General features: G+C 51.8%; 2 protein-coding genes and 1 non-coding gene across 3 annotated transcripts; 2 read left to right on the top strand and 1 right to left on the bottom strand.

Moving 5' to 3' along the window:
- The first annotated feature begins 858 nt into the window (after positions 1-858).
- Positions 859-32,380, top strand: Dok7 (docking protein 7). The gene is made up of 10 exons (XM_051200336.1): positions 859-1,066; positions 1,169-1,214; positions 9,408-9,638; positions 11,134-11,334; positions 19,793-19,912; positions 22,638-22,757; positions 24,392-25,128; positions 28,623-28,665; positions 31,793-31,945; positions 32,238-32,380. Exons 1-10 carry the CDS (start codon positions 1,013-1,015, stop codon positions 32,366-32,368), a joined length of 1,836 nt encoding a protein of 611 aa, XP_051056293.1. The 5' UTR covers positions 859-1,012; the 3' UTR covers positions 32,369-32,380.
- Positions 32,381-38,411: 6,031 nt separating this feature from the next.
- Lrpap1 (LDL receptor related protein associated protein 1) lies at positions 38,412-50,710 on the bottom strand. Its single transcript, XM_051200170.1, has 8 exons — positions 50,492-50,710; positions 47,706-47,850; positions 45,349-45,470; positions 44,306-44,426; positions 43,677-43,838; positions 41,572-41,654; positions 40,025-40,201; positions 38,412-38,848 (listed from the first exon to the last, which is right to left on the bottom strand). Exons 1-8 carry the CDS (start codon positions 50,693-50,695, stop codon positions 38,786-38,788), a joined length of 1,077 nt encoding a protein of 358 aa, XP_051056127.1. The 5' UTR covers positions 50,696-50,710; the 3' UTR covers positions 38,412-38,785.
- A 4,970-nt stretch (positions 50,711-55,680) lies between these two features.
- On the top strand, positions 55,681-55,787 carry LOC127233837 (U6 spliceosomal RNA). The gene has a single exon (XR_007835526.1). It is a non-coding gene; the product is annotated as a U6 spliceosomal RNA (small nuclear RNA).
- The last annotated feature ends 66,483 nt before the right edge of the window (positions 55,788-122,270 follow it).

The following is a 122,270-nucleotide window of genomic DNA, read 5'->3' as shown; positions in this document are numbered from 1 at the left end:
CAGTCAGTTTCCAACTGTGGCTGCTCTTTGTCTGCTGGGGTCTTAAGGTGATGTTATATCTGGGGAGTCTGTAACATAGACCTGACAAAGCACTTAGCCTCTACAGTCACTTGGGGTGGCCGTAGAAAGCTCAACAGGCCGAGGAACAGAAATCCAGAGGCTCAGAGGATGGAGGATGGGCTGGGGGCTACTAGGCAAGGTTATTGTCTTCCAGCATAGCCACCTAGGCCCTCCAAGCTGCAAGGCTAGTGCAAGCTGGCTTTCAGAAAGGGGAGAGACCAGCCAGGGAGACATGGGACAATGAGGTGACAGTGAATCCCAGCCCTAGAGGCTGCCTGCACAGTCTGTTCTGCCAGGTACTCAGTTGAGTAGGAAGGAGGGAACAAGCCCTAAAGAGTGGGTACCCCCAGCCCCTCTATCTGCCCAGAGGATGGCTACCTCTGGGGGTGGGGAAGGCCTAGAGACTGGGGAATGTGCCTCATGACTCCATGAGGCCGGGGAAGGGCAGGTGCAAAGGATGAAGCCATTGAAGCCTAATTACAACAGAGAATGAGCAGGCGCGTGGCCACAAAGCCTTCTGTGGGTTTGTTTTGGGACCATTACCATTCTCTTTGGGAAATTGTCCCAATTTCTTCTCCCACCATCCCCAACCCCCCCCACCCCAGGCTGCATCTCTTTCCCTGAGAGATTGCTTCAGGTGGTCCTGGGTAGCGGTCGAAGGACTGACAGGAGCAGTGCCAGGCAGCTGGGTGCACAGGCTGCCCAAACCCACTGGCACCTATTGGCTTGCACTTTGCCAGGGTCTTAAAGATTGTGGGCTCGGGGCGCCCCGCCCAGTCTCCCCCGCATCCAGGTCCCCGTGTCGTCGCCGCGCCCCGCCCGCCCGCCGCGCCGGGCCCGCCCTCCTGGCGTAGCCCTGGGCCCTCCCGGAGCTATTTTGAAAGTGACCCTGGGCTCGGGCGCCCGGGGCGCGTGGAGAGGGCGCGGCGGGCGGCGGGAACCATGACAGAAGATGACCGAGGCAGCGCTGGTGGAGGGCCAGGTCAAGCTGCGGGACGGCAAGAAGGTTGGGGCGCCGCGGGGGCGTAGGCGGGGGCGCGCGCAGGTGGGGGCGGGGGCGCGGGGCGGGAGCGCGCGGGCGGCCACTCACGCTGTCCTGTCTCCGCAGTGGAAGAGTAGGTGGCTGGTGCTGCGCAAGCCATCGCCGGTGGCAGGTGAGCGGCCGGGCGGCGGGCGGGGCGGCGGGCGGCGGGTCTCGGCGAGCCGGCGGGACCCTGCGGGCCCTGCTGCGCGAGGCCAAGGTGCCAGCTCGCCTAAAATAGCCGCGGGTGAGATGCTGAAACCCGGCCCCGCGGCGGTAACCGGAGAGTTGCAGCCATTCCGGCGCCGGGACCCTGGGACCTGGCCACCCGCAACACAGCCCCAATCTAGTCTTGAGTGTGGAGTTTCGGGGTTTCAGCTCCTGGGTGGGCCAACCCCTTTCCTGGACCAGCAGAGACCCAGAGGGGCTTCAGCTTCCCCTTGGAGCACCGGGCAGATCCCAGAGAGTGCCACGGGGGCATAGGTGTCCTGGTGAAAATGTTTGCATCATGAATGGCCAAGCTACATCCCAGGCAGAGCCACCCTTCTCCAATCCCACCCTCTCAGGTAGGGCAAGAGTAGAAAGTGTTCCAGAAAAGTGACATCTACTTTGTTTAAGGGAGACATACTTCTGGGAAGAGATACTGGTACCAGGCAGGGTCTGTGGCCTCGGTATGGGGAGGGCCAGCAAGGAGCCAGGGCAGTTCGGCAGCTCCAGCCTGGAATTGCAGCTGTTTCCGGACAGGTGCCTTGGAGCTGGCCCAGGCACCCAGGGGTCTGTAGGGGAAGTTGGGTGGGGGCGTGTGTGTGTGTGTGTGTGTGTGTGTGTGTGTGTCAGTCTCACACATGTGCAGGCAGCCTGAGTGTCTTCCAGGATGCTGGGTGTCTGTCAGTTCCCAGGAGGGGTGGCACGATGCACTAGCTGATTTTGTGCTCAGTCTCCGTTTGCCTTGGCCTCGGCTGTCTCTGCAAGGGCTCTCGCTCCACAGACTGTCGGTGGCGTCTTCATCAATCCTTCAAGCCCAGACCCTCTGTGGCTCAGAGCCTGGGGGTCGTTAGCCTTGGGATTCCAGGATGTCTGGGAGAGGAAGATTGGAGACTGGGTAGAGGAAGGGGCCCTGGACGCTGCCAGAATTGGGAGTATGGGTCTATAGAGAGGTAAAGGCCGTAGGGAGTATAAGAGGCTTTGATGAGCTGTGGCCCCAGAGTGGGACCATGATGGACTTGACCTATGCGCAAAAACACTAGAATGGCTGGTGAGGGATCATAGGGGAGGCGCCTGGGATAGATGTTAGCCCAAAGAGCATCCTGAGACGTGCTCACTGACTGTTGGGATCTAAGAGCTTCCTGTGCCAGGCAGTGAGCAGGCCAGAGGCCCTGGGGTGGGACTGGCAAAGGAACCTGGATTACAAGCTGTCCCAGGAGGAGGCTCTGAAGTTGGGCTGGAATTTGTTAGGGTAGGAGGTGGCTGGAGGGTGATCAGGAGTGGAGGGTGTGGCCCTGCCTCTCTGGGCCTGTCCCTCCTGAGCCTGCTTGCATTCTCATTGCCTCTTGGGTGTTTTGTGACCTCTTCCTGAGCTACACAGCCCATAGCCACCCCACTGTGGCTCTCCCATCCCACTGGAGACTGGCTCTTCCCTGCCCCACCCATGTCCTCCCTCTAGATGGAGGTTGACACCTGTGTCCTTGAGGGCCTGCCATCTGGGCTCTGCTGATCTGGTTTGGAAGGGAGAGGAAATCAAGGGATCCTTGGCTTTAAAACTGTGACTTCTGCTGTGGTGGCTCATGGGAGGTAGTTGAGAGGGACCAGGAGGTTGGGGAGCAAAGATTTCTTTGCCCGCATGCCCTCACCCCTCTGTACACCGCCAGCACTAGCGACTGTCCTGTAGGAAGGGCTCAGCAGGCAGAAAGGGGAAAACCATTCTTGATCAGAGGTGTGTTCCACAGTGCTAGATCTCTGGTAGGCAGCAGGAGCTCATGGAAGGAGATGGTTGAGCAAAATGTTAAAAGTTGTAGCTCCCAGCACAACCACTGGGCCATGGTGTGCCTAAGGGCCAGCTGCTGTGAAGTTCTTTCTATCAGGCCTGTCTCTGTGGGATTGTAGAGTATGACTGTGCCTGGTGAAGGGTGTGCCTGGGTTCCCCCACTTGACGGGACCTTCAGGAGAGGGGCGATCTGGGTTCTGCCATTGCCAGCTGCTCACTGAGCCTTTCTTCTTTCTCGGTGGTGTGGTCTCCTGATGGAGTGCCCCAGATAGTCCATGGAAGGTCCTCTGCAGAGGTAATAGACAGCTGGACAGCATCCTCAGAGGGTGCCTGTAAGCTGCTTCCCATGTGGGCTGTGTCAGAGGCTTCATCTACCTTGGGAAAGCCACCAGGAGGGACCCAAGTCCTGGACCTGGCAGAGAAGCCAAGGTCCAGACACAGGTGGGGGAGGTCTCATGCCCCATCTCTCTCCAGGGCTTTGTTCCATTCCTGAAAGCTCAGCACCATCCTTAGTTATCCAGGGAATGACTGTCCCAGCGAGGGTCAATAAACTCTACCTGCAGAGCATCTCACCCATGTACCCATGGTGACAGCAGAGGCCTCAAGTTCATACATAGGGACAGGGAGCCTTGGAGATGGAGTCCCATGTCAGATGGAAACCCCGACCTTGAAGTTAGTAGCTCTGATGATGGCAGATGTGTTTCAGTAAGACTGAGATCCCCTGGGTGTTGACCTAATCCCACCCTGAGTTGGCACCTCTGGCATTGGGTTATCTAGACCTTTGCCTCCTTCCCAATGGGATGGGGTGACACCTCAGCCCAAGTCCAAAGACAGGTCAGAATAGCAGCCAGACATCCCTCTTCGAGGGACCATCATAAGGAATCTGAATACCTGGGTTCAAGACTTGCTTCAGCTCTTGCACTATGTGACCCAGATAGCCACATCTTCCCTAAGTATCTTTGTCCTTAGCTGGACACTCTAGACAGGCCCCTGATTGGTTACTCTGCTTCTATAGCTGCTTGGAGGGTGGCTGGGGAGGACAGAAGGTGGGCCTGGGCCTCGGCACTGAGACCCTAATGCTCTCTGATGCACACATTCTTGGGGACGCCATGTCTGTGAGGCTCCATGATGTACACACTCTTATCCATGAGTCTTCCTCGCCTATGTGGCACAGTGGACACAGTATCTTTCCTAAGATAAACTTCAGACCTTGTCCCCATGCATCCCCAGGGTCAGGGTGATCCCAGATTGCTGCTTGCTCCTATCCACTCTTCTGAGGGTACTGCCTCAAGGTCACTGTGACCTCCAGGAGTAGACCCACCCCACAGCACTGCCATTCTCTTCTACATCCTCCCAGCTCCAACTTCCCTGCCTCCTGTCGCCTCCAGGCCTGATTGACCACTGTCTTCCCTGTGGTGTGCGCCTCCACCCAGAGGGTTCATCTTTGCCTGTCCCTCCTGCCCTCTGCGTGGCCCTGAGCCCTGGCTGTGAAGGCTTCTGTGAGCTCATGACAACTCCATGGTTATTTTTACATCTTTAGACGCCTTCCAGCTGCCTGTCCACATGGCCAGTCAGCATCCAATGGGCTTCTTAGCCTCATCCGTCTAGGAAAGACCCTGGTCCCAGCCGTATCCCTGAAAGCCCTCCCCAGGCATCCTCTGGCCACCGCATCCTGGGAATCATCTTCTTGTCTTCAGTGTCCTTCTGCCGACCTAGAGACAGCCCCTTAGCTCCCGCCTGGGGGACTGGGGCAGCTTCAGAGAGCTGCCACTGAGGCTGTTTCTTCCTATGCTTTCAGACCCAAGGTGTCCCACATGGGACAAGAGTTTCTGAATCTGTGCAGTCACTGTGAGTCTATTCTCTATTCAGTAGCCAAGGTTCGGCCAGGCTTCTGGGCTCAGTACTCTTAGGGCTAGCTTCTGGACACCAAGCCTTCCTGGCTCACCTGCCTGTGACTGGGTCTTCTTATCCTCCCAGCCCTTCAAGTCTCTCTAGAAACCTGTGGGCTTTTTGTCCTTACTGTTCCCTCGAGGGATCATTTATTTGCTCATCCCTGAGCCCCCCCCCCCCCACACACACACTCAGGAGGGCCCTGCCCACCACCAGTACTGTGCTGATAGTTAGCTGTGGGCTGGTATGTCCCAGTGTCTCTTTCTATTGGTCCAGGTTCATAGGAGATGGGACAGGGTGACAGAATTGGGATAGCAGGATAGGCGTAGGGCATCTGGAGCAGTTGGTTTGCACTTAGGCCTGCCTCAAGGGAGCCCTTTCCAGCTGCCTGTCCAGTCGCCTCCATGCACAGGCTCATGAAGCCACTGAGAAAGACTGAGGGCTCTGGTGGTAGCTGTGGCTTCTGCAGCCAATTCAGGACCCTCCTCCCCGCAATGTTGAATGTCACCCTGTCCCATTTCTGTTGAAAATGTGCAGACACCTGTGTTAGCCTCCTAAAACTGCAACTAGGAAACCTGAGCACTGCAGACTGGCTTCCAGAATCAGATGTTCATCCCTTTGCAGGTCTAGGGGCAGAAGAAGAGTGAGATTAAGCCATGGCAAGGCCTGATGCTCACTGCCTTGTTCTTGCTCCTAGTGTCTCTGGATGTTCCTGACTTAAGACCGTATGGCTCCACCCCTGCCTGTGTCCATGTGGCCTTTCTCAGGCTTCATCTTCTGTCTCATCTGAGGATGAGTCAGAGTCCCCAGGATACCTGAGGAGCTTGTCTCCCAATCAACAGTTTAAATCTTCTCCCTGATGTCTCCCACAGCCCCTAGTCTGAAAATGGCCACTGTTCAGGCCCTGTAGATGCAATAAGGGGCTCACTGGCTCTTAGTGTCCTGGGGCACAGGTTGAAAGTTTGTGTCCCCAGAGGTCAGATAGATTGAGGGTGGTATCAGTCCACTAAGGACAAGGTCTCAGGGCCAAATATGGGGTCCTTCCTTGTGGCTCTTTAGACTAAACAAACACCAGACGTAGCACTACTTGTTAACAAATTCTACCCTAGGGTAGAGATGAGCCAACCCAGAAGCCTCTACAGCCCTCCCGCGCTGCATTGTGGGATTAGCGAGTTGGGTGGTTGTTATGGAAGCCACCATCCCTGTAAAGCTAAGGTATTTATTTACTGTCTGGTATTCTAAAGAAAAGTTTATTGACACCATTCTTGATCCTATCATTGGGAGCATTAGCTTTCTGAACAAAGGGCGTGACAATCTGCTGTCCCTGAAGCAGCAGACTGTTCCTGGATAAATGTTGGACTCTCTTCCATGCTAGCACAGGTAGAGGTTAAGATATATTTGAGCTTAAGGAACTTGACAAGGACATAGATGCTTATCTTGGCAGCTCTGCTGGGGGATGCTGGAACTGCAGAGGTGGAGTGGGATGTGAGGGGAGTGGTCAGGGTTTCTAGCCTGAGGGTAGCCTGCAGGTGAGTACTGGAGGGAGCTGAGCAGGTCAGCAGGATGGCGGATGGCGGCACCGAGGCCTGAAGGACAGGTGTATGAAGGTGTATGCTCCAGGCCAGGGTGGCTAGCATGACTGTTGGGTGGGTAGCAAGGTCAATCAGCCTCAACAGGCAGCAGCAGAAGCAGGGCATTGGCTTGAATGCTACTGTCTCAGGGGAGGAGGGGCTGGGGCTCTGAGTCCTGCCTGCCAAGGACCCGAGAGGTGAAAGGAGCCAGGGCTATTTGGCCATGGTGGACCAGGTCATTGATATGCACTGACCACATCTCCCAAAGCTCAGCAGACAACCATGCAGGCTGCAGCCGAAAGTGGTATGGGAATGTGTGAGTATGAATTAAGCATCCACTGCATGTTTACCCCTGCCCACATTCGGTCCTCAGGGCATTGGTACAGGTGGGGTCCTGCAGTCCTGCAGATTAGGACATGAGTTGACAGCTGGAGAGGGGTGTCCTCTGCCCCGGCCAGCCTGATACTGGGGACATATAGGGCCTTGGCGATGCTCACCCCCCATTGTTCTCATGATTTCCTTGTGGACCCCCTGGGTTTCCATTTCTCAGGTATGTTTGGGGATGCTTTTTGAGGGACCCATTCTGTTTTTGTTGTCTTGTTGGGTTTACTTCCCCCTGGGCCCAGTTTCTTGCTTTGTGCCAGTGAAGCTGTCACTCAGGCCCTTTTCACCTGTGTCTGAGAGAAACTGAGCCAGAATCCCTGAGGTGGCACATGGATTTCTGCAAGCCCCCCCAACTGGAAATGATTCCCCATTTTTTATGGTTATAAACAATGCACAGGTTCCCAAACAGTAAGAGGAAGCCCTGCCCTGTTTGTTAGTTTGGTTTAGCAGAAGAAAGGGTTGATTTAGGGCTTGTGGTTCCAGAGGGATAAGGGTCTGTCACCATCATCGTGGAGAGCATGTCAGCAGACAGGCAGGCAGGCATGGTGCTGGAGCAGAAGCTGAGAACTCACATTTGCATCCACAAGCAGCAATCAGAGAGGGCTAACTCTAAATGGCAAGTGTCTTTTGAAACCTCAAAGCCCATCCCCTAGTGACATACTTTCTCCAGCAAGACCACCCCTCTGAAACCTAACCCACCAACTGGAGACCAAGTACTAAATAAAACATCTGGGCCTATGGAGGCCATTCTCATTCAAATCACCACACTCCACTCTCTAACACCCACAGACTTGTGGTGATATTTTAATACAAAATACATTCAGTCCAACTTCAAAAGTCTCCCTTGTCTTTCAGTCCCAACACTGTTTAAAAGTCCAAAGTCTAGCATCTCAACCAAGACTCAAGACAGGCTCTTAACTGTAAATCCAGTTTCAGAGGGCTAAGAGCTCATTGCCGTCACATCACGTTGAGGAGCCTGACAGCAGGCAGACTTTTCTGTCCCTACCATCCAGTTCTCAAATAACCACACAGACTTATTATTAATTACAAAGCTCGACTAATAGCTCAGGCTTGTCACTAACTAGCTCTTACATTTTAAACTAACCCATATTTCTTATTTCCACTCTGTCATGTGGCAGTACCCTTTTTCAGAATGGCAAGTTCATCTTGCTTCTTCTCTCCATGCCTCCTTGCAACTCCCAAGAACCTATCCTCTCCTTCCCAGCATCCTCTTAGTCTGGTTCTCTGGCATAACCTTATCTTGCCTAACTATATGCCAGTCAGATTCTTTAGTAAACCTATTAAAATGACATATATTCACACAATGTAAAGGAATATTCCACAGGCTTGGCACTGGAGAAGCAACTGAGGGCCACAAACAGGAGGGAGCAGAAGGCCTGGCTGCTTTTGGAGATAGGTCTCATGTAGTCTGTAGCCACTTGCTGAACAGCTGGGGCTGGACACCAGCTCCTGGCCCTCTGGCCTTCACCTCCTTGGTTTGATAAGTGGCACACAGCTGTGCTTACTGGTGAACATGTTGCCTGGCTGCTTGCCCACTACAGAACCCTGATGGGTAGCAGAGGAAGAGACTTCGTAGCAGTCATGGAAAGCTAGCTGCTAACAGCCTCCATGGCCCTGCTTTTCAGGCTCTGCATAGGGAAGGAAACCCCCAGATGCTCCTGGAGTCATGGTTGGGATTTGGGTTGTTGTATAGGTTTGCTGAGGCTGTTTGCAGGAATGTCTGGCTTTCAGAGGTCGGAAGCTTTGCTCTGTGTTCCTTGTGGGGCATTCTCCATCCTCTCTTTGGTAAAGCCCAATATATCTATTCATTGGGCACCATGTTTGGAGTTGCCTCACGTGAAAGGTGTTTGCATTAGGCCCATAAGCCTACACCCTCCTCAACAGGTAGGCATCCTGGGGTCCTGATGTTGTTGGTATGGAGGCTTGGGGCCTGGGGGACCTTCTGACTAAGGATGATGGTGACTGTAGAAGAGGGGAAGGTATGAGCTTGTACCAGACTACCCAGCTTCTCCAGGAAGATTTGCCTGAGGCCACACGGGGAGTGACACCCCTGGGGGCCAGTGCAATAGCAAATTGACAACTCCAAGGCAGATGGGAAACACACTTGGGACCAAGTTCCAAGATACCTTTGCTCTAAAGGACCCGGGAATGGGCTCAGTACTCTCCACTGTAGCCAGGTTAGACACTCTCACCATATTACACAGGCTGGGCAAAAGGGGGCCAGAAGCATGGGGCTCGGAGTGGGCCCTGGGATCCTGATGGGACGAATACCTGGTAGGCCTCGTACTCAGAGCAGAGATAGGCTGGCCTTGCTCTTGTCCTGTGGCTCTTTTGAGCTGGGTAAATCATTTGTTCAGGGTCAGCCTGGAACCCCAGTCTCTGTCCAGCAGTGCTGTGGCCTTCTAGGGACAGTGGTAAGGATGGGGCAGTGAACAGTACAGGCAGCACCCTGATGGCCTCTCACCTGTCTGGACAGATTGCCTGCTGATGCTGGTCTACAAGGACAGGTGTGAACGCTCCAAGGGTCTGCGGGAGCGCAGCAGCCTCACCCTGGAGGACATCTGTGGCCTGGAGCCTGCCCTGCCCTATGAGGGCCTGGCCCACACTCTGGCCATCATTTGCCTGTCCCAGGCTGTCATGCTGGGCTTTGACAGCCATGAGGCCATGTGTGCGTGGGACACCCGTATCCGCTACGCACTGGGCGAAGGTAAGTGACGTGAGTTCAGGGTTTGAGGTGAAGCCCCAGGGCCCTTCACCAATGTGGGCTGCAAAGATGGACGAGACCCCAGGAAGTCTTGTAGAAAGATGCAAATGGGTGGATGTCTCAGAGTGGAAGAGCCAGGGGTGCTCAGGCTAGGAGACAGTGCCACAGCCCTTTGAAGTCCCTAAAATGACCCCGTTAAAACTAGGACCCTTAGCTAACTAGGGTAGCCTCGACCTCACCCTCTGTGTCCCACATGTTCTGTATCATCCCAGAGCCCATGCATAGGGATCAGTGGGAGCCACTGGGATCGAACCTCAGAGGCTCAGGGTGGAAGGAGAGAACTCCCCAAAATTGTCTTCTGATCTCCACAGACACGCTGCGTGTGGCAAGTGTACATCTGCACCCACACATCATGTGTGCACACACACACAATGCACACATACCACACGACGACGATGATGATGACAATAATTGAATAAATAAAACACATTGCCCACACAAGCTGAATTTTAGGCAGCTGAGATGGGAGCTTTGCTTTTATCCATCCATGAACAATGGGGCCTGGGGGACAGTCCTAGAGCTGTGACGTGGACGGGGCAGTGAAGGTACAGGGCAGGCAGTGTTAGTGCAGAAGCCCTCGTCTTTCTAGAGAGTTCTCTGGTGGCAGGTCATACCTTGGTGGCAGCCCCTCCCCCATCCAGGTAAGGCAGGGGTGAGCTTCCCAGGCCTCTCCATACATGTCAAAGGAAAACTAGTGTGGTTTAACAGACCCCTGTACATCCAAGGGTGGGTTTGCCAAGGACAGAACCAAGGCCACAGCTTGGAAGAGAACCAGGTGGCATCGTTACTCAGATCCCTCTGGCTCTGGGGTCTGGGATGAAGTGGGCAGGGGACCCGCACACCGGCACTGCAGGCAGACAGGCTGATGCTGGCTCACAGGCATGGCTGCCTTCTCAAGTGCGGTGATCTACGAGAGTGGGGAGGAAGGCACTGACTTATGGCTGTGCCCATAAGGGCTTTCAAGCCAAAGAGCAGAGCTGAAGTAGTGAACAGGACCATGGCAGCATCTAGCTGCCTCTGAGCCATGTTAGTCTCAGGCAGACCTGCCGATCATGGCCTCCTACTGTGGACACAGGATGAAACACAGTCTACTCCACACTCTGATATGGGACCTCCTGAACTTTGCTTTCCCATCTCTGAAACTGGACCACATTGGCTGCCTTGATGGGAAGGGTCTCCCCAAGGAATGGCCTTAGTGCATGGGACCTGCCCTAAAATGTTGGGGAGGGCTGGGCAGGGGTTATTCCCTTCAGGACTTGCTTGCCTCTGACTAAGGAAGATCCTGGAATATGGGCAGGATGTAAGTGGGGCCCACTACATCATTCATCCTTGGTTGTGTGACTGTGAGGGCACTTCACCAGCCTGACCCTGGAATACTCCTCCTCCCCCACCTCAGCCACCCCTGGTAATGCCCTTTTGTCCACTGTCTGGCCCTCAGTGCATAGGTTCCATGTGACGGTAGCCCCTGGTACCAAGCTGGAGAGTGGCCCAGCCACTCTCCACCTCTGCAACGACATCCTCGTCCTGGCCAGAGACATCCCTCCAGCTGTCATGGGGCAGTGGAAACTGTCTGATCTCCGCCGCTATGGGGCTGTGCCAAATGGATTCATCTTCGAAGGCGGGACCAGGTGTGGGTACTGTAAGTATGCTGTGTGTGGGGGGTACTGGGGACACTTGAGCTGACTAGCCCACACATGTTAGCTTGGGGACCTGACAGGAGGCTGTGGGCTGTGTCCCCAAGCAACAGGGCTGCAGTCGCTCAAGCTGGGCATGGCACTCAGCACTGAGTCTGGACCTTGACTGTTTCTGGGGATAGGAGGGAGCTTGAGGGATCCTGGGAAACTCCAGAGAACAGCCAAGTGTCACTGTGTGGCTTGCGTATGAGGTCACAGTGTCAGAGTTCCTTCTGTTCAAGTCAAATGACAAAAACACAAACATTAAATGCCTGGGTGAAGTCCCATGGATGTCGTAGTTGAAGTTCAAGACTGTGTCTGGTGTGGGAGTTCAGACTCACAGTCACTGAGGGGACAGAGCCCTTCTCCCCTCTTAGAGGACAGCTGCACAACACATTTGTGCTGACTGCCCAAGGTGCTCATCTTCCTGGCAACCTGGTCTCATGGGGCTGACGTGACTATGGTTAATTTCTGTATTAAGGCTAGGGAGCCCCTGTTGTCCAGAGGTCCAGACTTTGAGTAGTGGAATTCCTAGGTCAGGGAGCAGAGACTTCCTGTCACCTGTTCGACATCCTCCCCGTCAGGGGTGTAACCTGATTATGCTGGGGTGTGAGGAGGGTGAGAGATGTAAGAGTTTGGGCGCATGCCCTATCTCACATAGCCAGGCTCGGCATGGCCTGATTGGACGTGTATGCACAGGGATCTGAGAGTAGAGCCTCCCTCTCTTTGGGATGGCATAGATATGTGTTGTGCTGGTCACTGGCTGCCTGGACCCCATGCTCTGCAAGGGCTTACTTAGTCGGGTGCCATCCCCCACAGTCTCTGTGGATAATAGGAGCAGACAGTGGTCCTCTGAGTGGGAGGCAGTCCCATGGGGACCTTTGAGGAGGTAAGGTGTGATTTACAGAGGGGCTTAGCAAAGGGATACAGGAGGAGATGAGGCAAGGCAACATTCCTCCCAGGACAGAGGTAGCATGACATCACAGCGCTATGGCATGACATCACAGCGCTGTGGCAGCATGACATCACAGCGCTATGGTATGACATCACAGTGCCATGGCAGCATGACATCACCGTGCTATGGCATGACATCACAGCGCTGTGGCAGCATGACATCACAGTGCCGTGGCAGCATGACATCACAGTGCCGTGGCAGCATGACATCACAGCGCCATGGTAAGCACAGCCATTTCCCATGCTGACTGGGTGCTCAGTCTTCTTCCTTGTCAGGTCTCAAGAGTAGGGGATTCCAGTTGTGGTTAGGTGGTGGGATGGCCACTTGGTCCCCTGTCATTGGATAGCTGGGAACTACAGGCAAGTCAGTCACGCAGTGGCCTCTTCCTCCTGGGAACCTCTTCATTTGGGAGTTCCTGAAGTCATTCCGATTGAGCAGGGTAGATTCCTTGCTTCGGTCTGTGGGATACCCAGGTACAGGTTAGACGTGGTGCCGTCCAGCATGCCGTTCATGCCAGGCAGGCCTCGCAGTTGGTCTGGGCCAGAGGATGCATTTGCGTGGGGGCCTGTTCACTCCGTCTGGGCTCCAATGTATTAGGGCCTGCTGTACACTCTCCTCTGGTCCCTCTGAGTTTACAGCTTGGCCTCTTGGTGCCAGTGGGCTCTGTTCTGCTTGTCACCATCCTGGGCACTGAGTGCTAGTGACACCAAGCATCTGACCCGGACTGCTGTGTTTTCCCTGCGTCTGTGGTAAACTATTCATGGCTAACCGGAGGCTTCTGAGCAAGATCCTGAATTAGCTTGTCAACTTCGGGAATCTGCCTGGAACCAGTGTGTCTGGAGCCGGCTAGTCTGGGTCCTGCTCCATAACCCTGGTGTTGGCACTGCTGGGAATTCTCTCCCTCCAGACCAAATCCTACTTGGCCCATAGGTCACCGGCTGCTGGAAAAGGCTGTAGGTGACCATGGTTAGGTGCTGTGCCTGGGCTAGGAAGCCCCTGTTGTCTAGAGGTCCGTACTTGAGTAGTGGAATTCCTAGGTCAGGCAACGGAGACTCCTGTAACCTGTCCACCCATCCTCCCCGTCAGGGGTGTAACCTTGACCGATGCTGCTGGGGTGTGAGATTTAAGAGTTTGGATTCAGCCCCTGTATAGCAAATAGCTGTCAGGTTCTGCATGGCCTGATTGACTGTGTATCCACAGGGCTTTTGGAATGATGCCTTTCTCTGGGAAGGTCAGTACGGAGGGACTGACTAGGAAAAGCCACCCCGCTGTCCCTGACAGGTGCTCTACAGCTCTGTTCTCCAACAGGGACAAGTTTGGCTCCATTCCAGCTGGTCACAGAAATCGCTACAGCCAAGCTGTGACTCCCTGACACAACATGGGGCACGAGGCAGGTGGGCAGAAGAGGTGGCTGGAGGCCATGCATCTGCCCTACTTGTGGGCAGACCCTGGAAAGGAACTGCAGCCCAGTGTGACCCACAGAGCAGCAGGCATCTGCAGTTGACCACAGACCAGGATGGGGTGGTTAAGGCAACAGAGGTTGGCTCCTTCACAGTTTGGGGTCAACAGTCCCTGATGTAAAGCCATAGGGCCTCTGAGGTTATTTCTGATTTCCTCACTAACTGCTTCCTGGTGTCCCAGCTGCTCTCTCTCTCTCTCTCTCTCTCTCTCTCTCTCTCTCTCTCAGACTGTCACCGGCTGTAGGGCCACCTGGATCAGCCAGGATAGTCCACCTGTAAAGACCTTTTCCGTAGATACATGTGGACAAGTCTTTGGGGAGCCACCATTTAGCCATGATGGTTATAAAAATTGAGTCATGGTGCATATGACTTAGCCATGTCTAACTTAGAGGGCAGATGGCTAAAGGGCATTGTCAGAAGGCCTTGGAAGAATTAACATTCTCCTTCTCTCCTGAGGATAGACACCCCCAGTCTGGCCCTGCACCCTCTAGAACATGCTCTCCAGACAGTATAGAAGTGACACTGTCCCCAAGGGTGCTTTTCATTTTCTCAAAGTTGTTGGTTTGGCTGGGTGTCAGGGACCTGGTGGGGAAGAGAGGTGCCGAGGCCACTTGCTCTGGGACAAGCAGCAGAAAGGCACCCAGAAGATGGAAGACTGGGAAGGGAGGGCCTATGGGGGAGGGCAGAAGAGGCTGACATTAAGGATGAGCAGAAGTTTCTGGAGGAAGGAGCTAACCCTGGAAATCCCTGCTCCTACTTCAAGGCTTTTCAAGGCAAATTCCATGCCATGTCCCCAGAATGGCAAGGTCCTCTAATACTAAAAATTCAGCGCCAGACAGCAGGAAGATGCCAGGCTGGTTCCCAGTTTGGGTCAGATCATCTTGGTGGCTCTCTCTCAGGTACTATGCCAATCCTGGCCCTCCCTCTGTGGGATCTCCTTAGAGTCCCCAGGAAGTACACCTCATCTTGGGGCATCATCTCTGGCCCCAGGATCTCTCCACCCACAATCATGGCCACTAGAGACAGATTGTAGCCCCCTGTGTGGTATCTGGCAAACAGGTGTGAAGCAAATAATCATGTAATAGCCATGTATGATTCTGACACACAGAAGCGAAATATAACCTCATGGGTTCTTACGGAGACATGAAGTCCTGGGGAAAGGCGAGAGAAAGGGACATAGAGGGACTGGAGAGCTGACCCAGGCTGGACCACTAGAGCAGTGTTTGCTGGGCACTTGGGAATGACCCCAACAGGTCCTATGGTACAGTCTGGAAGGGCCGGAGGAGCCTAGAAAATTCTGATGAGAACAGGAAGCTTTAGCAGCACAGTAACTGTAGCAGGTGGCTGGTGGTTTTCAGGGACGCCATCTGCATCCTGTGGGAGACGCAGGACCTCTTGCTGAGGTGGGGGTAGCAGGGTCAGGGCTGGGATGTGGACCCTTGGCTCTGTGGAACCCAGTGCCTTTCTAGTACTTGTTCAAATAGTGTCCCGACAGGAGGCATTCGATACAAAGGCCCTTTGACTCAGTAGGGTGACGTGACATTCAAAAGATGTGGCCATTTGCAGGCACTTCTCTGTGGCCTCCAGAGAAGGTCCTGCATTCAGTGGCTGGTATTGAGTCAGGCCCCTGGGGCTGCCTGTCATAATTCTCCAGGTCCGTGGTCATGTCTCTACTGGCTTTGCAGGTTCTGCTGGCCTGGATTTCAGTGGACTCTCTCCCTTTGTAGTCATATAGTGACATTAGCATACAGAGTGGGTCCAGGCCCCACCAGTGTGGTATCTAGACGGCTTCCTGAGAGCTTCCCTGCAGGACACTGAGAGGAACACATCTAAGTGCTCACACATTCTCTAACTCATGGGGCCTCACCCTCTGGGGCTTTGACCCTAGCTCAATTTCAAAGAGGAACTTGAGGCATGGGCAGCCATTGGTACTCATGGCCATGTGAAGGTAGTGGCAGAAATGGCCCAGCTCATGTGCAGCTGTTCCTGAGGCAGGGTGGGGCTGGCTGCTTACCCCAGGCCTCCATCCGCCACGTGTCAGCCCTTCTTCCTCTTGAGGAACAAAAGGCCTTCTTGGGCAGAGTGGGCACCAAGCTGGGAGCCAGGGAGCAGGACCAGCTGCTAGGTAATTCAGACACTGCCAGCTGTCAGCGGTCACCATCTGCGTCCTCTGGGGGCTGGTCTGCTGCAAGCTGTTAGAGAGGAGAGGCACGGTGCCCTCTGACCTCTGAGACAGGCCATGAGACCTCCTGGACACTTCATGCCTCAGCTCAGGGTACTACATAAGAAGAATTAGGTTCCTAGACAGAAACCTCACTATTTGGGGAAGCCAGTAATGACTGCAGTTTTTCAGAACACTCGTGATGGAGCCCAGTGCCTTGACTTCCTCATCTGGATAAGAGAGCAACTGTCAACCCCGCCATGCAACTCCCTCCTGAGGTGGCCTGTGTACACAGAGTGCCTGATCTTGGGCTTGGAGGTTCCCCTTCCTGAAGTTTGGAAGGGAAACTCCCCCTGCCCAACCTGAGCCTGGCTGCTCACTCTCTTCCTGAGGACCAGGACCTCAGCTTGGTCTTCAAGAAACAGAAGAGTTAGGGCCCATTGGGATCCTGTATTGGTGTAGGCTGCGTAGGTGAGCAGGAATCTCCAGGGACCAACGTGGATGCAAGAGAGCAGAAGCAGGCAGAGGAATGGGAGTCATGAAGGAATGGCCTCATCTGGGCCTGCAGCATGTCCTATGGGTCGATGAAGATGCTGCCAACGGTACCCAGTGGCAAGTTGATAGGTTTTTTTAGCTGATGTCCCTCACTCTGCTCAGGATGATGCTGGTCCCTGCTGGGCCAAGCCTGAGGCATGTGTATATCTAGAGGACATTGTCATAGTGATGTCAAGGACATTCTCCACCAGTATAAAAGCTGGTACATCCCAAGAGCTCCTGGCTCCTCATCTTCGGGTCCTTGTAGTGAACACCCCAAGTGTAATGTTTATTCTACTGCCTATAGTTCTGGGTCAGAGTTCTGGGCAGAGCTCAGTGAGGTGGCTTCAGATTGGGTCACTCGAACAGTAGGAACCAGGATGGTGGCAGGGCCTATGCTTGGTAGGGAGGCCACAGTTCCTCTTGGGCCCCCTTTTCTAGCAGAATAGCTGCATTTTCCTATATGATGGCTGGTTCTAAGAGGGCGGGAGTGGGTGGTGCCAGGCTCCCTCAGGGGCCTCATCCCAGGACTGGAAGAGTAGAGTGTTACCTTTGTTACTTTATCCTATTCAGAGGAGACTCAGACTGGCCCCTGGGGTAGTGAAGGAAGGAGGATCTAGTCTCCTGGCTGGGCAGTCACATGGACAGGGAACCTGGGCTCTACCCATTCTTGGGACATACAAACCAATAAGCAACACAGAGAAGTCCCCAGAGGTGTCTTCTTATTCTTACCTAAGGGCGGCTCCCTTGGCAGCAGGTCCTGAGAGGTCATCGGGGCCACTGTCACACGGTGCTTGGTCTGGGGGCGGGGGTCAGTGCAATAGATAGGTCAAGGGATGTGAGTCAGAATAAGTATCACAAGGTCTGTTTCAGAAGTAAAAGCATCCCAGGATGAATGCCTGGCTTCCTTAGATGGGGGTAAGGGTCAGGGTTTGAAACGACTTAATAAAAGGTGACATTTTAAAGGACATTGCCACAGGCTAAGGAATACGGATGGGTATCTCCCATGTGGATGCATGCTTGGTGGGGTAGGCATGTTTAGGGAGCCCTGGGTGAGTCTGAGAGCCTTGGGCAGGTAGAAATGACAGGAGGAGCAGGGAGGCTTCATCCCTGGACTCTGAGGGCCCAGGTTATTGGGCCCTTGGAGGCGGGGAGTGAATAGGGTTGCTATATAGGCATTTGGGGTCCAGGTTGGTAGCTGCTGGGCTCCTGGTCCTTGTCCGGCTGATTGCATCTCCTGGGGGAGCATGATACTCCTCAGACACTGCCGCCGTGGTGGAATGCAGGGCCGGCTCCACTCCCTTTGGTAATGTGGTTTTTTATAGTCGGGGGACTGACTGTCCTGCGGCTTCTGCCAGCTGCCCGTGAGCTTGGGATTAGAGGCCTGGCCTTCCATGAGAGCCGGGGCCAGGCTGACTGAGCCCTACAGTGGGTGGGGTGGTAGATGGGGACAGGGAGTAAGCCCGGGATGCTCTGTGTGAACTGGCCAGCAGACGATGGCCAGCCTGATGAGCATACTTCCCTTAACCAAGGCCCAGCAGAGTTCTTGGCTTGCAGAGCCCATACCAGATCCACCAGGGCCTTTCTGAGTCAGTGAGCTTCTGGAGGTGGTCTCCTGGGTGGGCTTTCAGGATAGCTGTTCATTTCTGCTTTTTATTGTCCACAGCTTCCCAGTGTAGAACCAGTTCTATGCTGGCCAATGTCCCATGGCCTCTTCCCTAGGCTTGAGTCTATCTCTTGCCTGAGATCATGGACTCTTGCCTGATGTGGGTTCTGTTTGCCTGTCTCTAAAACAAGAATGGCATTACTATGCCATGTGGTTTAAGACAACACGAAGCTTCAGCAATCACAGGGACTGTCATTGCCTGTGTGCACTGGGTGGGCTTGCATGTCTTGGTACTGGCTGAGACCCTGGAGTTCACAGCTTCATGCTCAGCAAAGGTGGAATGTGACCTAGAGGCAAAAGTTTTAGTGAGGGGACATCTCAGAACTCACCCCTTCCCCCAGTCTTAGAGCTGTCCCTGCCTTCTGTCCCTGAGAGCCCTCCTGCATGGGACCCTGCCTGCCTTTCTTTGGGCAATGGCAGAGGCCCGGAGCAGAAAGAGATTCTTGTGTGGTGACATACCCGAGTGTCCAGCTTTATGGCTTTGGCTCAGCAGGTGGGTGCAGCCAGCCTGGCTGCTCTCTCATTCACTCAGCCAGGGAGGGATTTCATTCACCCTTGCTGGAGGCATGGCCCAGCAGGAGGGCCGGCCTGGTGCCTGGTGGCAGATGGCCTCGCTGCTGACTCATCGCTCTCGGCCTCTCTGGGCACATAGGCTCTGAATACCTATGTGGTCCCTCTGCCCAAGTGACCCTGGGCTGTTTGCACACCATCCTTTCCTACTGCTGAGTGGGCAGGAGGATCAGAGTCAGCTCTGGGACACATATACGCTACCTCAGGGTTTCCTCTTTACCCTTTGACTTCCAAGAAAGGAGAGGTCACTCTTCGTGTGGGGGGAACACTGTAGTGGTCAGAGTGGCAGCTGATCATCTGTGGTGTGGGTGCACCACACTGGGACAAATATCCATAGGTGACATGGCATAGCCCTGGTAAGGGACTGAGCCAGTGATGGCCATAATGAGGTGACAGCCTGAGCTCCTGGAGACTCAAGAGAACTTCCCAGAAGTGTCTCCCTTGTCATTAGCACAGGCTGGTAGAAGAGCCTTGGGAAGCCTGGAGGGGTCTTGGAGGGCAGAGAGTAGCTTGGCTTGCATGTCTTCCCGCAGGAGGTGCCTGCAGTAGGTTGCTGAACAGCCTTTGAGGAGAGTAGTATTAGATAGAGCAGTTAGAACAGGATGCCCTCATTAGATGTGGGGCCATTGTTCTCAGGCCTTGTGGTGCTGTCTGGGTAGGGCACCCAGCTGGCACTTTGGCACAAGTTTCCCCACCAGTCCCTAGGCATTGCTAAAGAGACAGCACTTAACTCAGCACCCTGGGGACACATTGTTGCAGGTGGAGGAGGTTGCTGCTCGGGGCTAGTTAAGGCAGGCCGTGGTGGTATAGATCTGGTGCCCAAGGCAAGGCTGGTTTTGTGTGTGAAGCATTTATGGGCTTCCTAGGCAGCGGAAGAGGCACAAGGGATCTGGGGCTCTGGGGTTCTGGGGCTCTAGGGGTGTAGCTTCATGAAGTTATATAGGGGTCATCTGGCTTTGGGTTGGAGATTGCTTGGTTTTCTTGCATCCCCATCCCAGAACCCCAGGCCTACTCTGGGCGTCTCTCCAACCCCTGAGGGGCTGGCTGACCCCTGTGTCTCTCTGTCCTTCCTCTGCAGGGGCTGGAGTCTTCTTCTTGTCCTCAGGTGAGGGAGAGCAGATCAGCTTTCTGTTTGACTGCATTGTCCGAGGCATCTCCCCGACCAAAGGCCCGTTTGGGCTTCGGCCAGTTCTCCCAGGTGTGTGTGGGAATGTGGCTTGGTGGAAGGTACGCTTGGTGGTCCAGAGCCTGGTAACATGCTTCAGCAACCTAGTGAGGTAGCCTGCCCTTTCGCAGCCACAACTAAGAACCCTAGAGTCCACTGGCCTGGGACTATAGCGTTCTAGGCACTATACATCCTGGGGATCCTAAGGGGGTCGACTGGCACTTCTTAGGCTTGGCTCTCTGGCAGTTGCCCCTCCTCCATGGACATGGACCACTGGGACACCAGGGCCTTCTGGTTAACCCAGGTAAGTCCCAGCTGCAGGGGTTGGACAGTAAGGGGCCCAAGATCCTGGAGAGGGAGCAGAGACAGCCCTGGCCCTAGGTAAAACTGGCATGTGGACAGATGATCTGTCTCTGCTAAGATCAGGACCCATGGCATCTGAGCCTGGCATCTGGTCTAGGAGCCACTCTGAGGTTATCTGGTATGTATGAGGGTTTCGAGATGTAATTGGGGTGGGCTCCCATGAATGTGCTCCCAAGAATGTGCCTCGTATCTAACCTATAGTCCCTGCAGATGTGCTGCCAGAGCTGAAGTGCTCGTGGCCTTGGCACCGATGAACCCAGAGTAAGATGGACTTCCCTAGATTCTGGCAGGTCCCGAGTTGGGCGACTCATGTGTAAGATTCCCAACGAGGACGGTGTCCTAGTGTGACCACACGTGGATGGTCAAAGCTCCCGTCTGCCGGGTCCTTACATGGCCATCTTAACAGGGTAGAGAACACAAATGCCAAGCCAAACGCACCGGCACCGGGCCCTCCACACCCGCTGCTCTCCTCACCCCCGAGAGCCAGTGACGTAGCTGCTGGAGAACCCGAGGCCTTCCCTGTGGTCAGAGCCCCCTGCAGCGCCTCCGGCTGGTGTTTTTCTATTTTGTAGTTGCAGATATACAATGTGCCGTGACAGTGAGCCACCTGGGTGTCGGGGTGGGGGAGATACCATGCCTTTCTCCCAGAGACACACATTTTTCAGAGGCTCCTGGGAGCATGTTCACCCCGCCGCCCCCAAGTTCACCCTGGTGTATGTACCACTGATGGTATGCCTGGGAGCAGAGCTGCAGGGCACCCACTCTCCTGCTTGTTTTAAGTGTTTCTGGGTAAAGGGAGTACTGGCCACAACACTGGGCAGAGAATGGCATCATCTGGGAAGTGAGTTGTGCCCCAACACAGGCAGGGAGTGGGCTGCCCCTAGAAGATAGGGCTATTGGTGACTATTGGTGGATGGCTGGGCTGGTGGGGTACCCAGACCTTCGCCACAACTGTCCTTATCAGATCATCTCTGGGTGTGCTTAAACAATGCCGCTACCACGGCCTGCAAGCATTGTACCCTAGGTGTCCGTCCTGCTGAGGCACGTGGAACCTTGGGTCATCCCAGCATGCCAAATGTGTCAGCATCCAGCTAGGGCAATTGTGGAGTCCTACAGCATTGACCCATGTGGGGAGGGGTTATGGGAGGACAAGGACTCTGTGGATGGCACGGCATTAAAGCCCCTCAGCTGTGGGGCTCCTGGGATGCACGCCCCACTGGCTAGGTTTGCTGATGTGCTGTTGTGTGCACGTCACTAGGATCAGGCCCACTGAGGCCTCAGCTCTCCGCGTGAAGACCGGAGCCTAGAGGGGGCCGGAGGGAAGGGGAGGATTGAGGATTCTGGGAACTCCTGCTCTGAGCACAGCATTCATGATGTTTCGGTGGCCCTTTCTAATGGGGGTGCTGGAAGCTTGGCATTCATAGCTGAGGTGCCAACCATAGAACGCCCCTCCCCTGGGCTCTCTGGAGCCAACTGTGCTCCAAGGTATTTCGGAAGGAAGGAAGGAAGGAAGGAAGGACTACATGGCTGTGCAGGGCCAGAGAAGCAGGTCCCCGCTGCTCACAGTCTGGCTGCCTCTCAGCCAAATGTTGACAATGTCAAGGGCTTCATCTAGGCAGTGTGGATATGGACAAAGAGGACCCCAGCGAAGACAGCAGGGGAGGGGGCCTGGGGAGGATAGGGTGGCAACCTTCCTGCTCTCTGTCACCTATGGTGGTATGGCTCAGGGACAGCAGATGATGAGGGGCCAGGAAAAGATCCCACCCAACCTAGCAGCTACAGGCAGCAGCAGGGCTATGGAGGCATTTATTCAGACCAAAGTGGAGCTCCTGAGGCGTGGGCGTGGTGAGCTAGGGCTGGCCAAAGCTCCCTAGGTCCTGAGGAGGAACCATTATCTAGATCAGGGGAGTTGTGGTCCTTGTTGGTACCATTACCAATGAGCAAGGAGAGGCTCATTCCTGGTGAGGGCGGACAGGGACCCAGGCTGGGCAGATGTGAACCTATCCTCAGACACAGGGACCTGAGCTGGGGATTGCACACAGACAGGTACCTATGCTGGACAGAGAGGGGACCAACTTCAGGAACAGACTAAGGCTGGGTGGTTCGGGATGTGTGCACAGGGACAAGAACATGGGCTGTGCGGATGAGGACTTGTGCACAGAGAGAGAGAGAGAGACCTACTCTGGTCTGAGACCTAGCCGGTCTGAGTGGCTGGTTTGGGTAGCCTGTGCTTGATGCCCAGCAGCTGGGCCAAGGCGCAGGGCAGGGCTGGGCCTCCCAGGGGTTAGCTTAGGATGCCTTGGCTCTGAAGGTTCTAGACTTACCAGGTGCCCTGGTGGTGGAGGGGTGGGGTGCAGGCATGGTTGTTGCCTCACTGACCCATTCCTCTGCACAGACCTGAGCCCTGGAGGGCCCTCAGCCTCAGAGGAGCGAGTTGCCCAGGAAGCACTGGAAGCCTTGCAGCTGGAGAAACGACTTAGCCTGCTTTCACACTCTGGCCGGCCAGGCAGTGGAGGTAGAGTCAGTGGTTGGTTTTGTCTGGGCTGCGGGGGCCTTTCTCTGAGTACTTGCCTGCCCACTCCACTCCAGGCCGGGGCAGCAATCTGTCTGTGCATGGGCTATTGGAGTCTCTATGTAAGCATACTCTGTATGACTCTTCTGTAGCTGTCACACATCTCAGTTGAGCCTTCTCCCTCCCTCCTCCCTCCCTCCCTCCTCCCTCCCTCCCTCCCTCCTCCCTCCTTCCCTCCTCCCTCTACCCTCCCTCCTCCTTCCTCCCTCCTCCCCCCTTCCCTCCTCCCTCCCTTCCTTCCTCCCTCCTCCCTCCCTCCCTCCCTTCTTCCATCCCTCCCTCCCTTCCTCCCTCCCTTCCTCCCTCCCTCCCTTTTTCCCTCCCTTCCTCCCTCCCTTCCTCCCTCCCTTCTTTCCTCCCTCCCTCCCTCCTTTCGTCACCCATCCATCTAGCCACTCGCTGCTTCCCTTCCTACACATTCTTCCTTCTTTCTCCCATTTATTCATGTACCCTCCCTTCATCCAGGCACATACTATCCTTTAAACACATCACACGCCAACAGCAGCTGTGACGGGAAGTGTGACCTAGGTTTGAATTCCTTCCCCCCCCCCACTAGCTTTGTGGCAAGGCCCAAGCCTTCTGCAATTTAGTTATACTGTGTATTTTCTGACGAAATGTTCAGGGGCCAACTGAGCTGGCTTCCCAGGAGCAGATGGTTCTCTATAGCTACTGTCAATGGGAACATGGATGGAAGAACCTGGAAGCCTGGCCAGGAGCAGCTGTGGCTGAGGGATGGAGGCTGGCTTGGCAGGCAGACTGTACCAGGTCTTCCTGGGCCAGAGAAGGACTCTGGTGCCTCTCACCACTCCCAAGGGTGTACAGAGGGGCGGTGGCCCTCTCCCTCCCTTTACGAGCAGGGACTCTCAAGCTTGCAGTAAGCTTTCCTATGCCCTTGGAGGGTTCGCCTCTAATATCTGCTCTGGGAGCCCTGCAAGCTAGGCCAGGCAGGCCGGGAGGAAAAGCAAAGATGGCATGTTTTGTTTTGCATGCTCACAGAGTGAGGCAAAACAGAGTCTTGGCGGGATGGGGCCGGGGGTTGTGCACAGATTTGAACCCAGGCAGGTTCTTGTCCTCAGAGGCTCACAGTCCCATAAGAAGAGGAGGCAGTGATGGGGGCAGGCTGGATGGGGCAGGCTGGTGTGTGAGCATACCTCGGATGGTAAAGGAGGATGGGTTGCCCCAAGTCGGGCTGGAAGGTGCCAGTATGGTAGTTGTAATAGTTGGATTGGGAGAGGAGGAGGAAACTCAGAAGCTGGGTCATAGATACATAGCATGGAAGGTCTGGAAGTAGGTACCTGCCTCGGGGTGGGGGGTGGAGTCCATATGGAGAGACTCAGACTGGGACCCAGAAAGTGCCAGGGGTAAGGGAGGGGAGTGATAGGGGCTCTATAAAGGCCAGCACTGAAAGCAGGCCAGGGGTTGGATGAGGAAGGGGCTGCCTTCCAGACCCTGGCCTCCTGCTCCAGCTTCCAGGTATAGGGGCTAGGAATAAGTGAACTGTCATATAGCATGCTGAGTGGAGCTCACCCCTCACCTGCTTGGACCTCCCCAGCAGCCTTAGTTTCTGCTTTGTCTAGGGGATGATCGAAGCCTGTCCAGTTCCTCTTCCGAGGCCAGCCACTCAGACATCAGTGCCAGCAGCCGGCTCACTGCATGGCCGGAACAGTCCTCGTCCTCAGCCAGCACATCACAGGAAGGGCCAGGGTTGGTGGCTACCCAGGGTCCAGGAGAAGCCATGCTGGGAGCCTCAAGGCCACCCCTCAAACCACTGCGGCCTCGACAGTTACAGGAAGTTGGCCGCCAGAGCTCCTCTGACAGTGGCATTGCCACAGGCAGCCACTCCTCCTACTCTGGCAGCTTCTCATCCTATGCTGGCAGCAGCCTGGACGTGTGGCGGGCTGGAGAGGAGTTTGGTTCTCTGCTTAGCCTGCCTCCTGGAGCCAGCGCACCTGAGCCCAGACTATGTGCCTGCCCACCGGGGGTGGCTGAGTACCAGGTGCCCACCTCATTACGACGCCACTACGATACGCCTCGAAGCCTGCGCCAGGCCCCCAGAGACCCAAGCCCCGCCTCCCAGGGTGGCTCTGATGCTTCTCAGGGTGGCTCTGACCACAGCTCAGCCACGGACTTAGGTGGCCAGGCGCCCGCCTCCAGTTGCCTGGGAGCTCGACGACGGGGACAGGCAACAGAAGGCCCGGGCAGTGAAACCACGCTGCCCAGTCCATCCCCTGGCGAGTCCTGGGAAGCAGGCAGCCCCCATGCAGGGCCACCTCCAGCTTTCTTTTTGTCATGTTCAGTCTGTGGCGGACTCAAGGTAAAGCCCCCTCCCTGAGATAGCAGGCTGGCCACTGCTGCCAAGGGCTGGATGCGGCCCCTCCAGACAGGAGAGGAGGGGCCCTAGTCTCTTTGTAGAGGGGATGCTCTGTGCTGTTTTGAGAAGCCGCCAGACCTGTGGCAAGGGCCTCAGGGGCAGGATGACAACCACAGGGCTGGCTGTCCTCCCCTCGGTGGGTGCTATGGCTGCCAGTGACGGAGGCTGGGCAGGTTGGGGTCAGGAGAGCCACTGATCAGCTTTGCCCTGGCTCTTCTCACCTTGTGGGTCAGGCGTGGGGTGCTATGTCCATGGGCTCCTGCCATGTATGGCACCGCTGGGGGACAGAAGGCAGCCGTGGTTGGGGTCAGTTCTCAGTGACAGTGAGGCTTGGCCTGGCACACTTCTGTCATTCTTGGTCACTTCTGCAGTGTGCAGAGCCCACAATCCAATCTACCACAGCTGCTCTAGCCTCCCCGGCTCTGGGAGCCAGCTGCTCTGTGCGTGCAGCCCACAGACTGGGCACGGTCTGCGTGTGATCCGCTTCACGTATCACCCTGCAGTGCTCTCAGGTGGGGTCGGTGTACCATCCCACGGGGAGGAAACTGACGCTAAGGAGGCTCCATGGTTTGAGGGGTCTGTGACTTTGACCCCCCCCCCCTTTGCTCTCCAGCCTGCTCCGGGGCGCCTGGAGGGAGGGCTGAATGTGCAGCACCCCCAGGGGTTAACTTCTTCCCAGGTTCCCGAGGTCAGTTTGCTGGAGGGGTTTCTCGCGGAGCCTCCCAGTAGTGCTCCCCTTGTGCCGCCTTGCTGGGACCAGGAAGCTGGTGGCCAGGACCAGGTGGAAAAATCAGGGCTCCACTGGCATTTGGAGGGCTCTGGCCCTACCCCCAGGTCACCCTGGCTCTGTGTTTGGGTGTCTCCCCTCCCAGGCTGAGTGCTCCCTTGCACAGAGCGGAGATGCTCCACTTCCCTGTGTCAGAGGCTCGGTGTGGCTGTGCCCACCATTTATGAGCCCTTCCATTGGCACCTGCAGTCCCGACCCGGCAGGCCAATGCTGGAAATGCCATCTGTACCTACACTGTCTGCCAATCATGTTGCTCTCTTGAATTTTTAAAATCTGTTTGTAATACATTCTCAAACTGGAAATAAAGTTATCTTTTCATACTGCCTTGCCTTGTTCCATTTGGCCCAGCCTCCCCACCAGGCCTGGGACTGAGGAAACTCCAGGGGCCTGGCCCTCAGCCTGAGGTCTGGGTGTTGTGGATGTGGGGAAGAGGACAGGTGGCTTTGGATAGCCTTGGGGCTGGGGACATTGTGTGTGTGTGTGTGTGTGTGTGTGTGTGTGTGTGTGTGTGGTGGGGGGTGACGAGCATATCGTGTGTGTGCTTCACATATGGCTTGTGGAAACCACACTGAAGCGAGCAGTGGTTGTTCAGACTCAGGCCTAGGGCCCCCCATGACCAGTGTTGTGCGTTTCACTTCCCATGCAGAGCTTGCTCTGAGCTCGGACTCACCCAACCCTAACGCAACCCAATCCATTCCATCCCTTACCCCCCCTCCAACCCCAAGCAGAGAGAGCTCCAGAGAGCAGTACCTCCCTGCCTGCCTGTTTGCATCCTTGCTGGCAGTTCTGCTGGAAGTTGGGAGCCTGGCTCCCCCAAGCTGCTGGGTAGGGAAGAGCAGGCTTTGGGGACTTGGCCACACTCAATACCCACTGACTGGGTGACCCTGAAAGTCACCATGCCTCTGTGAGCCTCAGTTTCCTCCTCCATTGATGGGTAACCGTCCTCACCTCACGGGCTGGCCCAAGGTTCTGATGAGATTCTGTGTAAACACCCATCAGACGTGTGTACTCTAGAGAGAGCCAGGCATTCTTCCTACAAAAGGGCTGAGAACGCAGATTCCCAGGCCCAGGGAGCCAGGGCATGGCCAGCCAGAATGGCAGGCACAGCCCTGGCCTGAGCCCCTTGTTCTCGGACTTAGTTCTCTGTTTTCCATGGGTCCCTCCCTGCAGCAGGCAGAGGGGTGGCTAGGTGGGCAGGTCTGGGAAGGTTGAATCCATGCTGTTGGAGCCTGTATGTCCACCCTCTACCTGAGGCAAGCTGGCTTGGGCCCTGGACCTGGGTGGGCAAGAAGTCCTCGCTTCAGGAAGGGAGCACCGTAGCACACTGGGAGAAAGTGTCCAGGGGAAGGTCATCCCAGGCTCTCCTCCTGTGCCAGTCCATCCCTCGTGACACCACGAACCCCAGCAGCTTGCAAAGGCGCCAGTGATTAGGGCCCCATCACCCGCCTTGACTCCTCTTCATGAGATGGGGTGGCTGATAGGATGGGGGCTTCCCCTCAAGCCAGAGGCCTGCAGACAGGTGGATGCTGGTCTCAGACTGTGCCTCTTCACACACAGCCCAGCCTAAGCTGATCATGTCCCATGTGGTCCACCCATGCCTAGAGTCCAGTGTTGACCCCTTAGCCATGGTGCTCCCTGAGCAGATGCCCTCTTTGGGGGCTGTTAAGGACATGGCCTCTTGCTTAGTGACAAAGTACATCCTCAGAGGCCTGTATGTGGTTGGCTCTAGGGTGTCTGCTTCTTGTCCCTGGGCTGCTTTATACCTGAGTCCCCAAGGCTGCACAAGGCTCTGTTATAAATGGTAATGCAGTCAGATCCACATGGCCTGCTCAGGGCAGACCATGTACCCTGCCTGCACCCTGGGCATGTGACTGTCACTCTCAAGGCTGGCCTGAAAGTGCTGGGTATCATGTTCCCTTTTCTGCCCCACCTCCCACCCCCATGAAGCCTCCCTATCAAGTTGCTCCTACAGAGTCTCTGGGATTGTGGGACTCTTACCTGTTCAGGACAGGACCTTTCACAACAGGTGCTGGAATGTTTGGAGCCCTGGCGGTCTGTGCATGAGATAGCAAATGCGCCCAGCTTTGGCCTTCATCCTCCCCTACCTGCCCATGTAGCTATTCTAAACTGTTTCCTTTCACACTCCATCTACTCCCCGATCTGGCTCTGCCAGGAAGCATAGACCCAGGACTCATTCTGGGGATGGGTGACTGTCTTACCTGTGGGTTCCCAGGAAGGTGCTGTTAAAGTATGGGACAACATGTCAGAGAGCAACACTGTTGTCACTACGGGCCACATACCATGTTGTTCAGCAACCATGTGATACCCAGCTGATGGGCAGTAGGGTCTAGCTGTACCATAAGCTAGAAGGGAGCAGCCTGGAGGCCTGTGTTTGTAAACTTCCTCAGAATACCCCTGGCCTCAGCTGTCTCCTGGATTGTCATGTCAGACCATGGCTTCGGGGGTCAGGGCAATGGGATCTAAGAACAAACGGGTCTGGAGGATAAAGCTGTGTTCCTCCAGTCTGGAGGTTTTCCGGATCTTCAGACCTATGCCAGTTTTGGAGTTACCATTCTATTTCTTGGGGCCCAGGGGGCAGGGCAAAGAGTGAGTGGGATGTACATACTAATCCCTGTTGTCTTTGGTCTAGGTCATGGCTACGTCAACCCCTGGACTCACTGTGACATATCCAGGTAGGCACCTGGCTTTGGACCCCAGCACTCACGGTGCAGGGATGAAGGGTTCAGAGTTAAGGGGTCCCATCTGTTGGATGGGAGGAGTATGGGCAATGGGGTGACAGTGGCATCTGGGGAGCCTGGAGCAGGTGAGCAGGGTGAGGTCGTGAGCTAAGGACAGGCACATGGCTCTGGGTGGCATGTCTAGGGGTGACCAGTGGACAGCTGGACTGTGGTCTGTAGCTAAGGAATCAGATTTGAGGGGTTTGGTTCCAAGCCCTAAGTGTGTACCAGATAGCAAGCAGACAAGGAAGTAACGGGCCCCGGAGGTTCCAGATCCTCAGGACAGGTTTGTGGAAGGGTGGGAATGTCGGAGAACTCAGCAAGCAAGGAAGACTTCTTGGAAGAAGCCTGGATGTCAGTGGATGAAGGCTGGAAGGTGCTGGCCCAACCAGGGAGGATTTGGAGAGACTATAGGTCTTGGGTGCCTGGCCTTGGGCCAGGTGGCTGGAGGCCAAGGATACCTTGGGCCTTGTCTACTCGTGCATGGGTGCCGCAGATCCCTGGCTCTTTTTGTTAGAGGTCAGTGGTGCCTTTGGAAGGCCAAGCCCTGTAGGTAAGATAGAGTCCAATCAGACCCAAGGATAGTGGGGTAAAAAGCAGTGGGTGGGGCCACAGGCAGGCAGGGTCAGCACACTGGCCAACAGGAGAGCCCAATCCCATCTGTTGCCGGGGTTTTCTGTCTGGGATGCTCAGCTTGGATGCTGGGTCCATGTGGAGCCTGTGGTCCAGGGTCCTCCCTGACATCATGAAGTATCAGGAGGTGGCCCTCGCTGTTTAGCCATCTCCCTCTATTACCTCTTCACTAGGATGTCAGTATTTACCCTTCTCCAGGACCAAAGAGGCAGAGGTGGAGAAGGCACCACTGAGAACAGGTCCCTCTCCCTCTGAAGGCAAGGGTGGGGTGTCACGGGAGGCAGGACCCTGACTGATGAGGGACATCTGGGCCAGACTAGGAACAGAGGTGTGCCTGGTTATAGTGGGGATCAGCCTGAAGCTGCGGGAGGAAAAAGTCAGGCAATAATATCCCCTTGTCTGTTTTGTTCTAGCAAGTATTTGAGTCTTAGAATGACTCTGCCAAAGCTAAAACTGAATTAAAGTACCAGGAAGGACATGGGGCATAGCGAACCCACACCTTCCTGAGCAGCTGGTCACGTCTGCTTTGGGAGGATAGTGAGTTTAGGGGGAGAGGAGGCACTTCATGGAGTCTGGACAGTGCCCTTCTGGCCTTTGACTTCGAATATCAGTTGGCTTCGAACTTTCCATCTATATCCCTGAGTCGGGTTTCAGGTTTCCCCTGCTTTTCCCTGCTTCTCTTCAACTCCCCTGTCCACACCATCTTGAAAAAAAAAAAAATGGATCGAATCCCAGAGTGTCCAGACTCAGGGAGCATGTTCAGCATCCCCTTCTTGCCCTTCAATGCTACGATCCAGCTTCTTGAGTCTGCAGGGCCCCAGGCCTGGCTCACTATGCCCCATCCCCTCTCCTCCTTCCCTTAGCCACGCCCCTTCTCCAGCCTGCTAACCCAACCCTGAAGGCCTGCTGTGGGTTCTGCCTTGCTGCCTGGGCAGGCAGTGCAGGCTGGCACTAGCTTTCCCTCCACCCTGCTGGTTCAGCCTCCTTGGGGAGGGTTTCTTCTGCTATGATAGATTCTCTGTGCTACAAATGCACGGGTCTCAGAAATCCTTTGCTTCAGATCAGAGATTTTTCTGGGGATTGAAAACACTGAGCCTGCCTTTGCTTGCCAGGGGCTAAGACAGGATGTTCTATGAGCAAGCAAAGCCAGCTCCTTGACCTGAGGCCAGCAATGGACTTCCCACTTGGCCCTGTGCAGCAGCTGGGCCTCGCTGTAGCTTAGACAGTACAAGGACCTTAAGACCTCCAAGGACATGTACTATGTAATAGGGGTCTGCTGTGGGGTTCCCAAGTCTTGGGGACTTGGGGTCTCTGCCTCGCTTGCTTCAGTGAATAGCCAGAAGTGGACCCCCACAATCCTGGGGTCTCATCTGGATGTACTGGCTGGTGGATGTATGACTTGGGAACTTGGGGCCTCTGCCTTAGGCTCTCTGTGAAGAGCAAACTGCTGCCACATGCCACACTAGCCATGTTGGTGGCAGGAAGTGGGAGCAAGGGGTGAGGCACTGATTGACACAGATGGAGTTGTGTCAGGGACATGGCTGGGTGGTCAGGATCCTGGGGCAGACAAGAAGAGCCAGTTCTCTCTCTGGATATGGAGTGTAGAAACAAGCTTACCTGTGGGGCTCTCAATGCCCCCAACCTGAGCCCAAGCCCGGGACTGGATTCTGTGGGCTTGGCATGCGCTATGGGGCAAGGACCTGTCTGTGTCTAGGCTGCTGACACTTGGAATAGAGGACGAAGGAATGACTGGCCTTGCCTATCACTCTGAAATGGTGTTTTGTGTCCCATTCTATATGATTGTCCCTATCCCATAGGGACAGAATTAGGAGCTGGAGAAAGATCTTGACTTTGCCAGCTGTGTGCAGGGTCCCTGGGCCTGCACGGAAGGGGATGGGGGCAGTCCAAATGGCTTGTTTAGCAGTGAGTCTACTCTGAGCCCTAGCTTCTGGGCGGGGAGGGTCCCTTGCTCCTTGTCAGCTAGCACCATGGGCTTTGCACACACTCGCCACCAACTGCTAGGATACGGGACAGAGGCAAGGGATGGATTCTTAGAAGAAAATCCAAATTGCTGAGATGTCCTGGAGGGAGGGGGGGTCCCTGCTTTGCCAGGGACACAGATGGAAGTGTTAGCTATGGTCTGGTGGGGATTACCCACACTAGTGGAGGTTACCCCAGCAGCAGGTAGAAGACCCAGAACAGAGAACAGGCCTTGTGGGGGGGGTATAGGGGTGAGTGACTGGACGGGGAGGGGCAGTGTGTGAATCCTAGGGTCACACTGGGCCAGTGGGGAATGGGAGAACTGGGGAGTGTCTCCAAGGTGAGATAGAAGGCCGGGGAGGGGACTGGGCCATGGAGGGTCGGGAAGTTCTTTGTGGAGTGGCCTTGGGAGAGGGGGCTGTACAGCTCCCAGCTACATCTCAGGGATTCAGAGGCCTTCTCTCCACAGGATCTCCAGGGCCCAAGGCTGTTGACAGCCCAGGGCTGGAACGACCACGTAGCGAGCCGCCCACCTATGTGAACATCCCCATCAGCCCTACCTCTCGACTGCAGCTGCACTACATGGGTCTGGAGTTCCCAGGGGCCAGTGGGAGTGTGCGAGGTGAGTTCCCACAGGGGGGCTTCGTGGGGGGAGTTGTAACCATAGCTTTGTGCCTGGGCTCCATCACTTCAGCCCTGGCTAGGGAGCCCTTCCTTCTAGCTTGCAAGTGAGGCAGGACCCTCAGACCCTGCCCCCACAGCTGACACCCAGGCTCTGACGTGGTTCCTGGGATAGGTGAGGATGGAGATGAATCAGGGTGCCCATTGCCCCCTGAGGCACCTGTAGACCAGGCCAGGGGCAGCCGGGCCGGGGACTATTGCTGTGTGGTCCACTCACTGTGGGTTGCTTTCAGGGGCCAGCTCTTCCCGCTATGCCCAGATTGACATCATGGCTACAGAGACAGCACATCGCGTGGGGACCCGGCATGCACAGACCCGGGAAGAACGACTACCAGAGCTGGAGCAGCGGAAGAAAGGGCCCTGAGGCTGCAGCCCAGGTTGGACCATCTGGACCATCTGATGTGGCCAGGCAGGCCATCCCCTTTGATGGGTCCCTGGCCTGTCTGTGTACTCTGGTGGTCAGCGATGGAAGCTGAGTCTTGGCCTCCTGCTGCAATGGAGGCTGTGGTTGGTCTTTGTGCTTTGAAATGGGCGGTCGAAGGTTCTGGGCCCATACCATATCAGTTCATTCCAGTGTGTGAAAGCCATGTAGCAGCCTCCTCTCTGCCATCAGGGCCTCTTGCCTCACTGGTGCCCAAGACTGACCCTCCTTTTGGCCTGGACAAGTTCTCCTAGGCCGTGGGGTACCAAAGGCACCTGTCTCCAGGCGTTGGTAGCCCCAGTACCTGCCACAATAGTGCAGCTACAGCTGACCAGTAGAAACTGGAAACAGTCTCCCTGGCCTGGAATACAAGCTGCACTACCCATCCCGGATGAGGTTCCCATGGTGACAGCTTGTACTAGCAGAGCATTCTGCACTGCCGTGAGATCTGTGACTTGCATCTGCCACTGACCGGCTCTGCTGCTGGGGCCCTGCAGCCTCCCCTACCGGCCTCCTCCTGTAGTGGTGCTCCTGAGCCAGGCCCTGTACCTTGAGGTGAAGGCCTTGGTGGGGACAGGACTGTTCTTACTTGTCATCTTGTTGGGACCTATTCCAGCCAGTCAGGTAAATTGTTCTAAATCTCTACTGCTATATTTTTAACAATCCGTATTATTTTCCAAAGCTGTAAGGTCTTTCATATGTGATTTCTGCCCTGGACTTGGTGGGACCAACATCTTGCTACTGAGTCAAGGGATGGGGGCTGTGGTGGTGCCATGTTAGCATTTAGGATGTCCCGTGTCTCTGCCCTGCCCACTGCCATTTTGGCTGCCCTTCTGCACCCTTCCTCATGCTGTGTGTCCCTGGATACCATCTTATCCTGACTTCTGCGGCCGGATCAGGAACTTGGCCTTGGATCCTTTCTGGGCTGTGTACCCAAGCCCAGTTCTAGGCCAGACCCAGAACTGGTTGGCATGTGAGTCCTGGGAGGACTTGGGGACGAGGACCTGTACACACAGATCCTGACAGGGCAGTGCTTCGACTTCTGCGGTGCATTAGCCACCAACACCTCACACAGGACTCCTGTGCCCCACACCGTATTTTTTTGGGAACAGGGACTATGACGAGGCTCTTTTCATCTACCAGTGTGGCACGTAGCTATAGATAGAACCCTGAGTGTGCAAGTGGAGTGAGAATCTGGAGACAACACCCCAGAGCATGTGGTGGGTCCGTGGCTGTGAGGCATGTCTGTGTGTGGGGCATCCTGGGAGGGCTTGCAGGAGAGGACCATGGTTGTCCTGGGAGGCAGCCAGGGTGGGAAGGGCAGGAAGGTTTCCTTCAAGGTTTTCCCTGCAGGACATCTAGGCCACAGAAGAGTGTACTATTGGTGCTGTTGGGCACTCAGGATTCAGCTCAAGGAGCAGGTAGTTATGCTACCCACACGTGTCCACTGGCTAACCCAAGGGCACCAATGCCCACAGCCCCTCATATATGACTGTCTCAAGGGAGTTAAGCGTTTAGGAACTGAGTGTGGTGGGTCCATCAGTGATACCAGCTCATGGGAAGCGGGGCCTGAACGATTGCCAGGAACTTGAGCTTGCCTGGGTAAACCGGTGTGTTTTCTTAGAATAGTCAGGAGTCTTGTAGAACAAATGAGAACCAGAGTTCAGATCCCAGGACTGGGGTAGCTGGCTAGCTAGATACCGCAGGACTGATGACTTCCAGGTTCAATCAGTGACCCGAAGTTGAATATGAATTAGAAAAACACCCAATACTTATATGGGCACACATGTGGTCACATGTAAACCTACATGTAAACATACACACCACACACAGGTCAACATTTTTATTTTATAAAAATAGCATTCTAGGCAGGCATTGCCTGTCTCCTCTTAATACACTGAGAAGCCATACTGCCACCCTGGCCCATCCGCCACCAATCATTGTGAGAAGCCATGCTACCACTGTGACTCAGTGTATCTGGTAACACACTGTGTATGTGGACCTTGGTGAACCATTGGGCATTACTGACGAGCGTGGAGGCTCAGGTGGCTTGTCCTGCTGCAAGTTGCTGCCTCCTGGTGGATGGTATACCTTCTGCCAGGCTGAGCAGGTGCATATCTTTGGTTTCTGTCACTTTTATTCATTAGTTGTAATGAGGATCTGGAGGACTGGGTAGATGTGCCTGTTGCCATCAGGGTGTGCCGGTGCTGACTGATCCCTATTTTCATTTCCCTCAGAGGAGCAAGATTCTCAGGCATGCCAACAGCTCCACGGCCTCAGAACGGTCTCTCTGCATGGCTTGCTTGTGTTTTTAGCTTTCTTGCATTAGGTTCTTTATTAAGACATCGTAGATGGACACTTGCTAATGTTTTTTATCAGAGATGTTTCTCAAGTCAGATATATCTATGAGATTTTTGTTGTTGCTGTTGAGACAGGATCTCATGTAGCCAATGATGACCTGAACTTCTGATCATCCTGCCTCAATTTCCCAAGTTCCAGGACTACAGGCTTGCAACATCACACTCAGTTTATGTGGCTTGGGACCAAACCAGGGCTTTGTGCGTGCTAAGTAAGCACTCCACCTGCTGAGCCATATGCCCTGCCCCTAGATCTAGGCTTGTTATTAAAGATAGCAACCCTGTCCAGCCTCCACTTTCAACTGTCTTAAGATTTCTTGTATTTATGTCACTAAATAAACATGTCCATCGTGTGGCCACCTGTCAGTCCAGATCCTGTGTATCCATTCTCCACAAGGATCGTGAGGATGACCTGTGCCACCTGCACGCACACATTCTGTGCTTGCCATACACAGCTCTGGACAGGCCTGCCATTGTGCTTCCCCAGTGTGACTGAGAACTCCAGGGTGACGCCTCACATCACTCTGCTCCCCTCCTTGCTAAACTTCAATTCCCCTGGGAATGCAATCTTCTGTGACTCCCCATTCACACATGGTCAACTCTCCTCCAGTTGTGTAATCTCAAAAAGGGCTGCAACCCTTTTTGTCTCTTCTAGAAGCTTCTGAACCATTCCAGTCAAGAGCTCACTGTTAGCAGCTTTTAGGCACCTTTCCTGGACTGGGCCCCATGCTTGTTTTCTTGACTTAAGCTTTCATCTTCAGGAGAACACCCTCCATCAGCAACCGAAGAGATGGTGTGTAACTGATGCTTTGGCACCCATCTCTAGATATGAATTTTGTCTTGCATTCGGCTATGTTAGCTCAGCAAAGTGCTGAGATTCACATGTCATGTTAGCAAGTCACTCACTTAAATACTGTCCCAGCATACAAACATACCATACGTTATGTGCTATATCTCTAACACTCCTGCTCAATCAGGTCGCTTACAGCTGGGACAGCTATGAGTAAACTTGCTATGGCATTCTTGGGACATGCATTCATGCTAGTGCTGGTTCATATTGTGTGGTTCATAGTGTTCAAATTTAAAGACTTCACCATTGTACACTTCAGTACACGTACACACACACACACACACACACACACACACACACACGTGCGTGCATGCTAGGGCCTGAGGACTCTGAGCTCAGCCATTTCAGGGGAGGGGGATACAGTGGCATCTCACTGAAGAATCTGAATTTCCTCATCACCTGTACATGCTGAGTGCCCCTTCCCATGCTGCTGGCCACATTGGCCTGTTCACTGGCAAAGAGCATACATGATCCTCTTGCCAGACAATTCTCTGTGCTTTCTGATGTACTGCATATATTTCCTTTTTGGACATAAGGTCTTGAATGCCCAGGATAACCTCAACCTTTTGATCCTTCTGCCTCTACTTCCCCAGTGCTGTGATTACAGGCATGTGCCACTACACCCAGTTCATGAGATTAAAGGCGTGTGCCATCACTGCCTGGCCACCACCTTCTAGTTCTTCTTCTTCTTCTTCTTCTTCTTCTTTTTTTTTTTTGGTTTTTCAAGACTGGGTTTCTCTGTATTGCTTTGGAGCCTGTCCTGGAACTAGCTCTGTAGACCAGGCTGGCCTCGAACTCACACAAACCTGCCTGCCTCTGCCTCCTGAGTGCTGGGACTGAAGGTGTGCACCACCAATGCCTAGCTCATCTTCTAGTTATCAGCATGGGTTGCATACTGGGTTAAGGCCCATTTTAATTGTGCATGTTGCACGGTGACTTTCGTCTTCTCCTGAGTGGCTCCAACCTCCTCTTACTGCGAAGACGCTCTTTTCAATGCCTTGTGTCTCTTGAATCTAGAGGTGCATTCAGATGACTGTATCCCTGTTTGTCTCACCTCGGGTCATCCCAGCATCAATGCCACCACACCCCCACACACACCTGCTCTTACTCTCAGGCCTAGCAGTCTTGCATTTTCAACAGTGAGCTACCCTGGACTCATGGGACCTTACCTTTGGGTTGGAGGAACAGGAACACAGGTCATTTCCCCAGAAGAACACTTTGAAAAGTATTTTATTTATTGTGTGAGCACATGTGTCACAGCACACATGTGGCCAGAGGACAACTTGTAGGAATCTGTCCTCTCCTTCTATCAGATGGTCCCTGGGGACTGAACTTATGTCACCAGACTTGGTAGCAAGTGTGGTTTAACCTGCCAGCCAGAACTACTCATCTAGGTGTGTAGCTTGAGGTTTCCTTGCCATACAAGTCACACTCACCCAGGGAGCAGTTTGTAGGGTCTGACTCCTGAGCTAGCCAGGAGTAGCCTCCTGATTCCATACCTGGAGGTCAGCTCTGAGGAGCAGGCAGCTCCTGCACTGGTCACATCAGCTCCCAACTTAGCTAGAGGCTCCAGGTCACTCACTGAGACGGCTCACTGGGCTGCTACAAACACGTTTTACTTCGACATGCTCATTTCTAACAAGAACGCAGCCATGGCCTCTGGCTCTAGGGACAGAAACAAACCCGAGTGAAGGAGCATCCCCTTCTCTTGCACCTGATAGGCAGCCATTCCCCTGCAGCTGGTTGACTCTGAGCCTGGTGCCTGGGGCCCAGCATCATCCCAGGCGTGTGGCCACTGCTGGGTACCTGAGTGCATGTCTTGGGCAGAGCTGGAAAGGCGAGCTGAGATAGTAAAGACACCTCTCTGGGCCTCAGACACTGCTGAGAGGTCTGGGAAGACTATTTACTAGTTCTGAAAGGGACACATCACACCCGGCCTGGACAGTGGCACACACTGTGTGGGCAAGGGAGCCACTGTGGCCTGCTGCCCCTTGCTGCTGCTGTCCTTAACCAACAGGCTTCTTGGGTGCTGCCCTGGAAGTTTTTGCCCATGTGTGGAACTTTGCCAGTGCATGTGTGTGCACGTGTGTTCCCTTGTGCATAGGTGTACATGTAAGTGTGCACACACATCCGAACTGAGTGTGTCTCCCACCATACTCTATTTTTGCTAACTGGCTGGTATAGCTAGTCAGCTGGCCCCAGCTGTCTTCTTTCCCTGCCTCTCGAGTGCTGGGGTATAAGCAGGGCCAACACGCCCACAAGGTACTTACATGGTTCTGTAGATTTGAACTCTAGACCCCAAGCTTGCAGAGCAAGCGTTTTATTCACTAAGCCACTTCTCCAGCGTTGATATTCTTATAAACAAGTTGAACTGTGTACTCCTGTTAGGGTGAGATCCGGATGCTCTTGAACCCAACAGCTTGATCTTCCAGGATCAGCTGCAGGGTCACAGGTCATTTTGGCTATTCTCCTGTGTGAGGGATCAGATACTGAGTCTGGACATAGAAGCCCATTAGGATATTTTTGGGAGGCAGAAAAATGCGCCTCCCTGAAACCTGCTGCCTTTCACCTCTGCCATCCTTGCCCTGAAACCTCACCCATCTGGGGTCAAGGACCCTGGAGAGGAAGAGAGGGTGAGGGAAGAGCAGTTGTCTGGGACCATGAGAGAGGATCGGGCCCTGAGGGAAATGCTTCAGGGGGAAGACCAGCCTATCCCTCCTCTCATCTGTAATTTACTGTACCATGGTGCTGGCTGACTCAAGGAGACCCATCCATGAGATACCAGGCAAGGACTGGACGGCTCAAAACCCCACCGTGTATTTAAAGACTTGGGACATAACATTTCCAGTGACAGAGTTAGGCGATTCCAATGTAAACTGTGTTGCTGCAGCATGGAGAACAGTCACATCTCACTGGCAGCTGTACCCAAGGCCCTCAACCAGGGTGGGGGCAGCCACACTTGCTTGGGAGAAAAGAAGTCCTTGCCGACCACACACAGCAGGATCATACCAGTGTGTCCACAGATCCTCCTTGCCACATCACTGTGGTCAGCCACACTGGTTACCACAGGTCTATGCATGCAGGTGACATGCTGACAGCTCCCGGGGTCCTCAAGAGCCTCTCTGGACTGCTGCTGCTGGTGACTCCTGGTCCTCAGAGCTCATTGTGCTGCGCTCTTGAGACCCTGCTGGACAGGTCCTGCAGATGTTTCTTCACCTGTCAGTGGGGGGCGGCATGGTAAGCCTGACATTTCAAGAGATCACACGAGACAGCTAAAAACCAATACTAAACACTCTGGCTCACCTTCCATTACAGCCTTCTAGAACATGTCACAAGTAAAGGCTCCAAAACACAAGGAATACTAAAAACCAGAAGCAGATCATCCCCAAAGACAATGACCCTGTGCCATTTGTCTGCCCTATTATTTTTAAGAGGCCCTGTGGTGGGCCGTGAAGACAGTTAACTCTTCCTCACAGTGGTGGATGCCTGCAGAGCTTCACAGACTACTCCATTTCTGAACAAGAACCTTAGTGGCTTGCCCGGCCAGGGCCAGGGCCAGGGCCAGGCTTGATCTGCGGTTTTAATGAATTCTCTCCTCCATTGGAGTCAGTTGCTGTGGCCCCAGCAACCCCGGTCTGTTGCTCAGATTCACAGGGCCCCTCACACATTGCTTCAAGTCCCTTGGCAGCCAGAGGCAGCTGAGAATGTGCTTGGATTTTAGCCTTGTGAGTCCCCTCTCCCCAAATCCTTATAGTAACCACCTCGATGGCCTCTGAGCACTGGGGCTCTGGGCCCCTGCTATTCTGCCGTACATAGCACGGCTTGGTATGTCTGTGCCACTTCTCAGATTTTACTTATTTTTGCACAGCTACCACCATATGGCTCAACTTGAGAAGGTACAGGAGGGACTCTCCCATGCTGGCTAGAACCCCAGGTCCTTTTGGAGGCAAGATGCTGGTTCCTTGGGGCTTCCTGGAATCTGTGGGGATGGCTCATGAAGTTTGTGCCTCTGAGTGTTTGCATTGTTCAGCTTCAATGCAACCCGGAGGTTGTTCCCAAAAGGGGTCCTGGTGACCTCACCACCTCTGCAGGACATTTCAGTCACCCTGCAGTGTGGCCAGCCTAGAATTCAAGCCCAGACCTCATTAGGCCAGGAAACAGCTCCCTGTGCCCAGCTGCAAGATGCTTGCTTCCCTACATGTCTACAGGCATCATGTCTGTTGGCAGAGCCAGCATCTGCCATGCTGAGCACCTGGCCACTCAGAGTTCCCAGGGACTGCATTTGTGTTTCCCTGAGTCAGGAGGTCAGTGAGCATCTGAGATCCAAGTGTAGGGCTGAATAGGCCTGGGTGCAAGGGCAGGGGCGGTGGTGGAAGGGATAGCACACCCCACCTTGTAGCCCAGCTCCTTGGTCTTCTCCTCCAGCAGCACATACTTCTCCTTGTTGCGGCTGATGTGCTCGGGGTCCCCGATGCTCTCCACGTGCTTCAGCTTCTGGTGGGAAATTTCCAGCTGCTTCTGGTAGTGGTTATGCTTTTCGATTTTGGCCTCAAAGTGCTTGAGCTCCTCCTAGAAGGTGTCAACAACTTAGTTTCCTCCAACACAGAGACCCGGGGTGCCTGCCTCTTGTCCAGCAATGGTCCTGACTACTGCTGGCAAGCACCAGGCTGCACATCTGAGACCTGCTACATGCTACAAACCAGGGTTGTCCACCAGACCCGGGCGGCAGCAGGGACCTTTGTACTCTTATCCCTGGATACCTTCGCCCTTTTCCATGTGACTCTGCTCCCACCTACCACATCAAGACACGTTACCTCTGTTGCTCTGCAAACAGCAGCCCTGCCTCCTGGACCTCCAGCTCCTTCCTGGGCCCATCATCAGGCTGACGGCCAGGGATGAGCATACCGCAGGTCTCTGTACCCTCTGCTCTCTCCTTCCAACAGGCCCATCACCCCAGCTCCTGGTGGTCACCCCATCTTCTGCCTTCATGAGGTCATGACTGAGGGAGCCTGGACCTTGGGCTCCAAGGTCTCTTCCCAGGGCCACAAAAGCTCAAGCGCCATGAGGACAGGCTCACGTCCACTTCACTGTCCTGCCTCCCAAGGACTCCTTTGCTTCTCAAAGTCTGTCTGCTGCTGGCACCTCCCCTGCCTGTTCCCTCTTACCCCATGGGTCCAGTGCTTATGGGAGCTCAGTGGCGACCTCTACAAGCCCCACCCCTGGAGCTCCTTGAGCATAGATGCACTGGAGGAGCCTTGAACCTGTGGGCCTCAAACCATACAGGTCCCAAGCATCTCCCACCCTGCCCTAAACAGCAACGATCAACAATCCTGCTTAGTTTAGAGACTATTCCAGGCCTCCTGCAGCTCCACCTACACCTCGCTGTTAGTGTTCACACATCTGGCCTGGCCTTGGGGTTCCGACAGAACACACCCTCAGCCGCAGCCACTAAGAGCACCACCTGTGCACACTCACTATGTTCCCTTTGAAAAGGGCCCTGCCACCTCCTCTTTCTTTCTCCCTCCTTCTCTCTCTTTCTCTTCCACCACTCTCGTCCCCAGGGACCGGTCTCCGCCTCCCTCTTCTGCTCCTTCTCTCTCTTCTTCCAATAGAACCTCCTATGTGAGTCCTGTTGTGAGCGTTTTTTAAAAATTACAACCCTCACGCATTGGCCATCATCCCTCACAGCTGAGCAGGACCAGATGCCAGACACAGGGGACACTGAGACCGCCGGCCTGGGAGGGGTGTGCCCACCTGCTACCCACCACTTGGCTGCCAGCCAGGATGCCAAGAGCTGCAGAGGCCAGGGGCAGGAAGGGAAAGAGTCAGGACAAAAGATGAAGGCACTGAGGTATGAGAGAGCTGGATCCCATCGGAGACCCAGAAGAGATGGAGGCCACAATAGGAGGTGACATGGCTTTACCTTCCCGTTCACTTACCCGGAATGACTCCAGTTCCTTCTCGGTGAAGTTGGCAGTCTGGGCCAGGTCCCACAGATCTAGCACTCGGGGCTCTTCAAACTCTGCAAGACAGCCAGCGTTGTCTGTCTGGGTAGGTAGCATGGCAGGACACACCCTGGTGCTAGGGGCCTGCATGGCCTGTCAGCCTGAGGGAATAGTGTGTGTGCCTGGTCTGTGCTAACCGCACCAGCTTAGATGGAGCCCACTGTGAAGGGGTCATGGCCCCCTGAACTCAGAATGCCCCTGGCTGCCTCTGAAGTGACAGAGAGAGAGCGAGCAGGAGTGTGATAGGGCCATGAAGACCAGATGGGAATTGGGGAGGGCTGAGTGTCGCTGAGTTAAGGATGGGGCTTGACCATTCACCTTCTAGTTCCCATGATCCCTTGATGTCAACCCACCTCTGGGGTAAACAGCCATCCAGCAAGGCTACCCCAAGCCACAGCAGAAATCCTAGTCCTCCATAGCACCCTTCCTGTTTAGTACCCGAGGGACCCCTGGTTTTCCTGGGATGATAGGGATTAGGAATAGGCAGACCAGTGGGAGAACTAAGGAACTATCTGGATGCAGCTCCCTAGGAGATGGCCCATGGAGGGCGGTGTTGCAGAATATTTAACTATGTAAAGTTGCATTTGTTTAATTATGTAAAGATGTGTTGCTGTTTTACCTTGCTTGCCTAAGGCATCTCATTGATCTAATAAAATGGCCAATAGTGAGGAAGGAGATCAGGCAGGAGTTCTGGGCAGGGAGAGTAAGTTGGAGGAGGAATTTAGGCTGGGGGTAGGGTGGGGAAGAAGGAAGAAAGAAAAAGACACCAGGGGCCAGCCAGACAGACATGGAGGAAAAAGAAAGGACACACAGAAGGTAAAAGCCCCTAGGCAAAATGTGGATGAATAGAAATATGTTAAATTAAGTTAAAAGAGCTAGTGGGAAAAGCCTAAGCTAAGACCCAGCATTCATAATTAATAATAAGTAGTCTCTGTCTTTATTTAGGAGCTGGTTGGGGGTCCAAAGGAAACACTTCAACTACAGGGCAAGATTGTGGTTAGAGATGGAGGTGACACCCAGCACATTGACCATGGCCAGACTCCTTTGTAAAGTCCCATTAACCCAACAACAGTACCTCACAACTGACCTACAAGATAGATTGGTCACCTCCACAGCAAGCAGTCTTGGGATAGGGTGCAAAACTTCATAGAAGGCCTCAAACCCAGCCCCACAAGGGCACGCCAAGTCTGCAAGGCCTTGCAGGTTCTGCCCCAGGAAGAGGTTCTGCCTGGGCCCATGCCATCTAAGGCTGTGCAAGTAGGACTTTGTCCATTGCTGGCTACTGTCCCTGTGTTTAGGGATGAAACTAGGCACCCACTGCCTGGAGCCCCAGGATGGACGGCAAGCCTGTCCCTAACACTTTTGTAAGTCCAGAGAGAATGGGACGGTCACTGCAGCAGAAGCTGCCATCCTACTTAAAATAAGGGTCAAAGGCCAGCACGAGATCAATGGCAAAGCTGGCCTCCACTGGCATGGGGGTGGGGACAGTCCTGTGTGTGATTGTCAAGGCTGAAGACAGGCTGGATGGGACCACCAACTGGAGGGCCACTCTGCTACCACTGCAAGCCAACTTCAGTGATAGGGCTGAGTGCCAGCCCAGACACTTAAAAAAACTACCCTTTACTTTCATGTGTATGAATGTTTTGCCTGCACATGTGTCTATGTACCGCAGGCATGGTGCCTATGGAGGCCAGAAGAGGGCACTGGATCACCTAGGACCAGAGTAATAGATGGTTGTGAGCTGCCCTGTCAGTGCCAGGGATAGAACCCAGGGCCTCTGGGAGAGGCCAGTGCTCTAATCACTGAGCCACCTCTCCAGTTCCCAGCCCAGACATTTACATCAATCACAGCTCCAGGAAGTGGGGCCCAGGACAGGCCACTCTTTAACACAGACAAGGGCCGAGGGTGGGCACTCCTGGGTCCATGTACCTGTCCCCTAAGCATGTGCCTGTCAGTCTGCCTGCCTCAACCAGAAGAAGGAAGACAATTCCTCACCGGGCATCAGCAGGCACAAACTGCACTCGAGGTACAGGGCTTACCGGTGGTGGTGGGGCTGTAGCCCTGGTGGCTGACCTTCCGCAGGCGGTCTAGACCCTGGTTTATACTCCTCAGTCTGTCCTTGAGCTCACTGTGCTTGCTGCTCAGGGCATCGCTCTTGATGTGGTTCATGTCAGAGGGACTGAGAAGGTTCTCGTAACCTTCTGTGGAACAAGACACACAATGCGCAATAAGGATTTCCCCTGCAGGCCTGGGGTCCTTGTGGCCAAGATGGCCCTGAGTCCACCCACTGGCCATGCCTCTGCCCCCCTCAGTGATGGCTGAGGGGTGCTTTCTCACACAGACATCTGAGGGTAGATGCCTCAGTACCTGCACCCGAAGGCCTGCCCCAGGGACCTCCGTGGCCCTCAATGGCTCTGGCTTTCTCAGGACCCCTATTTGGCAAGGTCACACCAGTCAGACATCATGGTGACTGGCTTGTGCTAGAGAGGTGGCTTGCTACATCAGGGTACCTCAGTGACCCCACAAGCAACCTTTCATGTGTGCAGCTGTACTGGCATTACGACTGGTTGCATTCACGATCGTGGGTGGAAACATGAGACTACCCGCCCCCACCCATAACCCTTGGGGACCGGGGAACACCGCTGAGCTCAGGTAGGCCTGGGCGCACCTTCAGCTCTGCTCAGTGTGTCTAGCAGCACATTGTACTCGTGGACCTTCTCCTTGTGGTGCAGAAACTCCCGCCACAGCTTGTCCAGTTCTTCACCGGAGAATTTCCCTGATGCCTTTGCCTAGGAGGAAACAGCCTGGAGTGGCCATGCCTGTCTTGTCATCAGCACACCCCAAGGAGTTCAGGGCTCTGTCAGCAGGATCCTTGCTCTAAGGTTGTTCTCGTCCTCTGCAAGCCTTGTGACCCTCTACTAGGTTCACCAGGAACAAAAATCAAATTGGAAGCTCCTGATGGGCAGTGTCCCTTATCCGTCATGATCCCAGATTTGACAGGGCTGGCCAGAGAAGGGAGAGGAAGGGCCCCGAGGAAGGAACCTACATCCGCTTAACTCTCTTGGCTGTGTGGATGGTGAGGACAGCAAGGCCACCTCCATGGTCCAGCAGGGATCAGGCCAGTGTAACCCTGCTACTCCAGGAGCAGGACCAAGTGAGCCTGTGGCTCTGAACCACTGCCATGTCCCATTTCCCACCCCACACCTGTGCTCCTTTAGGTCTACAGACCAAAGATGGGTCAGACCCAGCGCTGCCCACCTTCCCAATCACAGCACCAAGAATCCAAACCAACATCTGCACACAGCTGAGGACCCTCTTCCTAAGCACAGAAGCAGGACCACAGGCCAGAACCAGAGGCAGAGTAAAGAGACGCAGCTGCCTGGCCTGATACCTGTGTGATTTAGTCACACACACACACACACACACACACACACACACACACACACAGAGTCAAGAGCCTGCCTGATGCCTGCAATCCTGACAGCTAGGAGCAGCGGGGAATTAATTGCTCTGTTGACCAACCAGGATAGCACAGACAGATCATGTGTCAAGGAGAAGCCAGAAGCCAGCAGCCTGAGTTGGTTCCCATGTACCAGGATTCACTGCAGGACAGGCAGCAAGTTGACAGCGGAGAGAGAGCCCCCCATAGCCCCACACCTTAACTCTCTGTAGGCTGGCACAAGTTCAGAAGCAGGGAAAGGCAAGTGGTACCTTGTGCCACAGCTTTTCCAGCCTGGGGTCCCCCAGCTCATCCTCGGTGTCTTCGTTGAGTGAGTTGCTGTCCACCATCTGGGTGTCCTTCCTCCCATCCAGTCCGTACCTGGCCAAGATGACTAGAGCAGAGGTGTTTGTTTTTTAAATAATTTAGTTATTTTTAATATTTTGTGTGCACCTGTGTTTTGCCTGCTCATGTCTGTCCCTCACCTGTGACCCTGCCTGTCATATCCAAGCTGGTGACCCACTGAATCCCAGCATTTTCTTGGAGCCTTCATCCCACAACTCTCATTGGCCAGTCCCACCTGGCACTGTGGTCTTCATGGATCAGTGGGCACATGGTTAATACTGCAGACCCCGGCCCCTACCCCGTTCCTTCTGCTTTGGTCTTTCAGTCACAGCCAGCCCTGCAAGTGTCCCTGTTGCTCAGTTTGTACCTGTCTTTGCGGGATAGATCTACCCTTTCCCCAGGCCTAAGAACTATGGTACCTCACTGTCTGGAAGCGTGAATCCCCAGATCCTGGGATAACATTCTGTGAGCCATGCATTCCATTGTCCAGTTTGTGAGCACGTGGCCTTGCTCCAGTCACAGTCTGCCTTCAACATTCTCAGTGACCATGGAAAGCCACTTCTACTGACAGGTCAGGAAGCATCCTTGGGCAGACAGTGTGGGTGCATACACTATGACTCAATCTGGACCCTTAGACTGTACAAAGCTATTTTATTTATAAGTGGACAGCGGCTGGTGCCTGTAATCCCTGCTACTTGGGAGGTTTAGACAGGAGAATTGCTTGAGTCTTGGAGTTTGGGGGTAGTTGGGGCAACATAATAAAATCAGTATGCTCAGATACCTCTCAGCCTCAGAGAGCCAGTGCCTGAGACTGCCTCTTTCTCTTTGCGCCCAGCCCAAGCCTGCTCATTGCTTGCCACCATGGAAAAGAGCTGTCACTATTGTCCATCTTGAGTAACCATGGTGCCTGAGCAGGAGGGTAATTTGGGCAGAGCTCTGTCAGACTAGGGGCCTATAAACAATTTGCTCAAGACTTGTCAAAAGTAAAACTGAGCACGATCCTGGATCCTGGAGTGCTATGCTCTGTCTGAAATTGAATCTCAAAAAGCTGAGCTAACAGAGGTCTCACACAGTTCTCTGCAGTGTCCAGGCCCAGCCAGGGAAGTGAGGTAGCCCTGGATAGACCAGCAGGGTCACTGCTCCACAGGGCTGAGTTCATGTGGGGTTTTACACAAGAGCTGAGGCTGCTCCCGTGAAACTAGGATCTGGCCTAGCCTGGGGTAGAGCTGGTTATAGCTAGGTGGCCTAACCTCTCATGTGATACCAACAGTGTGTGTGTCTTACCCCCAGGGTCTGGGTCTGCACTCTACACTTTGGTCCTCCGGGTGTGGGACCAGCACCAACAATGACTTGAGCAGTGAAGAGAGGGACCCCCATGGACCACAGCTTAGAAGTGTCAGCCTCAAGTCCTGTTGGGTGCTGCCAGGCCACCCACACTATTGAAAAGAAAGCATGGCCCAAGCCACCTTGCCTTACTTAAGTTGTGGGCCAGAATCTATCAAGCGGGAAGAAACTACTTACTCCCTGCCCAGGACACTAGCAGAGAATGATCACTAGCCCTCTTCCTTGGAAATGTCTGCATTCTTCTATCTTTGAGCCCAGTCCCATCCCTGCAGAGCTGGCTGGCTGGCTGCCTACTTCCTTCTAGCAGCTCCTAGCCTCCTCTCCTGAGGGACCAACTCCACATTTAGCATCAGGCCTGAGGTAGGCACTTTGAGGGCTAGTTCTGAAGAAGCCTCCAGTATGTACCCTTGGTACAGTTCAGTTGCTTGTGCCAGTCAACTATAACTCCACCCACCCTGCATTCCAGTGGTGTCTCTTGAAGGGTACTCAGTTAGGGACTACCATGAGAGGCAGCACATGCCCAGGTCATGTGGGAAGTGATGTGTTAGCTCAAGGAGCTTATGTATTTTCCTAAGTATGCATGCTGCATAGGGCATGTGAGAGCTTGGGTATCTTCAATACCCACAACAAAAAGAAGCTCACAACCCTGCCTTGCCAGCACAGTCCACTCTGAGATCAGACCTGCTTTCTCTTCTGGCTGAGGGCATCCTACATCCTATTCCTCGCCAAACAGCTGCAGAGCCTTTGGTTGCCTGGGCATCAATGTGTCAAGTCCCCAGCCCCAATTCCCTCCCAACATTCAGAAAGCATCAGAGACTTTGACCCAGGGCGGCTGTCCTCAGATGAGCCACATCGAAGGCTGCACTTGGTATCCCAATATCCCCCTCCCTTAACTTGGCCTGGGGCTGAGGGTTGTACCGCCGCGGGAACAGGAAGGTACCATTGAGGTTGTGGACCAGCTTTGCTTCTTTCTCCCCATCCTTGTCCAAGCCTTCCACCTTCAGTTTCTTCCAGTTGAGTTCATCCCTCTCTTGTATCTTCAGGTCAGAGTGGAGCTCGGCCAACTTCACGGGAGACAGATGAAGCTGCTAAAAAAGAAAGGAGTAACATGTGACGAGCCTTTGTGTGACAGACATGGGCAACAAGACCTGGGAGAAGGGGGTGTAACTAGGAGTTTGGGGTGGACAGGGCTGGAGGTTCTATGTCAGCAACTCAGCTAGAGGCACAGCTGAGGCCAGGTCTGGAGTCCCAGGGCCAGTAAGAAGCCCATAGCGGTCTGCAGGCTCCTGCAGGAGGGTACCCACCACACCTTCACATTCTTGACACTAGGAGCTATGCAGCTGCTGAAGGATACACCAGGGAAGGGCTGCACTTGGTGAAGAAATGAAGATTTTTATAGGAAGCATGAGAAGAACCACCACGGAGTAGAAGACTGAATTTACAGAAAATTTCCCAATAAAAATCTTAATTTTTTTTTTAAAGGACCTGGATTCAGGGCTTTGTGCATACTAGTCATACTACCACAAAGAATCCTGTCTCAAAAAAAAAAAAAAAAAAAAATCATAAGGAGGGACTGAACTCTCTGGGGATCTGAGAAGTCAACTCCTGTCATCTGAATACATGGCATCTCTAAGAGAATGAAAAACTGGGTCTCTGGGAGTGTGTAACAAACCTGCAGAGGTTCCCCTACCCCCAAATCCAAGGACAGTCCTCTGCTCTCCACATTGCCCAGGAGTCTTCATCTTGCAACATACTAGGCATTGTCACAGCATCAAGGCATGATGGATGTGCCCCGAGTCCCCCACAGCTCACCCCAAACATGTCTATGTAACAGGAACTGTGTAATGCCATAGTCAGGACATGAAAGGCTAGACTGGCACAAAGCAGTGACCCCCCCCCCCCCGTTTCAATCTCACAAGATGGAAGTGGGTTCTACACCTCCGCAGAGCCCTCCCACAGCCCACTCCACTCCCTGGAGCCTCAAGACAGACCTCTCGGTTCTTTTAAAGGTGGCTGGAAATGGGGTGAGGCAATCAGTTCCGCCCGCCATAGTTTTTCTTCGGCTTCATGTATGACAAACTATGTTTCATTCACTACGATGTAGTTTTGCATTTGGGAAACAAAGAAACACAGACTGTGTAAAGATAGAACCTCCCTGGATGATGGAGGGAGATCATTGACTGAGAACCCCTAACAGAATGCAACCCAGGAAGGGCCTAGGTGAGGACCACGGCTACCTAAAGCAGTGGGGGAGGGGTGGGAGACGACAGCACTGATAGCTATCACACCCTGAAGGAACAGAAGGCCAATTCCAAATGTTTACACGAAAGGGAAGAACCTGGTGCAGAGGTGACCTAGCAGCTAGGACCCAGCTAGAAGCCTCCATGACTGGAAGGAAAAGCAGCAACACTCAACCTGTGTCCTAGCCTCTTTGGGAGTGGGGAGTAGACACAAGATCACCCTAAAAGGGGAAGCCACCTGGAAGACTGTCCTCTGTTGAGCAGAAAATCTCCTGATTGCAGAACTGTAAGACTAGAGGGCTAGAAGGACAAGCAGCCCAAGGCTTGGACAGGATGAGGAGAGCAGCCAATCAGGGCAGACAAGGAACTGTGGATGATCAGGAAAGACATAACCAGGGAAGAACCCAGGGACCATACAGGCACAGAATAATGACAGGTGACTTGCCAGAAGGTCTGAGAAAGTCACCTGGACATGCAGGTGGAGGACTTGGGGCCAGCTTCTGAGCAAAAGGGGATCCCAGGATCTATAGGCACCAGATTGCATTTCCCCAACAATCTTTGACTCCCCTAGGCCCAGAAGCCAACCTCCCAACTACCTCTCCATCTTAATCATCCCGGGGGCCAAAGTTTCTCCACTGTTTTCTTTAAAACTCGCTCTTAGTTTGCAAATTATTTACTATCCTCCCAAACTCAGGAATGTTCAAGCTGGAGGGTTAAAGGGCGACCCTCTTCAAGCTAGGGAGGAAGATACTGTGGCCTGGAGGGTTTATGTATAAATACCAAAACAAAAGCCTGAGTGCTGATGGAGGATTGATCACAGTCAGGGAGGGGGACCCAAGTTCCAGGCCAGCCCTCAGGCTCTTGCTAACTCCATTCCAAAAGGAAGGAATCAGATAAAGTTATCTGCTAAATCTGGTAGGCATTCTTGTGCAGTGTCTACCTACTGTGTAGTGTCAACCCCCTTTCCGCCCCCCCCCCCCCCACACCTTGGGAAAGGCTTCAGCCAAATTAACCAGCTCCCTTAGCAACTGAGAATTCTGTTGTTCCTGTATGGTCACATCTCAGGTCATCTGCTTTTCTTCTTTCAATAAGGGGAAATACAGATAAAAGAAAAGGCTTGTAACCCAGACCCCATGCAGACCCAAGCACCTGGCTACCTCCATCTAAATAACTGGCTCTTTGGAAAACTGACTTTCTGGACAGAGTTGATCTCTTGTGCACAGCTATGAAGAAGGGTAGGCATTACTCATTTGGGGTTCCCAGCCACACTAAAGGCAACCACAGCCACCGTAGGACCAGCACCAAGTTCCTCTTGGGCCTCCTTATTGCAAGGTCAGGGTGGCCCACCTGACACGGGGGGAAGGCAGTAAAAGGTGTAAGCCTCTAGCCCAGAGGCCACTCCGGATTCTTGACCAGGGGGCCGCTCTCCTTTGCTCACAAGCAGCTTCTCACCCTCAGCCCCTTGCATCTTCCCGGCCCCACTCACCCGCTGGGCCTTCTCCCATAGCTGGTTCAGCTTCTCCATGCGGAACTCCTCCCCGGGCTGGCGCTTGGCGGCCATCTCGGGCTCGTTCTTCTCCCGGGAGTACTTGCCGCCATGGCCGGAGATGAGCTGGGACACGAGCAGCAGCGGCAGCACCAACAGCTGGAGCCGAGGCAGCACAGAGACCATCTCTCTTCGCGGCGCCATCTTCTTCTGCAGAGCCAGGGGCTCGCCGACTGACAGGCCTGGTCTGTAGGACCGCCCACCTGTAGCCCCGCCCACCAGACGGGCCCACCTCCAGACCCCGCCTCCAAGCCCCGCCCCTATGACTGCCCTCCTCTCGGTCTCTGACCCCATCTCCTGGCTCCGCCCCGCCTACCACCTGCCCAGAGCAATGGTCCCAGCGTATTTCTGTGCTCTCGGCTAGGAGCTGCGGCCTGCAGAGCCTGCCAGCAGGGCTCCTGGGCTCCTCCAAGGAGCCGAAGCTGGCAAAGTCGGGCCCTGAGGTCAAACTGGGGCTGCTCCGTCTCATCTGCGCCCTCTTACACGGCCCCACTCTTCATGTAATCGCGCAAGAAGCGCGGCGGGAGAGGGTTTTACCATTCATTAAATCCGGGAGCAGCTATCTTAGCTTAGTCTTTGGGACACATTCCAGACACTTCCCCTCAGCGCCGTTTCCGTTTGAAAGACTTTATGCACCGGCCTAATCTCTTCCCACCTGCAGCCCTAAAGAAAATCCAGTGGACAGAATGAGGCGTGTCCAGACTGTTAGGGGCGTGGCCTGGCCTGGAGACAGCCTGGTGCTGAATATCCTAGGGTCTGGTACAGGCATGAGCACCATTTGGGGCCCAAGAGAGACAGACAGAAGTGTCATTTGGTGAAGATGACCCGAAAGGGTTTCCAGTGGGGAGAGACATAGAGGACAAAAGGAGGGGGCTTTTGGGGAGCCAGTGCTTTTTTAAAAATTATCTTTTAGTTCTAAGCTGTATCTTGTGTTTCCCCAGCAAGGGTTCCCTGGTGATTTGCTGAAGTTGGCATTTGTTTTCTGAGTCTTTTGTTTTGTTTTGTTTTTCGAACAGGGTCTCACTTTGTAGCTCTGGCTGTCCTGGAACTCACTATGTAGACTCAAACTCATAGGGATCTGTCTGCCTCTGCTTCCCAAGTGCTGGGATTAAAGGTGCTCACCACTATGCCTGGCCTCAAATATCTCCCCTTCAGATAAAAGGAGGGGGGTTTGTTTTTGTTTGGATGCTTTTTGGTTCCCCCCCCCTTTTTTTTTTTTTTTTTTTTTTTTTTTTTTTTTTTTTGAGATAAAACAGGATCTCACTTGGTAGTCCTGGAACTCGACTACGTAGACCAGGTTCACAGAGATCTATCCTTCTCTATTTCCTGTTGTCCAAGATCTTAAGGGCACTTGCTTCAGACAAGAGTGTAAAGCCAGACCTTAGTCCTCTTCTTGTGAAGAAGCACAGGCTCCCAGCTGCTCGCTGTTAATGTTTAATGTACTAGCTACCCTTGCTTATTTGCTCAGATTAGTGTAACTGTAACAAGCCTGACAATGCAGGTTCATCTTGCCCTTGCTCCTGTCTTAGCTGATGCACCCCAGGTGGTGGTTTGGAGCAGGCTCCTCGCCTTCACTCTAGTTTCCAAGACTGCCTCCCACAGGCAGAGGGAGGCAGCTGATAGGCTAGTTATGCTACCCATGCTCAGGGTTCCCTGCTGGGATCCCCCTGGTTGTGCTGTAGGCTGGGAATGGTGTGTAGCAGTTCTGAAAGGAGAGGCCTTTAAATGTCACACTCTTTACCCTGTGCAGTCAGGTTAGGATGCCTAAAGATGGAGGATGCTCCTAGTTGGAAAGACAGAAACAGACACTGTAGAAAAGCAACTGGAGGGAACAGAAAAGAGGAATGTAGGGCTGTAGCAAGGTCAAAGCAGGAGCCTTACATGCCTGGGCTTTGGCCCTGAGCAATGCAAACAAACAAACAATCAAACAAGCAATCAAACTGGAAATAGGAGATAAAACACAGTGAAGGAAAATGGGAAGAAATGTTATCCTTAAAGAGACAACAGAAACTACTAGAATGTGGAATGAATTCACACACATAATCATAGATGTATATGACACATAACTATGTGGAATGTATAAAACATTGCTGTCAACCCACAAACTGAGAGCAGAAATTAAAAACTAAATAATTATTGAAGAAAACTCTGAGAAAGTGGGTGAAAGTTACAAGGAGATGATCAACAGGAAGAAAAAATTATTTCCAATCTGAGACCTATTATTTGATTATCAGGAGTTCCAGAAAGCACAGAGGGTCAGTGAGATGACCCAGGAGGTAAGGGTGCTTGCCACCAAGCCATGCTACCTGAGTTTAAACCCTGGGATCCACACTGTGGAAAGAGAGAACCATCCATAAGTTGTTCTCTGATGGCCACATGTGTGCCCCCTAGAATGTTTGCACCTACCTACCCCCAAGAAAGCACAGAGGAAATGGGAACTAGGAAACTACAAAATTAATAATTTAAGACAATATCTAGATCCAAAAGGGATGATCAGAGCCCATGGGGTGACTCTTAGAATGAGTGAAAATAAACCGTACAGCCAGGCATGTTACTGTGAAAGTCTGCAATGTAGGAGGCAAAAAGATTTTACAAGCCTTTTTAAAAGAGAAAAATAAATAGAAGGTTATAAACTGTCTTTAGGTTTCCCAAATGAAAGACCTAAAAAGTAATGTTAATGATGGACTAACCTGGAAACCAATATCTGTTCCTTGGAATTTGCTAGCTTCCTCTCAAAGGCCCTGAGATAAGAAGAATTCACACTGCCCCTCCTTTCCTGTGAGTCAACAGGTGGTAAATAGGGTCCTTAGGAAACAAGAGGTAGCTGTAACTCTGGTTTGCCCAGACAAGATTAATTAGCATACCCTGAGGCCCTAAGGTCTGCTGACCCTAATAGCAGACCATCGGGGCCTCCAAGGGTCACATACTCAATGGACAGAGGGTCCCACCCCCTCCCTAAGCTTGTGGGTTTGCCTTTAAAAACACCTGGGCCCAGGGGAGGGGGCTTCTCTCTAGCCTGCGTGCTGGAGGAGCCCATTTGCGCAAACGTTTCCTGTTCATTAAAGCCTCTTGCGTTTTGCATCAACTGGACTGGACATTGAGTTCTTGGGGTATCGACCGAACCTGGAAGACTCCTCATTCTGAGGGTCTTACACCAATAACAGTACTTAAAATAGAAAGGCAATGGGTGAGGGGCAGGAATTTAGTTGTTAAAGTGTTTGCCTGGCATGCACCATACAGGAAGAAGCTGTAATCCAGCACTTGGGAAGTTGAAACAAGAGGATCATAAAGGATATCCTCAAGGATATCCTGAGCTACAGAGTGAGTCTGAGGATAACCTGGACAACATGCGACTCTGTCTTTAAGAGAAAGAAAGACAAGAAGTTCAATGGCTTCATATTTAGAAGAAAAATGACTTCTGACCTAGAATGTTATACTCAGCCAAACTATTAAGTGTGAAAGAACTTCATGAGATAAGGTTACTATTACTAAATGCATTTCAGACACAGATGCTCTACCAAAGTAGGAAAATAAATCAAACACAGGCAGACAAGTGCCAGACTCAATATGGAAAATATTGGAGGGAGAGGTAAGAGGAATCCCCAAGGGTGGTAATGGGAGCTTGAGCTGATAGAGTTGATTGAAGGTACAAACAGATCAAATACGGCCATTGCTATTAGTCTGTGTTTTTAAACCTTAAGAAAGAATGCCCAAGTTAACCTCCAGCTCCTTACTGGAAAGCTGAATAGTCACCACCCATTTCTCCCCAAAAAGAAAGAGAGAGAGGGAGGGAGAGGGGGGAAGAAAGAGGGAGGGAGAGGGGGAAAGAGAGAGGGAGGAAGAGAGAGGGAGGGAGAGAGGGAGGGAGGGGGGGGAAGAGAGAGGGAGAGGGAGGGAGAGGGGGAAGAGAGAGGGAGGGAGAGGGGGAAGAGAGAGGGAGGGAGAGGGAGGGAGAGAGAGGGAGAGAGGGAGGGAGAGAGGGAGGGAGGGGGAAGAGCGAGGGAGGGAGGGAGAGGGAGGGAGAGAGGGAGGGAGAGGGGGGAAGAGAGAGGGAGGGAGAGAGAGGGAGGGAGAGGGGGGAGAGAGAGGGAGGGAGAGGGAGGGAGAGGGGGGAGAGAGAGGGAGGGAGGGGGGAGAGAGAGGGAGGGAGGGGGAGGGGGAAAGAGAGAGGGAGGGAGAGGGAGGAAGAGAGGGAGAGGAAGGAGCAAAGAGCGAAGACAAGTAAAAAGAACTTCCAGGTTGTGACCCACACAGCTTCAGTCTAATCACATAGGAGTTCAGGAGACTCAAACCCACCTCCCAGTCAGCCCACCTCAAGGCCAGGGCCACAGGTATGTCATACCCCTGGGTTATGGGGAAGGATTAGACTATTCCTATTTGGCCAACGCAGTTCCCAAGGGGGACAGCTGGGAGCAGCTGGGAGTGGGTACTCTGGCAGGCAGAAAGGCATCTAGACACACACTAGAACCATTTCTATCCTTTGCCAGTTCCATCATCTGGAGACATGTGAGACTCAGTTCTTGAGCATCCTCTCCAGCTCCCATCCTTCTGCCAGGACTCCAAGAGCATCCTGGAGACAAAACTGTTCTCACCTGGCCTCCAGGGGCAAAACCCAGGATTTTCTCTGCTTCCTGCCACTGGCCGCTCCAGATCCTGGGACTAATATTTCTACGATTTTACTCCCTCTGTGTGTCAAGTAAAGGTCCCCAAAGTTACCCCTTATCTCACACAGTTCTGTATGTCTCCTCAGACCCCTTATTACCCCACCCCCGGTGCTTGCCAATAATGAACAATATGTGACATGTGGTACTCCACAATTCTCACATCCCTCATGACCTGCCACGAACAGTACCAGCCAACCTTTGGGCTCTCCCTTGACCCTGTTATAGCTGGAAATGGGCACTGTCTTGTCTTTCAAAGACAAGCCAGGGGTAGAGGTGCACATTTGTAACCCCAGATCTCGGGTGGCTGAAGTGGTAGGATCATGAGTTTGAGAGCAGCCCGGACTACAAGAGTGAGTTTCAGGCTAGTTTGGGCTATAAAGGAAAACTATGACTCAAAGAAACTAATATTAAAACAAAACCAATAGCAGCAATGAAACAAACCAACAACAACAACAACAAACCCAAGTGCTCGATTCAGCAGCACAGATACTAAAATTGGAACAATACGGAGAAGATTAGCATGACCTCTGTACAAGGATGACATGCAAATCCATGAAGTGTTCCATATTTAAGAAACAACCAAACAACCTAAAACCTATAATACAAAAGCTTCACTCTCTCCGGCACTCCTACGTTTATGATCCTTGATTTCAAGTCTCACCTGGGTGCTGCCTCTGAAACCCTGATCCGATCTCCTCTGATGTTGAACAGCAAGCTACCCACTCCTCTCCCACAACCGCGCTGTAGACTGTATGGCTGTTCCTTATGTATCATCCTCTGGGACTTCCTTCTCCTAGCTCGTGTGTTCTCTGAGGGCAGGGATTGTGTTTCTATAGCTGTTTCCTGTTGCTCAGAAAAGGGATATGAGGGATAAATGAGTGGATGGATGAGTAGATAAATGAATGTATAGATGGAGAGCTGGTTGAGAGATGAGAGCTGGATGGATAAATGGATGGATGAGTATATAGCTGAATTCATGGATGGATTCATGGGTGAACAGATGAATGGATGGATAGATGGATGGATGGACGGGTAGGTGGATAGAGAGAGGAAGAGATGATAGGTAAGTGGACACATAGATGGATCCATAAGAGGGTGGGTAGGTAGATAGGTAGATTTATAGATGGTGGGGTGAATGATAAATTCCTCTCTTGTTTCAAGTTTGTTACAGTATATGCTGCATTTTCTCAGAAACAACTTGCCATACTGGGCATGGTGGTGCATGCCTTTAATGCTGGCACTCCAGAGGCAGCTGATTTCTGTGAACTTAAGGCCAGCTTGATCTACACAGTGAGATCCTGGCCAGCCAGAACTACCCAGTGAGGTCCTGTATCCTGTAACAAAAACAAACAAACAAACAACAAACAAACAAACAAATCCCCCAATATCTCCAAGGCTGGAGATATGCCTTAGTGGTTAAGAGCGCTGGCTGTTCTTGCAGAAGACCAGGGTTCAATTCCCAGCACCCACATGATGGCTCCAAACCATCTGTAATTCAGGTTCTAGGAATTCATGACTTCTTCCAACTTCTTTGGGTACCAGGAAAGCACCTAGTGTACAGACATTCATGCAAGCAAAACATTTATACACGTAAAAGTAAATCTAAGTAAGACAAAACAACAAAATCCCAAAGTCCCCAGTGACAGTAAGACGGAGACTAGACAATGAGTGACTTCTTTAACCTTAGGCTGGGAAACTCTGCTGTTGTTGAGAGGAGCATGATGGGGTGGGGAGAGAAGGCCCCTCCTGGCCTCTCGGAACACACATCCCTCCTCTGCTAGGATGCTGAGGACACAGGCAAGGCAGTCCTGAAGGGACTGGGGTGGGCCTGCATCCTCCACTTTCGGTGCAGTCTGCCTCCTCTGCCCCTGCAGAGCCCTTTCTAGCAGACCCAGGAGGCACCTCACCTGGGCACCGGGATCCAGATCAGTGCTCAGCATCTCGCCCCTACACAGGGGTGATTATCTTGTCTGTTAGGAACACCTACTTTGTAATTCTGACAGGAAACTCCCACCAGGCTGAAACTTGACACAGAACAGCAATTACTGAAAACATATTTTTAAAAAAGTTGACGTTTCTGTGAGAGTTTGCCCTCCCCCGCTCCCAGCCTCCCCCGAGGAGATAGCTATTTAGGTCTTTTCTATGTGAGTCTCACTTCCAAAGCTGCAGTTACTTTGGCTCTGGCTGCTCACCACAGTCAGGGCCCTGGGTGGGTGGGGGGAACAGTGGCCTGTCACTGTTCCCTTGGGAAATCTGTCCTCCACTAGGGCTGCCTTCCTGTCCCAGGCAGCCCGGGGCTCAGCAAAGAAAGGGCCTCATTATGACACCAGTAGCGAAGCTAGACACTGCAGGCTGCTTTTCAGATGACAGGAGTGACTTTATGAGGCCCCAGGAAGGTCATGCTATAGTGGAATAATGATGGGTCATGCTGCTTGCACAGGTAGGGGCTGCAACAGCTCAAGCAGGCAGCAGCGTGGGCCACTCTGCTCAGGGACATCTGGTAAGGGCTTGTCCACACCCCACTTTACAGATTCACAGATGAAATTAAGGATGAGGCCATTTCTCCAGGGTAAGGCAGGATTTGAACCCATTTCAGGAGATCTTCTCTAGGCTAGAGGCTGAATACCCTGTAGGTTCTCAGGTTCTCATCCCTCCCTGCCTTCTGTCCCTGCCCCCTGCTCCTACCTGGAGCCTGACACTTTTTACACTTTTTTTTTAATGTTTTGTTTTTGGTTTTGCTTTTTGATAGGAGGAACTCTAGCCCGAACTGGCCCAACCCTCTCTGTGTAGCTGAGGATGACCTTGAACTTCTGGAGTAATGGGATTATAGGCATGGTTTTATGTGGTCCTGGGCCTGGAACGCAGGGCTTTATATGTGCTGGTCAAGTACTCTACCTACTGAGCCACATCCTAGCTCAAGATCCTCATTCCTTTCAGTTTTATATTGTTATTATGTGTGTGTGATGTGTATGTGTGGGTCTCTGTGTGCACCTGTAGAGGCCAGAGGATAGCTTTGTATAATTGTGGGTGGATTCCAGGATCTGAACATAGGTGCAAGGCCAGCACTTGGCCAGCTGTGCCAAGATCTCCACTCTTGAGGCCCGTTTACAATTCACTGCTCTGTTTTAGGCCATTTCTGTGTGTCAAAGCAATGTAACAAAGTAACAAAGGAGGTCAGTCCCTGCTAGGCACCAGCAATTGTATTACACCATGGCCTGTAGCTCGCTTCCGCTTCCTTACAGGGGATCCCGTACCAGGCATCGGAAGTTCTGTTCCACCCGGTGGCATCTCACACCTCACACTCATATGGGTGGGCCTGCCTCCCAGCTCTGCTCTGAGGTCACCTACAAGGCACCGATGAGAAAGTAGCTCACAGTGATGGGCACGCAGGTGTGACTTGGTTCCTGACTGAAGCACCATTAACATGGCTCCTTTCTAACGCAGAACAGGTCTCTACTGAGAAGACACAATGTAACATTAACTTCTAGGGCGGCTCAGAGTTTGGGGCAAGAATTAAGGATTAAGAAGGACCTTTAAGTGCTGAGATGCAGTGGGGCATAGGTTCCTGGCCAGACTCCCTTTAGTCTGCATAGTCTGTCCTGGGACTCTCATGCATAGCAGAAGTCATTAAGCAGAAATGTGATGGGACATCTGACTGGGATTTTCAGTAGATGGCCACTTAGGGGTCAGCCCTGAGAATGGAAGCAACTACCAAGAGATCTGAGACTGTTAGAGTCTGCTTCCTGCCACAGGGATGCACAGATATACTAGGGGTCTCCCCAGTGAGGTTACAGGGAGACCGGGCTTGACATTCAGAGGGCTACTTCCACATCTGGACAGCAGCACAGCCAAGAGCCTCTTGTCAGGTTGCAGCAGTGGTGCGTGTGGCAAAGACATTTCTCACTCAAGATTTGGCAGAAGATCAGCACTGGCAGGAGTTCTCACAGCCACAATAAGGCCCTTTCCCTCAGCCCTGCATCTATCCTCAGTCATTCACTCAACAAGGGCCAGGTGTGGATGCATGCTCCAGGTCCCAAACAGGCCCTGCCAGATCAAGATCGGATATAGGGAACTGGAGAGGTAGCCCAGCTTCTGGCCCAAAGGACTATTACAGAACAGGCATGTTCAGGACATGGAAAACATGTGGAGTAAAATCTGCATGCATATATGGTTGGGTCACTAGTCCTATGGCATCTGCCTATCACAAAGTTACTGCCTCCCTGGGGCCTCTCCCAACTCTATTCCTTCCCTTCCCCTCAGCATCAATCACTTCCTTGTGCTTTGTAGTTTTACAATGTTGACGACAGCTTTTGAACATTATACTAACAATTACACTGCACATACTCTTTGTGACAAAAGTATCTCTCTGTCCACGTCCTGTCTGTGGAACTCCTGTGTCACACCAGTCCTGTTCTCACATTCCCCGGCCAGGAGGGAATTCCTTTGTGTGAATGTACTGCCTTCATTTATCCATTCTACTCACAGTGGGCTTTGGGCTTATGTCTGACCTTTGGGACTTTTGGGCGTGTGTGCCTGAGTTTGCATTCCTCTGGAGTATTTGTTGACCTAGGAATGGAATTTCTGGGTCATCAGTTTGCATCTCCTCAGCCCAGGGAGATAGTCTGGAACTGTCTTCCAGCAGTGGCGGAGTGTAGAGAACATGGATGACCTATTATCCACCCTGATGTTGGCTGACTGTCCCTGCTGAGTTGGCAATCCAGAGTCACACCTGTTGCAGGTTTAATCTGTAGCTGTTGATTTTCAAATTGACCATGACAATAGTGTGACCCTGGTCTGTGTCACTGCTTAGGTTAGCTGGGTTGTGAGGTTCCCAGGCAGTGCTTTAGCTCGCCATTGTTCCTGCCTCTTATCATCCACTTGGGGAAGTTCTTCTCTGTAGATGCTAGAGTAGCTGCAGCCTTACCTCCCATCCTGGAAGAAAGCTCTCTCTAATCGTGATTCTCTTGGATGCATAGACACCCTTCTCCCTCTGTCTCTCTGTTAGTATTCAGGCATCTGTACTGGCCTGCTCTTGGGGTCCTGACAGGATACTTCCTCTGCTGCAGTCACTAAGGGCATCCCTTGTGCACATTCAATACATTCCCTTTTAAAAGGTGGTCTTGCCCACCTCCATCTTTTTCTTCCTTTCCCTCCCCTCTATCTCCTTTTCTCTCTCTCTCTTTCACCACACTTGCCCCCAGGGACCGGTCTCTGCCCCCTCTCAGCCCCTTTCCCTGCTCCTTCTCTCTCTTCAATTAAACTTCCTGACTCGTAGTGGTGGTGGCAGCACATGTCTTTAATCCCAGCACTCAGGACACAAAGGCAGGTGGATCTCTGTGAGTTCGAGGCCAGCCTGGTCTACAGAGTGAGTTCCACAACAGGCTCCAAACCTACACAGAGAACCCCAGTCTCAAACCAAATAAATAAACAAAAAACCTCCTATGTGAGCCTTGTTGCATGATGTGACTTCACTGCGTTTTAAAATAAATTACAACACACCCTCTCTGCAGTGCAGCAGCAGATTGAATCCTGAGCCCCACACACTGGAAGAGCTTTGCCTCCAACCTAGAATTTAGTTTGTTTTTTCCAGACAGGGTTTCCCCGTGTAGCCTTGGCTGTTCTGGAACTAGCTGTGTAGACCAGGCTGGCCTCAAACTCACAGAGATCCACCTGCCTCTGCCTCCTGAGTGCTGGAACTAAAGGCATGTGCTACCAATGCCCGACCAACCCAAACATTTTAATACACTTGTTATCAGCATTTTCCTCTAGTAGCTGGTGTTTCTTGCATTCCCCCTTTTCTTCCTTCCTTTCTCTTTCTTTATTCCTTCCTTCTTCTTTTTTTTAAGTGAGATGTTTTATTAGAAAGGGGAGGGAAGGGAAGGAAAGAGAAAAGAGGTAAAGAGACACAGAGAGAGGACAGAAGAGAAGAGGGAGACAGGAGAAGTCCTGTCTGCCCCAGGGGACAGCGGGAAAGAGCAGGAAAAGAGCAGAAAGAGGAGAGAGGGGAGAGCGAGCCGGAAAGAGAACAGGAAGAATCCTTTCTTCCTTCTTTTCTTTTTCTATTTTTTTTTTTTTTTTTTTTTTTTTGCCTTTTGATACACAGTCTCTCTACATACCCCTGGCTGTTCTAGAACTCACTAAGTAGACCAGGCTGGCCTTGAACTCTCAGAGTTCCACCTGCCTCTGTCTCCTGGATGCTGGGATTAAAGGTATGGGCTGCAATGCCTGGTTCTTACACCTTTAAGAAATCTCTGCGGGTTCAAGGTCATGGACACATTTTTTTAATACTATCTTTTAAATGCACCATGGCTTTGCCTTTCAATGTCCCTGACGATGGTTTCTGAGAACAGAGAACAACTTCATTTCCCCCTCATATCAGAGACCTGCTGTCCATAGTCTCTGTCCACTCTCTGCAGAGTCCGCTCTCTGCCTTGATTGTCATGAGCAAGGGCTGGGCTTCTCCTTGTCTGGCATTGCAGGCTTCTCCACCCACTTCCACACTGTCTTCATTTTGAAGGGTTTGTAGACACACCTTGATACACACTACAAAACACACCCCATCTTTACCACTTCTAGAATGTCTTAGCTGCTGTTGAGTCTCCTAAATCTCACCTTCGATGTACCCTTCCCTGGTGGCCATCAGTTCATTCTGCAAACTGCCCCACCCTACCAGGATCTCCAAAATATTTATTGGGGTAAAATATCAAGAAAACCGCTAGTTTCTCCAAAATACTTACTGCCTTCTACTACCTATTGTGTTTCAATTATCTTTTCTCATTTTTAAAAAGTTGATTTATTCATTCATTTTTACGCAGAGTCTCACTGTGAATATCAGGTTGGTCTCAAACTCATAGCTATCTGCTTGCTTCTGCTCTGAGTGCCGGTATTTAAGATGTGACCTTCTCAGCCCAGATTAGGGTATTGTTCCTTACGATTCGCCCACCTTGTGTTTTGAGACTCTCCCTGGCCTGGAACTTATAAAGTAGGGTAGCTGGACTGGGCAATGAGCCCAGGTCCTGTCTCTGACTCCCCAGCACTCCCAAACTTCTGCTGCACTCCCTAGCTTTTAAATCCAGGGTCTTGGGGGTCAAACTCAAGTCCTCACACACTTGTAAGGCAATCGTTTTACTTACTGCTGGAGTCATCTCCCCAGCTCAGGGTTCCAAATATTTCTTTTCTAACATCCTCCATGCACTCAGTTTTCCCTCCTCTTCTTTTCCTGCACCACACCCCCTTGTCCTTTGCCTGGGGTTTTAGGTAACTGCAGTGCTCCACTCCATAGGCCTTGTTGAGTACTAGGGCAGGAGTCTTGGCCGGCTGAGTTTGATGAGCAGAGAGCCAGCTGCATCGCCTTGTCTACAACCTTGGCTCCCAATCTCTCCTGTAATCTCCTGTGGATTCTTTAGGGCCCTTTGCTCTCCACAGCCACATGGGCTTTGAATACAGGGTTTTTGTTGTTTTCTTTACAGGCTGTCCCTGACTCACTCCCCGAGTGTGCACCACATCCAGGCTGACATTGGGCAGCACCAGACTCACCTTTGTCCGCTTGCCAATCTCACCCCATGAGCTTTCAGCATTTTCTCATTAACTGTGATTATTGCCTGTGGCTTACTGGAGGGACAGTGAGTCTTTTTCTTAAGAACGAAACCTGCATTTTATCCAATACTCTCTTTATCTACTGAGATGGCTACATAAGCTGATTGCAAGAGAGTCCCTTTGGCTTTAGTAGAGCACAGTCAACCTGGGAAAGACAGAGACAGAGGGACAGATCTCCACTGTCCCTCTCCAAAGGGCATCGTCCAGACACCTGCTCCCAAACTCCCCCAGGAGCTGGACAAGAAGAGGGGCGAGCCGGGCCCCTGGTCTCACCATTAGAACCTTCTGGCTTTTTTCACATTCTAACTGTGTTTGTTTCTCTTTTCATTTTTCCAAAATTTTTCAAGTGCATGGGTGTTTTGGCTACGTTTGTCTGTGCACCACTGTGCCTGCAGAGGCCAGAGAGGATGTTGGATCCACTGGGACTTGAGTTACAAAGTTGCCACTCTGTTGTTACTGGGAATTGGACCCAGGTCCTCTGGAAAAGCAATCAGTGCTCTTAACTAATGAGGTATCTAGCCCCCCCCCCTTGTGTTTCTTTAAGCTTCTGAATCTCTGTACTTGATGTCTATTAATCCCAGGGCTGAGTGGTAGCTTAAGAGGCTCGAGCCTTTCCTGTGGTCTGAGCCTGTGCCCTGTACTGCCTTCTGATCTAAAGCAAAGGCAGCTGGATGTGGGCACCAGGTATGTCTCAGGAAACCTTGATCTGGAATCTGCCCCCTCCCTCCTCCCATCTCTTCTGGTGTTTTGGGCCTGCCAGCGAGTGCTCTGTCATCAAGAATTTTCTGACTGGCTGGCTACTCTGGAAAGGAGCTGGGAACTGCTGTCCTCGTGGAGATACAGTGTGGTGAGCCAGCTGGGCCCAAGCTATAGCATCTTCCACTTACGGAGTGCAAGTCCATTCTCTGGGCCCTGGTGGGTAGGGGTCCAGCCTCCTACCCACACCAGGATCCCTTCCCTGAGCCTTAGACACTGAGCTCCTCAGGCTTTGTGGCATATCATCCCTGGAGAGGAAGCATGGACTCTGAGGTTATCCAGCGGGCCTGGCAGAGCCAGGCTGGGAGTAGGGATGATGCCTGGTTCTTCTCAGGTCTGTGACTCTAGAGTTGTTGGGCCCTGAAGGTATAATCGTGCTAAGGTTCTATGCAAGAGACCCCAGTTCTACAGTTCCCATGGGTCCCTTGTTGTTATTTGTCTGAGTATCATATATATAGAGATGGGGTAAAGGAGTTTTGGTTGGCTTGGGGAGGGATGGCATTGGTTACAACTGGGGAGGTACACCTGCTGCTGCAGGTCTTTGCCCACAGCCATGTTACTGGTTATCTGGGTCCGAGCCCTGTTTCCAGGATTTTGTGTTCTTATTCAAAGAAATGAAATAAAAACTCAGACTACAAAGTAGCAAGGAGACTGTGCTCATAGCAAATCAATACAGATCAGAAAGAAATCACACACACACACACACACACACACACACACACACACACACACACACACACACCCCAGATGAAAATCTGTTAGGAAAAGCTTAGTAAGATGGCTACGTCTCTTCATTTTTGGGCTAGAGAGCTGGCTCTGATGAAGAGAACTTGCCATTCTTGCAGAGGACAGAAGTCTAATTCTGGGCTGCTCACAGTCTCCTGCAACTAACTCCAGCTCCTGGGAATCTGACGCCCTCTCTGGTCTCTTCAGGCATTGCACACACAGCACACAATACAGACAGACATAGATAAAAATAAATTACAACTTAAAAAAAGAATTATTTCTGTCAAGAGGGACAAGGCCACATTGGAGAGAGTACTCAAGGCCATTGATTATTGTTTTAGGGCTTCTTTTTATGGGGTTCAGGAGAAAGAGGAGTTTGGTTGCTAAAGGTATAGGGTGGGCAGTTTTGTTTTGATTTTGCTCACTGCATATATCCTTTCCCTCAATTCATCTGACTTTAGGCAAACACAAGATGGAAAATAGGGGACTTTTCCTAAAGTTTACTTCAAGGACACAGATTGTCCTGCTGCTGTATTTATGCTCAAGCCTAGTTCAGGCCAGATTGGCCCTGCTACATTCCTACTGGACATGCTGGGAATGTGTACAATAGAAACTGCCTGGGGTTTTGTGGTTATTAGGAAAGAGAGAAACTTCCCCCATTGTTTAGAGAGTAGTGTGCATGTAGCTTGATGCTGTGCACTGTTGAGAAGAGGGGAGTGTGCATAGTACTTGTAGGTTGCCAAGTGTATCTCCTACCTTGGCTGTGCTTGACCTACTACTCTTTGGGCAGTCATTGCATTCTGTCCCAGGCTTACCCGTCTAGGCACTGAGTGTTGATGTGTGTTGCGGGAGGTTCAGTTGTTACTCATAGCGCCCCTTTCCCCTCCGTTAGTCACTTCTGTCTGTAGTGCTCGGTCTGTGCTGTAAACTGGCCATCTGGTCTCCTCCATTTGTCCATGTTGTTATCCTCTAATTTTTGGCAGTCATCAAGGAGCCCCTGGCAGCTAAATGTGTCCCACCTCCTTCTGTGTTTTGTTGATACTGATTCCTGTATCATTGGACTATGCAACATTTTTATTCAATTTCTGTTATGCTCTTTTATTTCATCTTTACCTTTATTCCATAACTTTGTTCTGGTGCTGGAGATCAAACTCAGGGGCCTCATGTATGCTGGGCAAGCCCTCCATCACCAGGCCATATCAGCAGTCCGTATCCCTACTTTTGGTCATTTTTTGGGTCTGTAATTAATTACATTTAATGATGGCTGCCAACCCTTGCTAAACTTTCCACCATGCTGGTAGTAGGAGGGGTCCTCTTCCGGGTCATGCATGTGCACATGGGCTTGCATTCTTGCATGACCTCGAACATGAAACCCTCATAGCAGCCTTTGTACCTGAGGACAGCTGGGCAGGAGAGCCACGTGAAAACTTCACCTTCATGCCATGAGGTCTGTGCTGATTTTTGGTGACTTACTTAACCAAGTCCTACAACAGGCCGCTTAAAAACAACAGAACTCTATCCCCTCATCCTTCTGGAGGCCATAGCTCCACCACCAAATACCAGCAGGGCTATGTTCTCTAGCTGGAGGTACTAGATGCTAGCCAAATCCCTCCTGGGTCCTATTCCTTATCAGCCCTAACCTACTTTGTTGTCACACACCTGTCTCTCTGTGTCTGTGGCTCTCCTGTTTCTTCTCATAAGGACAACAGGTATATGGGATTAGGACTCACCATATGGAGCAGGATTGTGCCTTAACTTGATTATATCTGCAGTGACCCATGTATAAATAAAGTCACATTCACAGGCCCAGAGGTTAGGACTCAAGCATATTTTTAGAGTGTGTGGGAGAGTATAACTCTACCCAAGACAAATGTCATTCAGATAAAGAAGCATCATTTCTTTTCTCTGTAGTATTGACTGCTACTGAGAAAGAGTCTGATGCTAACATGTCTTTCTTTCCTTACGATGCTCAGTTTTGGGGTGTAATGCCCACAGGATTAAGTCTGTAGCATTTAACACCCAGCAGTTGTGCCCTGGCAGGTCCTGGGTTGATCATTCTTTATCAACACCCCAAGTCCCCAGTGTGTACATCCTTGTGTACCTCAGGAAAATAGTGTGGAACTGCAGTGGGTTCTACCTGTTGCAAGGTAATAAAAAGTTTTTGGGTTTCTTGAGGCAGGGTTTCTCTGTGTATCTTTGGATCCTGTTGTGGAACTTGCTCTGTAGGTCAGGCTGGCCTCTAACTCACAGAGATCTGCCTGCTGGGATTAAAGGTGTGCTCCACTGTTGCCTGGCATTACAAAGTTTTTATTCATTGGCCAGTGGGCTAAATGGGGAACTTGTCCAAATTGTGTGGCCATGAGCCTTATTGTTCCTGGATTTTTATGTACAAAAGCCACATCCTGGTTGACACACTCCAATTACCAAAAACATTTAGCAACAAGTGGAGCTACAGAAGCCAAAAGACAAGGTTAGTATATTTAGGGACTTTCCCAAGACTATGGTCTATGATGGATTGGGTCTTTGTTCTCATTTTGCCAGGTTTGGGGTGGGTCTACATGCCGGGCTGTTAGGTCAGAATGGGAACTTGGTGCCTCTAACATGGTGTTGGTTATGCTAAGGTCTAGGGACCTGTTACATACCTGAAAACTGGAAGGGCTGTCTTCAGGCCTCATCTCCCAGGTTACACTTGTGGTTGTGGGATATCTGTATACTTTGTGAAGATGTATTGCTATGATTGGTGTAATAAAGAGCGGAACAGCCAATAGCTAGGCAGGAGAGTATAGGCGGGACTTCTGGGTAGAGAGAGAACTCTGGGAAGAAGAAATGTAGAGTTGCCAGACATGGAGAAGGCAGGATGGGAAGTATGGAGAGGGGGTGATGAGCCATGTGGAAGAATATGAATTTTAAAAGTGGGTTAATTTAAGTTGTTAGAACTAGTTAGGAACAACCCTAAGCTAAGGATGAGCTTTCATGATTAATAGTAAGTCTCTGTGTCCTTATTTGTGGGCTGGCTGTCCGGATGAGAAAGTGCTGCTACAGTGTGTTGTACAGTGTCAGCGGCCCCTGCATGCCAGGACAAACGGGCTCCATGAGACACTGTCTGCATGAAGTTGCAGAAGAAGCCATGCTGTCTATGGTGGGAAGTCAGGATGGCTCTCAGCTCTGAAGGGGGTGGAGTGGTGACTGACAGATAAGTGTCATTCTGGGATGGTGGCATGTTCTGTCTGGATGGAGCTCATATGGAGCTGGAGTTACAAGAGGTTGTGAGCCACCAGATGTAGGTGCTGGGAACTGAACTTGGGTCCTTTGGGAAGAATAGCAAGTGCTCTTGACCACGGAGTATCTCTTTAGCTCTTAAGATCTGAAGTCTTAATAGTTCTCAACATTGTGAAAAAGTTTAAGTTCAAAGTTTCTTCTCAGAATCAAGACAAATAAATAAATAAATAAATAAATAAATAAACCTGTATGCTGATTTTTTTTTTTTTTTTTTTTTTTTTTGTCAACTTGACACAAGCTAGAGTGAGTGATCCGGGAAGAGGGGATATCAACGGAAGGATCTCTTCTATCACATCAGCCTTATAGAAAAGTCTGTAGGGGCATCTTACTGGTTAATGATGGATGTGGGAGGGCCTGGCCCACTGTGGGTGGTGTCTCCCCTGGGCATCCTGGGTGGTATAAGGAAGGTCGTTGAACATGGGCCTAGGAGCAGGCCACTCATCACCTTTCCTCCATGGTTCCTGCCTCTGCTCCTGTTTGAGTTCCTGCCATGAATACCTTCCGTGGTCAATTGTGCATGATGTGTCAGACAAATAAGCCCTTTCCTTCCCTAGTTGTTTTTGGTCATGGTGTTTGTCATGGCAGTAGAAAACCAAAAAATGCACCGTGAATATGCATCTATCTATCTATCTATCTATCTATCTATCTGTATATATGTCCCATAAGTTGCATACTTCCAGTACACAATAAAGTTAATGTCCCTGTTCCAAAAGAACCAAAGCAATACAAAAGCCCAATGTGGTAAACATCACTGTGACTATCCATGCCCAGGATCTCTGAGGTGTGATGCCAGTTCTAACAGGCATTGGCAGCCTTGTACTTATGGCCTTGAGATTTGTATCCACAGGTCTCCCTCCTGGGCTGGTTCCACTGGTTGCCCTGTTTCTCAAAAGACATCCCCACGTTCCTGGCATTCCCAGTGACCTGGAATTCCCACCGAAGCTTAGGAATTTACTCTTGTGACTTCATGCAATGTCTCCAGGGGATGCCTGCAGGGACCCTGACCTTGCTATACATTGCCAGGCTTCTCTGGCCTTTGAAATCTAGGTAGATACTTCCATGGTCCAAAAACTTACATTTTGAATGACCGAAAACAAACAAACAAATAAAGCAAAACAAAACAACATCTTTATGATATGCTGTTTTGAAATTTTCTGTGCCAAAGAATTCATTATTTTTGAATTAGGTCTCACTCAAGATCTCATGATACAAGGGAATGTAGATAAATTCTCAATAATTTTCACTTTATATGTATATGAGGTACTTTGCCGGTGTGTGTGTGTGTGTGTATGTATGTATGTATGTATGTATGTATGTATGTATGTATGTGCACTACATGTGTGCCTGAGCCTGTGGAGGCCAAAGGAGACCATCAGATCCCCTGGAACTGGAGTCACAGACAGCTTGAGCTGCCATGAGGGATTTCTGTAGGTGCTCCTAACTGCTGGGCCACCTCTCTAGCCCTGTGCATTTCTACCAGCATTCTTCTCGTCTGAGCTCCTACTAGATTCACCCATGCATCTGTGCTGGCAGCATTGTGGGGCTTCCCTAGCCTGCATCTTCAAGCAGTCACATATTCTTCTAGACACCACCGGCTCCAAAGGCTCACAAACCATGTCTTCAGGGTTAGTCACAGAAATCATCTCAATTCTTGGGTATCAGTTTTCCATGTTAGCTTTTCTCATCAGCGTGACACAAATGTCTGACAAGCCACTTAAGAGAAGGGAAGATTTACTTTGTCCCATATTCCAGAGATTTTATTCTGTAGCAGAATAGCATGTAGTGTATAAAGAAGAAAGCTGTTTATCTCACAGTGGAGAGAGAGGAAGGAGACAACACATACACACGCGTGCGTGCGCGCGCGCGCGCACACACACACACACACACACACACACACACAGAGACAGAGAGAGGAGAGAGAGGACACACTACTTCCTTTGGCTAGGTCCCACCTTATGATGTTTCCAGAATTATTCAGAATAGCGGCACTAGTTGGGCACCAAGCAGTCATCATATGAGCCATAGGAGGACATTATGTATTCAGGTCATAACCATCTCTTCAGGGACATCTTGTCATGGAGAATCATCTCACAGGGGTCCACGGGTAGGACTCATGCAGCCCTTCTAAGAGTAGGCCTTCCCTCCCAAGACTTAGGGCAAACCTCCCTATAGAGGCTGTCCACAGACAGGCTCTCCTCAGGGAGATCACCTTAGAAAGCCTCTCAGACAGGTCTCCCTGGGGAGACTTCATGGAGATGGTCTTTTCTGACAGATCTCTCAAGGATCTCCTCAGGAAGATGCCCTAGGGAGAACTATTTCAGGCAGGTCTCCCCTAGAAGGATCTAAGGCAGGCCTGTCTTCTTTGTGTACCAGGGCATTCTCAGAGAGGGTCTCCTCAAGGAGATGTCCCCAGAAAGAGTCTCCTCAGGGAGGTCTTATCTTGGAAATTCTAGTCAGGTCCTCTGAGGTACAGCTCTTCAGTGAGGTCTCCTTAGAGAGAATGTCATCAGGGAAGTACTCCAGGAGGGAGGCCTTACCATGAAGGGAGAGTTCATCAGAGTTTCTCCTCTGAAGGAGAGCCTCAGGGAACTCTCACCAGTTACACCAGTTAGGGATTCTACATGGTGGTGTTTCCAGGAAGGTTCTCCTTAAGGAGGTGTACAGGCTTTTTTTTTTTTTTTTTTTTTTTTCTGAGCCACCAACCAGCTCCCTAATCATGACATGGAAACTTTTCTTTTTGGAGACAGGGTTTCTCTGTATTGTTTTGGAGGCTGTCCTGGAACTAGCTCTGTAGACCAGGATGGTCTCGAACTTACAGAGGTCTGCCTGCCTCTGCCTCCTGAGTGCTGGGATCAAAGGAGTGTGCCACCAACACCTGGCCTACATGGAGACTTTTTAAAAAAGATATATATAGTGTTCTGTCTGCATGTATGCCTGCAGGCCAGAAGAGGGCACCAGATCTCATTACAGATGGTTGTGAGCCACCATGTGGTTGTTGGGAATTGAACTCAACACCTCTGGAAGAGCAGCCAGTGCTCTTAACCTTTGAGCCATCTCTCCAGCCTAGAAAAGAGACTTCTTAGTAGTTATGAATGCTTGACCTAGCTTAGGCTTGTTTCTAACTTTCTTTTCTTTTTTAAACATCAATTGGCCTGTTTCTCTTTATCTAGATTTTTGCCTAGGAGTGCTTTGCATTTTCCCTCCCTCCCTCCCTCCCTCCCTCTCTCCTTCCTTTTCTGTATGCCGTACTTCCCTGCTTCCTCCTGTCTGGCTGTGGCTTGCCATCTTTTGGCCCCTGGCATCCCCCTTTCTTCCACCCTTGTTCTCTCTTGTTTTCCTCCTCTCTCCCATGTAGACAGAGGTTCCTGTTCTGCCTGGTCCCGCCACCCTTCTACCCCAAAGAAAAGCACAAAAGCTTATGTTAATTATAAACTGTTTGGCTAGTTGTCTCCTAATTATTAACCCATAACTATTAATCTATGTATTTATACATGGCCTTATCTTACCAAAGAACACCTGGCACGTCCTGTCTTCTCGGTAGCTACATGGTGTCTCCCTTGGGACTTCCCTCTCCTCCTCTCCCCAGAATTCTCCTGGTCTGGTAGTCCCACCTATCCTTCCTGCCTGGCTATTGGACGATCTGTGTTATCATTAACCACTAAGAGAAACACATATACAGAAGGACATCCCCCATCACGGCCAAGCCTAGACTTCTCCTCCTCCTTATTCTCTATCATCCCTGCCTACCCATCTCCTGCCTATCTATTGGCCATTCAGCTATATTGTATTAGACCAATCAGGTGCTTCAGGCAGGCAAGGTGAAACAAATACAGTGTATCTTTACATAATCAAACAGATACAGCACAAACGAATCTAACACATCTTTACATCATTAATAAAGGCAGCAGAAACAAATGTAACACCTCTTTGCCTAGTTAAAGTAATACTCTACAATAAGGAGGTTTGTCTCATGCTTAACTTTTTGGGATAGGTCTCACCAGGGAGGTTTTTTTTTTTTTTTTTTTTAAGTCTCTTCGTGGTGGCCTTCCTCAGAAAAGGTCTACAGAGTTCTCTCTGGTACTATCTCTCCAAGGGGAGCCCTCCTAAGGGAAAGTGTTCTCAGAGTATATTGGTTTCTTTTCTCATTGCTTTGGCAAAAAGTATCTGACAAAACAACATAAGAAGGGGTTTATTTTGGTTCACGGTTTAAGGGACATAGTGAGGGAGACATGCTGGCAGGTGTGTGAAGGGGCTGGTCAAACTGTGTCTTCAGCCAGGGAGCAAAATAGAAAGTGCAGTTGGGCTATGAAACCTAAGTGAGTGCTCCTAGTGACTTACAGTGAGTGACCTCTACTAATTCACAATGAGGCTCCAGCTCTAAAGGTTCCACAACACCCCAGACAGCACCATTAGCTGGGGATCCAGGGTTCAAACCTGGGCCTAGGAAGACATTTCACCTTCCCCGAGGGGCTCCTTACAGAGGCCTGTCTGTAAAGCATCACCCCGGTAGAACTCCTCAGGGAGAGCCCTCAGATCAGTCTGTAAACTATAACCCAGGTAGAACTCCACAGAGAGAGCCCCCAGATCAGTCTGTAAAGCATCACCCAGGTAGAACTCCACAGAGAGAGCCCCCAGATCAGTCTGTAAACCATCACCCAGGTAGAACTCCTCAGGGAGAGCCCTCAGATCAGTCTGTAATCCATCACCCAGGTAGATCCTCAGGGAGAGCCCTCAGATCAGTCTGTAAAGCATCACCCAGGTAGAACTCCTCAGGGAGAGCCCTCAGATCAGTCTGTAAACCATCGCCCAGGTAGAACTCCTCAGGGAGAGCCCCCAGATCAGTCTGTAAACCATCACCCAGGTAGAACTCCACAGAGAGAGCCCCCAGATCAGTCTGTAAACCATCGCCCAGGTAGATCCTCAGGGAAAGCCCTCAGATCAGTCCATGGCAGTCTCTCATTTTTTTAATCCTTCTGCCTTTCTGTTCTGACTTCTGAGTAATTTCTTTAGGTCTGTCCTCCAGTTCTTGATTTCTCTCTACAGCTAGCTTTTATCTTCTTCACCCATTTGAGTTTCTAATTTCAGCTTCTGGTCTCACTTTACATCTGCTCAGGAGTTTTGAGCAGTGCGTATAACACACACACACACACACACACACACACGTATATATTTCTTTAAACAAATCAAGTAGACTCATTTCTTGTTCTGTGTACCCCCCATCTGTGGGTCTGGTTCTATAGGCTTATGTTGAGATTTCTCCTTGTGGCTTCTCACAGTGAGCCCACCCCTTGGACTTCTATCTGTGGGGATTTTAAAGATCAGATGTCAAATATTTTTCTGTGGAAACTGCTTTCCCTTCTGCCAGAAATCTGTGTTGTCAAGGCTGCTCATAGCTGAGCTTTGAGGCTTGGTGTTTGGGGTCACTCCACAATTATGAATTGTGTGCCACTCTGTAGACCAAGGCTTGTGGACAGAATTCTCTAGGATGACTTTTTCCTTTTTCTTCTAGAGCTTCCAGAGCCAAAGAGATACACCCCATTTCTGTGCCTCTCTGAGGGTGCTATTGGATTTCTGTGGGCTTTTCTGAGGTTCCCTTTTGCCCCCATTCTCTGTGTGGGAACTATTGAAATCAATCTAGGAAACCCAGAGACCCCACAGTGAGAGCTAAGGGACAGGATATTTGTTCAGCAATGGCAATCATTAGGCTAGGAAATTGTGGCAGAATCATGAAGGGTATTGGGGCCTCTACAGTGGGGATACACATACCCAGAGACATCCATTTAGTACCAGTACACAAGCCAGACAGATGTCAAGTGTCCCTGTGTGATGAGCTGAAGTGGGCATGGTGGCTCTTACAAGTGCTGGCTCCCCAGATGTCTAACGTGAATCCCATGTGGGCCGGGACCCCCCTCCCAGAACTGGTCACTGTAAATGTCACTGGAGAAGAGGTGTTCTAGAGGGAGGGGGACCCCAAGGGCCCTGGCCACCAAGCAGTATGTGTTCTATGGTGGATCTTAGATTAAAATATCCATATATACACTAGTGTATTCTACACACATGCACATGACATTTACACCAGTACATCAATGTGTACACTTGCACACACATACATATGTTATGCACACACACTTGTAGCTGGAAGGGATATTGATTTTTTTTAACTTTATGTGCATTGGTGTTTTCCTTCCTTGTGTGTCTGTGTGAGGGTGTCAGATCCCCTGGAACTGGAGCCACAGTCAGTCCTGAGCTACCATGTGGACACTGGGAATTGAACCCTGGTCCCTGTGGAAGAGCAGTCACTGCTCTTAACCCCTAAGCCATCTCTCCAGCCCCTTCAATGCCTGTTTTTCTTGCATCTGTGCTGCACTGACTTAACAGCTTCATAAATGTCCACATAGATGAACAGTCACTCCTCGGGAGACACACGGTCCAGGACGGACCCTCCACAGAGACCAAAATCCACAGACCTCTATAGAGATAGACCTGCATCCATTTCCCACAGACTCCAAGCTGTCTCAATGGGGGACCTACTGTGCACCAGCATTGAGTAAACAGTTGTGTGATTTTGAGGAGTGCTACACGTTGGGGCATCCTCAGATGTTTGACTTGGGAGTACATTTTATGTTATAAAGTTTTAAGTCTCAGCTGACTGAATCCATACTCAGAACCTGGGGCCGGGAGGGCCAGCTGTATTATGTGTATAACAAAGCACAGGTGGGAAGGAGGCTGTGAGCAGCCGCATTCTCTACTTCTGTCTTGATTGTAATGTATGAATCAATGCTTAGACATTTGGAGCCCTATAGGCCTGGGGCCAGCTGCTGACCCTGGGTGCTGGTGCTGACCCTGGGTGCTGGTGCTGACCCTGGGTGCTGGTGCTGACCCTGGGACCTGCTGCTGACCCTGGGTGCTGGTGCTGACCCTGGGTGCTGGTGCTGACCCTGGGTGCTGGTGCTGACCCTGGGGCCTGGTGCTGACCCTGGGTGCTGGTGCTGACCCTGGGTGCTGGTGCTGACCCTGGGTGCTGCTGCTGACCCTGGGTGCTGCTGCTGACCCTGGGTGCTGGTGCTGACCCTGGGGCCTGCTGCTGACCCTGGGACCTGGTGCTGACCCTGGGTGCTGCTGCTGACCCTGGGTGCTGCTTCTGACCCTGGGTGCTGCTGCTGACCCTGGGACCTGGTGCTGACCTTGGGTGCTGGTGCTGACCCTGGGTGCTGGTGCTGACCCTGGGTGCTGGTGCTGACCCTGGGTGCTGGTGCTGACCCTGGGTGCTGGTGCTGACCCTGGGTGCTGGTGCTGACCCTGGGGCCTGGTGCTGACCCTGGGTGCTGGTGCTGACCCTGGGGCCTGCTGCTGACCCTGGGTGCTGGTGCTGACCCTGGGTGCTGCTGCTGACCCTGGGTGCTGGTGCTGACCCTGGGGGCTGGTGCTGACCCTGGGTGCTGGTGCTGACCCTGGGGCCTGGTGCTGACCCTGGGTGCTGCTGCTGACCCTGGGGGCTGGTGCTGACCCTGGGGGCTGGTGCTGACCCTGGGTGCTGCTGCTGACCCTGGGGGCTGGTGCTGACCCTGGGTGCTGCTGCTGACCCTGGGTGCTGGTGCTGACCCTGGGGCCTGGTGCTGACCCTGGGTGCTGGTGCTGACCCTGGGGCCAGCTGCTGGCCCTGGGTGCTGGTGCTGACCCTGGGTGCTGGTGCTGACCCTGGGGCCTGGTGCTGACCCTGGGACCTGCTGCTGACCCTGGGTGCTGGTGCTGACCCTGGGTGCTGCTTCTGACCCTGGGTGCTGCTGCTGACCCTGGGTGCTGGTGCTGACCCTGGGTGCTGGTGCTGACCCTGGGTGCTGGTGCTGACCCTGGGTGCTGGTGCTGACCCTGGGTGCTGCTGCTGACCCTGGGACCTGGTGCTGACCTTGGGTGCTGGTGGTGACCCTGGGTGCTGGTGCTGACCCTGGGTGCTGGTGCTGACCCTGGGTGCTGCTGCTGACCCTGGGTGCTGCTGCTGACCCTGGGTGCTGGTGCTGACCCTGGGGCCTGCTGCTGACCCTGGGTGCTGGTGCTGACCCTGGGGCCTGGTGCTGACCCTGGGTGCTGGTGCTGACCCTGGGGCCTGCTGCTGACCCTGGGTGCTGGTGCTGACCCTGGGTGCTGGTGCTGACCCTGGGACCTGCTGCTGACCCTGGGTGCTGGTGCTGACCCTGGGTGCTGGTGCTGACCCTGGGGCCTGGTGCTGACCCTGGGTGCTGGTGCTGACCCTGGGGCCTGCTGCTGACCCTGGGTGCTGGTGCTGACCCTGGGGCCTGCTGCTGACCCTGGGTGCTGGTGCTGACCCTGGGACCTGGTGCTGACCCTGGGTGCTGCTGCTGACTCTGGGTGCTGCTTCTGACCCTGGGTGCTGCTGCTGACCCTGGGACCTGGTGCTGACCCTGGGTGCTGGTGCTGACCCTGGGTGCTGGTGCTGACCCTGGGTGCTGGTGCTGACCCTGGGACCTGCTGCTGACCCTGGGTGCTGGTGCTGACCCTGGGTGCTGATGCTGACCCTGGGACCTGCTGCTGACCCTGGGTGCTGGTGCTGACCCTGGGTGCTGGTGCTGACCCTGGGGCCTGGTGCTGACCCTGGGGGCTGGTGCTGACCCTGGGTGCTGGTGCTGACCCTGGGGGCTGGTGCTGACCCTGGGGGCTGCCTCTCTAGCTCTAAGCTGCCTTGGATTTGTGCTGGCCCCTGCTGTCTGGGATTTGCCCTCTCTGTCCCAGCCAGACCCTGGCCCTGAGCAAACAGTTGGCAGCCTGGGTGGCCAGGGGCAGAAGCACTGCAGTGAGGATTCAGACAGGAGATGGGGTGTGCTTGGGAGTGGTGCATGCTCCTGGGGTGGGGGGTTGTGCAGGGAGGGCCTCCCTCCCGTCAAGTGTCTCTATGGGCTCACCCCACCGGATCAAGGTCTAGGACACAGCAGTCACGGTTGGTCTCCTGAGTGATGGGTATGGTGGGCAGCAGCCCAAGTTTGCCTGTCCCGAGACCCCGTGCGCATGTGTGTGCTTCTCTTGACTGCAGCTGCCTCCTACCTCTTCTGAGTGTGCGGCATGCCAGCATGGCTGAGTGGGTTGCCCTTCCCTCTCCACCCGCCGTTCCCACTGCCTTCCTCTCCAGTGCTTTCACGGGAGAGCCGGGAAGTGAAAAATCACTACACCATCTGTGCTTGGTTGGGAAGACATGGCGGACGTCAAGTGGCAGCATGTTTATGTCATAGCGTGGGACTCTTCTGCTGAGTAACTTGGCAACTGAGCTTTCAGTGAGGGGATGTGGAAGCTGAGTGTGGGGTGGCCACTGTGTCCTGAAGGGGAGGCGTGGCAGGAGAGCTAGGAGAGGAGGAAAGATGGGGAGGGAGGGAAAGTGGAAGACGAGAAGGAAAGGTGTGGAGGGGAGGGGCGGAAAGCAAGGGAGACAGAAGGGAAGAGGTTAGGAGACTTAAGGAGGGAAGGTGTGGAGGGAGACAAGGCAGGGGAGTTTGGAAGGGAAGTACGGAGTGGTCTCTCTGTCCTGCAGCCATGGAGGGAGGTGTGGTGGGAAAGTTTGGGGAGGAGAAAAAGAGGGAGGCGAGGGTCTAATCCACTACCCTGCTGTGTCTGTCCCTTTGCCACTGTGAGGCAGCTCGGCAGAGTCTATGCTAGTTGGCTTTGACCCTTGGATGCTCGGGAGGCTTGGGACCCTGGGACACCCCTCTCGATGGTTTAGGTCAAGTGGGCAGCTTGTCTGGATAACTGGTGCTCAGAGTCAGCTGATGGTTCAGCTGGACATGGCTGTTCTCCATGGCCCCTTGTCCCTGGGCTCTGTGTTAGCTGGTAACAGGGACAGCTTGGCTGGAGTCTCTCCCTGCAGGGACCAGCCTTGCCTCCTTCACACAGGGGGAGGCGTCCCAGGCTCTGCAGGAACAAAGGAGAGCCAACTCCAGGCAAAGGCACCTCCCATGCTTTTGTGACACCACGGTTGGCATCTTCAGTTAAAGTTGTCACAGGCTAAGCTTCCCTCCAGGGTAGAAGAAAAGACAGCTTTTCCCTTCTGTTCGGTGGCAGGGATAGGGCCCAGAATCTCACACACACTGCATACACTCTGCTCTGGAGCTACACCCAGGTCCGAGGCTCCACTTTTTATCATTTGGAACAGGCCCTCAAAACATACCTCAGGCCTGGATCACATGATCTTCCTGCCTCACCCTCCCCAGGACTACCAATGTGCGTCCCCACACCCCACCCCACAGCTGCTACCAAGTGGGGGGACTTCCTGGCCACCTTTGCTATTCTGTAAAGTACCTGCTTGCATGCCACCTCAGTCCTAGGCTCTAGGGCTATTACAGGATGTTGACTTTCTCCCAGAGGTCATGTGACAAAGTCATGGCCCTCAGAGCAGTGCTACCAGGAAGTAGAAACTCTAAGAGCTGGGTGTGCAGGAAGTTAGCTCACTGGGTGTCCCTTGGCCCCTTTCCTGGTTGTGATGGTTTATCTCAGAGCAGTCTCATAGCGACACGGTCCCCAGAGTCTACCAGACTGTGAGGGATCTGAAGTAATCAATGGCAGTGTTGTTGGGAGATGGTGAGAGGGAGGAGGAGGACTTAGCTGGAGGATGTAGGACTATGGTGGCTGAATCTTCCCCTGTGCATACTCCGGCTGCCATGATGCTCTGCCTGGACACAGACTCAGAAACACAGAGCCACGCGTCTGTGACCTGAACCCTCTGAAACCATGAGCAGAATAAATGGTTCCTTCCTTAGGTTGCTCCTGTAGATATTTAGTTACAGTTATGAGGAAAGTGACTAAAATGCTGGCCACAAGGAGAGCCCAAGCCTACCTTCCCTTCACACTTTTCCATGCCAAAACCATGGGCTGGAAACTCTAAACCTGAGCCAATAAAAACTTTTCTAGGTTTTTTTTTTATTTTAAATGAAAAAAAAACGTTTCCATGTTTATGTTGGTTATCTCAAGTATTTTTTTTCTTAAAAAAAATCTCTGTGTATGTGTGTGCGTGTGTGCGCAGCACGCATGTGTACACATCATAGCACATGCATGTGGAGATCAGAGGACAAGCTCCACTGTCAGTCCTTGCTTTCCGCCTTGTTTGACCCAAGGTCTCTTGTTTGAAGCCGCATGTATTGGGCTAGCTGGTCTCTGCTCTCCCAGGAAGTCTCCTGTTTGCCCGTCATCTCCTCATCTCCTGGTAGGAGTGCGGAGGTTACAAGCATGTGCTGTTGAGCCTGTGTAGTTGGACTTTTGCTCTTTGGCTTTTTTTTCTCTTTTGGGGTTCTGCCACCCAGTTCCAAAATAAATCACAGGAGTCTCTTAGTCTTACTTATGAATGCCTGCCTGTAACGTGGCTTAATTCTTGCTAGCTTTTCTTAAACTATCCCCTCTTCTTTTTTGCCTCTGGGCTTTTTTTTTTTTTTTTTTTTTTTTTTTGGGACAGGGTTTGACTGTGTAACAATTCTGGCTTCCTCCCTCCCTTCCTCCCTCCCTCCCTCCTTCCTTTCCTTCCTTCCTTCCTTCTTCCTCCCTTCCTTCTTTCTTCCCTCCCTTCCTCCCTCCCTCCTTTCCTTCCTTCTCCTTTCCTTCCCTCCCTCCCTCCCTCCCTCCCTCCCTCCCTCCCTCTCCCTCCCTCTTTCTCCCCCCTCTCTTTCTCTCTTGTTCAGTCACTCACCCCTTGGGAAGCACCCCCAAGCCCTTCCTCTTCTCTGTCCCTCAGTCCCTGCTCCGCTCCAGCCTCTGCTGGCCTTGGTAAGGCAGGTGGCTAGACACAACGCGAGCCTCTTCTGGTGGGTTCTGACTTCTGTCTCAGTGCTGCCCTCTTCTGGCAGAGGCCTCTGGTGTCCTGTTTGAGACCTCAGGCTTTCTTTTCCCTCCGCTGGACTAGTTGGAGGCTATCCGTTTGTTTGGCAGACAGTGAGCTGGGCCTCTTATCTGGATGCTGAAACCAGGGTCTGGGAGGGAGGCTCAGGCTCAGCTTGACTCATCTTCCATCTCTGCCTTTCCCATGACAGATTCCTGCCTGGGAAGGCAGGGGAGGTGCCAAAGTGTGAAATTGGCTGTTTGGGATCAAGTCCCTATTTTCTGACCCTTTAAACAAAACCACAGCAGGGCCATTTTCTGGAGAAATTTCTGGGTTAGACTGTGGGGTTGGAGAGCATCTGTCCCATGGGGGAGTCTCTTTAGTGTCACCATAGATTCCCCAGATTTCTGGGCAGCTCTCCTGTTTGTCCTTGAGCCCAGAAACAGCTGTGAGCGCTACACTACCCGCCCCTTTTGATGGCTTCGTTTAAAAAGTCCCCTGGGCGTGTTCCTGCCATGCAGATGGCACTGTTGCCTTCCATGTTGCCCCGGCACCTCACCCCAGTGAACCTGCATAAGCTGCTGCTGTTGGGCCCGGTTTCTGGACCTGATGCAGCACCTGGAGAGACTGGGAAGGAAGGATTTATTTCACCTTAAAACTCTCGGGTCATAATATGCCACTGAGGGACATCAGGGCAGGAACCTGGAGGTGGGAACTGAAGCATGGGCAATGGGTGCAATGGATGCTGCTTACTGGATTGCTCCTCATGGCTTGCTCAGCCTGCTTTCTTGTAGCACCCAAGACCACTGGCCCAGGATGGTGCCACCCATAGTGACCTGAGCCCTTACACATCAATTATCAATCAAGAAAATGCACCGAAGTCTTGTCCACAGGCCAATCTGATTCAGGCATGTCCTCAGTTGAGGTTCTCTCTTGTCCATGTCTCCAACTCAACAGGGCGTCTTGCCTCATACCCGAGAGGAACAGCCTCCTGTCCCCTCACTGAGCTGCGGTCATGAGACAAAGGCAAGAGAAGCCGGGCTGGAGGACAAGGCTCCTCACTCAGTCCTTCCTCAGTGTCCCAGGAGTGTCTGGGGAGGAGCCCTTGTTTGCTGTGTGTATGGGATGAAGCAGGCGTCAGATCTCAACGGGGTTGGACAGGCTCTCTGACCCCAACCCTCAGTAGGGAAACAGAGTTGGAGGCAGACAACTGTGACCTCTGAGGGCCCTCAGGGCTGAGCCAGGAGAAGACAGCAATTAGGGGCTGCTCAGCAACAGTGCAGCAGGGCAGTGGCCTGGCCCCACAGGACAGCCTGTTCTCTGGCCTGGTTATTATCCTTATGTAGTTACTTTTTTCTCTGTCCCTTGAGTTCCCAACTCCTCTGAGACAGGACTCTGCCCCTGCTAGGCTGCCTTGAGGAACCTACATCAGTCTATTTGTGGCAGAAAGGTTAGCTGGCTCTTGGGAAATGTCAGGGATAAATCAGAGCTGGTTTGAGACAAGACCCAGTAGCACGTGCTGTCATTTTACAAGTCTCCTTCCTTAATCAGTCGGGGACAAAAACAAGAGATGAAGGGTTCCCATGGCAACCAGCAGCAAGACTCAGGGTTTCTCTCAGTCTGAGCTTGTCCCAAGGGGATAGTGCTAGTCAGAGGCTGGTGACCTTGGCATCAAGTGGTAGAAGCCTAGTGTCTCAGAGAGTGACTCCAGACACCTAAGCTTGGTCTGCACAGTGGAAACAGGCTCAGTTAACCAGTCCAAATGATTTGGCACCGTGGGGCAGCAGATGGGGAAACTGAGTACAGAGAGGGAAGAGTTAGAAAGCAACTTTGGGTACCCAGGATCTCTGACAGAGTTCTTTGAGGATGCTAGTCTTCTAAACTATAAATGTTTACTTTTTACCAGCCACCCACTCAGCCATCCACAATCTGTACATCCATCTACCTACCTATCTGCCCATTCGTCTTCCACCCATGCATCCATCATCCATCCACCTACCAAACAACCTACCTACCTACCACCAGTGCATCTGTCCACCCATCTACCCACCCATTCATCTCTCCACTCACATACCCACCAACCTCTTCATCCATCCATCCATCCACTCATCACCCCCACCCTCATAAAGTCCACCCATCCATTCTCCTATATCTCTCTCTACACATCCACTATTTGCCTCTCTACTTCCCAACTACCCCCTCCGAGCACCATACATTAGCAGTATGATCTTAGATGATTCATCCCTAGATTCCAACTTAGCCTTGAGATATGTAGTGTCCAATAGACATCATCTTACAACCTCTGGCCTCTGGGCTTGCGAGGAAGATTATTATAGTCATGGAGAACTTTGCTTAATGTGAAGGCCAACTGGACTCCTGGAGAGGGTTTGTAGGTGCGTGTAGAAGAACGGGATACTATTCTGTATGAGGCAGAAGGCTCCAGATCCAGTTCTATGATCTGAAGCCCCTGTGATGCAACCTAAGTAGGGCCATGCCAACCCATGTGTGATGGGTGGGAATGCTGCCAGCTCCTAGCTGGTGACACCAGAATTTTGTAACCTCAGACTACCAACATGATGCTTCTGCCTTTCTTAGTTGTTTCTGGTGGATAGGTGTTCAAATCCAAAACTATATTTGGAACAAAATCTAGAAAGGTTTCACTTCTTGGTCTTGAGAGATTGCTCAGTGGTTAAGAGGACCTGAGTTTAGTTCCCAATACCCATATCAGGTGGCTCACTGCCTGTAACTCCGGCTCCAGGGGGATCTGATGCCTCTAGCCTCTGTGGACAAATGCACTTAAGTGTGCAAACACACATGTTCATAATGAAATGTTAAAAATGAAAAGCTTTTACTTTCACAGCATTGATGGTTTGGTGTGAGGCTGGGCATTGTGGCTATCATAAGCTACCACGATGCTTGCATCTCCTTTTAATTTCTTTTGGGTGTTGGGAGCTGAACCCACATTGTTCTCCTACTGAGCGTGTTCTCTGCCTCTGAGCTCTGGCCCTAGGTTTTAGCTGCGGCTGTGGATGAGAGCTGGTTGTGGTTCTGGCCTGCACACCCTTAAGAACTAATGAGCTCCCATACCTTCGCTCGTGCGTACTTTCCTATTGAATTTCCTTTTTTATGAAGCACATGTTCCAGTATTGTGCCCATCAAACTTTGCGTGTTCCTGTCCACAGTGAACAGCAAGGAGTAGGGCTTACTCCTCAGTGCTTCTTGTCAGGGAGCAAAGAAGCACAGGCCAGACCAGGGGTGGAGTGAGGGGCTCATGGGCTCAGAGCAGAGAGCCTCTCCGTGCATGAATGTTGGCAGGCTGAAGAATCCAAAAGGTCCAGAAATGACCTCGGGTGAGGTGTGCTGACTTCCAGTGTGACCATGCCTCCAGGTGACATTCCCAGGCATACCACACTCCCTGGTGCAGCTGACTCTCGGGTGTTATCCCCTGGGGCACCTGCACCCACTAGACTTCCCTGATGCACCTGAACTCTCAGGTAGCTTTTTAGGCAAAAGGGACCAGGCTGTATCATGCATATCTCTCCCCCTTTGACGCTGATGACTGTTTTAGATGTTAGGCTTTTCCAAGGTCAGTAAGGAGTGATTTCTGAGGTGTCATAGCTTCTGAACACTGGCTTTGAAGTTTTAGTTTCTGTAGAGAAAACTGTCCCAAATATGCCACCTGGGAGCAGTCTGCTCTCCAGTGCACCTCTCTCCCTGACAGCTGTAGAGGACAACAGCAACTCTGCTTGGAAAAAAAAAACCAAACTTTATTTTACTTACTTTTATTAGTGTGTGTGCATGCAAGTGCATGCCTGTGAGTGTTAGTATTCAGGCATCTGTACTGGCCTGTTCTTGGTGTTCTGACAGGATACGACCTCAGCTGCAGTCACTAGGAGCACCACCTGTAAAAAATGAATTAATTGAAAAAAAATAAAAGAGCAAAGAGCACCACCTGTGCACGTTCACTATGTCCCCCCCCCCCTTTTTTTTTTTTTGAGACAGGGTTTCTCTGTATTGCTTTGGAGCCTGTCCTGTAGCTCTGTAGACCAGGCTGGCCTTGAACTCACAGATATCCTCCTGCCTCTGCCTCCCGAGTGCTGGCATTAAAGGCCTGCGCCGCCACTGCCCGGCACACTGTGTCCCCTCTCTTTCTCCTCCCCTCCCTCTCTTTCTCGCCCTTCCCTCTCTCCTCTTGCTCCTGTCTCGGGAGGCCAGCCCCCTCCCCCAGCCTTTCCCCCTTTTATGATCCATCCAAACCCCTGAACCTTGTCTCATGTCATCTTTCTCTCATGTGCTGCTTTTCTTAAATTACAACAGTGAACACTTGTGTATGTGTGTGGTGTGTGTCGTGGGGGCATGCGATTATACGTGTATGGAGGTTAAAGGACAGTTTGTGAAGTTTGGTTGTCTCTCCTTCTGCTTTGTTTATTTGTTTTGAGACAGGGTCTGTCTTGCTGTGTAGACCAGGCTGGCCTAGGAGCTCACAGAGATCACCCCGCCTCTGCCTTCTGAGTGCTGGGATTGGATGTGTGCCACCCTGCCCAGCTCTCTCCTTCCACTTTTATAACTCAGGTCATCAGGCCTGCACTGAGAACCTTTACCCACTGAACCCACATTATGACCACCTTAAAAATTATGTTTATTAGTCCATTCGTGTTGAGCCCAGGTCATCAGGCTTGTGTGACAAGGGCTCTTTACCCACCCAGACATCTTGTTGGCCCCTGTGCTGGCTTTGAAAAGAGCAATTGGTCTGTTGTATCCAGTGCCCTGGCAGACACAGCTGAGTCGATGGTTCTGCCTTCTTTTGCATATTCCTCACTGATTCTGTGCATAACCCCTCTCTCTTTTTGTCTTCTTTTAGATTACTTTCCCATGGGAAGATTAGAACAGAGATCACTTGCACACACTCCAAGCAGATTCATAGCTGCTGAAGCTTTGGCACATCTGTGCAGAGGCATATACATGCATACACATATATGGATATCTGTGAGTATACTTGCATGTACATGTGCCCATGTCTACTTATTTATACATACCCCTGATCTATACACATATCCATGTGTTAACACACACATACAGACATCCAGATATACAAAGTAAGCATACCTGTGTGTACCCATATTTGGTGTGTTTACACATGTATATGTATGTATAACACATATAGATTTGCACATCTGTGTATAGACTCGTGTGGAGATCTATAATCCACATGCACGTGGGTGCATATGCCCTTACACGTGAATTGTTGTTGTCTTAGTGTATTCCATACACCCCTCCCTTACCCCAGCACCATGGAAGCATTCTCGGTGTTGGATGTCTTTGCCAGCACTTGATATTTTCCTAGTTTGGGGGTTCTGCCAGCCAGTGGGCGTAAAGAGGCGTCTTGTTGTGGCTTTAATTTGCATTTCCCCAGTTCTGCATGTGGCTGGGCATCTGGGCCCCCTCCCTCGCCAGGAGTCCATCTGCTCGAGTGCCGTCAGCCCTTGCTGTCGGATGCTGTCAGCAGCGTGCCTGCTTACAGCTGCCCTTTCAACTCTTTATTTGCAGGATCGACACTCCTGAGTCTTAGCAAATGATTTCAGAGTAGCCATTTTTGAAATTTTGTGTGTGTGTGTGTGTGTGTGTGTGTGTGTGTGTGTGTGTGTGTGTGTAGATACATGTAACATAGTCTGCTGCTTTGAGCCTGCCAGTGAGTGTTGGGCAGGCATCTCCTACAGAATCATAGGACCTCGTGTCATCATTTAGTGACTCTTTCAACTTCTGCTACAGATTAATAAGTGGCTTGAAGTAGGAATAAGTTAGGTGAAGCATGCTCAGAACTTCCAAAGTGCCCAAGAACCAGCCTTGTACCCTTGGGCTCCACTTTCTCGGGAGTTGGCTTTGTTTTAGGTCCTTGTGTTTCCTGACTGTTTGCCAGCACCTGCAGAGTGGTGGTAGCTTCATTCATGCTCTGAAATGACCGGGCTGGCTCAGAGTGCACGGTGTCCTTGAGTCACTGGTTGGGGGCACAGAATGTCTCAGTTGGGGTAGAGTCAGCCTCTCCAAACCACACAGATCTCTTAGTGGAAGTCAGAACAGATGGAAAAGAAATGAATGTCCATCGGTAAGTGCCCATCACGGATCGCAGCCTGCCGGGCTCTGTAGCGGCATGGCTGGCTGCTCAGCAGTCCTCTTGCTTGCTTTTGGGCATATGCCTATGCGCCAGATGGCTGCACCTCCTGGAAATCTGATCTGTGGGAAATTAGAGGATTTTTCTTAATTATGAAAATTGTCATGCTGGTAGAACACCATGGAAGAATAATACGACAGTGCCGACCTTTCCCCGCCCCTCCCCCAGGTTCAGCTAGTGAAGTGAAGAGCCCTTCCCTCCCCCAGGGTCTTGCAGAGCATGGAACCATAGGATCAGACATGGTGACCCTTGGTCCCCTAACCCTTCGTTTCTCCTCCGCCAAAAGCTAGATCCTGTCCCACAGAACCACAGAGCCATTTCCACACCAAAGTGGGTTAACAACGAATTCTCCAAGCTCATGTAATATACCCCCAGATTACGAGTGTGTGCCATGTCCCCAAGCCCTTCATGTCCCTGTGGCCAACGTTCAACAAGAGTCACACATTGGTCACTGGTATGTCACTTTAGTGTCTTTCAGGTGAGAATAGCCCCATTCCTTCCAGATGAAAAGCTTCAGATTAAAGTCAGTTCCTTTTCTCCAGTGATACCTGCTTAAAATGTTCTTATTATCATACATTAATTATTCATAACAATGCTTTTCATTAGGACACTTTCTTTATTTTTATTATTTTATTATTTTTATTTTTATTTTCAAGACAGGGTTTCTCTGTGACTTAAGAGCCTCTCCTGGAACTAGCTCTTGTAGACCAGGCTGGTCTTGAACTCACAGAGATCCACCTGCCTCTGCCTCCCGAGTGCTGGGATTAAAGGCATGCGCCACCACAGTCCAGCTCATTTTTGCAGTGTGTTTTGATGGCTTCCTCCACCCTCTATACATCCTTGTCTCCTTCTTCCAGAGTAGATGTCTTTCTACTTTCATGCCCAACCCTGTGAGTTTAATTAGAGTTACTTCATAGGAGCATAGGCATCTCGCCACTATAGAAAGTGTCTCCTTCCGGCTACCCAGAATTCACATGGACACCTCACTGCACCAAGCCTGGACTGTAATGAGCAAGGGAGAGGACAGGAGCTCACCAGGTCACTGCTACAATGGAGGCAGAGGGCATCAGACTACAGGTTACTACAGTGCTCAAGAGCCAAGTCAGAGTGTAGTTCTGATCCACAGAGAGGAGGAGGCCTCGATCAATCACACTTGGTCAGTAATCCCGGAATCCAGCAAACAAATCAGGAGTTTGCTTTAGGAACAAGGACTATTTTCCTAGATATTGGGTCAGTAAACTTTCTCTGTAAAGTATACTATAGCGCAGAAAACATGTGAGTGACTTGCCTGGCTGGTAAAAGGCCTGTGTTGTGCAGGTCTCGTGCAGACAATCAAAGGAGATCATGCCTCTCCCCGAGCAGCGCTCCAGCTCCCTTCCTGCTGTGCTGCTGCCGGCATGGAGTCTGACCTCTGCTGTACGCACACACCCTGCATACTCAGGTACTCTTCAAAGCAACTGAAATAAGACGTTGATCTGTTTTACTGCCATTATTTCATCTCCAGGGCCTTCAGTTCCTAGTGTTGTTTCCGCTCAACATCCCCCGTCTGGAGGACAGGAGCATTCCATCCCCTTGAGTAGATTTGTTGGGGACGGCTGGTTTCGGTTTCTCTTTTGTACCGCAGTTGGTGGTGGGAAATCTGCAAAGCCTTGCATTTGTGTCTGTGTAGATAACATGGCCTTTCTTGCTGTCTGACTTGAAGGTTTTCTCTCTCTGGTTTTCAGTAGCTTGAAAATATGTGCAGGCATGCCACTGTTTTCTTGGTATCCTATCTTTGTTGGGGTTCTCTGGTTTCTTGGCTCTGTGATCTGGTGTCTGTCACCAACTTGGCAAGTGTTAGTCATGATTCCTTATATTCCTCCTGATCCCTCCTCTATTCCTTCTCCTTCCGAGATACCAGTGACACACATCTGATGATCTGAATTCAATCCCCAGGATCCACATGGTGGAAAGAGAAAATCAACTCCGGGAACGGAACTTGTCTGCTGGCCCCCACGTGTGTGCTGGGCTACTTGCAGGAGGTTACACTGCTTAAGAAATTCTCCCCACCAGCAATTACTGACCGCTTGTATGTTTTCTGGGAGGAGCAAGACCTCACCTACTGAGGTGCTACCTGCTGAGTCCCCCATTTCCATGAGGGCATGCTAATAGGCCCAGTCTGGGCTAGCCACGGTGTACTCAGAGGTCAGTCCACAACACACTTGACTTTATTCTCTGAATCTCTAAGATGGGATCATTTGCACTGCTCTGTCTCTTGAGTTCATCACTGTTTTTCTTGTCCAGTGTTGTGGATGCAGCCCATGGCCTGTGGCTTCATGCACTGTAAGCGGGTCCTCTGCGGCTGCTGCGCCCTAGCCATACCGCCTGCTGTTTGCAGCCCACCCAGTGGTATTTCCATTCTAGATACTGAACTTTGCAGGTTAGAATTCATATTTTGTTCGTTGGGGCACAGCTTTTCTCTGCTGACAGCCTCCATCTGCTCTCTTGTTGTGACCATCTGGTTTTCCGAATTCTTTGGAAAACTGTTCTGCATCAAGCCTATCTGGAGAAGTTGCTTCTCACATCTCTGAATGCCCGTCTTGGGCAGCTCTCCTCCCAGGCATGCTCACGGTTTCTGTGCCTTCACAGTTGGCCTTTCCTCTGGCTGGGCTGCTGGATGCTGCCTTGTAGTCTGGGCTTGGCTACAGTGAGTCTCTCTGGTAGCTGTTTGCCCTTTGGGGCCTTGCTAGCAGCTCCCTAGGGGGAGGGGACTGGTGTGTTCCTTGCCCTGTGGTCAGTGGTGTCTTCCTCATGCCGAACTTTCCTGCTCTGTGCCTGGGGGCCAACAGGCCAGGGTGCAAGTGTCTCTCAGCACTGTGCAGCCTCCAGACTGGCCTCTGCTCCCAGGACACATTGAGATCTGCTCCATGTTCTCTTGCTCAGGCAGCTTGGTGTAGAGGACTGTGCGGGTCCCCAACCTATTCAGCTCCTTCCTCATGGGTTCCAGCTGCATTAGTTCTCCCCTGTTCTATTCACTAGTACCACCATGTCTCGCGGGGACCACCTTCATTTCTAATGTTTTAGAAATGTCTGATGTTTCTAATGTTCTGGGCAGAAAATGGTAGAGCATGAGCGTAGTCTCTACTCCCTGTCACATATTGTCAGGTTTTATGGCCGTGTTTGGGAGGTGCCACCAGCGTCTGTCACAGCAAAAGCCACATGCCCGGTGTGTCCTCCTTCTCACATGGTGGTCTTCTGCACACCTCGTCTGTGCCTTGTGCTTTTCTCTGAACAACATCCCAGAGAACACAGTGTGGGAGCACGCAGGGAGCTCATGTCCCCTCTGCTCTAAGAGCCTCATGGTGTGGATGAGTCTTGGTCCCCAGCTGAAGGACAGCAGAGGCATATCCATTGTGCTGTCACTAATGACATGGCCATGGCTGTCCTTGGCCAATCAGGGGAGATTGGAGACCGTCATATCAGGAGGCCTGTGTTCGTGCTTTAGTCATTCCCTCCAGCACCTGCCCTCTGTGGTCCCAGGTGAGTGCCACCCTAGAAATCAGGCTCACCCTACTGGCTATGAGGGCTGTGCGTGTGTGTGTGTGTGTGTGTGTGTGTGCGTGTGTGTGTGTGTGTGTGTGTGTGTGTATGTGTATATGTGTGCGTGCGTATAGGCATGGCCCTTTTTCTGGCCTGGCCGTTTCTGTCTTTTGTCTCCCACCCCATCAAGATCTTTTTTTGCTTTATTGTTATGTGTGTATCCCAGCTGGTCTCAGACTCCAGCCTCTGCCTCCAGAAGGCTGGGTCTTCAAGCAGGCCTCACCATGCTTGGTACCGCCAGGGACACCATTGCCACTTTGAGCCCCTCCTTGACCTCTTGTCTCTTCTGTCTCCTTCTCCTTGTTCCCTGCTTTATTGTCCCCTCAGCCTGGTGGTTTCAAGGGCAGAGACAGGGCTGTTCCCTTGGGCTCTGTGCTGTGGCAGCCACTTGACAGCTTGAGCACTTAGTTTTGTTCATAGGCCTCTGTCCCTGGGGTTCCCCTGGGCCCCTTTGGCTTGTTTCCAGAGCTTCATCCCACGCCCTTTTACACCTAAGCGGCAATTCTCTGAGAAGCCACTGGAGCGGTGGGTGCTGTGGGTGAGGGTGTGGTGTGGTGGGGGTGAGCTTGAAAGAGCCCAGGGTGTCTGATGAAGGAGGCTGCTCAGACATGAGGCCAAGAAAAGAAGCAGGCCGGAGCTTTTTATTTTTACACCATCTTAAAAAGAAAGCAACAGCATCCATATGTTAAAAATAAACTATTTTCACTTTAAAAGGGCAAAAAGAAAAAAAAAAAAAAAACAGCCCAAACAAACAGAGCTAATGAAAGGGTTTTGGCTGAAGGCTGGGCTTGGAAACTTACAGCCACCCAAAGATGGGAGCTATTCAGACCAGGACAAATCCAGCAGGGCCACCAGCAGGGTGCCAGCCCGTTGTACACAGGAGGCAGAGGCGTGCATGGTACACGTTATGCCCAACAAGTGAGCAACTGTCATTGGAAGGGACTTTGCTGTGGTGGGGTGAGACACAGCTGCATAAGCAGCCTCCTGTGGAGGATTCTGTGGGAGAAGGAGCCAGAATGGATGTGGGTATTTGTGCAGAATACCTGCACATTTGTGCAGGAGCCCTGGTCCAGTCCTGCTGAGTCCTCTAGAGGCTGTAGTCTCCTGTACCCCCAATTCTCTGCTGATCTGTACAAAATAACAGCAGCAAGAGGGACCAGGGCAAAGCCCCCAGATGGCAGCAGGCCAGTGATGAAGGCCGCATGGGTGGGGCATGGGCAGTTTCCTACCAGGAGCCTGGTGGGTCACCCAGAGCCGGACCTGCATTTCTGAACAGTCAATCTGTTATCTCATGTGAACTGGCTGGTACTCATTCATTCCCTCATCCACTCATTCATTCATTCCCTCATCCATTCATTCATTCATTCCCTCATCCACTCAGGATTCACTCACTCACTCACTCATTCATTCATTCCCTCATCCACTCACTCATTCACTCATTCCCTCATCCACTCATTCATTCATTCCCTCATCCACTCAGGATTCACTCACCTATTCCCTCATCCATTGATTCATTCAGTCACCCATTCACTCATTCATTCACTCATTCTTTCATTCTCCCAGACCACCTTGGCCCAATCATTTTCAGGGGTTAGCAGAAGACACCAGGGTACATCATTCTTTTCCCCAGCCTGGTGACATCAGACAAGGACAGCTGGAAGGAAAGTCCAGGTGTAGCTAAACCCAGAGGAGCACTCTCCTCTCGGCTGAGGTCAAAGAGCACACCTCTCTACCTTCAGTTCCAAACTGTCATCCTTTCCTCAGGTGTCTACGGGATACTAGAGATTCTGAGGCTGCCTGCCAGTCCCCAGTCTGGCCCCACAACTATGGTGATGGCATTCAGCCCGCCTGCCCGTCCCACGGCACCAGATACTTGCTAACCACTGAACCCGAGTGACCAGTCAGACAGGTGGGCCCAGCAGAGCCTGGCAGACCCTTGATGTATGCCTGAAGGCAGGGTCTGTCTAGGCCAGATTTCAGGCAGGGACTGGGCCAGCCTCACAGCTGAGGCAATTGGAAGTGGGAAGGGCCAGGAAAGCAAAGGTGGCCAGTGGGCGGGACACGCTTGAGTTTGTCTCACCAAGAGGGTTCTGGGCACCAGGCAGGCCGGAAGCTGAAGCCAGAGGGAGCCCACCCTGCAGAGGACTACTCATGGTGGCAGCAGGGTGTGTCTGGAGTGGTGACTGAGTACTTGGCTGCCTGTCACTTGCCACTTCCATGCTCAGACTCACTGCTAGGTCTGCAGGATTTATACGTTGAGACTGTAGCTCAGAGCAGCCTATAGTCTCCTACAACGTGGACTCCAAACCCTTCATGGTCCAGCACAAGGGACCGTGTGGGGACAAGGGACATGTGACCAAGGGCAATGAATAATGAGGGACCAGGAGCCTTCTGGGAGAGCTATGGAGGCACCAGGCCCCTCCCAGTCCATCTTCTTTACCCATAACCTCAAGACCCCTGTCCTCCCAGGCTCTCTGAAGATCCCAGGCCTGGTCCCTATCTATCCCCCACAGCACTGCCTTAGGCCTTGGACCCCAGCAAACCCTTCTCACTCCCCACCCCCCACCGAAGGTTACCAGAGGTCTTGCACCAGCAACTCCTGTGAGGCATCATCTCACTGGATGGCCAAAGTCACCCTGCAGGTAGCATGATCCCAGCTGACAATGCTTGATCACACTGCACAGTTCACAGTGCTCTTTGGGGCTCCTGGGTTGGGGGAGGCAGGGCTTGCCTGTCCTTTATTCTTACCCACTTCAAAGCTTCAGCATTCCCTGGGGACCCAGAAGTTCAGCAGTCCTGTGCTTAGGGTCTCAGCAGTGATGGGAGCTGAAGCTGCTTCAGAGGCTCCTCACCCCACCCACCCACAGTCAGAGAGAGGCTCCTCACCCCACCCACAGTCAGAGAGAGGCTCCTCACTCCACCCACAGTCAGAGAGAGATGTGTTCTCTCTCTCTCTCTGTCCTCTCTCTTCCTTTCTTAAGATTTATTTTTTTATTTAGTATACAGTGTTCTGCAGGCCACAAGAGGGCACCAGATCTCACTATAGATGGTTGTGAGCCATCATGTGGTGGCTGGGAATTGAACTCAGGACCTCTGGAAGAACGGCCCCCAGAGATGCTTTGAAAGCACATCTAGACCCATGTCTTCCATGTCCCCAGAGTTCAGCCTTGTGAGGGACAGAAAAGGGAGCCAGGGTCATGAGGAGCGATCAAGGGATTGGGGGAGGGGGGAAGAATAAATGAGAGAGAGTGAGAGAGTGAGCGAGTCAGTCAAAATGTGTGCTGAGTTCTCTCAGGCACTGGGCAAGCCTCACAGCTGGCCATCATCTCCTCAGCATGGCCCCTGCAGATTCTGCCTCATCCACTCACCTCTGACTTCCTGGCTCGTAGGTGATTTCTTTTCAAAAGTCCTTTGTATTTTCTGCCTAAGACACCATTGCCTGTCCTTTGGCTCGCTGGCTGCCTCTCTTTTTAGGTCTGGTTATACCCATCTTCCTGGTGAAGTTTCCTTCTACAGTAATATTGAACCACCCCAGTCGATCTCCCCCCCCCCCTCTGACCGGCAACTCAAGGGCTTCCCCTTCCTCCCCTCCCCCCATCCTCCTCTGTGCCCACAGCTGCCTCCTCCTCACCATGGCGGCCTTGCTTCCATGATGCCTGGTTGTTGGAGCCTGGTCCTTGGCTCCTGTAGCACTTCCTGGACATGCTGAGTGCTGAGCGCTTGAAGTATGTGGAGAAGAGGCTGGGGGGGGGGGGGCGGGGGAATGAACTGCTTTACCCAGATGAAATTGCCAGGGAGATCCACTGAATGGAAGAGCCAAGGTCTCCAGAGTCAATCTGGGCCAGGTCCAGAAGCTTCGGTCCAGGCCTGAGGAGACATGGAGGGCTATGGGAAGGACTATAAGGCCATCCCAGTGGAAAAGGTGGCTCCTGAAGGTGGAGTGTGGGCAGGAAGGGCAGGATGAAGTTCACCTACATAGGCTAAGGCATCAGAGCCGGTAGCCAAGTGAGTGCAGATGATGAGATGCTAGACCAAAAGGGGAGCTTGGACGTGGAGGAGTGAGGTGGCCCTCCTCCATTTGCACCTGGTCCACCTGCCTCCCTGCTGAGAGTGGGCACACTCCTTATCTGTGGGGCCAAGGGACAGAGCCCCAATGTCCCTGCTGTCAGAGCCAAGGCTGTCTCCGTGAGGCTGGAGCACTGTTTCTGCAGCTAGCACAGTAGACAGGATCCAGGAGAATAGGCTTGGGTTTTAGAATGGATGGATGGATGCTGGCACGATTTCAGGATCCTGCTTTCTCCATCTACTTCATGGGGAGTGCTGCTGTCTGATAAGTGGGGGGGGGCTTCTAGGAGACAGTGGGGAAGATGGTCAAGGTGACACCCTCCACCTGGACTAAAGCACATACTGGCACAACTCTGCCCTTAGACACTCACCCAGGGTTCTGTAGCCTACCAAACGGGACAGGCTGGAAATAACTGTCTAGACTGGTTTTGAGCCCTGAGGCCAGGAGCTGCTTGGTCAGGAAGCCAATGAAGAACAGGATGAGCAAGGGAGAACAAGGTAACATAGGCTTGTCAGACAAGGAGTCAAACCTAGGCTAAAGTACCCCGGGGCCAGGTGGGACCTGTTCTCACCACAAACTCTGCCTTCAGGATGGAGTGACTTCAAATTAGTGGAGAGTATTGAGGGCAATTGATGCATGGAATTCAGCAAGCGCAAGGCATAGGGCCCTTGCTCTGAGAGCCAATCGTCAAACATTTACCAGTACTGAGCACTAGCAGAAACCTGCAAGGAACACAGCAGGTATCCCAGCTATGGGGTGTGAAGATGACACCAACACAAATAGACACAGACAGACAGATGCATGCAGACACAGACAGTCACCAAGATGCACAAGCTCCCACAGAGACATCCAGACATGGGCACATGTCCATGTGTGCTCTCTCTCTCTCTCTCACACACACACACACACACACACACACACACACACACACACACACACCCCTGCAGATACAGGCTCACACATGGGCAAGGCACACAGATATGCTCATACACACATGAAGACACACCGGCATACACTTATACACTCACACATACTCACCCACATTGTAACACAGAAATACATGAGCAGGTGAAATTCAGCCATCCATCCTGACTCCTTTAGCCCCCCCCCTGTCCCTCAGAGGTGTTTCTGACAGATGAGCAGCCCTACCAGAACTGTCTGGACTTGCCCCTCTGCTCACGGACCACACTGAGATGGGCAGATGGAACTCAGCTTCATATTGGGTTTTTGATGGACTGACTCACTGCCAAGTGTTTCCTCACACATCAACCATTTATCATTTATGTACGATCCATTCAGCCTCCCACCCACCCTCCTGCCCTCCTGTCCATCTAGCTACTCATCCTTATCCATCCATCATGGATCTATTTCTAACCCCTCACTGGCTACCTCCATTCACCATACATCTATCTGCCCATTCTCCACCCATCCAAGTATTTCATTCTTCCTCACGCTGATCCCTGTCCAACCAGCAGTCCCTATTCTATGAATTCTCGCATCAGGTGTGGGTATGGAAGGAGTCTAAAAGAGCTTGCCGAGTTGTATTGTCTCTTAGGTGAGTGTGGCAGGCCCCTGAGTTAAGCCCTCTCTGCACCACATTACTACACCAAGAGTTGGACACGACAGAGGAGGGGCGTGGCTAAGGTCAGATGCTCTACAGGGTGTGAAGACCAGGAAGAGACGTGGAGGGGGTATTGGATCTTCCTTTGTGTTGGGGCATTTCCCATGGGAAGGGCTCAGGCACCAGACCCAGGGGCTGAAGAGGCAGGGTCGTCCCTGTGCACACGGGAGAGCTGGAGGCTGAGGCAGAGAAAAGGATCCTCGGAGAGTGCTAGCGGTATACCGGTTAGTTATGTCAACTTGACCCAAACCTGGGACCTGGGAAGAGGGAGTCTCAGCCGAGGAGTAGCCCCCTTTAGGTGGGCACCTCTGTAGGGATGTTTTCTTGATTAACGATTGATGTGGAAAGGCCCCGCCCACTAAGGAGAGGGTCATCTCTGGGCAGGGTGGTCCTGGGCTGCATAAGCTGTGGGGTGGGAGCCGTAAGCAGCACATCTCCATGGAGTCTGTTTCCATTCCCACCTCCAAGGTTCCTGCTTGAGTCCCTGCCCTGACTTCCTTCGGTGATGGTTGCAACAGGGAAATGTAAACCCTTTCCCCCTCCAACTTGGCTGTGGTCAGAGCTTTGTCTCAGCAGTAGAAAGCAACCCAAGACGGAGGCCTGGCAAGGAAGCCTGGTCAAAAAGAACCTTATAACTCTATGGGAACATTGGGTCTATGTGAACTGGTGAGAAAGGGGGACCCTTTTTGGTGAAAGGGGATGCTCTGAGAACATTGGCTTCCCTAGTGTCATATTTTGCATGTGGGGAACTCCAGGGTCCTATAGACCTCTCAACACTTAGTATTATCTTGCCATAAATAGACATAATAACTATTTGAGTTATTTTAAAGGGATGTGTGTGTGTGTGTGTGTATGTGTACATGCATGCAGTAGTTCTGGGGATGGGAAACATGTATGGAGGGCAGGGCCTTGGGTGTACAGAGGTGACCAGGGCAGAGAGGACAGTGCTGCTGTCCCTGCCTCTGGACTTGGCTTTCCCAGGAGACTTTAGAGCTGTGGAGATCCTGCTGTTATCAGGGCATACACAGGCACACAAGCTATATGATCCCTAGTCATGGGGACCTGTGTGCGCCTTCCCCTGCCCACCCAGAATCTGGCAGCCAGGCTGGGGTGAGCACTAGCTGGCTTCCAGGTCGCTGTGGAAACCCACTGCTGATTTCTCTGAGGAGGTAGTCAGGGCTAGGGTTCTTTTGAGACCCAGCATGCCCTGGCATGGTGTCCTGGGCAGGCACCACCACCACCTCTGTCCCCCATTACACACGCATGCGCAGTACAGGCTCCACTACAGATGCAGGTGCCCCACACCTCCAGAGAGCAGGGCTGCTCGCATCGCCCGCTGTGTTTGCCTGCGCTCTATCTCCCCATGCCCATGGCACAGCCAGATTCCTGGCCTTGCCTGCACCAGTTGGCCTCCAGCCATTCTCTAAAACAGAGGCCCAGCCTTCTAAGTCCATGTCCTATGTCCTTCCCTCAGCCATCACCCTGGTGCAGGCTTCCATCTCCCTCCAGGATGGAGACTGCAGTTGCTCCTGGTCCCCAGCTTTCTGCTCTGCTGCCCTTCTCCCATGACACTTTGCTAATAGGTCCTTGCTGCCCCTAGGGTGAAGTCCAACTGTACTCAGGCTGGTGTGGCGGGTGACATACAGACAGGGATTATCTTTCTTGCACCCAAGCCTTTTGCCAGAGAACTCAGCATACTCCTGGGGGAAGAGGGCACCCTTGACCCAGTACTGGTCCAATCATGAAGGAGCAAATAGGTAGGTATGTCACCTGTCTGCTGTCGGCAGAGAGAAGAAACAGAGGAACCGACCCGGCCTCGCCTGCTGGAGTCAGCTGGCCTGCAGGCCAAGCCCAATCCCTGGCTGGCGCTGTGTGAGGAGTTGCAGGCACTTGTCATGCAGCAGTGACAGAAGGCCTTGTGCCTCAGCCTCCACCAGGCTTTGGCTTCCATGGCAGCCTGCACTTTCCCAAGGGTAAAGTCTGAAGTTGGGCTCATCTCTTCCTGCATCGATGGCTTTTCTTTGGTCCTGACTCCTGTTGGCTTTCTCTTTGAGCTGCCAACCAGCTCCCAAATGAAGACACCGCCACTTAATAGTAGTTATGAATGCTTGGCCTTAGTTTCTGCTTGTCACACTAGCCCTTAGAACTTAATTTAACCTGTCTTGTTGCATCTATGTTTTGCCTCAGGGCTTTTTACCTTTCTTTCATTCTGCGTGTCCTACTTTCCCTGCTTCCTATGTGTCTGTTTTCTGTCTGGCAGCTGCCTGGCTGGCTGGTCCTGGGAGTTTTCCTCTCTTTCTCCCTCGTTCTTTTGCCGTGAGCCTAGCTTCCTCCTATTTATTCTTTCTACCTACCGGCCCCATCTATCCCTCTACTGCCTGGCTACTTGCCATTCAGCTTTTTATTAGACCAATCAGGTACCTTAGGCAGGCAAGGTGAAACAGCAACACATCTTTACAGAGTTAAACAAATGCAGAACAGACAAAAAACAGCACAACTTTACATAGTTAAAGTAGTATTCTGCAGTGTAAACGAAGGCAACACACCTTTGCATATTCCACAACAACTCGCCCCTCCAAGAGCTGGCTTGGCAAGCATAGTGCTCCTTGGCCTCCCGGTCAGAGCTGCCCCTTCCTCATGCTGGAACTTTCAAAGGTGTCATGTATTTTGCTGTCATGCAGGGATCTGTCACTGGAAGGAGCCCAGGCCCTTGTCAGAGACTCACAAGGTCGAGGAGTGGGGGAACCTCTCAGGTCTTTGAAGTGGTATTTTACAAAGATTCATCTTGTTTTTCATTTATGTATATGTGTCTGAGTGCAGGTGCTCCTGGAGGCCAGAAGAGGTGAATGGATCCTTTGGAGTTGGAGTGATAGACAGCTGTCAGCTTCCTGATGTGGGTGCTGGGAACCAAACTCTGCAAGAACAGCAAGTGCTCTTAAGCACTGAGCCCTCTCTCTGTCCTCTTTAAAAACTTCTGATTGGCATCTGCTTGTGCAGCATCCCTGTCAGGTGATTTTGCTTTCTGCCCTTGTCTGTGGCATGTAGTCATAGAGGAAGGGTTTGCTCGATCTCAATGTTTCTTTTTCCTGTCATTCATATCCCAGAAGACTGTGAGGTCCTGGGAAGCTGGTCGTGTCACAGCCTCTCGCCAGACTCCCTTTAAACCAGAAGTGCTCCCTGTGTTCTCAAGGTGAATGCCAAGTGCATACTTTTAAAAAGTGCATTAGCTGCTGAAGCTATGGATGGAGCCTAATTACAGTCTTGGCTCCATTTCTTATGCTTCCCTGAGGGACAACCTTATGTTTATTTTATTACAAATATATCATTTGGTATCTGCCTTGCTCCAAAACCCCTACTTTTCTAAGTAGCTGGATCTTTTTGGGTTTTGTTTTCATGTTTATTATTTGTAGCTTCGTCGTGTTAGGAAAACAGGGGCTGTGTAAAATTTCATTTTAAATATTTATTGAGATTTCCTTTGCATCTAAATGACTGTGTGTGATGATGCTGCAGCATCTGGGCCTCTTCTCTGCAGCATCAGCACCGGTGTGTGTGCATCTCACCTCTTACCACATGCCTGGTCCATTTGTCTCAGCCTTCAGCCTAAAATAAGGGTAGAATCATGAATAGAAATGGAATAGACAGGGGCTGTGTTGGTAATATTTATTATATCCTGTCTGTCTGTCCTTTCCCTCTCTCTTCCCTCTCCTTCTCCTTCTGCTGTGTGTGTTTTTGTGGCTTAATTGGCTCACAAATGTTAGTTACCACCTTCATTTGGAAAATACAGAAGGACCCTTAATATTCCATGTTTGTTTGTTTGTTTGTTTGTTTTTTGGTCACATCAGTTTTGTGATATCATTTCCCTGACTAGCCTTCTTGGCTTTCACCATCTTTCCATATTAAGCCCTCTGAGTTCTTTTTGTTTTATGGTGTCTCACAGGTGGGAGGTTGTGGATTGAAACTGTTCAAGTTGCATGCTGTCCCTCCCACCTCCCACCTTTCTCTTCTTCTTCCTGTAGACTTACAGACCCTGTCTTTCCCCTTCCTATTCATGATTATCCTCTTATTTTTAAAATAGTCTTAAATCTTAATTTAGCTAATAATCAAAATCTAAGCAGCTATTTTGGGTTCCGTTTTGTAGCCAACCCCTCCCCTTTCTTTCCCACCCTCTTCTTTCTAGGTGCATTGATTCCCACAGAACTACAAACTGTCTTGCCTCAAATTCAAATCCACTGCGTTTTTGTAATGCACTCTCCTGCTAGCACTGTTGTAATTTTATTTAAATCTGTGTCAGCTGCAAGTTTTCTCCCAGTAGTTGCTATTGCTTTATTCTCTCTAACTGCAGGATCTGCAGTGGCAGGCACTGTTTTAGAGACTGCCCCGAGCCGTTCATTTAATTGGGTGCCTTGGTCAAGTTGCTCCTACGGAATGGGGTCATGGGCATCATTCTGGAACCTTTATAGATGGCTGGAAGGCTTCAGGCCTGGTATGCCATGGTCAGTTTTCCCACAGTCTCCAGGCACCTTTCAGGAGAAGGCATGATTTAGGCTTAATTTTAGCTGGTTTGTTTTTAAACTTTTTACAGATCTTTTTCATGAGATGGAGGTGCTGTCCCACACTGTTCTCTGCAATTGCTCTCTATAGAAGTCTTGCCAGAATTTCAGTTCCAAGGGCTGGAAAGTTTTCTTTTATTATGTCTGTGGTCATTCTTTTTATCCTCTTCCTTCACCTTGTCTGCCCAAGGCCTGTTTAACTTGCTTCTCTGCTCGCACTCCCTCCCTCCTTTGCCTCCTCCCTCCCTCCTTTCCTTTCTCCTTCCTCCTCCCCTCTTTGACAAGGTTCTGGACTCAAATTCTTGATCCTCTTGCTTTGGCCTCCTAAGTGATGGGTTGACAGGAACATACTACCAAGCTCAGCGGCATCTTTTGTTTCATTTGCAATTATCTTTACTTTTTCCAGTTTTTCCTTTCTACAGCTAAAGAATTCATGGGATCTGTCATGTTTCACCCTGTCCACGCTTGAGAGAGCTTGCCTTGTGCTGAAGAGAAAAGCAGGTCATTTTGTTCTGATAGCTCAGCGGGGACAGGGAGCAGATCTGCTAATCACCTGGGAGCTTTAAAAACAGGTTCTGAGCTGGGAAAATGTCGCACACACCTTTAACCCCAGCACCTGGGAGGCAGAATTAGTTGGCTCTCTGTGAGTTCAAGGCCAGCCTGGTCCAGGATCCAGGACAGCCAGAGCTGTTACACAGAGAAAGCCTGTCTAAAAAAAAAAAAAAAAAAAAAAAAAAAAACAACAAGCAAGTTCTGGAGTGTGAATAACAGAATAGATGAATGAATGGCCCAGTATTGGAAAGACATAGATTGATGGGTGGACAAGTGGCTGAATGAGAAGGTGACAGTTGTCTGAATGGGTATATGGGAAAGGACAGGTACCTCCTGGACTATGGTGAGGGGATTAATTGGTATGCTCCTGGGTTCTTCAGTAGAAGGTTGTCCTGGTGGTCGAAACTGGGGTCCGAGTCTGTGGGTACCCGAGTGCATCAGTGAACTGTTTGGTGGTGGGATGGATATAGTGACACCAGGTGGGTGCTGTGTCCAGTGACGGGTTAGTTTTTAGAACATTGTGTAGATAGATTGCACATTCATGTCATTTGGGGGTGTGGCTGTCTGGACACAAGGGAATGGCTAGGTTTGTGTGTATATGCGGGTGGGAATTCTTGGAGGAAAATGTGGCTATAATGGGTGGCATCGGGGACTGGGTTGATTAGGGCTGATGGAGGGCACCTGGCAGGTTTTAAGTGGATGTGTGGGGGAGTTGGCTAGGGAGCTGCAGTCATAGATGCTGGGTGGGTAGATTGGTAGTCAGAGAGCTAGCTGTGGAGCTGGCTGACTGTCCAAGCAGGAGCAGGTCCACCATACATGGTCTTCCTGGTTGCTGTACCTCAGGCCTTACAGGATCTGGATGGGACATGTTTCCCAATCGTTTTCCTTATCTCTTCCTGCTTGCTGGCAGGGTCTTGACCCTGAGGAACCTGTATGCACTTCCAAGGAGCGGCCCTGCTTAGATAGCTGTGACCAGGCCTTAGGAGATTGTTGGTTACCCAGAAATGGTGTGTTCCTCAGCTTTTTGAGCCAGAGATTGGGCTGCCTGGGAACTCAGGGGTGAAACTGGAGTCATTTTTGCTTCACTGTTGTCCAAGGGTTGGGAACCCACTCTTGGAGGCTGTTAGGTGACTCCCTTCTGCAGTTAGAGAGTTTTGGGGCCTTCCTGACCTGTCTTCATGTGTGTCACTGTCCAGGAGTTACCTCTTTCTCCTCTAACACTGACAGCCACTTCCTCTGGATGGTAGGACTTTTGCTCTGGCAGGGGTAGCCGCTGATCCACCTCCTTCTGACTAGAGTAGGCTGGCCTGGTCCAGGACAGTGCCCTGAGCTGGTAGCCCCTAACTCCTAGACATGGTGGTTCCTCCCTGGGGTTCCCTCCAGGCTGGCCAGGCGAGAGTGGTAGATGCTTGGCTCTCACCTATTAGCTCTAGAGAGCTGACTAGTGTGAGTGTGCATGTGTGAGCATGTGTGTAAGGCCATCACGTGTCTTTGTGCATGAGTACACACCTACTTCTATGTCTATCTTGGGATCCTTGAGGCCTGAAGTGTCTAAGGATAGAGAACTATTGTCCTTATCCTGACCCAAGCTTCAGGACAACCTCTCAGCTACCCTGGCCCTCTTAGTTTCTAGATTATTCTTGTGCCGATGTCTTTGGATCCTCTCAGTTGATGAAGGTGTTAATTATGGGGACGCTGAGGTTCAGCTGGGGGATATTGCTATCTCCAGACAGACCACTTAGCTGATGGAAGCTGCAGCCCCGGAACCATCTGTCTGGGTCCAGGGACCCCATTTCTCACACCTCCACTTGAGTCTGGCAAGTGCTAACGCACAAATGAGCTCATGACCTCAACACCAGTCCTGTCTTTCCCAAAAAGGACACAAGGATTCAGACAGACTGGTCTCTTGCCCCAAGCTGTAGAGGTGGCACAGTCAGGGGCAGGGGAGTGAGGAGGGGCTTTGTGACACGGGGTTGGCACCAGATGGCATCTGGGGGAGACCCTGCATGCTGGCAGCTATCAGCTGCCACCACAGTGATCTTCAGAGCATCACTCAGCAGCTTCGCCCCAAAACCAGGGACGTAACTGGGCCAGAGCAGGAAGAGAATGATTCCCCAGACGGAGCTTTAACTGTGGCATTCCAGCAGCTGTGCTGACTCAGCTATGCAACCTTGAGATGAGCCCCATAGTACTTCTCCCTGGCTCCTACCCTGAGCCAGACCTTCCTCCGGAGGACAGGGAGAAGCTGCTCCTGACCCCCCACTTCCCAAGAGCCCCCAGTCTGCTGGGAGACAAAAGCAGACCCAGATGAGGCCATGGCACTTGACAACCTTCTGTAACTCCAGTCCTAGGATCCAACTTCCTCTTCTGGCTTCCATGGGCCCATGGGCACCAGGCGTGCAAATGGTGCAATATATATATATATATACACACACAGTGTGTGTGTGTGTGTGTGTGTGTGTGTGTGCGTGTGTGTGCGTGTGTGCAGGCAGCATGCCCATACACACAAAATAAAGATGAACGTTTTTAAAAAGAGAAAAGACTGAGCCAAGCTTTGAGAGAGGGGGTGAGGTGGGGCGAGGGAGGGGTGGAATATGGGAGGGTCTGTGAGCATTGCTGATGCAAGCCAAGAGAACTCTAAGAGGCTGGGGGGGGGCTCCTGGAGATAGGACAGAGGCCATAGCCTTTGAGGGTCCATGGAGAAGGACACAATCAGTTCAAGAAGAGGCACACAGAGCAGGGAGCCTGTCTAAGTGCAAGTGGCCAGGAAGTCAGGACAGGAACTTGTATACACCCACCAAGACCCTACTGAAGTGTCTCAGCTGCCTTCTGAAGGCTCAGTACTACCAGACCTAACATGCTTTGTGACAGGCGGGCTTCTATGGCCTGGTCAGATGAGCCCAAGGAGGTGTCTGACTGGATTGTGGCTCTTAGGAGGCTCCTCGCTTTCCATCCAGCATTCATCCTGGCTGCCTTGCCTTTCTCTGGGTGTGTGTGGATTGCTTTGTACTGGGCTGGGAGTCCTGGATGGCAGAGGTATCTGCTTTGGGGATGTGTGGATTTGTTCTAGGCAGTGGTTCAGAGCCGGACCCTCATGGGGATGGATCTGAAGTGCAAAGGAGGCAGGGTAAGGGGTGAAGGTAGGTAGTGGGAAGGGGGCTAGTTTCCTGGAAGGAAGCTCCTGAATCTAGGGAGAAGAGCCCTTGCCCAAATTAGACTCACTAAGAATCAGCCATGTTTAAAGTCCTCTGAGGGTTGGCGGGGTGAAGCAAAGTGGTGTGTGTGTGTTGGGGGGGGGGTCTTAAGGCTTCTAGAAGCCTCAGGGGCATAGGATGGGCCCATGTTGCTTTGGGAAGTCTTGATTGTGTGTGTGGGGTCAAGTTGAGGGTAGTCTCTCCAGCATGGAATTGTTGGGCTGCTCCATTGAACTGGGCTGCAGCCTGGGATGTGGTTGCAGCTTTGTCATGGGCCAGCAGACTGGAGGAAACGGGAGGCCGGCCACTGCACCCCGAGGTCTCTCCCTGAGAGAGTAGGGGCAGCAGCTGGGTGGGCTAGCTATCTTTCCTGGTTTTGCTTTCTCTGTGTGGATTCTCTCCTCCCGCAACCCTTAGGAGCACGTAGATATTCCTGTCGCCTATTGGAAGTGAGCAGCCTCTTAGGAAACACAGGGGACTTCAGGGTTTCTGGAATGCACGTGTGGGGAGGTCTGGGGGCAAATGTGGGACCCAGGGAGCAGAAACTGGGTCCTCAGCCAGCAGTTGATGACTGTCCCATCCGACACAGGCAGCCTGTCCCAAGGAGAGTTGAGAATGGGCCAGGGCACAAGAGGCCTGTGAGGGTGGCTCTGTGAGTCTAAGAGGTGATCATGTGGGCAGTAGGGTAAAGCTGGGTTGTAGGAGGTAAGGTTGGCTCCCTTGGGAGGGGTAGGGACATTGCTCCTGATCCTACATAAATCTGGGTCATAACCTGATTGTGGTCCATGCCAGTGGTCACTGTTTATTTAGGGCAGAAACCATTAAGGCCAAGAGGTTAATTTTCATAGCAAGCTAGGGGCACTGGTATCTTTGGTGGGGCACAGCAGTCCCACAGTGAAATAGCTTCCTTTGCATGGTGACAGAGCTGCTGTAGGGCATGACACTAATCCTCACAGCAGTGTGGAGTTCCTGAACCTTGTCCCATGCACATGGAAGTTGGTGTGGGTGCAGCAGCCACCGGCCCTGACATTGCCCAAGCTTTACATGTCCATAGTCCACACAGAGGAAATAAATATGCCTCTGGGTGCCTGGCATCAGCAAGCTGAGTCCGGAACTGGAGGAAAGTGGCTATTCTTCAACAACTGGTCTTTAGAAGGTTCTGCATAGTTTGGAGATAGGCTCTTTCTCTCCCAGACATTTGCCCCCACACCTGCAAACCTGAGAGCAGAGAGTGGACTGCAGGCTCCCTCCCCGCCCTCCACTCCCAGAGAAGTTTCTGGAGGGCATCCTTGTTCACCTGTAAATGATGCTCACCTGCAACTTTCCTTAGGAGCAGGGAGAGGGTGAAGAGGCGGAAGCAGTTTCTACCTTCAGCCACTATCTGTCCTGCCAGGATCTCCGCCATGGGTTCCTGCTTAGCTGCATGGGGGTGGCACCCCGTGATTCTCAGCTGTCATAGGAAGTACAGAAACGTGGGGTCCAGTCTGGCCTCAGATTCACTGTGTCCCTCAGACTCATTGGACCTTACTTAGAAATAGAATCTTTGCAGATGAAATGAGTAAAAATGAGGAACTGGCTTGTGCTGGCCCCTGATCCAGTGACAGATGTCCTCACAGGAGGGAAAGTTACACAGAGTTGCAGAGGAGCAGGAGGCCATGTGCAGAGAGAGGTAGAGACAGGAGGGATGTGGCCAGCAGCCAGGAGCACCTGGAACTCCTGGAGGCTGGAAAAGGAAAACACCCCAGAGCTCCAGAAGGCAGGAGGCTCTGTCAACACCTTGAATTTGAATTTCTAGCTTCTAGAACGTCAAGGGAACTTTGTGTCAAGCCCCAACAGCTTTCATTATGCAGCTCTGGCAGGAACCCACTCTCCTGGCTCTTGGCATCTGCTCTGTCCTCGCCGAGTGGGGTTTGTTTCTTGAAGTTAGGGTCATGAAATGACCACCATGTCATGTGTTGTCACTGTGGCAGGTGGCTGTCCTGTTTAGACTTAGCTCAGCAGGCTTTCCACTGCTGGTCAGCCCAGGTTGAGGAGATGAGAGTCTGCAATTTCCCCCAAGGCCCTCTTCCTCCTTGCCAGTTCTGTGTGCAGAGGTGACCCTGATCAGTCAGGTGAGCTCTTCAGGAATATAGGGAGGGAGCGCTCGTCTCCTGCGGAAGGAAAGCCAAGGAACTTCAATACAGCCCATTAAGGCCAGGATTGCTGATATAAGGAATGACGACTTTCCTGAAAACCTCCAGGGCAAGCATGCTAAGCACGATAAAAACTTGGTGAGTGCATGATGGTGGAAATAAAGGCACAGCTGTGTGTTCCCCCAGTGTCAAAAGTAATCGAATAACAGTAAGTTCATAAGCTTCCAGGTTTCCTCTGTGGCAATGTGCCAATCCATTTTCCTCGATTGCTGCCTGAGGAGAACTTGTTTTTGTTTTTTTTTTTTTTCCCTTAGTCCAATCTGAATTACTAATATGAACTCTCAGCTCACACATGACACAGTAAATATATCTATATATGTATATATGCATAGGTTACAGAATGGGCTCAAAGGGTTAAAGAGACTTCAGGAGAGTTCATGAGGGTCCAAGCAGCCCAAGAGGCAGAGAGCTGATAAATGCAGAGAGCCATTGCCAGGGTCAGACAACACACTAACAGCCCAGCCAGACAGAGAGTTGCTGTAGGCAGGGATGCTGGACATTGAATAGAATTGCAGGGGACAAGAGGGTGGAGGTGAGGGGCAAGACCAGGTCCAGAAGATTTGGATGGAGAGACTGGTGGCAATTCAAGAAGGCTGCTGTGGGGAAGATCTCTGAGACAAGCTGAAGTCTCTGGGATAATTGGGAGTTCTCTGCCTGTTGGTCCCTTGACACATGCGCTGGCTGGGTGGTCAGATGACAGGTGAGTGAGATATTCTTTTCTTTCCTTTTCTTTTTACTTTTTAGTTTTTCGAGGCAGGGTTTCTCTGTGTAGATTTGGAGCCTGTCCTGGAACTAGCTCTTGTAGACCAGGCTAGCCTTGAACTCACAGAGTTCCACCTGCCTCTGTCTCCAGAGTGCTGGGATTAAAGGGGTGTGCCGCCACCACCCGGCTGAGATTTTCTTTTCTTCATGGGGTCCAAGGAAGTGCGTTTGTCTGATGTGTCTGATAAGTTATCAGTCTTGATTTTCCTGAATGAATGCAATACTTGCATGTGTGCATAGCATCCCCATCCTCTCCTGAGTCTCTGGTTTGCACTTTGTGGTAGCTTGAATGATAAATGCCCCCCAAGGACCACATATTCGAAAGCTTGGTTCTCAGTTAATGGGAGGTTATGGAACCCTTAGGGGGTGCAGCCCTGCTGGAGGAAGTTTGTCCCTGGAGGTGGGCTTTGGAGGGTTATAGCCTCATCCCACTTCCGGTTGTTTCTCTGCTTCCTGTGTGCAGATGAAATGTAGCAGGCCACCCAGCCCAGCTTCCTGCTGCCGCCACAAGAGGTGGCAGCCTCTGAAACTATGAACCAAAATGAACTCTTTCTTCAGCTACTTTTGGTCAAGGTGTTTTGTCACAGCAACAGAAAAGTATCAGCAAAGTAACTGATACATACCTTCTGCTTACAGTAGTAAGTTATGTATCAGTCTGTGTCTCCCCGGTAGTACTGGACATGTGTCAGCCACACCTGGGGCAGAGTCATCCTGCCTCTGCACTAGCTCTCAAAATGGTGCCAGATGTTTCTTTGTAAAGTGGAATCACCCAGAGGTGAGCACGGCCTGAAAGCCACTGTTCCATGTGATAAGGGGTGACTTAGAGCAGGGCACAGCCTGGTCTCAGCTTGAGCTATGTCTATTTAGGGCCAGGTGACTACAGTCTAGAGTTTAACTGCATTAGAAACCCCATATCATTCCTAAGTCCAAACACTGCTCCTTGCAATTCAATTACAAAGAAGATTATTATTTTTAAATTCATCTGTGTGTGTATATGTACATGTGTGCACTTGCACACAGAGCTGTTCCATGACACACTAGCCATATCACAAGTATAAGAGGTCAGAGGATCTCTTAGGGTAGCTGGTTCTCTCTTTCCATCACGTGCATCTTGGGGCCCAAACTCTGGTCATTCAGCTTGGTGGCAAGAGCATTTAATGGGTGAGCCATCTCAACAGCCTAAAACATTTTTTTAAGATGAGGAAAAAAAAAAAAAAAGCAAACCAGCTTTGCATTTTTCACTTAATTTTTAACCTTTGTATAAATTTTAAGCTTTGCTTGGTCTTTAAAACTTGTAAATCACCTGCTTTAAGGAATTATAACTGAGAAAGACAGAGACCACATATCTAGTTTCCACAAAGGACACTAAGCGCAACTTTCTCTTAAGGAGCCAATCCATGCCTATGTGAGACTGTGGCTCTTCTCTTAGATGACTCCAGATACACAGTAAACTCGGCCAGGCTTGTCCCGAAGTTCTTTTCTACAGCTTTAGCTGGGCGAGGTTCCTGAGGTTGCTGGTGGCAGTGCTGGTCTGGTCTTCCTGCTGCTAACACTCTGTTTTGGTCACTGCAGCCTAAGATAGTCCCACCCCTGACATTTTGCATAGTACTTGTGGCTTGCTGGGTGCTGCTCATTTGGAGGTTCTTGTGTCCCATGCTCTTGCCCCTGGACTGTTGCTATCTGAAGATGGGGGTCCATACCGACCAGGCTAAAAAGAGCGGGTGACTGGTGTACCCATATGCATCTCTCATCCTGGATGATGGGATTTGGTGATGACCGGTTCCCCAGAATTACCACTCTGCTACCTGTGGGCTTCTAGGACCTCACTGTCAGCATCTCACAGCACTGTCATCCTGTGTCCTGAGTCTGTGTCCTGAGATCCTTCCGATGGGGTGATGGATGGGCAGTCACTCAGAGGCCATGACTGTGACAGCCTAGAGCTGGTAGGCTGGGGTCCATGCCACAGTCACTAGGCCTGAAACATTCTCTGTTGATCTCCTGGAATCTCCATGTTTCCTTTATGATTGAAGACAGACAGTGTACTCTCATGACTAAACCCACTGGGTCATGATCTTGGACAAGGAGGCACTTGGAGGTAGGGCTTTAGTGGCACAATGGAGGTTTCCAACCATGCCCCTGGTTACTATAATTTTAACCCCCGTGTGGTCCTTTCTACAAACTTTTCTGTGAGCCTTATCTGCCTCCCAAGTTATCAGAGCTGCACAGGTTATCAGAGCCACACTGGCTTGGGGGAACCTAGGTTGTCAGAGCCACACTGGCTTGGGGGACCTAGGAGACACTTTTACTGCCAGGCAGTGCCCGGCCTCTAGGGCGCTGTGCTGCTGAGAGCCGTGTGCAGACCCTCTACCTCCTTCCCCTCTCCTTCCATTGAGCACACCCCTCACCTGAGTTACACAGTTTCTGGTCTTCTCACACCCAAAGGGTCAGGCTCCAGCTCATCTGATGAGGTGAGGGGCTGGTCTCTGCTTCCCCTGGGGTCCTCCCATTCACTTCTGAGCTCTGACTGGGACATGCCTGGGTCTGCCAGGCTCCCTGCCTGGAGCCACCTTAGAAGCTGGAGATGGGGTCCAGGCAGAGGAGGTCTAGGAGATACCGGCACAGCTCACAGGCCTAGAGTGAGGTGCAGGCTGCTCCCCGTGTCTAAATATGCCAACTCTCTGTTATGTAACAAAATAAAATCATTTCTAGGAACAAGCTGTGAAATTCTAGTCTGCAAACCTGTCTCCATAAATCTGAAAGGCATGTTCAACTCAGGCCCAAACAAAACAAATGCAGCTCCCAGGGTCTGAACCCCACAGTGGAGAACGAGGCGAAGGAGCTACCTGAGGTGCAGAGGCCGATGTACTGACCTCGTCCCTGGAATGGTGAATCACAGACCTTTGCAGATGACAAGAAAAATAAAAACAAACCAAAAAACGAAGCTGCTGCTCCCATTTTTTGCCTGACCACCAAACCACTGTGTCCAGCAACCTGCCAGCGGTGTTCCACATCTGCTACAGTCGCAATACCACCCACTGGAGATGGTACCAAGCATCACAGGGTGAGGGGTCAGTCCCTTCTGTATCATAAATAATTGACAAACAGAGGTTCTCTGTCCGGAATTAACTTTTTAGAGCAGGTCTCAAACCCTAGGAAAACATTTTTACCTGTTTTTACCTCCTGGCTGCTAAGGAAGGAACTTGCAAAGGAGACGGAGAGAGAAAGTAAGGTCACACACCCACTGGGACCCACCCCAGACACCTCCAAGCTATCCAGATAGCCTGAAACTCACAAGAAACTGCTTTGGGGTTTCCTGTAATTTCATTTGGTTGGCACCAATGATCACAGCAGAGACCTGGGAGACCCACCCATCCTGTCCCCTGACACTGGTGTGTTCAGCCTCTAAGAGGAAGAGGGCTCATCACCCAGGTCTCTGAGCCTGCCTGGTCTTTCTCATGGCCAACAACATCCTGAGGACACTTTGAGTCCAGCCACCAGTCCCCTCGCTGGTACGCAAGATACTCTTCCGTCTCTGGAGAGTACGAAGACTTTAGCGGTGTTGTGCCAAAGGCAAGGAAGAGACTATATACACACACACATATAACATATAACATATATGTGTACATGTATGTGTGTCAGGGGGGTCTGTTTCACAGTATCACAGCTGTCATAAAAGGTGTCTCTGCCTACAACTGGGTCAGTGCCCATCCCTGTCTGCAATTCCTCTGGGACAAGTTCCTTTCCCCCAGCCATCACCCCAAGTAACCCCCTCCCCCTCCCATCTTCACAGGCCACCATGCAGCTTTTATGACAGGCAGGTGTGTGTGACCACAGCTACTCCCTTAGAGTCTGTGCCCCAGCCCTTTGGCCCAGGTCACACAGTCGCTCAGACTGGCCCTCCCCATCCTTCCCACAGTGCTTCTTACGCTGTGCCAAAGTCCTCCATAACCCGTCACATCCTCCATAACCCGTCACTTCTCCTGTCCAGCCACTCACTGCTTGATTGCTTGTGCCATAGGCCTGCTCACCAGGTCCAGAGCAGGCCTCAGGAGGAGCTGAGTGAGCAGAAACTGAGGAGGGCAGGGAGGGGACCCCAACACACACTAATGTATTGGGCCTGCAGAGGAACCCAAGGAGTGGCCCCTAGTGACGGCACACACGATAAAGCTCCTCAGGCCACTTGACTGGGGCTCACGGGGTTCATCCTGCACACGGGCATACTGACCCCTGCACACTGACCCCCATGCCAGCTCTCACGTTGTGTCCTCCTGCTCCCATAGCTGGGGACCTTGTGGACCTGGGACTCACCTATGAGCCTGCTTCATCCAGGGAGCTTTGTTTCCCATGGGGTTTGTTTTTCCTACCAGGAAAGGCTCCAGATCACACGGATCGGCTACCTTGGCAAACAAGTCCACAGTGTCAGCATTCACTGTGCTCCGCATCAGGTGGTGGGCACGGCCACACTCTTGCTGAGGCCCAGGTCTGGTGTGGTGCAGGAGCAGAGGGTGAGCTGTTTGTGGAGGAAGAGAGCATCACACTCGTGCGGAGCACAGAGGTGCCCACAGGCAGCTGAGGTCTAAAGGGAGACTGAAGAAGGTGGTGGCTGAAGGGTGTGTGTGTTTCTTTCTTTTTTTTTTAATGCTTAGAAATTGCTGAACAAATTCATATTCCCATGTCATTTACAGAGCAACGTGTACACAAAGTGCTAATTTTACTATTTTGTCATACATTGGCCACCTCTTTAACATTTAGATACTAGAAGCTGAAAATGTTACACATATTTGTCCATTATGTACAATATACACACAGCGAAACAAAATGCAAAAATACAGAAATGGCATCTGAAAAGGTCCCATATAAACACACAGCACATGACCTCGCTGCCTCCCAGCACTTCTCCAAACCACTAAGCAAGTACAGACAGTACTGCTCACAGAGGGGTCATAATTCTACTCCCAAAGACAACATTGCATGAATTTTAGCAAAAAAATATTTATGAAGTGATATTTTACTACCTCTACATTTAACATATGTTGGGCACATCTAAAAGTCTATCTAGACCAGATGTTTCAAGTAAGGACTGTCGTCCACTCTGTACACAGCAGGCCATGTAACACGAGTAATAATTAAAAATTCTTAATGCAAAAATGCCGCGCCCCCGTGGCCAGAGTACCACCAAGCTGGGAGAGGGTGTCGGGACTGAAACACTTAACAGACCACCATGAGAAGTGAGCTAAGCATAGGAGGAAATCAGGCACCACCCACACCTGGGGTCAAGGCACGGGCACTGCACACCGGAAAGTTCTGAGAACAACCTTGTTTGATCAACCTTGAGAGCACAGGAGTTCTACAGCTGGGCGGGGAGGAAGAGAGCTGTAAGGGACAAGTACTTAAATTTCCCAACACAAAAAGAACAATTTGAACACAAAAGTACAAAACATTGTTCTATTACTTCTACATTGTCATACACTGGCAACCTCTTTAACACCTAGATGGACTAGGTGTTGTGAACAGGGCTCCTTTGTCCTTTATATATACTGTGTACACAGCAAAACCAAACAGGATGGGTCGGTGGTTCCTTTCCCACCCATGGAGTTCAGTGACTTAGAGCTCTACGTTTCCACGAGAAGGAAACCAGGATACAAACACAATGTGGTCAGCTCAGGAGGGCTTTGGCTATTCCTCCCCAAACAAGATTTCAAATGAATCCTAACCAAAATGTATTTACACAATGTGTTGTTTTACTACTACTACTACTACTACTTATAAAATATGTCAGGCACTTTGGAGGATCTAGGAAGATATTTCCCCAAAATTCTTGGCATTGTCAAACACACAGCACAGCACACCACCGTACACACCAAGGGGGGTTGAAATGAATAAAATGCACGTGTGCGTGGTTCTTAAAGGATGCTGGTGGCAAGCAGCTCACTCAAGCTCAATTTTAAGAGGATTAACACTTCCAGCCAAGATGATGAAATAGGGAACAGCTAACAAAACTGTAAAATGACTAATAAAAACCAAGAGACAGATATCGGGGTTCAAGCTGAAGATCAGAAAAGCAAAGCAGCTAAGTTACCAGAGAGCTCCTACCTCTCTACCAGGGCTGAGGCAATCCTCTCCTTCACACGGCTGGAGACTAATTATTAAGTGAATTCAGCATGAGACACTAAGTGCCTTATATTCCTCTCTAGTGCTGGGATTTCATTTAGACTGATTCACTCTCATGCAGCCCCGGGTGGCCTTGAACTCACAGAGATTCGTCTGCCTCTTCTCCTGAGTCCTGGGATTAAAGGTGTTCACCACCACCCAGCTTATATGGCTGTGGCTAGCTTTTCATTCTGATCTCCAGGCAAGCTTTGTTAGATCATATTCAGTATATCATCACACAAAACTGCAATCCCAGGAGGACACAACCATCATTCAGCATGGGGACCCTCCATGAAGGCAAGAGCTAGTAAGAACCAGGTCACTGCCCGGAGAAGCTGCCTAGCCACCAATCAAGATGAGCTTGCTTATAGATCATCAGAAGAGACAGGACTTAAGGAGGCGGGGATGGAGCCCCGAGCTGGCAAGATCATGGCTAGAAGCAACCACAGTCACTGTTAAGTGTGAGTAAGCAGTGAGAGGCTGTCAAAAAAACGGAGACGACAGTCACCAAAGCTGCTTCTGGGGAGCAGAGGACAGTGGTGAGGAGCAGAGCTGTGATCCGATGACTGCTGACTGGTGACTCAAGGTCAGCAGCAAAGGTCTCAGACTACACAGCATCAGCAGGGACAGGGGTCACCTTACAATGACACCCAGGCCAGTTTACCTGAGAGTGGAGCTGTCCTGACCCGATGTGCCCTCACTTAACAAGAGCCCCCAGCAGCACCGGGATCAGACATGCTGGAGAGACAAAGAAACACAGTTACAATCGGAGGGTTTAGTGCTTGTCTCCCAGCACCGGTACAAGCGACAGGAAATCAGCAAGGGCCATTCTGGTGGACTTTGGGGGCACTCTGCTCAGCTGCTGTGCAGACCCTTGTCCACGACAGGCCAGGTCCTCAGTCACAAAGGAAGACTCGGGGATTCACAATGTTCAAGTCATTTCAAGTGTTTTCAGTGGGATTAAATGAGAAGTCGGTTTTTACCAGCACTGGGTATTGGGAAATCCCTAAGTATTTGTTAAACAACCAATACATTTCCATGCTGGAGTCAGGAAGAGAGTGAGAGGAAAATTAGAATGGGTTTTGAACTGAACAACAGTTAGGAATGTACAGACCGGGACTTGGGCACCATTCCTAGGGAATCCCGTATCGGAAAAGGAGAGGGGACTGCAGCGATGGCTCCGTGGACAAGAGCACTTGATGCTCTTCCAGAGGACCAGAATTTGGTTCTCAGTGCCCAAGTCTGGTAATTCACAGCTGCCTATAACTCCTGTCCCAGAAGATACAAGTCTTTTTGGCTTCTGCAGGTACCTGCATACATACTCATCACACACACACACACACACACACACACACATACACACACACACAAACACACACACACCACATAAGTAAAAGATAAACCAAGGGTCAACAGATAGCTCAATGGGTAAAAGCAATTGCCACCAAGCCTGGTGACCTGAGTTAGATCCCTAGAACACACACAGTGATAGCAGAGAATGTATTCATGAAAGTTGTTCCTCTGACTTCCACATGCTCTCTCTCTCTCTCTCCCCCTCCCCCTCTTACGCATGAATGAATAAAACAATATAACTAAAATAAATAACTAAATTGGAAAAAAAAGGAAGGGGTATGCGCTCCATGTACCTTAGTGAGCAGAAAGGCAGATGGACAGGCCACATCCATATGGTCTGAAGAACTAGATCCACATCCATATGGTCTGAAGAACTAGATCCATGAGGCAAGAATAGACAATAAAGAAAAGGAAGCAGAAACTGCAGGGGAAGTCATCAAAGTCATTAGACAGCTCCGTGGAAGTGTGACAGAGATCCATGTAACTAGAGGAATGAGGGAGAGTCATAGAGCCTCTGTGAAACCCACAAATACTGGTGTCTCAATGAGGAAAGATTGGACAAGTTCGGGTGATAAATTCAACTTGGAGGACACGGACACAGTTCACAAAAGACACTCCCAGAGCTCCCTGCAGAGGCAGAGCCGCGGAGAAGTCATGGCTGTGTGATGGAAACTGACCACAGAGCCACTCACTGCCAGGTCAGGCGGCTTCCACAGTGACTTCCAGCAAACACCAAGAAGAGGTACAATCAAGTCCACTCACCGTTCTCTGGAAATCAAAGGGGGGGGGGATTCCAACAGGGCTCCTCAGTAGGTTTCCTGGGATTCTGCCATGCATCGGCTGCACGAAGCTCTGAGAGTGGGGTCCAGGGAAGGCATAGCGGTGACTCTCAAGGTGTTCACAAGGTGACAGGGAGCCAAGGCTCTTGCGGAAGTGACAGCTGCCCTGTGAGGTCTTCATTCATGGCTGGATTGTAAGGTTAGGGAACTCCCTCCAATGAGCTCCACAATGTGCCAACCCCTGCCTGATGTGAGGCTCACCAAGCCTTCCTGAGTCCTTGGAGCCAGCCTGTCTTTTGCTCTCCTTTCTTGGCTTCAGAGGTGAAAGGGCCAAGGTTAAGAAAGGTGTAGTAACCCGGACGTTGACCCTCAGCAAGTAGTGAGACAAGATTCCCGTCGCATCTGTTTAAAGCCATTGTGGGGGGGTCCTTGGGACAGGGGCTGTGCAGTTTGCAAAGGGGCTCTGGGTCCTGGGACCTGTGGGGAGATGTGGGGGAGGCCAGTGGTCAGGAGTCAGGCGGGGAACACAGGGAGTTGTTCTGGAACACAGAGTGGGAAGTATGCTGTCAGTAGGGCTTCATGTCAGGAGGTGCCGGGTGCAGACCCAGTTCCCAGGGGGATCAGGGGGTCATGGTGAGCCTGCTGAGGCTCTGGGGCATACTCGGTGTGGCTAAGCTGAAGCCCTGGGAGGAGGACCAGGTGCAGCAGTGAGGACGGCGGGGAGCATGGATCTACCTACACATTTCAGGGGTTGGAGGCTGGGGAAGGGAGGGGAGTGGTCAGAATGGCTCCTGAGGGTCTTGACTGATGCATGGGGTGGGAGAAGGGCGAGGCTTGCTTAGGCAGGGCCTGATGCCAGAGGGGTGTTGGTTCAGGAAGCTGGGGGGGGGGAAGTGGAGGCTTTGGGAGGGGGCCACCCCTTAGCCCCAGGGGAGAAGGTGAGGAAAATCTGAGGATATAGGGAGAAGCTGTGTGGTCAGGGAGAAGCTGAGGGGCCAGGGAGAAGCTGAGGGGCCAGGGAGAAGCTGTGTGGTCAGGGAGAAGCTGAGGGGCCAGGGAGAAGCTGTGTGGTCAGGGAGAAGCTGAGGGGCCAGGGAGAAGCTGTGTGGTCAGGGAGAAGCTGAGGGGCCAGGGAGAAGCTGAGAGGCCAGGGAGAAGCTGAGGGGCCAGGGAGAAGCTGAGGGGCCAGGGAGAAGCTGAGGGGCCAGGGAGAAGCTGTGTGGTCAGGGAGAAGCTGAGGGGCCAGGGAGAAGCTGAGGGGCCAGGGAGAAGCTGAGGGGCCAGGGAGAAGCTGAGGGGCCAGGGAGAAGCTGAGGGGCCAGGGAGAAGCTGAGGGGATAGTGAAGAAGTTGAGGGGCTGGAAGATGGCACCAGGTGGGAACAGACCTGATGAAGATGGCCAAGTGGGGTTGAGAGTCTCAGCATAGGATAGTGTCAGGTCAAGACAGCTTCCAGGCCAGGCTGTGTCAGACGTATTTGAAATAGCTTTGCTGAGTGTCATCCTCCCTGGCAGCTGGGACCACATGTCACTGGGTTCAACCTGGGCTTGGTTTCAGTCTTCCGGTGGCTCCAGGGCAGCTTATGAGAAGAGAGGAGCTGATTGGAACGGGTCCAGGCAGGGAGGATCGCCCCACTAAGCAGTGGTCCCGCTCATCTTGCGGCCTCACCCTCCACAGGAGGAAGTCAGCAGGCATGGGAAGGCAGGGTGCCTGCTGATCACGGGAGGGTGAAGGTCTGGCTTCCTTGTGGTCCCAGGAACCCCTGGTGGCATGGATGGGCAGTGTTTCTGTTACAGACCGTTCTGGCTTTACCCAAGAACAACTCATGACTCAAAACGAAGGTCAAGATGCCAACAGGCCAACGGCTCTGCACCTCATGCCTGTCCCACAGCATCCCCGAACAGCCAGCCACATCCCTTTGTATAGTTTGAATGTAGAACGTCCCCGGCAAGCCTCAGATGCAGACATTGGTCTCCAGCTGGCAGTGCTGTTTTGGGAGGCTGTGGCAAACTTTGAGCACGGACCTAGCTGGAGGATCCACATGCTACAGTTGTGGTTCTGGCCCACCTGGGTTCCACCAGTCAGAAACTGCCACCATGTAACCTCACGCTCCTGCCTTCATGTCATGCGTCGTGATGGTGTGGGGCCTCCTCATAAATAAAAGCCGTCTTCCTCACAGCTGTCTGTGTCAGGTGTCCTGTCACAGCGATGAGAGGAAGAGCTGACCTGCCTCCTTCCTACACCTTTCATAGCTGCACGCTTCTAGACCACACAATTATCCCATCAGCGCTGGAGGGAGGAGACTTTGGCTGTGATATTTGACATCCTCCTGCGGTGGGTGAGGATGAGCCTTCAACACACTCCTCTGCTTCCTCTTAAGATGTGCACCTCGAGTTAGGAGTCTCTGTCAGAAGCAGGCATCACCTCCTTCTGGGACACACCCCACTCAAGTCTGAACTGGACTCTCACAGCCAGCCCCACTCTCTTTCCTTAGTTACGAGAGCCAGTCATCCTGAGAAGGTCCAGGTTCTTACACAGAGAGGGTGTGTGTGTGTGTGTGTGTGTGTGTGCTATGTATGCATGTGTGTCTGTGAGTGCATGCATGCATGTGTGTGTATGTGAGTCTTTGTTTTCTCTCTGTTTGTACTGTGTGTGTTAGTGAATTTGTGTTTTCTCTGTGTGCTTTCTTTCTGTGTGTGCTACATATGCATATGTGTCTCTCTGTGCATGCATGCATGTGTGTATGTGAGAGTACGTGTGTTTTTCTTTGTGTATGTGCTGTGTGTATGCATGTGCGTTCTCTCTGTGCATGTACTGTGTGTGTATTAATGAGTCTGTGTTTTCTCTATGTATGTCTCTCTGTGTATATGTGTGCTTTATCTGTGTGTGCTATGCATGCATTTATGGATGTGTGTTTTTGCTCTGTGTGTATGACTCTGTGTGTGTATGTGTGTGTACGTGCATGCTTGCACACTTGAGCTCACCCCAGAGGCTGTCCATACTTCTCTGTTACCCCTACCCAACACTTTGGCCCCTCCCTGAATCACAGGAAACAAGTCTCTTCCTTCACCTCCCAGGTCAGCTTAGGCATAGCCATGGCTGTGCCCATCTGCTCAGGTGCTCCCAGACCCTGTCTCCCCTGGGTGGTAGTCTCTCCCCACTTATTCTTCAGACATTTTATGCCTTTGACTTTATTCAACCTCTTGCCCACCATAGGGGGTTGCATGGCAACATGACCACTTTGTGGAGAGGCAGACACTACCTTAACATTGCTGGTAAGGAGCCCAATCCTGAACACACTTCTTTTGAACATTTGTCATGGTGAGTCGAAGCCCCACAAACCTTGGCAGGCAAAAGGCTCGCTTTTTTCAGGAGGCATGGGGCTCTCACCAATATGGAAGGCCATGTATGGACAAACCCTTTTCTTGGGCCCAAAGAAGTGCTGGGTAGTGGCTTAAAACAGACTCTAAGGTACCTGAGTATGGTCTATCTGTGGTGTTAGTGGAATTCATCTGGTTGAGAAGGCCAGGGCCTCAGAAGGGGCTGAACTGTAGATCCCAAAGACGTCCACATGAGGTCTCAGAGTCTCACTACCTCAGGAGAAAAGGTCTTTGCAGATGTAACTGACCTGTAAAGATCTCAAGTTCCTGGACCACTTGGGTGGGTCCTGCATCCCATGTCAGGCAATAGGTCAAGGAGGCTATGTGATGAAAGACCTTTTCTCCTCAGTGAGATCATGGTCTCTGAAATGACCTGCCTTCAGACAAGGTCCAGCAGGACTCCAGGAGATGGACAGGCAGGAAGCTTCTGTCAAACCTCGGAAGGGACATGGCTGTTACCTCCATGTCAATCTGGACTTTGCTGACCAGCAAGGGGCTGAATTATTATTTGAAGCCTCTGTCCGTAGATTCCCAGAAACAGGACCTCAGGACCGGCCCAGCTGGGACCTATTCCTGTCCAGCTGTATGTGGGATGTGATAGGCTGGAGCTTCCTGAGTCTCTGGGATCTGGCCAATACCTGCCCGTGCCTGTCCCCATTGCCTTCCCACAAGCTGGTTCTGTCTGCTGCTGTCTGTCATCCCAGATTCCAGGAACTAGTCAGCAGCTCCATGGAGTCCAGGAGCTGCTGGGACTCAGGCCCTGTGTTCTCTGAGGCTGTGACCTTCCCTGCTGCGCCAGTGAAGCTGGTGTCCCTGGATGCCAGTCTGTGATGCCAGTCGCCGAGGCAGCTGTCTTGCCTGCCATACTCTTTGATGATCTCTATCCTCACTTCCATGCTGTACAATCCTGGTCACGGAAGTCCTTTGGTCCCCTTGATGTCACCTTGGCCCTGCCTGGCCCCTGAGCTCCAACAGCATTCGTACTTCAGCTTTGCCCATGTCGTCAACTCCAGTTCCCAAGGCCTTCGCTCACTCTGAAGCTAGCCCGTGTCCACCTTGTTCCCTGGAACTCGGCGCAGGCAGCCCCTCGTGCGTGTGACTCACACTCATCCCGGGGGACCACGCTGCCACTGATTCACCCTGTCAAATGTGCAGCATCTGTCAGTCTTCTCACCCAGGGCTATTTTTGAAACCCTGTCCTTTCCTTGCTGTAATCATTTGGGTCCGATTTGCACTGGAACTTTTAACTCCGCTGTGGATTCAATGTGCACTGCAAAGGCTGGAACTAAAGGCCTTTGTGGAACCCAGAGCTACATTCAGACAGACCCTTCAGCGAGGACCAGGTGCTGGAAGCCTCATTGTCCCTAAGAGCTACTGCCAGCTGGAGCCGGCTTGTGGGGTGGGCCCAGATACTGGAGATGAAGCTAATCAGCTCCATGGAAGCACGGACATCTAGACTCCAGGCATGACAAGTGACTTCCTTTCTCCTAAGGGACATTGTCTGATGACCACCATGTAAGCACAAGGCTTGTTCTAGGGGGTGGGAATCTCTTTCTCTTTGAACTCCTGGGCCAAAGTAGTGGCCTTGGTGGTGGGTGTCAGTGGGTAGGCACAGTGACCTGTTCCGTGTCTTTGGAGTTCAGGATGGGCCTGGAGAGCAGGGAACTTATCCAGAGAATTGTACAAGCAAGGGACATGAAGTCCAGAGCTGCTGACCAGGAGAATGGGAGTCTCTGAGGGAAGGAGAGACTGTTCACATACTTTCTGTCCTGGCCCCCCAGCGACCCAATGACCAATTCGTTGGCTCCAAGGCCACATTCACAGTTACCCTTCTGCATGTTACCAAGCCTGGCAGGAGCTCTGCTGGGGTCCACCATGCCTTCTGCCTCCTGCCACCTGGTGCTTGTGTTACGTACACCACACCACAGCCTGACTCTGGCCTCTATTTTACTTCTCTCCCAGCATCCTTGTGTTCTCAACATCATCCTCACAAAATCACAGTTTGCTCAGGACAAGGGAATGAGAGGAGCGGAACAGGGCTGCAGGAGAGCCTAGACCAGTGCCCTGCCTCCCGGAGTCAGGCCCAGCCTGATTCCAGCAGAACTTACAAGGAGTCACAGAAGTGGGCAGGAGTACCTTGAAGCCAGTGTCCACCCTTTCTCCATTCCTTCTTGTAGGAAAACTGTTGATGAGGCTGGCAGGGATAGCTTAGCCTCCCATGGGCAGTGGTCCTACATCTTAGGAGGGCAGGACTCCTGGGAGTTATGATCCAGCATATCTGGGAGCTGCACCCCAAGGCCTCACCATGTAACTCTGGCTGGCTTGGAACTCAAATCATAGACCAGACCTGCCCCGAATCGCAGAGATCCACTTGCTTCTGCCACACCAGTGCTGGAATTAAAGGTGTGCATCACCATGCCATACTTTCCTCTTTCTCTTTCAGGGTCTCCCCATGTATCCCCGGCTGGCCTGGAACACACTATGTAGACCAGGTTGACTGCAACAGTAATTCCTGTCTTAGTGTTATTATAGCTATGATGAGACATCATAGCTAAAAGCAAATTAGGGAGGAAAGGGTTTATTTCATTTGTATTTTCATATCACTGTTCATCATCAAAGGAAGTTGGGGAGGGAACTTGAGCAGGAGCTGGTGCAGAGGCCATGGAGGAGCGCTGCTTACTGGCTTGCTGCCCATGGCTTGCTCAGCCTGCTTTCTTACAGAATCCAGGACCAGCAGCTCAGGAGTGGTATTATCCCACAATGGGCTTGTCCTTCCTGCATCAATCACCAATTCAGAAAACGTCCTATAGGTTTTCCTACAACCCCATCTTATGGAGGCGTTTTCTCAACTGAGGGTCCCTCCTCTCAGGCGACTCTAGCTTGTGTCAAGTTGACATAAAACCAAACAGTGCAGCCCCTCTTCTTCAGCCTCTGAATGCTGAGTGCTGATTACAGGTGTCCAGCACCAAACAGGCAAAGATGTAGCTCAGGCTGGCCCCAAACTCATCCTATTCAGTAATCTGCCTACTGGTGTGCTCAACTGTGGCCAGCTCAGATGGATGGTATAGTTCTCTCATCTCATGCACACACACACACACACACACACACACACACACACCTGTATACAGATGAACATGCACACACACGTATACACACGAACATGTGCCCCCATGTATACACATGAACACACACACACACACACACACACACACACACACACACACACACACACACTGCTGCTGAGAGCCTGTGAGCCAGTCTTTGTTACAGCTTGAATCTGGGTTGTTCCCCAGGGCTCAGGGCATTTTGGGGAAGTGAATGGATCCTGGGGTCTGTGGCCAGTTAATGGATTAACCCTTTGATGGTGTCATAAAACCGTGCTATTATTGGCAGGTGGGGCCTAGTTAGGAAACCGGTTACATTAGGTGAGCCTGGTGCAGTCTTGTCTTTCCTTTAGTTCCCTAGCTACCATGATTGGCAACGGTGTCCTGCTAACCTCAGCCCCACAGCGTGAATCCACTGGCCACAGGCTGATGCCTCTGAAACCATGAGCCAAAATAAGCAATTACCCTAAGTCACTGATCACAGACACTCTGTCATAGCAACAAAAGCTGACTAGGCAGGACGCCTTTTACTCATTTTATGTATTTATACCTAATCCTATGCCACTGAGATTTTCTGCATATGGCAATTTTGGGACATGGTGCAGAATATAATGAGATGACACGAGGCAGACTTCGACAAACACTGTCTGTCAGATGCTGTTTTTGACGGATTCTCTGTCCCTGGGAGGATGATTGGTTTTGCGATGCAAAAACAACCCTGTGACTCATGTCACTAAATATCAGCTGTCACCCTCCGCTTGCAAAGAGCCATTGCTCAAGTGTCTTGGCAATAAAAATGGCCATTATATGGCTCTGCATAACGTTTTTTTTTTTTTTTAAGGGAAAAAGAAAACATTTTGTTCAGTAATTGCTCCTGAGTGGGGCCCAGCTTGCCAGTGGTTTAGTGACTGGGAGAGTTTGGCACAGGTACAGTGATGAGGACTAGCCAGCGTGGAGATGGATGCTCGCTGAGGCACAAGGCCAACTGAACAAGCAGAAGGGACATTGCTCTGAGCACCGTCTGGCTAAAGGGTCTCATCATGTGTGAGCATCATGGCCTGGGCTCTGGATACTATTGACTATTGGGGGAAATGGTAAATGTGAATTGTTTGAGGTTACTTCTGGCTACAATGGCAGTGTTTATAGTATGCTGCCCCCTCCCTCCTCCCCCCCCCCCCCCGTGTGCCCACACATGCGTGCACAGAGGCTGACTTCAGGTATTTTTCTCTGTCACTCTCCAGCTCCTCTTCCTCCTCTTCCTCTTCTTCTTTTTAAAGTTTTATTTATTTTTATTTTATGTGTATGAATGTTGTCTGAATATATGCATGTGCACCATGTCTATGCGGGCAGTATCTGCAGATGCCAGGAGAGGGCTTTGGATGCCCTGGACCTAGAGTTACAGATGGTTGTAAACAGGCAGCTATGTGGGTACTGAGAAC

Source organism: Phodopus roborovskii, unplaced genomic scaffold (genome assembly GCF_943737965.1).
Source record: "Phodopus roborovskii unplaced genomic scaffold, PHOROB, whole genome shotgun sequence".
Taxonomy (NCBI): domain Eukaryota; kingdom Metazoa; phylum Chordata; class Mammalia; order Rodentia; family Cricetidae; genus Phodopus; species Phodopus roborovskii.
Note: the sequence above shows the minus strand (reverse complement) of the source record. Positions and strands in the feature narration are given on the sequence as shown.

What these genes read in the sequence shown, in the direction of transcription:
- Dok7 (XM_051200336.1), top strand. Translation starts at nt 1,013, where the DNA reads ATGACCGAGGCAGCGCTGGTGGAGGGCCAGGTCAAGCTGCGGGACGGC. An exon ending in CCGCTACGCACTGGGCGAAG is followed by an intron (nt 9,639 to 11,133) that starts GTAAGTGACGTG and finishes TCTGGCCCTCAG; the next exon opens with TGCATAGGTTCCATGTGACG. An exon ending in ACTCACTGTGACATATCCAG is followed by an intron (nt 28,666 to 31,792) that starts GTAGGCACCTGG and finishes TTCTCTCCACAG; the next exon opens with GATCTCCAGGGCCCAAGGCT.
- Lrpap1 (XM_051200170.1), bottom strand. Translation starts at nt 50,695, where the DNA reads ATGGCGCCGCGAAGAGAGATGGTCTCTGTGCTGCCTCGGCTCCAGCTG. An exon ending in TGGAAAAGCTGTGGCACAAG is followed by an intron (nt 44,427 to 45,348) that starts GTACCACTTGCC and finishes GTTTCCTCCTAG; the next exon opens with GCAAAGGCATCAGGGAAATT. An exon ending in CTACAGCCCCACCACCACCG is followed by an intron (nt 41,655 to 43,676) that starts GTAAGCCCTGTA and finishes GCTGTCTTGCAG; the next exon opens with AGTTTGAAGAGCCCCGAGTG.